The sequence below is a fragment of the Toxorhynchites rutilus genome, chromosome 2 (assembly GCF_029784135.1).
Source record: "Toxorhynchites rutilus septentrionalis strain SRP chromosome 2, ASM2978413v1, whole genome shotgun sequence".
Lineage (NCBI taxonomy): Eukaryota > Metazoa > Arthropoda > Insecta > Diptera > Culicidae > Toxorhynchites > Toxorhynchites rutilus.
Window position 1 is genome coordinate 317,942,541 of NC_073745.1, and position 144,179 is coordinate 318,086,719.

The following is a 144,179-nucleotide window of genomic DNA, read 5'->3' on the forward strand; positions in this document are numbered from 1 at the left end:
AATTGTTTTTCAATCCGAAGCACGAAGCATCTCATCTCCAATCAACAATACGCAATTCGTAAACGCAAGTTTATGCCAATAATTACTATCACAACAACGAGATCGCCACACGAAAACCTATGCTTATCACAAAAGGAATCTCAGGGCACACCCTCAGCTCACTCGGGGTGCCACTCCAAAAGCCGATATGAGCACATTGACCAGCGTGATAAAAAAAATCCCAATTGTGACCATATTGTTGATTCGGTTCGCTTTGCAGATCTCCCGTCGGTCGTTCACGTCGTACCGACTGTTCATGATCAAACCAACTCCCACCGCAACCTGGATGATCAAGCTCAACGAAATGAAGACCAGACTGAAATAGTAATACGGATGGCGGGAGAATGTCTCCAGCAGGTAACGCAACTGGTTAGCGTTTGCCGACAGCAGAGCAAGATCCATCATCCCCTGGGATAGATTTTTCTTCTGCTGGTAGATGTTCACGTCCGGGATCACTTCACCTGTCACTGGGTCAATCTATGGATAAACGCAATTTCGGTGAAAAACTTAGTCAACCTCTTTCCTTTCTATGTAATACCTCTCGGTTCACAGTGGACGCTACAATTCTCGGTGTTCGATCAAGGTCGTTCTCGATGTCCATGATTGCAATCAAACTAGATTTCTTTTTCAAATGTGGACTCGCGTGACAAGTGCAGCTGGTGAAGGCTAGACTCGTACTGAACTCCCGAGACGCGAGATGAGATGCGCATGAGAATGCCAGCTCTGTTCTCCCCTTGGATCAATGATTATACGCGCCGCGTTTGTGTTTATCTATGGGTGAGTTTCCGAGAAGCTTGTATTTCACAAGAAGAAGGGCAACGAGATCGTAATGCTGTAGCAATTTGTCATCAAGCGGTCGGCTTTATGTTTATCCAAAGGTCGAATGTGATTATGGTATTTGATTAACGTTTGATTCAACGGTTGTTGATAATGCTTTCTGTTCCTGTGAAGTCTATATTGAACGCTGCTTTTCGATCATTTTGTGAATTTCATAGGATGAATACAGGATCATATTGAAGTTTTGAGGATGCAACACGTTGTGTTTGAAACATTATGTTTCATTATGCGATACCGGTCGATGGCCCCATGACAATGCGTCCAAGATGAGCACCGGTCATCGGCTGCCCCCATGCCAGTCGAAGTGCTAAAATAAAATTTTGCCACGTTGTTTTCTACAAGGAAACGTGATCCACAACAACCAAGCTATATTCGCGTTGAAGGCATTGATTGTTCGTCTTCCAATTTGTGAGGCGATAAGGTTAATGGCTTTTCAAATGGCATTTTAAATATAAAAAATATGAATGAAATTCAACTATTCCATATCAAATGTGTATACTATATGACAGAGTAATCGTTTTTTTTTGCAAACCATGATAAGATATCAAACGAAAATGTGATCGTCAGTTTTCATATCGCCTGATGAAGCGTCCTTGTGTATTCTTGCATCACACGCACCCATTTTTAGTTTTTATGCATTGCCAAATGGCAACCATTTCAATTTGCGGTTTTTATGTTTTGTTTACTAGAGATGCGGAATAATAGTGGTGATGGAACAAACATATAATCGCCTATGGACTTGTGTATGGAAAAGCCCACCAAGTAACTCTCAAAGCTATAAGATAAAGAAGAAAAATGCGAAGCTTACTCATTATTCTCATGCTCGTCGTATTCTCTTGCAGGAAATAATAAATCATAATTCAACCATTCTCAGTTGATTCTACGAAACCAAGACTCTTTCCACCCCACTAAAATTTTTTACTGAAGAGTTACTTCAAACATTTCGATACATTCTTAATATCCGAAGTGATAAAAAATGTCATTTCGTAGTCCCACATCAATTTTATTTCAACCATAACTTTCGGTTAGCGTAACACATATCACGCCGGGAGCTTTGGGCTCGATTCCCGTTTAGGCCGGGGTATTTTTCGTATAAGAGTGTTCTCCCAACCTGCACTGAGTTACATGCTTATTCTCGAGTCTTTCGCTCTGAATACATTGAAGGCGTGTGCTATTGACATAGAAATCTCAACTAAGTACTGATAAAAATATGGATGACAGGAGAATTATTGTTATGAATACATCTTACATCTCATACATCTCTCTATTGTATGAACGAAAAAAAAAGTCAGAAGTAAAATCATAAAAAAACACGTTAAAAATTTCTTTTTTTCAAACGGTCGCCATTTTGCCTAAAATATTTTTTGCTTGTCCGTGGTTCATACCATAGCGGTATCTTTACTAAATATGAATTCATTGGACTTTTTTCAGGAAACTAGAAATGATGAAATCGTGTACACCAAGGCATTGTTTCTCCCCTCCGTGAACAAGCGTGGTCATTATCTATACCTATACGTTTTGGTGTCCACGTGGACATTAGGGTGGCAATGGATGTATGGAAAAAATTTCATCATCGAATTTCAAAAACCGACCATGTACATTTTGTTCATTGGCCTATTAAAATAATCTGTGCCAAGTTTCAACTCAATCGAACATGATTTAGGGGTGCCTCAAAGCGCTCAAAGTTTTGATTTTTTGATCCTCGAAAATCTTCCAAGGGGGGAGTAAAGGAAATTTGGAAAATCGATAATTTTTTGAATTTGCATTTATAATAAATAACTGAGTTCAACTATTCAATCCCTTTCATTTGATACAGGTCGGACTCGATTATATACAGACTAGATTATATGTGATTCGATTATATACAATTTTGGACTCGATTATATACAGTTTGGAAAAAATATATTTTTTTATATTTCAAATATGACTTATTTCAAGAAGAAATGTAACCTTTCAACGTTAAGGTGAAAATTAAGTGGCTATTACATGTAAAGTGGGGTAAAAATAGTGACTTTTTGAGATTATGCTTTAATTTTTACCAGGAATTTTTTTTATCGATATTGCAGCCAAATTAAGTACAATTTTTAGGATAAAAGTAATAACAACACATTAAAAATTATTAACTTTTAGGTTTTTCACTTCCAAAATGTTGATAAAATCCACTAATTTAGATGTTCCACTACTATATCCTATACTAAATTTTCTCATCTTTCAAATGAAGGCAACAGAGTTGTCTTCCGTAGCGTACTTTTTAATGTAGAGCCAGTTTGAGGCAACAGATTCCGGAACAAAAAAAAAGAGTTCTATAACCCTGTCATTGATGAAATTCGAACATATGCGTAGAAGGATTTTTTTCATCAAATATCGTCTATCACCTCCTGAGAGAATCTGGATAAATAAAAATTTTTCATGTGAGAAAGGTGTTTTCTGACTCAAAATCAAAAATCAAATTCCTCTTTTATATTGAAAAAAAATGGGTGGGTTATATCAATGATATAACCGCAAAGTTGACGTGGCACTAGGTTAGCTTAGCAATCATTTGTTTGTATTGATTGAAATATAATAATATATAAATTTAATAATATAAATTTAATGACAGTCCTTTTTCGTTTGGTACTATACCTAGGAAAAAATATGTGAACGGAAGAATTATCGACCGATTATTTTATTTTACATTTCCCTCTGAAGTTTGCATCTCTCAAGTGCACGTACTTCTCGAACCGCGAATTTGTTTGATTTGATGAACTTCAGGTACTCAGTGCCAGTAATTCAATGAGTAGAAGATATGAAGGCATATCCTTCAATGCAATCTTGAATAACCGAGCCAAAGCGTTGTGGTCGTACCCGTAATCCGTGTTAGGAAGACACTTTTCAGAGTTAAAAAAAACATGCGGGTGCCGAAGTACCCCCGGCTTGCATGAATCAACAACTTCAACTTATACCATGTTCAGAAAACATATTCTAGTCTGCACAAAGGCAAGCGAGTACAAAAGTACTCGCAGTTTGCATTTATTTGCAAAACCGATTTCCCCAGACATCTTGGTTTTGAAGTCTGTGTTAGGCAAACACATTTCAGTCGGAACAAAAATACCCCCCCCAACTTCCATGTATTTGCAATGCCGATTTCTCCAACACTGCTTGGTTTTGAAGTCTGTGTTAGGGAACACATTTCGGTGAGAACAAAAATCCCCATACTTTCATGTATTTGCAATGCCGATTTCGCCAAGGCTGCTTGGTTATTATGGCTGTGTTGGGGAAACTGTAAAACGGGCCAATCAAAACAAAGTAGTTAGGGCGTTTAGATATCGCTTAACATTTTATAGTTATTCAATTGTTTATCTAATGATAAATAACATTTTATTAATTGCGATAGATGCGTAGAAATATTCCCTATCAATTGATGCAAACATCATTCCGATACAGTAAGAAATGTTCGAGTTATAAGCATTTGGAATCTTGCATTTTTTCCTGCATGTTCTGCGTTTAGGTTTTCATTATACGTTTTCTATTATTCATTTTATTAGACTTTCAGCTATCCTCTCCTCTTTTAAGACTCCTAAGCTGGTTCATCCCAGCAAAAACGATCTAATAAGTGCCGCGAGGTGTGTTTACAATTAACTTATTATTACCAACATTAATTTATTTTACATACAGATACGGATAAACAAATTTAAAATTTTGATATCATTTTTATATTATGTTTTTTTTATATATAACAGATTTACACAATCAGTTCTTTTCCCTAGTTGTTTGGCGAAGTTGTCCGATTGCCAAGACCCCAGGCCAATGGTGGTGAATCACGGAGAGGATGAAACAAGGATCTTTGGATCACGATTTCTTATACTAATTTTAAAACACAAGTTGGCAAGAAAACAAAGCAGTGTGGCAGTTTACGAAGGGTTATCTTCAAGGATGACCACAGATGCTCCCGCTGATCCCGCAAAAATTCCGGAGGTTTCATATTTCAGGCAAACACAAACGATGTGTTCGACCGGATTGCGAATCTCGCACAGATCGCAAAGGGTATGAGAAAATCTTCTGTTGAAGTTATGTGATATTTTGTGGTGGTCGGTTCTTAGTCTGGACAGAATTCATTGCTCCCTTATCGCGTTCACGTCTTCGATCCTGGTTATGGTGCGTTTGATTATCCGGACCATTATCAAGCAGTTTCGACAAACAATTTTCGTGGTATTTTCATAAGATAATTTGACAAAAGTTTGCTTCAGGCCCACTGAGCTCGCCCCAGTTCTGAAGTTGTTTCTGATGGTATTTTCCACTCGGACCACCATTGGCTCCAAACCAAAGTTGTTGAGCTATCGATGGAAGGTTGGAGTGTGTCACCTGTTGTTTTTTTATTAAGACAGTCGGGCTACTATCTTTGCTGTCGATGCTTTCTAAATTCATAAAACAGAATTCCCAATCCTACCAGATTCAAAGAACGACTTCCTCCAAGTGAAGATCGGCTTTGGGGATGGCTAATAAAGGTATGATTGAACTTTTTATCGCCCATCACAATTTATTTGAAACTGCGAGTTTTCGTGCACCAGATTCCAGGTTCACTCATGAATATAAATATTTGTAATGAATTTGCTATTTCATGTGTCATGTACTGAGAATTATTCTTGATCTGCGTCTCGATTTGATTATCATCTTCCCGGGCAACCCAATAGAAGTGTATTCCAGAAAATATTATATTTCAACGAAGATTGTCTTCTTTACTAGGGACCAGCCAGCTATAATTTTCAAAAATCATGAAGAATGAAAATATGAATCTGGAATAAATCAGGATAGCTCATACGGGGTTGTCCGAAAAAATCTTGCAAATTTTTGGGAAAACAAAATGATCATTTTCATCGGCAAACTTACATATATTTAATTTGATATGCACAGTTTTGTTCCACAATCTTTCCCCCGTGAATATGTTTGCTTTCTCGTTGAAAAGTAAACCTATTTCGAATTTAAATTTCGTTCGAAACTGTTGTTGTTTCGCAAATTAAACCTAAATAAAAGTTAATATAGTGCCGGGTGCTGAAATTCAAGTTTTTTTTAATTGCCGTAACCGGTAGTTTCCATTCTTTTCACTGTATATAATCGATTCCTGTATATAATCGAGTGAAAAAAAAAATTTTTTATTTGTTTTTTTTTTGCATGTATTTTTCATTTTTTGAATAAAAAAGAAGAATTTCATTTTTGATTCATCCCGTTAAAGTCAGAAAACACCTTTCTCATACGAGTTTTCTTCTGATTCGATCAGTGGAAAATGCGAACTGTTTGCTCGACAATTTAAACACTCTTTCAACAGTTATACAGCTCATCTTGAACAAGTTAGATTAGCTGTCCAGGATGCTCCTCGGGATGTGTTTAGCTCTGAAATGTTTGAAATGTCTGAGCAGGAGGTAGTTAAAGCAATTCAAAAGCTTAAATTCACGTATGCTCCAGGTCCGGATGGAATTTGACCTGCAGTGTTGAAAAAAATGGAGTTCTCCACTGGCCTCTCCGCTGATGAAACTTTTAAATCGATCACTGCAGCAGCGTGTGTTTTCTTCGAGCTGGAAAAAATCGAATCTATTTCCCATTCACAAGAAAGGAGACAGACGAGATGCTAAAAACTATCGCGGCATTACTTCTCTTTGCGCCTGCTCAAAAATGTTTGAAATGATCATAAATGAATCGCTTTTTGCCAGTTGCAAGCAGTACATATCAACGAATCAGCATGGTTCCTACCCACAACGATCCGTGAGTACCAATCTAGTTGAGTTCTCATCGCGTTGTATCCGCGCCATGGATTCTGGTAAGCAAGTGGATGCCGTCTACTTGGACTTGAAGGCAGCTTTTGACCGGGTCGGTCATCGACTCCTTCTAGGAAAATTAGCGAAATGTGGTGTAACCCCCGGTTTTGTCGAGTGGTTCGGGTCATACCTGACGAATCGAACTTTGTGTGTGAAAATTGGGTCCTATGAGTCCGAGTCATTCACAAACATATCTGGAGTGCCTCAGGGGAGCAATTTAGGCCCCTTACTTTTTTCATTGTTCATAAATGACGTGTCCTTGATCTTGTCCCGAGGAACGAGATTCTTCTATGCTGATGATTCTAAGTTCTACGTTATCGTTGAGAACATAGATTATTGTCATCATCTTCAAGGATTGCTGGATATTTTTGAGACGTGGTGTGCACGAAATTGTATGACGCTGAGCGTTGAGAAATGCCAAATTATTTCGTTTACCAGGAATCGAAATCCCATCGCTTTCCCCTACATGTTGTCCGGCGAAGCCATCGAGCGGGTTCAACGTGTTCGCGATTTGGGTGTCATGCTTGACGAGGAGTTCACATCTATCTACCACTACAACGATATCATCTTCAGGGCAAACAAACAGCTCGGTTTCGTTTTGAAGGTCACCGATGGATTCAAGGACCCGCTTTGCTTGAAATCTCTCTACTGTGCGCTGGTTCGCTCTATCCTGGAATTTGCTTCTGTCGTATGGTGCCATTTCCCCGGCATTTAGAAAGCGCGCATTGAATCTGTTCAAAGAAAGTTCGTGCGTCGTGCTTTGAGAAATCTTCCGTGGCGGAACCCAAGGGAATTGCCGCGTTACGAGGAACGCTGTAACTTGCTGGGAATTGATACTCTGGAGAGTAGGCGATCTGCAGCACAAGCCATGTTTGTTGCGAAACTGCTGAGGAGTGAGATTGATTCTCCTTCCTTGCTAGCTAACCTCAATATGTATGCTCCAGAACGCACCCTACGTCACCGTGATTTCCTATGGCTCGATCTCCGGAACAGTGTGTATGGTCAGCATGATCCGTTGGAATTCATGTCTGCTACCTTTCATAAGAGTTTTCACCTCTTTGATTTAAACCCCGCAGGCACAGCGCTTCGAAATAGATTTGAAGAATATTTTAGAAGAAGTTGACAATCGCAATGTATGTATTTGTATTAGATTTAAGTAGATTCATTAAGACAATTTGATGTCAGATGGAATTAATAAATAAATAATAATAATAATAATAATAAATATGAAAAAAATAAAAATTCAGATTCTCTCAGAAGGTGATAGAAGATCACATTTGATGAAAAAAATTATGTGTTCGAATTTCATCAATGACAGGGTTATAGAACTTTTTTTTTTTTTGTTCCGGAATCTATTGCTTCAAACTGGCTCTATATTAAAAAGTACACTACGGAAGACAATTCTGTTGCTATCATTTGATAGATGAGAAAGTTTATCATAGGATACAGTAGTGGAACATCAAAATTAGTGGATTTTAATAACATTTTGGAAGTGAAAAACTCAAATGTTAATAATTTTTAATTTTTTTTTTTATACTAAATTTATTTTCAAATGGCTCAGCAACATTAAGTAACAATGAGCCGAGTTAATGAATAGGGAAAAGCCTATTTGAGTAGAACAATTCCAATGTTCTTTCTCAAAAAGGCATAAAAACCCTATTATCTTTTCGTGAAATGTTACAATATGGATAATGACAAAATTCACAATAACATAATATTATAGGCTTCTTGTTTAAGTTTCTTGTTACAGAGATGTCCATCTCCTAGGAACTTGCTATCTCCTTGGGACTGAGGAAGGGATGAAAATCTGCTCACTTTTCGAATTCTGAAGAAGTTGCAATAGAGAAAAGGAAACGCTAATAATAAAAATCAAAACAATAAAGGAAAACTAAACATATATATTCATATTTGAAAGTGTATGGATTTGAGAAAATCATAAATTAAAGAAATAGCATCAATATTACGAGTAGCCAGAACGTCGCGAATCGGAAAATTAGGTGGCATTCCCTTATTGCGAAAATTTTCTATTAAAGATAACCTGTCATTTTGAAACTAAGAACAAAACCACACAATATGATCAATATCCTGATATCCTATACCACACACGCATAGGTTACTATCACTGATGTTAATTCGAAAAAGATGTGCATTCGAAGAATAATGGTTAGACATGAGTCTGCACACTACCCGTATAAAATCACGAGAAAAATTATACCCTTTAAACCATGGTTTGAGAGAAACCCTAGGAATGATAGAATATAGCCATCGGCCTTTATCACTACTATTCCAACTTGACTGCCAAGATACAAGTGCCCGTTCACGAGGAAAATGAAGTTATTCATCGAAAGTAATAGGCCTATAGAATAAGTCTCCTTCCATAGCGCCCTTCTTAGCAAGAAAGTCTGCTTTCTCATTTCCTGGTATCGAACAATGAGACGGAATCCATACAAAAGTGATATTAAATGAACTAGTTATCAGAGCACTTAAAAGTTGATGGATTTCAGATAAGAAATACGACGCATATCTAGTTCTCACTGAACGGAGTACCTCTAAAGAGCTGAGACTATCAGGAAAAATAAAAAAGTGATCTGGGTTCAAGGTCTGAATATGGAGTAAGGCCATGTATATTGCAGCCAATTCTGCAACAAACACCGAACAAGGTAAACTAAGCCTACGGAAAGTGAAGAAGTTGATATTGAATATACCAAAGCCTGTGGATCCATTAAGACAAGATCCATCAGTAAAAAAAGATTTGGTTGGGTCAATATGTTTATACCTTGACAGGAATATCGCAGGTATAACTAAATGGCGGAGATCATCTGAAATATTATGCACATAATCCTTCATTGACAGGTCAATAGTAATAGAGGAATTGAACAAAATTGAAGGAATGATCTGGAAACCAGATAAAGTAGATGGACTTTCCAAAGTCATAAATTCATGATATAGAGACATTCGCCTAGATCGAAAGCCTGAGTTCAACATTTAAGCATTTAGAGCAATACGCAAACAGCGATATTGAATCCTTTCCAGATGCAAAATATGGGAACAGGCAGCGGACCTGAAGCAAAAACTACCATACTCCATAACAGATAAAATGGTTGTTTTATACAACCTAATCAAATCCTCAGGATGAGCTCCCCACCAAGTTCCTGTTATGGATCGAAGAAAATTTATTCTTTTTTGACATTTTTGTTTCAAGTAGCCTATGTGTTTACCCCATGTTCCTTTGGAGTCAAACACAACACCTAAATACTTGAATGACATCGAGCGACGAATAGGTCTATCCAAAAGTTTAAGCTGTATTTGTGCAGGATTATGTTTTCTTGAGAATACAACCATCTCTGTCTTCTCAGTAGAAAATTCAATACCCAATCTACAGGCCCAATCAACCAAATTGTTAAGAGAATCTTGCAAAGGATTATGAAGATCGGTGCTGTCTTTGCCCATTACCGATACTACACAATCATCTGCAAACTGTCTCAAAGTACAATTTCCCTATAAACAAACATCAATATCATTTACATAGAAGTTGTAAAGAATTGGACTAAGACATGAGCCTTGAGGAAGACCCATGTAGCTAATGCGTAAAACTGAAAAAGAACCATGAGAAAAACTCATATGTTTTTCACGCATTAGGTTAAACAGAAAACTATTTAATTTCTGGGAAAACCCATTTCGACGAAGTTTTTGAAAAAGAACTTCAATGGAAACAGAATCAAACGCACCTTTGATATCTAGGAACACTGATGCCATTTGTTGCTTACTACACAAGGCAAAGTCAACCTCTGATGAAAGAAGCGCAAGACAATCATTGGTTCCTTTGCCTCTACGAAACCCGAACTGCGAAGGCGAGAGAAGATTATTAGATTCAACCCAGCTGTCTAAACGATGGAGAATCATTTTTTCTAGTAATTTGCGAATGCAAGATAGCATTGAAATTGGTCTATAAGAATTATAATCAGACGCAGGTTTACCAGGTTTCAGAATAGCTATAACTTTAATTTGTCGCCACTCATGCGGAACAATATTCTGCTCAAGGAAAGCATTGAACAGTTTCAACAAACGTCTCTTCGCATTATTAGGTAGATTTTTCAACAAATTAAATTTGATCCTATCTGACCCTGGAGCCGTGTTGTTGCAAGAAAGAAGAGCAAGAGAAAAATCAGTCATACTGAACGGAGGCTCAACATCATCAGATGTCTCTAAGAAGGGAGAAGGTGCGGGGGCTGAGTCTGGACATATCTTCTTGGCAAAGTCAAAAATCCACCTTTCTGAATATTCAACTTCTTCATTTGAATGAGATGAATTTCTCATTTGTCTGGCAACTCTCCAAAGAGTGCTCAAGGAAGTTTCTCGTGAAAGCCCATTTACAAAATGACGCCAATAGCCTCTCTTTTTAGCTTTAATGAAGCTTTTGAATTTACGCTCCAGATAAATGTAGTTATCATAACGTTCACGGGTGCCCAATTTTCGCCAATCCTTGAACGCATTCGATTTATCTTTATAGAGATTTGTACATTCTTGGTCCCACCATAGATTAGGAGGACGTCTACGAAACGAATTACCAGGAAAGCGCTGTTTCAGACGATTTTGAATTATTTGAAATGGAAATAGTGATTGGCAAATGATCACTTCCATGTGGATCTTGGATGACATTCCAATAACAATCTAAAGAAAAAGAGGAAGAACACAGGGACAAATCTAAGCAACTAGTGCGGCCTGAAGATGGAGCAATTCTTGTTACATCACCTGTATTCAAAATTGCCATGTTGAAGTCCTCACAAAGATCATAAATCAAATTGGCCCTTCGATCATCAAAAGACTCACCCCATCCAATTCCATGAGAGTTGAAATCTCCCAAAATAAGATTAGGTTGCGGTAAAAGTTCAACAATATTCACAAGATTTCTATAATTAAGCATAGTTCTTGGTGGAATATAAATAGAAGCAATGCATAAATCTTTACCCTTGATACGTGCCTGACACGCAAGAATTTCAATTCCTGTGACTAAAGGCAGGGGAATCCTGTAAAATGGGTAGCATTTTCTAATACCTATGAGAACTCCTCCATAGGAATCATCGCGGTCTAAACGGATAATATTGAAATCATGGATGTTTAACACATTGTCCGAACGAAGCCATGTCTCAGAAAGAGCAAATGCATCACAATTCAAAAAATGGAGCATTTGCTTGAAAGAATCAAGTTTAGGAAGAATACTTCTACAATCCCACTGCAAAATAGAGGATTTTCCTGACTCATCCAATAAATTAGACATCGAAATTAATGAACGACAGGAGGGGCCATTTTGAAGTCATTTGTTTAGCTATCTGGCTGATAGAAGGAAGCCAAGCAAAAATTAAACCTTTCATTGAATCTGATATTCCGAAAAAATCAAGAATCCATTGAACAATTGATGAAAAGGATATACCTCCTGAAAAAGATGAGGATTCAGGAACCGATTGAGAAGTAAATTGAGAATGGCTTGACAATTCAGGGAAATGAACGTCATAATTTGAAGATCTCCAACCAGGAGGGTTATTCTTGGGTGGAGCAGAATAATTAGAAGATTCTGGATTATTAGAGATCAATCCTCTTTTTTTAGATGGCTTAGATGAAGAAGCAATTTTTCTCTTCCTGACTCTTCCTGTGATTACTGGATCAAATTGAGCATCCGAATCATCATCCTCTGATAAAACAGAGAAAGGATTTTCTGAAGCCTCGGGTACCTGAGGTGAAGCTGCCTTGAGCATATCAGCGAAGGATCGATTAGAACGATCCTTAAGTGATTGCTTGAGTTTCATCGAACGTAATTTGTATTTCGGACAATCCTTAATTGTATGAGGAACATCTCCACAAGTGATTACAAGTGACTTCATCATGGTCGTCTCCACATTTTGGGCATTTCGTTTTATTACAACAGTAGGTTTTAGTGTGACCTAACTGATTGCAATTTAAGCAAGTCATTATTTTAGGAATATATAACCGAACTGGAAGACGAAGTTTGTCAATAAGCACATAATTTGGAAGTGCTGTGCCTTCGAAGGAAATTCTAAAAGAGCCAGAAGGATAATACTTTTTTTCTGTACCCTCAGATTTCAAAGAGTTCAGAGATCTCACCTCCAAAACTTTAGCATGTGGAATATTTGCATTGTGGAAGATACCCTTAGCTTTTAAAAAATCTTGAAGTTGAAGAGATTTTTCCGTAACTACACCATCGATTTCAACAATGTGAGCCGGAATATAAACTCTATATTCATTAGTGAACAAAGAGTTTTTCACTATCGCGTTAGCGTCTTTGTAATTTGAGAGCACAACACGAAGTTTTTCTTTATTGACTTTCGTCATTTCTAAGACACCTGAGTAGTTAGACGTCAGGTCTTTGCAAATTTGAGATACTCTTAGAGGTTTCCCTTTCGGACGGAAAAATACCACCCAACGGTTTTTCGATGATGCCGGGGCGTTCTGGTATTGTCTAATACGTGGAAGTTGAGCAGAATTAGGCAGAGATTGTGTCGAAGAGTGTAGAACAGAGTCACTATTTGGTACAGACGAAGAGTTTGACTGCGATTGTTTTTGTTTTTTTCCTGAAGAAACCGTAAAATCATCTGCAGGAGGGTCTAAGACCCTCATTTCAGCATCGAAGGGTTCATTGCCCTCCATTTTCAAAAAAAAAAAAAGGAGTCGAAAGAGTCGTAAAAATGAGAGAGAAGATTCTTTAGAACACGTAAATATTAAATGATAAAATTAAACAAAAAAAAATTAATAAAATGAAATATGTGTATGTATATGTATATGTATACGTATGCGTGAAAGAAAAATAAAACGAAAACTTATCTTAAATGTATCTAGATGAATGATAGAGAACTTCTAAAATCCTTAAAGCGGGTCCAATGGCAACTTCACACTCCAAAAAAACACTTGAAAAATAATTCCGACTTCAAGAAAATTCCTTTCTTCTCAGTATATCGTCCCGGCTTCTTTCGAAATACCGTCAAAAATAGTCTTGAATATAACTGAAAATCACAGAGAAAAAAAAAGGAACGGAAAATACGTTTTTATTCGTGATGATTTGAAATATACGTCACCTTATTCCCAAGGCTTGCTGCTATATGAATAATTTTTAATATGTTATTATTAATTTTATCCTCACAAATTATATTAAACTAGGTTGTTTCTATCAATTAAATTGAAGCTTTCTAACTGCTCTTCAAATCGTTCTTTGACACCTAATTTCTCTCTCTTAATTTGGCTGCAATAGCGATTTAAACAATTCCTGGGGAAATTCAGGCAAAATCATCAAAAATCACGGTTTTTACCCCACTGTACATGTAATAGCCTTAACGTTGGTTACATTTCTTCTTGAATTGAGTCATATTTGAAATATAAAAAAAAATCCAAAATTGTATATAATCGAATCACATATAATCGAGTCTGTATATAATCGAGTCCGACCTGTACTGGGTAGATCCTATTGTATTATTAGCATGGTTGCATGCCGACAAATGGCTTTGGGGTTAGTAAATGGTGGTTCATTTCGCTTAACATAATTTTTTACCGCTCAACAATGTTGTAAACGTTTAACCCGACACGATTTGTTTCAAAACGGCGTTTCAAAAAGCGAATTTCATATGGAAAGGATTGCATTTATTGCATTACAGGTTTTTCGGTCAAATTGTATGGCACTGTCATAAGCACTGATTCCTGGCGCTTCATTTCTTCAGCAGAATCGACTCTTCTTCCGAAAGCGTCTGGCTTGGAAGATGCTTCGTGGTTCAAGATTAATGAATGAACTCAGCTTCGAGACAAATTGCGAAATATTATGCAGGGACGCCAAGCTTTCCTTAAATGTCTGCAATTCAAGTTTTAAATATGTGTGTTTGAGTATATTCTTTTGCGGCTCTTGAATTATATATACTAATATGTTTACATAAAAAATCTGCAACATGTAAATGTCATCCTAGAAGCAAGATTCTGGAGTGAGAGAAAAAAAAAGAACTCGCCACACTTTCCTTAATGTTTATTCATTGAATTCGCGTGTTCCGTCATTGTGAAGCAAAAACAAGACTCTGGTAATTCTTGATGTAGGCTTTTATGACAGTTCTCATTTACAACCAGGAAAACTTTGTATATTTATTACGGATAATTCGGTCTGATCACAAACGTTACTTCACGTGGAAATAAAATGATTTGTATGCAAGGTTATACGCACTTCATTTCGTTTTCCCCGAGAAGTAATGTTCGGTATCAGGCCCATTTTAACTTTGATAAAGTAAAAAGTAAAAAAAAATCAGAATCATTTCCGAGAAACCAGATAGAATTGAATATTTATTTAACGTGTCTACGTGGACATTTTATAACCCTTTCCCCCCACACTGTGGACCAGCGCGGATATTTTCGTAACCCTTACCCTTCTAAAGTTGTCCTCGTGGTATAAGAACAGCCCCTAATTATAATTGTGATTGATATTTTTTGAATTGTTCTATGGTTACTTGGAGGGTGCCCAAAAGATTACAAAATTTTTTTTTTTTCGTTGAAGCAGTAGCATACCTAAAGCCTGTTTCAGTCATAATTTCGCTTTCCCATTTGAGCTGGTTTTTTAATGAATCTGCCACATTTTTTCAGTTTCCCTATGATAACTGCCCGAATTCTCTCAATGGAACGAAAATCCGGACAATTTGGTGGATTGAAGTTTTTTTTAATGAAATCGATCTTGTTCTTGACGACGTCCTGGCTTGTCAAGTCAGACCAGAACTCAACCGAAATCATCCACTTACGGGCAAATGTATCTGCGTAAACAAATTTGAGCCTGCCCGCAACACTCCTTTACCCTCTTGACTTTTTACAAGCCCAAATGGAAAAGTGGTGGAACAAGATAGCAATTACAATTACCAGCAGCACTGTGCAGAAAATGATTGAGGTATCACACGAAAAGTTCGAAAATTCATCCGAACAGGTGACGAATAATTTTCATGTATTTTTCCCTTAAAGTTCATTAAAAAACCTGCAAAATGACATCCTTCCCTTTTCTGTACGTTATTCCTATGCTGAGAAATGTCCTACTTTATGCGACTAAATTATAACAGAAACAGGTTTTAGACTCTGCGTATGCTTACAAGTTGGGGATTATGATTTTATAAACGACTTTTTAATGTCATTTCACGTTCATGAAAAGAGCCGTTTAAATATATCGGAAGAAAATATTGACATCACGAAATCTCTTATGTCACATTGATATTATTACGGTAAAGGTTTTTTGTAGAAAGACAATAAAAAATGGTAAAACAATATCAGGAAAGTCAATCAATTAAGATCAGGATCATGGCCATCATAATACATGCGGTATTTTCAAAATTAAGATTCTTTTTTTTTTATTTATTTTTGAAACTTTCAGCCTCCTGTGCTAGTTGGCCTCAGATTGAGATTCTAAGTCAAGAGTAGACGAAGGGCCATCTTCAATTCTTGTGATGTTTATTTGAAAGCCGAAACCAGAATGGAAAAGATCTACCGAAAGGCGTTGAAAATTTCATCTGAAACTATATTTCCTGACCACACAAATACCTCATAATCAGTGAGTTTACCCTGATTTGGTGATTAACAACATGCCTCTGATACGGCAAAGAATCATCTTCTATTTGTCGAACAACCACCGCCAGTATCGCTCGACTCGTCAATAAGTTCACACCACATTTAGCACCTCCAATTTTAACAATATGGCTAGTATCATCCGCAAGATCATTTCCACTAAGAAATGCCCCAAGGCAGTTGCACCTTACAAGTAGGTTTTTTTTTTAATTCCAAGTTTGTAGTTATTTACGGATCATTTCTCGTATTCACAGCCAAGCCATCGTTGCCGATCGCACCGTGTACTGCTCGGGAGTTTTGGGCATGGAGTTGGAATCGTTGCAGCTGGTCGAAGGAGGAGCGGCCGCCCAAACCGAGAAAGCTCTCCAGCATTTGACCACATTGCTGAACGAATCCGGATCCAGCATCGACAAAGTGGTCAAAACAACCATCCTGCTGGCCGATATGAATGACTACGGTGTTGTAAACGATGCATACAAGCGAGGTAAAACTATCGCGCGATAAGAAGCAAAAAAAGGTCGCTCTAGGGGTCGAACTGTTTCATTCTGTTGAATTGCGTTTGTTTGTTCTTGCAGTGTTCTCCAGCAATTTTCCCGCACGGACATGCTTCGCTGTGAATAAATTGCCGCTGGGGGCGGCTGTGGAGATCGAGGCCATTGCACTGACCGGTGATGTGATCCAGGTTTCGGCATGACTGGAATCGAAAATGTAACACAATCAAGAATAGTACCCGAGGTGATAATTTGAGGCGCAAAGGTTACCGAAAGTGCTAAATGGCGATATTCATAAAATTGAATATTCACCATGAGTTTCACGAATACCGCCATTTAGCGCAAATTAATCGAATAAACGCCAAGGACGGCTACACTAGAACGCACTGCAAACTTGTTTTCATTTTACGGCGATATAGGCTACGTTTTCTAAAAAATCACATAGAGCTCTAGAATATTACACTATTATCCTGCAAATCTTATCCTTCCTCGCGGTTTTCTGAATCCCGAAAAAGAATTAGGAAGCGGTTGGATGGTATACGGACATTCGTAATGATCTTTCGATCCCAAAACAATTTGTAGTAGCAATTTCCATTACCGAATCTATAACGTACTTGAAGTAAAATGAAAACTACAAATTACTATCAACGTCTAAATCACATCAAGTGGTCAGAAACCTTGAATTACTGAAACAAGTCAAGTAAAAACACAAGTACGGCCCCTATTTGGGGATAAAATATTCAGCCCAGTAGTCAATTACTGTTGATGAAGATCAATATACCAGATCAATCAACCAGTAAGAGAAACATGAAAAATGTAATTGGAATAAGAAAAAAAAACTTTTCACTTATGGATCCAAAACAGCGGTCAATTTCTACGATAGGCTGACCCTTTCACCTATAATATCGAGTCACACACGTGGTGATTCGACTGAACATTAATAGACATTATGATGACAAATCAAATTTTCGAAATTATAGGTAGAAACCATTATTAGAAACAATTCCCGTTATTTATTGTACATTTCATTGCTCACAGAAAACTTTCTCTATTAATTTATTTGATACATAAAAGTGAGGCTATGAAGGTAAGAATTGCAGCATTTACACAAGCTGTCAAACTCAATACTGAAGAAAAGTTATGAGAATCACACCGATTGTATTGACCGTGTTTCCTATATTCTCAAAAAATGCAAACGATTCACATGAAATATTCAGATTCTAATGGTTTTTGTTTCGAATAAAAGGTAATATTATGTTGGTAATTTCAGCACATGTTTTGGAGTTGACCTTTTTGGTCAGCTTCAAACGTTTCGCAATCGACATGTCACCACTAATTCTGTGGATCACGACTCGGAACTGAGCCAAAGTAGACACCTTTTGCCAATATACCTTCGACAGCATGTACCACCATACGAAATAAACTAGTGAACCAGTAGGTCATCTTTGGCCAAGAAGTCGGTAAAATTTTTACGACCCCTGTTCTGAATCAATTTCGCAGTACGAAAAGGATCGTCCTATTGAAATATGCTTGACATGCAAAACATTTTTTTATAATAAAACGAAGCGTTAATTGTAACGCCTTTCTCATTAAATCAAGTGGTAGTTTGCCGCAAATAATCACGGATGCAGCGCATTGGTAGCGTGGAAGCGTGTTTCTGTCACTATCCAGGATATTCCTATAGACCCACTATCTGCCATTTTAGACATTGTGAGACTGTTGCAGGACAAATATATTTTTATCCGAAAAAACAAAGTCTTGTCCACCGTACCGTAATATTATGAGCGTTTCCCTTTTAAAGCATTTCTTTTTGGAAGCTCCCGAATCACCATAGACGTCTCTTTAAAGCTTGGCATCCCAGGTCATGTTTGAGCACATTGTCGATATCGAAACATTTGGATCAGCGGCCATTTTACGTACATTACTTACACAAAATAGTGTGCAGTGTTGTGTTTAGAAAATTTGTGAATTTTGTTACTATGAACCCGTTTTTCTGTATGTTTGTTTCACAAAATTGAACTTGGAGACAAAGTGAAATAAATTTTAACTTAGAATTCCTTTCAAAATGCTAACACTGCTAACTAACACTAACGCAAGGACCTTTATAGCATACCTGATAACTGTCTAAGTTCGTTGGTTTGAGTTCATAGTGGGTAAACAATGGAGCCGTCCATTAATGGTGTAACTATTTTTTTAAACCAGAGATCAAATTATCGTTCCACTTTATATGGACGTAAAAATAAACGTCCGCGGGTAACAAAATTCATATCAGGAGGAGTAGAAATGTGGAATGAAGTTGATTGAAGAGGCAGATTTGTATTCATTAGTCACGTCAATTAGAATAACCATTGACTAGAATAGTTCATCACTCATCCTTGATCCCAACGCTCATCAATTCATTTTCTAGTCAATTCTCATTATGTTGACGGCGAATGCCGAAGTAGTCCTAGTCGAAGCGAAGCTACATAGAGGAGAGTCGTTCTTAATTTTTCATCTTCGAAGATTTCGAGAGCAGGGACCATGATTGCTACATATACAGAATATTCTGTATTTTACAGATTTTTCGCCAAATTTCGGATACAGAATTTGTATATACAGAATTACAGATTTGCAGCAAAAATACAGAATTTACAGATTTTTTTTAATTCAATTTTAAATATTGAATTTATTACTGTGCATTAGGGTGCCAATGAAAATGGTCATCCCTAATTTCAAAAAGCTACCTCATAAAAAATGTTCACCACCTCGAAAGAACACCCTATACCAAATATCAGCTTAATCAGATTTAACACCTGGGTGACGACTTTAGAGAACCCCTATTGAACCAACATGTCGAGTATCTCACTGACATTTTCCCTTTGTTTTCACATGAATCGGGTATCCCACTGACAGTTCTGCTTGAGATTTTGCTAACGATCTTAGCACCAATCATAGCACTCGGCTGGGATTTAGGGTAGAGTGGAGCAAAGCGGTCAAAGTTCGAGTTTTTTGAAAATCGAAAAATCACCCAAAGGGCGAGTTAAGCAATCGAGGTTTTCGAACAAATTTTCTTGATGCCGAAAATTTTTTTTTTGTCAAAAATCGACAAAAAATCGTTTTTTTTTCGGAATACGAGACGAAACGTATGGTTTAGGGTACCAACAATAATAGTTATCTCGATTTTTCATTCGGAACTTGCTGCGAAATGTTCATTTGTACGATTACATACCCTATGCAAAATATTAGCTCATTCGAACTTCATTTATTAGTGTAACAAACATTAAAACTTGAGTTGTTTTTTTTTTTTTTTTGAGACATGAGAGATTACCGAAAATCGGGGTTTTCGAAAAAAAAAATTTGATGCCAAATGTAATAAATAATAAACCCTCAAAATTTTGTCAAGCTACCAAACCATAAAGATTTGAGGCGAAAATTTCCTCAATTCTCAACAAGGATTGGATAACGAATTCAGGCTAATCAAGACAAATCTTATGGGGCAAAAATTGAGTGACTCATATATAGCTTAGTCCGAGCGGTTGGCGTGATGAGAAATTTTGGTATCCTATGCTAAGGTCATTTGTAAAACCCTTTTTGATAACATTCATCAATGTGTGTTGAGAGAATATTCCCGCTTTACAATGCCAACAAAACAAAGTCCGAAAATCGGTTGGGACCAACATTTATAGACTCTATTTTGAAAGCGAAGAGCTATGTATCGGCTCAAGGGGAAGCTTCAAAGACGAAATTGACGAAAAATTCGAAGAGCAACAAAACCATGTATGAATTCATGGAATTCTGAGGTTGATGAGAAAACCCTTTTATGATTTATTTTGTACAACTTTAACAACTAATAAACACGAAAAATAAGTTAAAAAAAAAGTAATCCTTTATTTCCATTTTTTTCACTCAATTTTTCGATACAGATTTTTTGATAAAAATACAGATATACAGATTTTTTTAGAAAATTTTACAGAATTTAATGTGGTAACCCTAACAGGGACAAACGACAGCGGGTGTACTTGTAATATGACAAATAATCGCGAGTTTTCCATTGAATAAAAGAGCGATGTCTCTGTTGATGTGACTTTGATCGACGGTACAAAGACGAAGTCGTGCGGTATTGGTAACGGAAACGTTATCGGTGTGAATATTAATGGTTAGCGAATTGTTATAACCTTGGAGTGTGTCCCCTCCTTGAATGGTTGTAAAATTAAGGACTGCAACGATAATGTTATCACAGTTGGTGAGGTAGTTGGGTGCCAGTATAAGTTGAAGATTTATGAGCAGTGTAAAACTGTAAGAGGTTGCCATTTGAATATGTGTCGTCAACACACCGTCGTCACCGTCGTTTCGACCATCGTGACGTGAATGTGGTGTACATTATCACTCCATATGGATTGGCCACCGGATTCGAAATCAATGATTATCTGAAATGAAGCTGATCTGTCGCACCCATGATTACATCTACTTTAATTTTCTCAAGCTACAATCTATTACATTTTCTTTGAGATCACATTCCATTATTCGACCATCTGCTTTTCGACCTTTAAACAAACATTTGGATACCATCGCAAAACCAAAACAATGCACATCGACGTCAAAAGAATGAGATGCTTGTATTGGCTCGCATCCGTATCACAACACCCACAATTCACGAGCCCTCAAAATTCATGTTCTATCACGAGTTTCCAAAGGCGAATAAAATCTATTCCGATGTGTGCATTTTTGTCAGTCCATTCACTATCAGTTATCGGTCAAGATGCAGAAAGCATTGTTTCTCGTTCGCCGGAAGAATTACAGTCCGCATTTGTACGCAAACGATCCAATGCATTTCGCTGCAGCTGAAGGAAACATGCAACAGCTTCAGGACATGTATTCAAAGGGTTCAAACATCTATAAAGGCATACGAGACGGCGAAACTCCGCTACACGTATCTATTGCCAACCAACAGGAACAAGTTTGGACTTATTTGATGAATGTCTACGAGCAAGATTATTCGATTGTGGATGAATATCTTCAACGGTCGGTGCCCGCAGATGTCCTGGAAACAATCCTGCCTAGCAGGTTAATAGCAGTGGCGTGTTCTGATGAGCAATACAAACGAGCAAAAGATCTCGAACGACAATGCGAGATCGAAGATATGCAGTGGAATGATGTGAGGATAATTCTGTTGAAGGAAGCCCAAGAAAACCAACAAGTTGCAGTTATACGCGTTACCGAACGCAATAAATCACAAGCAGAGGGTTTCCTAGATGTCTTGAAGAGCAATGGTTTCTTGTCTTGGGATTATAGCGGTCCGGAGAATAATTGCGATACGTTGCTCCAACTGGCAGCGTTCCGCGGAGAAGTGGAACTTCTAAAACGATTAGTCAGAAATGGAGCCGATCTGTCGCAACCCGGCCGAGAAAAACGGATTGCCTTCCACGATGTCTGCAATACGAAAAACATGACTCTTATTCAACTATTGCTGGAAGAATATATTGATCGATTCGATCCAACTGTTCTAGATCATTTGAGATATTCGGGGTTAGTACACGTTTTACCTCATGGCGATGCGGATGCTTTTGATTATGTTCTGAAGAAACTAATTGCGTACAGGAGCCAACATTACGAGGAAACAGAAAGCCAAGCATTCAATAAGCTGTTTCGTTACGAGCACCCAAGATGGCCAGAGCTCTCCATTTGGGGAATGACAGACGAAAAAACCAGAGATACTTTCCTCGAGCCTTATTTGGTGAAATATGATTACGATCTCAGCTTTCGATACGGCTACCAAATTATGTTAATGGAAGTCATCATTCGACATACCGCGATAGATTTTTATCAGTCTGAAATCCGGCGAAAACCTGAGCTGCTAGCGCTAACAGATTCGGAGGGATGCAACGTGCTACATTGTCTCTTGTGGAGCGACGAATTGGACTTTGTTCGTGAGTTGTACGATACCCAATCGGAACGTTGTAAAGATCTGTTCGAATGCCCTGGTGCAGTTCCCTGTTTGGCACACATTATGTGTCACGGATATGATAGGATGTTACTATTTATGCTAGGGCAACACTTGGAATTCATAAAAAGCATCACTGATGACCTGATGGACGCTTTCTTCGAAGAGGAAGTATTGCCGCTGAGTCTATTCGATGAACCGTTTGATATTTTGTTGGAACACATACCTGAGCTAGAGCCAAGATTCGTAGAATTGCAAAATAAAATCGCGGAAGAAGAGATGGAAGCGATTATGGAAGATGGAGGTGATTTGGATTATGATCGTGATCTTACTAGAAGAATGTTGGGGCCTGATTTCTGAGCCTTATTTAATTTGTAAAATATATTCAGACTTATTTATGTGAAACACGTCTAATAATGAATCTGATGAAGAAAAATCAGTTTAATAGCATAGCACCATGTTTAATTCAACGTCTTTATGTTGAATTAAGATGTTTATAGACCTAAGGAATCAAATAATTTATACAATAGAGCCGAGTTGATTTTTGAATGACTTCCCTGTCTCGTATATTTTATTTCAGAGAGGGTAAATGATTTTGGTTTGTCCGATTTAGGGTGTTTTCGCCCAACTAGTAAATGCAAATCGATTTTTCCTAATGAAATTCACGTATAATCAGGATAAGTTTGGGGTTGTTTAAAAGCCCCAAGTCTCTTGTTGCTAATAATATTAAAGTGCGTTCAAATTATCCATACTTTTATGTTTTTTAACGATTTTCTTCAAAGCGAAATTATGTAATGGTTTGCCCGGAAAATGATCATGGTTTTTTTCGGTTTTTTGAAATCATTTTTTTTTAATGAAGATATTCGAATTTCCAAGCAGATGCCCCAGCAAACATGAGGTCGTATGAATAGCTATAATTGGAGGCGATATACATACAACCAAGACACATTTGTATGATATATTATGCAGATAACTAGCATATACACACAAAAGTGGAGACGATATACGTATATGCCATATTTTGTACGTATATAAAGCCGTATATAACGACATGCGATGCTTTTTGGACTGATATGCGATTTGATACGACAAAGTTACCACTCAATTCATCGATGACATGGAAAGTCGTGTTTTTGCATTTTATGCGATTTTAGATATATATGATCGATATTTTGATTGATATTTTATGCGATTGTGATTTGATACGAAATGATATGTAACTTATCATGTGCAAAGTTATACGATTTAATGTTTGCTGGGGCATTTCTCATTGCTCGAGTTCACTGTCATCATATTGATTCATCCATAACTTTAGCTTTTTTGAAAAAACTTTTTTTTCTGCTACGTACGAAAGACAACATAAACAAACAGCAGCGCCCCATGCGGCTTGATATTCCTTAAATATTTATGTGGCGCACAACCTCAACGCCTGATTCGTCATAGCGTCAGTTCGATGCATTGATGCAATGGCAAAGGCACCAACGAATCCCTTATGATGATGGAAAAAAAAGGGATGTTAACTGCTTCGAATAAAGAAAAAGTCAGAATATTTGCCTCAGTAGAGATCCATTATTCATACCCTAGCGCAAATATTCTTCTTCTGCTATCTCCCTCTTTGTTTTTATTTATTATTGCGGCTGCATAATTTGCACCAACAAGCAATCGTCCATCATAACATCAAAATCAACAATCACCTAATATTGTTGCATCGCGATATGGCCAATGGAAAAGAACATGTTACAATTAGTAGTCAGCAAAACACAACCTGGATACCATCCATCTCTTCTTTCATATTTACGAGCTAGAGCTAACAACTCTGCCTTCTGTATATTGGATGATGAGACTTTCCATTTCATCTTAGCAATGGAAATTATATTCCGAAATATGAAACCGCATTAGGGACCTAACGAAGCTAAATTGACAAATGAGTGTTTTATCGTTCACTTTACTCCATTGTGAAAAAACACATACATAAACTTGCATATAATTCCTTCACATTTCCTTTAATCTAAATATTCCCTTTAATCTAAATAAATTTTAAAAAAATATATATTTCCTTTAATCTAAATAAATTCACCATTTCTAAATTCAATACAAATCCAACGCTATTTATTTTTATTGGCAACACTGAAAAAATCGGCTTTGTTTACAAAATTTACCGAAATCAGCCAATCAGAAATCAGAACGACTGACAGAAATTTGGTCCGTATCTGACAGAAATTTGGTCCGTAAAAGACCCCCTATTGTCTCATCTTATCTTAGCTCAATCCGAAACGAAGACTTGTGATGACGCAAAACAAAGAAGAACAAGCGATGCTCATTGTTTCGTATTTATCGTGCTTATGGATCACACCTTGCTGTTCCGACACGGCCAATCTTGACTTACGTTTTCGCAAGATAATGTTCATCTGCGCAAGATATTTTTTCACTGTCTGGCCTGTTGCTCCGATCTTCCGGCCAAAAGCCCGGTACTATGTAGCCACCTTTCCCCCGTCTTCTGCTTAAGCATCAACTGTAATTTACGATCGTGTAGCACCGTTGAATGCTCTCATCCTTCTCCAGAACTGTAAGGATATTAAAAACACCGAAACTAGTGTATCCGGCGGACTGAAAGTACTTGACGATGTCCACTTTCTTCGCCACAAGATGGAGCTCCCATTACGCACAAACCATGAAGCGTAGTAGCTTTAGTGTTTTCACCACAGCCTTTGCAGTTCATCTGATAGCGCTGTCAATTTTTGTTTGAAAACTCAAACAGCTGATGACGATGCACAAGTGATCTCATCACGAGGTGTTAAGGTGAAGGTGGAAGCTAGCCACAAATGGCTGCCACACTGGCGCTCATTTTTTTCATCTCCCATCCTTATCCCTCGCCCGAAAATCAATAATTTTGCGAAATAGTGTGAAGAAAATGATCGTTTGCACACACTTCCCACTAAGTAATATTAACCAAAATCTAATCGATTACTCGCCAAATAATCAATTTTCATCTGCCGTCGCAACATATAGTAGGAAACGTCGTAAAACTCGAGCTAGTGCTCTGAAAGTTAACTTTTCCTTTTTCAACTTTCCGCAGTGGTTTTGTTTGTATTGGTGAAAACATCTTTAGTTTTTCGACACTGATGCCAGACAACATCATTGAAACAGATATTAAAACCACTCAATTAAATGTTATTCCTGAAGGTGGCCGTACACTGTTTGCCCGGAGGTCAAATATTTGATATTTTTTGACAGATAAGGTTTGATTTGATATTTGTACAAACCCTATTTTGTTTGCCACTCTTCAATTTTCAACAGTGGTAAACAATGTCAAACACCGAACATGGAAAAAATCGACTGAAATATTCAAGGTAACCTAACCATGTACCGACAGGTTCGAAGAACAGACTGAAAAAATATTTTAGGCATCCAATAATTGAATATTTGCTTGTCGTGTTTTGTGTAGAATATCATCAGTACACGTTGATTAAATTTTATCTGTCAAAAAGAGTCAAATATTTGGCTTCGGTCAAACAGTGTATGAGCACCCTGAGTCATAGCGTTTCATGTCATGAAAATCAATAAAATAAAATATAAAATTGTGTTTTTATCAATACAATTATTATTTTTACGTTTAATGGGTCTATAATGTAAGTTTTAGCAACTTGAACATTGGTTAAGAAAATTGTATTGCAGAGCTCGGAACACTGCCACGGCTGCCTATGCTTTCAAAAAAAGTACACGGAAAAGTTTTACATTTAATCATACTGCCTCGGCCAACGAAGAGAAGGCTCTCCAACGTGAGTATGTGAAAACAATACGATTAACGGAGGAAAATATTGAGGAATTATCAATATCGAGTTACTGCGCGGAAGAACTTGTTGATAACAAAATTGCCCCAATTCGTTTGTGTTATAAATTTGCTCTTGTTACGCTTAGATTTGTTCGATGACTTGTTCCCAACGAGATGCCAACTTCATAATACCCCTGTTATAGAAGCTCGCTTCCTTATTGGCAAAAAAATCGGATAGCCAATTTTCACAGGCCTCTTTTGTGGCTAACTTCTGACTACCTAGCTCGTTCGCCATGGCCAAAAACAGGTGGTAGTCACTTGATGCAAGGTCCGGACTATACGGCGGATGCAAAAGAACCTCCCATCCGAGCTCCCGGAGCTTCTGGCGCGTCACCAAAGAAGTGTGTGGCCTGGCGTTGTCCTGATGGAAGACAATGCGGCCTCTGTTTATCAAAGATGGCCTCTTCTTCATGAGTACTACCTTCAAGCGGTCCAGTTATTGGCAGTACAGGTCCGAATTGAGCGTTTGGCCATAGGGAAGCAGCTCATAATAGATTATTCCTTGACAATCCCACCAAACACACAGCAGAACCTTCCTAGCCGTTAATGAGGGCTTTAACCAAACAAAACACTGTCAAGGACTATATTATAGCGCACAAAAATACCTTTCCAACAAGCTATAGTATGACTCGATACAATGAATACAACTAGAACTACGCGCTTACAACGACACCTCGCGGAAATACCGCAGGACTTTTTTGACAGCCTAATATTTATATTTGCAATTGTTCACCTTCACCTTAAGGTGTAAAATTAGGAAAATTTATCCATTTTTTTCAATGCAAACGTTAATTCGCGTCTTGTACAACGCTGACTCTCCCGGTGGTGACCTTCGGCCGCGAACGGGTGCTTGGAGCCTGAGCGTAAGTTCCTGTGATCAATACGAGCCAACAAGTTGAATAATGATGTATGTCGCAAGCTCATGAATCACAAATTTTACCAGGTATACAAACATGCTGACATTGTGAGGCTGATATAACACGGCAAGCAACGGTGGGGTGGCCATGTAAGATTCACATAGAGGCCGACAACTTCGAGAATTCTCGCGCGTTTGATGTGTGCGGTTGACGAGATTGCCCGATCTGCGGGTGTTTGGGCCGATTGAAGAAATACAGCCCAGAAAAGAGTGTGTTGGAGACGTACTCTAAATTCTGCGCCTGATGGATGTAATTTTCTTTTTTATTGCTATACTATATCAAACTTTCTATACCATATGCTAAAGCTGAAATGTCTTGCAAAACAATAATGATTTTTTTAAATTACAGATTTGGATTGACATGAGGTGAAAAGTAAAGAAAACACTAGCACACAACAAGCAAAAATTACAAAATACAATAAAGCTATTGACGCCGCTACAACGAAAAATCGACGCTAAAAGAAAATTATATGCAAAAAAATTGTTTTGCTAAAAAAAGTGGAATTCATGCGTGACTCCTTACGGAATTCATTTCATTTTCCAATAATTATATTTTTTGTAAAGCAAATTGTTCCATGAAGTCGTTTTTATTACACATACGTGCATGCATTACACCCATTAAGCTTCATTCGTAGAGGGAATATCAGTTTTCTCCAAAACATAACCATATTAACACTTTTGGAAATATAGATATTTATAATTTTCATAGCCGATGTCTCAAAAAAAGATTTGGCATCCTTTCTATATGCTTTGTGAAACATTTCAAACTCGTTTCAAAATATTTCATTACTGCCACTGACATTCGAGCAGAGTAACGAATCGAACTGTTTTCCTCGATTTCTATAATTCCAGATTTTACTCGGTGTGATAGTGATAGAGATTGTATCGAATCCTCGATTTGATTTCTTTAATAGGGCCCATTGACTGCATGTGTGAATTGGTGGAGACGTTGACGGAACGTGGACGTTCTTTTCCGTAATGTTCTATGTGTATCGCACATTAATACGAATTGATTCATTTGATGAAAATACAAACTGCTTCACAGGTGAGTCACGATGTCAATATCTGTATATTTTCATGTATTTGTAGCAATGCACCGGTCATGTTTACTCGCGCAACTTCTACAACATTGTGAAATTGAATATAGAGCTTATAAATGCAGCTCACATTTGTTGTCCGTCGTGTGTTCGCGGTTGTACCGGGGAACGAATAATATGTTACGAAATAGTGCATCGAGATGAAAGAGATCACGGGTTACGGATTGTTCGACGATTTACCTGAGGATGAGAGCCATCCTCTGAAGGACGATAATTTTGAGAGCGAAAAGGACATGTTGAAGCGCATCGAAAATTCAGCGGTCAACATTTACAAACCAACAAAAGAAGGCAAAACGGTGCTCCATGAAGCTATTAAAAATGGTGACAATATCAAGGTCGATACGTTGCTGGCAGCATATCAGACCGATTTCGATGAAGTCAAGAGCTATCTAGTATCCAAGTTCAGCTGGAATCCGAGTGACAGAATATGGCTCAGGAAAACCATTCTGATCAGCATTGATGAAGACCAGTGTCGTTTAGCAAAAAGACTTGAAGAGGAAAATCACAATACTTCTGACCTCCTTAAGGCAATATTTGTTCTGTTACGACATGAAGTGAACGGTGAAGTGGTGGCTGTTATCATCCCGAATGAGAATAACTACCTCGATGCGTTCCGTCTGCTGAGAGATTTGATTCCCAACGGATTCCTTACATTGAATTATACCGGAATAGACGGCAATGTGGACACTTTTATGGAGACAGCAGCCTCACGAGGAAATATGCGCGTCATCAGAGGACTCCTCGACACGGGAGCCCCCATCGCTATACCAGATCATAATCTACTGATTTCGGCATGTGAAACATTGCAGAGAAACACTATCCGGACGTTACTAACCGAACACTTTGATCATTTCGATTGTACCGCACGAAATGCTAGGCATCACAATGCATTGATTGCGCTAATGCAGAAAAACCTTGCGAAAATATTTGAGTTTGTTTTGGAAAAGATGATTGCTTATCGTTGCAAATACTACCACGAATCTGAATCGGAAGCATTTAATAACATATTTCGTTTTGAGGATAAAGACCTATCTAGTTTATCAATTCTTACATTCCTTCGATCGGGACCAGTGCAAAAAGTGGTAGAGAAACATATTGTAACATACAAACTGGACTTATCCTATCAATGGGAAAACGTGACAATATTAGAATGTTTGTTACGGCGCAAACTTGCGCTGGACTATTGCTTCGCTGGAATACGGGAAAAGCCAGAACTGCTTGGACTAGCGATACATTGTGGTAAAACAACTGTGTTACATAATATGGTTCGATGGAAGTTTGTGGAATTTCTCAAAGAAATTTATGTACAAAATCCGACAGTTAAAGAATATTTTGAGACAGAAGAAGCAATTGGGATTCTCGGTCATGCTATTTTGGAGGGACATCATGAAACCGTTCGATTCATTTTGGAAAATCATTTAGAATTTTTGGAAAAAGATTCTAGCAAATTGAAAGAGGAAGTGATATGTTGGAAACATTATCCAAAAAGATTTTACAATGAGGACAGTCCATTGTACGACTTATTCCCAAAATATGCTAAGTATATCGAGAAAACCTCACGAGAAGTTCTCGGGAAAGGAACAGGTAATTTGATATCAAGATTTTCGAAAAGAAACATAATAAAATTCATGTGGTTTTAGATTTAGGACGCGTCATGGATGAACTCATTGCAAGAACGACAGAACAGTCAATCGACGCAGAGATATTGGATACTAGGGGACGACATGGTGAAACCATTCTTCACAAGGCAATCGAAAAAGATAACTTACCGTTGGTCATCCGACTATTAGATGCTGGATGCGAGTTTGAAGTGGTAGATAACGAAGGCAATCATGCCATCCATTATGTGCAGAGCGTTGAAATGTTCAACTACATCATTGACCGCCATCCAGAGCACCAGAATCTAGTCCATCGTACAAACTCAGCAGGATATTCTGTTCTACATCGAGTCTGTCGCCTATATGGGGACAGGAATGTCATACTTACACTGTTGGAGCGAGTAATTGCGTGCGGAGCGAATGTGAACCAACGAACCAAAGATGGGGACACAGCGATTTTTCTTATTAGAAGCTGCTGGCTTTTGAAACCACTCATAGAGCACGGTATCGAGCTTGATGCGGTGAATAGCAACGACGAAACCGCCCTTCTGCGGCATTTACTGGAGAGAAACTGCTGCGTGGCGATTGCTCTTCTTCCGCTGGTTCACAAGCTTGCAACCTTTAAGAAGCACGCTCATGCATATCTTGAACAGATGATATACAGAAATCGGGATTTCTTCAGTTGTGAGTACCAACATTTTCTCGAAGAAAACCCAGAAACGACTAGGACGATTTTCGATGCCCTTTTCGAAAACTCCCGAGAGGAAGCTTCAAGAGTGTTCACTAAGGCTTGTTCGGGCGCTTTCAATTTTGTGGCCGACAAATTCCTGGAGTTCGATTACGATTTGGACTATAATTATCAAGATGAGAAAAAGTACACTCCAATCGTCGGACTGCTCAGCTATATGGAAGAATCAAATATCCATGTCATTAAACGACTGCTTTCGAAAGGCGTTGATTTGAACATTTGCAACGATTGGGGCCGAAATGCACTGTTGACGATTGCCGGAAGGTTTACGTTTGCAAAATGGTACGATCATAATGTTGATACTGTTCAACTATTGCTGGATCATGGAGCCGAAATCGATGCGCCAGATCCGAACGGGAACACATCACTTCATCTGGCTTTCAGTAAAGGTGAATGGGAATTGGTGGAATTGTTAGTTCGTAATCGGGCCGATTTGAAGAGTAAAAACAAAGATGGGCTTATTCCGTGTGAGATGGCGCCGAAAGCTGTAGCGGAGCTTTTATTCTTTATGAGATAAATGTTGGTGTTATGCAATTAAAATTTCTGATGTGTTTTAAATTTTGTTTCAGTCACTATGAGGTTCTTAATTATTAATTGAATCATCCGATGAGAACTTGTGATTCCAAAACAATAGGCCGAAGTCGAAGTTCCAGCAAAAACTCGTCTCGATAAGATTATCTCGACTTACAAAATACTAAATTTTGCTCGGTGTGATAGTGATAGTCAATTTTGCTCGGTGTGATAGTGATAGGGATTGTCTCGACTCCTCCCCCTCTTATGTAACAAAAAATGACGCAGGTCAAACCCCTCTCCCATCAAGTTACGTACTGCTAATATAATCTGTACAAGAAAATAGCGCCCATTACGCCGTTTGATGGAAGAGATTTTGTATTCTCTTCAGTTTCAGAATGCGGGGTTAACCCATTTTGTTCAGGGTAAATGGTAAATGGTTTCTCCAGTCGAAAATATGATTTTAGTTTGTCCACTTTTTTTAATGCTCTAGTTCAACGCACCTGTGTTAATTCATATAAATACGAGGGTCGTTGAAAAAAAAAGTTTCAGTGCCTCAGAAATCGCGGAAAAATAAAGTTAAGACAAAAAACAAGGTGATTTTCGTAATCTACGTTTTATTTTCTATTTTTCTACATAATCGCCGTAACGTTCGAGGTATTTTTCATAGCGTGGCGCGAGTTTGTCAATTCCGAGCGCGAAGTGCATAGCGTCTAGCTTTTTGAAGTACGATGTAACTGCGTCACGAATTTCTTCAGTGTTATCGAATCGTTGACCGCCAAATTTTTCATTTCGTTATTCAAAAAAAGGAGAAAAATGAATTTTTCGTACCACCCTGAAATGTAAATGAGCACGCTTATGAAAAATTTCTGAAAAATGGGTCTAATATTTTGTGATAAAGAACAAATATACTACTTTTCACGAAAATCTGAGAACCACAATGACCTCAATTCTGATTATAGGTTGTCCGATGCACTGATGTTGGTTCGTCCACATGATTACTATGGCAGCCGCTTGGCGCGGCGTTTCTCTGTGCTGAGTGCTGTCAGCACTTTAAAATGCCTAGGAAAAGGCAATATTCTGAAGAAAACCTAAATTATGAATGGATCAATATAATAACAGTAAACTCAAGCAATGGGAAATGTAACATCTACTTGAAAAATCCAATTCCTTCATTCAAAAATGGTGATTTCTTAAACCGGACAAGCCATGATAATTTTTCGGACAAACCATAATCACAATTTCACTTTGAAGAAAATCGTTAATATTGAATTGTTTTATTGAATCGTGGGGTATGAACATTGCCAACCAATATTTTTTTTTGAGTTTTGGACAACAATTTCAAATTTTACTGCGTTGAAAATGTCGTGTTTTGTTGGACGGCGCTAGTGATTGTGTGGTTAGCGTAACAGCCTCACAATCCGAGCGGCCTGGGTTAAATCCCAGCTGGCGTCGTTGGGATTTTCCGAGGCGAAAAATCATTGATTAACTTTCACTTCGGATGGGAAGTTAAGCTGTTGCCCCGGCTCATGAGTTGTTGAATTTGATAGGTATAGGAAACAGGTGGTCGAATCGTCTCCCTAGTCGGTAATTGGCACTAAAGGTGGCGGAAATATGTAATATACCCACGTAAAATGAGCTAAGTTAAAAAAAATGCGTGTTTCATCGCAAATAAGCCCCATTTGCTGGAAGCTTTGATTTTCTGTTTCCATAGAAAGAAAAGTGCAGCTGAAACACTTGTAGTAGTTTGTGGTGATTGTGCACTATCGGATAGGTTTTGTAAGGAATGATTTGGACGATTTAAAAGGTATGATATTAGTGTTGAAGACAAAACCGGGTCAACCGAAAAAGTTTGAAGACGAAGTATTATAGATATTATTCGATTAAGATTCGTGACAAACGCTAACAGAGCTTTGATTCTCATTGGGAGTAACTCGACAAGCTATTTATAAACGACTCAAAGCGGTGAACGGCACAAGAGGAATTCTTTTTCGCATCGAATTTTTACCGGGGACATAAATTGCAACATAAACAGGGTATCAAAAATTGGTTGGATTCATTCCTAACTTCAAACGGAGGATGCTGCTTTCGCGACGGAATCTATAAGATACCAGAAAGATGGGGAAAAGTAGTGGCTAACGATGGCCTGTTCTTCGATTAATGTATTAATTCATTTTAATATTCAAATTAATGTGTTTTCCATGCAAAGAACGGAACAAATTAAGTTGCACACCCAATAAATGCAACGTCAATTGATTTTATCTTCCAGTTCATTCAATTCAAACAAACGGACGTTTCAAATAAATCGCGATATATCGTCAGAGAATCTAATGACTCCGCGCGTAAAAGTACACCATCACAAATAATCACCGAAGATGCACGTTGCCTGACACGTAACACGCGAGACTTCACTTATCTTCAATCAGTGAAAAATCATAACATTACGAAATGTTTGAAATTTAAATTTTGGGCGGAATGCGTGTGACGGAATCGGTGCGCATCAAACATGAGCGACGCGTTGATCCCTGCCGCGGAAGAAAACATCTACCGACTGTTGCCGCGGGATAACACTCAGCTTCACATTGCGATTGCCAGAAATGACGAGGCTTCGATAAATCGTCTACTGGTCGAGTACCAAACAGATTTTGCAAAAGTGGAAAATTATTTGAGGACCGTATTCTGCTGGAATGCATCCGACACATTCTGGTTGAATAAAAACATTCTGGTTGCGGTCGATGAGAACCAGTGTCAAGAAGCCGTCAGGCTGGAGAATCGCAATTTGCGTGGGGATGTGTTGCGAGGAACCTTGATAGTACTTTTGAAAGTGCCAATCAATGATCAGGAGGTGGCTGTAATCCATCCGGTTGGTAACAAACTATTGGAGGGCTTCCAATTTGTCAAATCCTTGCTGAAGAATGGTTTCCTGTCTTGGAACTCGGTTGGTCCAGAGGGGAAGTGTGACTCGTTTGCTGAGAAAGCTGTCTTTTGTGGAAGAACATGTTTGTTCAGCAAATTGGCCACCTTAGGAGCGGATTTGGATTTACGAGATCACAACCCACTGCTCGCTGCTTGTAGGGCTCATCGAATGGACACCGTTCGTTGGTTACTGACAGAATATTTTGGTCGATTTGATCCCACAACCCGGGACCGGGATGGCCAAAACGCACTGATGATCGCACTTCATAGGCAAAATGAGGAAATGTTCGATTTTTTAGTTCAGCGGCTGGTTGCGTACCGGATGCAGTACAGAAATGAATCACAGAGTGATGCTCTCACGCAGCTATTTCGGCTATCATTTGATAATCCATCGAACAGTGTATCAATTTTATATTCTGTTGGCATTGAATTTTATAAAGACGTTATTGAGAAAAACGTTGCTGAGAACGGGATTGATCTACACTACCAAATTGATGATAATTCGATTCTTTCGGAGTTTTTGTACAAACGAATTGCATTCCAATATTGTCTAAGCAAAATTGAGCTAGATCCAACGATGCTTGGTTTGAAGTGTTTTGGTGGTATCAAAATCATCCACATAATTATAAATCTAGAGCAGTTCGACTTACTGGAAAAGATATATGAAAAATATCCGCAAATGAAGAGTCACTATAACATGCCGATTGGATTCCAATTACTTCGTGAGGCCTTTGAGGACTTAAATTTGCAAAAAATAGCATTTATATGTGAACATCATATGGAATTTCTTATGAGCGATGTCGATACGCTAAGTAAGAATGTATTACTCTACGGTTTTTACTCAGAAAGCAGATTTCAAAAGCGATACGACCTAATGATCGAAAGGTTTACAAACTTTCGAAATGATATCGAGATCGTCAGGCAATCGTGGATGACACCGAAACCCCATCAAGGTAAGATACTTCTATCTAATAGGTTTCCGAAAGTAATCACCGATTTTTTTCATTACATGTAGCATACATTTTTGTTGTACATAGAATTAACGCATGAAGATGGGATGTATAGTAATCGTTCGTTAACTGGTCCTGGTTTAACGGGTCTGCTTTTTAACTGGGCGAAAGCAAAATTTCATAAACAATCGACGCCATATTCAAATGGAAGATTTGCTGTAAGGGGCATTCGAATGTAATTTGAAATGTTATGAAAATTGACATTATATTTCATACCTGCTGTCGCACTCAATGCGAATCCTTTTGTTTATCCAATTTCATGATCAATGCGAATCAAACAATTCGTTGAAGTTCCCCTCGATTTTATTTGACGTTTTACATGTCGGACCAGTTAAAACGCGAATGTCAATAACTGGTTTCCAGTTTTGGCCCAGTTAGCGAATGTTTACTGTACTACATTTTAAAGTTTGAACATTCAAGTTTTTGAATATTTTACGAACAAAGTTTTATCATGGTGTGTGTAGATATATTGAACAAAAATATTGAAAAGAAATACAACATCGATTTATTTTTGTTTTATCATAGATTTTATGGTCCAACACAATTTTTTTCTAACTTATTCAATAAGAAATCCAATTAGCCCTATCCAGCTTTTATTTTACCAGCTTTTTACTTAACCAGCTTTTATTTTATACCTATAATGTTCCTTTAGGACCTTTCAATACAGAGATATTTTTGTTTGAATGATAAATTTATTCAAATTTTGACGTAGGACTACGTCTTTCATTTCTATACCGGGGTGTAAAATCAAAGTTTCGAAAACGAAAGCGTTACGCCGGAGACCGAGATTTTAAGCGTTAATAGCTCCTAAACAACTGAACGAAATGGTATGATAAACACTTCATTCGAAAGATAAAATGTCTACGCGTTCTATACTTGTTTCTTTTTGATCCAAAAACTTGTTTCAATAGTCTTAAAATTGCTTTCAAAACAGGCTATTGAAATCACCAATCGGTATATAAGCGAGCGCCGCTCGGAAATCCACTCAGTTCTAATCGAACAACGATTGTTGTATGTCGTTGTTGTGGTGAAGCTCTTCGTTTATCATGAAAGCGCGGATGAACGGTGTCACCAAGAGCCTGTTTGTGCACCCTTGGCCTGAAGGGAATCCATCATTAACCTTCAGTATTAACCACTGGTGGGCTTCCAGTATCGAGGAAAATGTGGAAATATCTAATCGTTGTTGGAAAATAATCTGCCAGTTCCCCTTGGAATTGAAAATTACATTCAAGTGAAAGCGGCTGAAAGTCTCTATAATAAAGAATAAAAAAAAAATTCAAGCGAAATTTATGTTTTCTATCCATAAAATATCCATATAATACATTTGGGTTTGTGATTTGTCAATCAAGTACAGATAGTAGGTTAGCTTCTGAAGATTATTCTTCAGAACAAGGTTTTTCGTATCCTATATTGGATGCATAAAACCTTGTGCCTCCAACGTAACGCTCTCGTTTTCGAAGTCCCCCAAATATTCATTTATTCATTCATTCAGAATGGATTTAGATTCAACTTCAAACAAATGATCTCTAAATCAACGATAGTCCTACGTCACCCTTGCGGTTATACCATAGATATAACCCACTTCCTGTTTTTTGCATCGATTTCAAAAAAGTTTTTACAGAATTGCCTCTCGATTTGCGATGAACAATAAATCATCAAAGACGAAGGAAAATTTATCATTCAGACAAAAGTATCTCTGAAATTGGAAGGTTTTACAGGAACGTTCTAGGAATCAAATGAAAGCTATAATCAACGGACAACGTTTGTTGCCATTTAAGCTCCGTCCGTTTTCAATTTATTGAGATAAAGAAACTATTTGTGACCTCACAGCATTTACGATTCGTCACTCATTCAGTCAGCGACCAGACGGCAGCGAGGCTTTCCAAATGGCCTTTCTCAAGGCAGGGAGTTTAGTCCAGTTTTTAAAATTGGTCTTTTTCAAGGCTAGAGGCGAATAATCTGTGAAATTTTAAAGCCTCTGTAATTCTAACTATTATCAACATTAAATCACAATAGATATCGCACACAATGATACAATTTTATTCGGTGGAGGCACCGCAACGAATTTCACGTCATCTGGTGGAGAGCGCATCTCAAGCATATTCCCCCAGGCACATTAATTTTGAAGTCTGTGTTAGGGAAACACAGCTCAGTTGGAAAAAATATCCCCGACTTGCATGTATTGACAAAGCGGATTTCCATAGGTACATCGATTTTGAAGTCTGTGTTGGGGAAACCGTAAATCGGGCCCATCAAAACTTGGCAGTTAGGGCGTTTAGATAACGCTTGACATTTTGCAGTTATTAAATTGTTCATCTCATGAAAAATAACATTTTATTAATTGTGTTAGACGCGTAGAATTATTTCCTTTCAATTGATGTATGGGAAAAAAATACACAGGAGGGTTGTGTCCGAGACACGACCGCATAGTTGACGTAGGATTCCGTTAGGCTATCTGTTGATTCTAAATATGTTTGAAGAATTACATCGTTAAACTCTTCGATAATGATTTGGCGACCTCCCGAAAAGGGCCGTTTTTTGACGTAGGACTACGTCTTTCATTTCTATACCGGGGTGTAAAATCAAAGTTTCGAAACCGAAAGCGTTACGCCGGAGACCGAGATTTTGAGCGTTAATAGCTCCTAAACAACTGAACGAAATGGTATGGTAAACACTTCATTCGAAAGATAAAATGTCTACGCGTTATATACTTGTTACTTTTTGATCCAAAAACTTGTTTCAATAGCCTTAAAATTGTTCTCAAAACAGGCTATTGAAGTCACCAATCGGTATATAAGCGAACGCCGCTCGGAAATCCACTCAGTTCTAATTGAACAGCGATTGGAGCATGTTGTCGCTGTTGTGGTGAAGCTCTTCATTTATCATGAAAGCGCGGATGAACGGTGTCACCAAGAGCCTGTTTGTGCACCTTAGGCTAGAAGGGAATCCATCAGGAGAGTGATGCCACAAACGGTTCCCCGGGAAGACATCGCTACACACACACATACAAGCGCGGAATTCTTTCCGTTTGGATGCCATTCAGCATCGAGAAAGTTCCGGAAAGATCTAATCACTTCTGGAATATAATCTGCCAGTTCCTCTGGGAATTTAAAAATACATTCATGTGAAAGAGTTTATTTTAATGTTTTCTAACCAAATAACACAGCGACCAAATACATTTGATTTTGTAATTTTTCAACTAAGTGTAATTAGCAGGAAAGCTTCTGAAGATTATTCTTCCCCATCAGTAGGATATTTCCGTATCCAATATTGTATGCGCACGCAATCGATTACTGCTCAGTCGCCGAAAGTTTCGAGCTCAGAGAGTTCATCGCCCTCTAGTTTGCCTTCCAAATTGCCATCGTAAACCACACCTTCTGTCGATTCAATCACACACAAAAAACATACTTAAGCGATATTATGGTGGTGAGACGCATTTATTTTTCGTGAGGACATCGACAAGACAACATCGTTGCCTAACGTGCTGGAGGAGGTGGACGGCTAAGGATCGACACATACACGCGCGGAATTCTTTCCGCGCGTGTATGTGATTCAGCATCGAGAAAGTTCCGGAAAGATCTAATCATTGCTGGGAAATAATCTGCCAGTTCCTCTGGGAATTTAAAAATACATTCATGTGAAAGAGTTTATTTTAATGTTTTCTATCCATGTAACACTGACCAAATATTTTTCAATAAAGTGCTATTAACAGGTGGTTATCGAGTTAGTATTAACTACTGGTAGGCTTCCAGTATCGAGGAAAATGTGGAAATATCTAATCGTTGCTGGAAAATAATCTGCCAGTTCCCCTTGGAATTGAAAATTACATTCAAGCGAAAGAGTTTATTTTAATGTTTTCTATCCATAAAATATCCATATAATACCTTTGGTTTTGTGATTTGTCAATCAAGTGCAGTTAGCAGAGAAGCTTTTGAAGACTATTCTTCAGAACAAGGTTTTTCGTATCCTATATTGGATGCATAAAACCTTGTGCCTCCACCGTAACGCTCTAGTTTTCGAAGTCCCCCAAATATTCATTTATTCATTTATTCAGAATGGATTTAGATTCAACTTCAAACAAATGATCTCTAAATCAACGATAGTCCTACGTCACCCTTGAGGTTATACCATAGATATAACCCACTTCCTGTTTTTGGTTGTTGGGTATTGTTTGTTCACTGCACTAGTGTTTACCGAGTGATGATGACAGAAGGATGATAAAGAGTCGTTGGATGGTGCGTATCAGATAAATAATATCGAAGTGGAACGAGATATGATAAAAACCGCCTTCTGTAATCCAAGACAAGATGCCTCCTGTGTTATGTATGTATGAAATAAAGGGAAAAAACTCACCAATGTAATATAAGATAATTACCAATACCGAACACAATTATCAATTTTTCTCATCAGTAAAAACTTGTTACATTATGAAATGGAAAACGTAATTTTTTTTATAATTTTTACTTCCTGATTGTTTATTCAACCCAATGCGTATTTTAATTGGACTAACAACACCTATATGTAAAACAATCACTTTTCCTAATATTTCTCCATTTTTTTCAATTTTTCTCGCCGTATAAACTTTCCTTGGGTGAAAATGAACACAACAAAACAAACAGCTTAAACCAAACGACCCTTTTTCGAGCAGGAACACACCTTGGTTTTTATTATGAAAATTGAAATAAATAGCTTCTTATATTCAAAAGTTCCCCCTACTTTCATGTATTTGCAATGTCGATTTCCCCCAGGCAGCTTGGTTTTGATGTCTCTGTTAGGGACCCGCCGCATGTATCGTCAATTTCGACCAATCAGAAGTAGGTATTTCCGTTAGGATAGGGGTTGAGATTTTTCAGTTGTTTGATAGTTAGTTTCAGACATATATTATTTTCTTCAATATAAAAAATTGTTATGGAGTTCCGAAATCGATTGACCCAAAAATCTCTTCAATCCATCATGAAATGACAGAGCAATAAGCGTTTGAAATTGGACAATTTTCACGATGTGCTCGATTTTCGATTTGTACCCCAATATGTTCCCGAAAGACGTAATCCTACGTCAAAATGATATTTTTCCAGTTTTCATGAATTTAAACCGTTCAGAGATTAGCGGATTGTAATGTATAGCATATCAAACAAATCTTAGAGAATTTCCGATTCGATTGGTATGCAAATCGTGAGAATTCATTCACAGTGAAAATAGTTATTAACGTTAACTTTATTTCATAAAAACGTGACTTGTTTTCTGATTTGGCACCCTTCCTGAAATACGTAGTTCTACGTCAAAAACTGCATTCAAGGCAAACTATTGAAATCCGAAAAATCTATAAACATTCTTGGGAGTCCATAAAAGTCAAGATTGGTCAGCGGTTGATACTTATCGCTGGATGACCGTGAAAGCATTATAAATTTTCTGCTCGCCCTGGCCAACCCCAGGTTCCATTTTGATACCGTATTAAATGGACTTGCAAATTTTGACGTAGAACTACGTCTTTCATTCCTATTTTGGGGTGTAAGTTAAAAGTTTCGTAAACGAAAGCGTTACGCCGTTGCAACCAGATTTTGAGTGTTAATACCTCCTAAGCAACGAGGACAACGGAATGAATGGTTTGACGACGAGTGCCGAGCGCTCCTGAACGAGAAGGATGCAGCCACGCAGCCATGCTGCAACGAGCGACTCGACAAAACGTGGAACGATACAAACTGAAGCGAAGTTTGCTGCCTTCGCACATCTCTTTCGGGAAAAAAAGCGCCGCCTGGAAGAGAAAGAGTGTGATGAGATGGAGCTGCTTTATCGTTCTCGAGAATCGCGGAAGTTTTTCAAGAAACTAAACGCCTCGCACAAAGGCTTTGTGCCGCGGGCCGAAATGTGCAGAAACAAGGAAGGAGGCATCTTGACGAACGAACGCGAGGTGATCGAAAGGTGGAGGCAGCACTACGATGAACACCTGAACAGCGCGCAGACAGGAATGACAGGTGCAATGAACAACGACGACGTACCACCCCGGACGATGGGTGAAGTTAAGGAAGCCATTAATCAGCTCAAGAACCACAAAGCAGCTGGTAAGGATGGCCTCATAGCGGAGCTCTTCAAGGGAGGTCCGAGAAAACTTGTAGAGTGTATGCACCGGTTGATAGTCAGGATCTGGGACACAGAACAGCTACCGGAGGAGTGGAAGGACGGGGTAATCTGCCCATCTATAAAAAAGGCGACAAGTTGGATTGTGGGAACTATCGTGCCATCACAATCCTGAATGGTGCCTACAAAATTTTGTCTCAGATCCTCTTCCGCCGTCTATCGCCAAAAGTAAGTACATTTCTGGGAAGTTATCAGGCCGGATTCATGCCCGGTTGCTCGACGACGGACCAGATTTTTACACTGCGGCAGATCCTCCAAAAGTGCCGCGAGTATCAGGTCCCTACACACCACATCTTCGTCGACTTCAAGGCCGCATATGATACAATCGACCGACGACAGCTATGGAGGATCATGGACGAACACGGTTTTCCCCGAAAGCTGACAAGACTGATTCAGGCAACGATGAACGGTGTGCGGATCTCAGGTGAGCTATCGGAATCATTTGAGACTTACAGAGGACTTCGACAAGGCAATGGACTCTCCTGTCTGCTCTTCAACGTGGCGCTGGAAGATGTTATGTGGAGAGCGGGCTTCAACATGCGGGGCACGATTCTCAACAAGTCTAGTCAGTTTATCTGCTTCGCCGACGACGTGGACATAATCGTAAGAACACATGCGACGGTAGCCGACTTGTATACCCGACTGAAACACGAAGCAGGGCTGATTGGGCTTGGGATCAATGCGTCTAAGACTAAATACATGCTAGCTGGAGGGACTGATCGCAACAGAGTTCTTCTTGGTAGTAGTGTTGTGATCGACGGCGACGAGCTCGAGGTGGGGGAGGAATTCGTCTACCTTGGCTCGTTAATAACAACTGACAACAACAACAACCGTGAAATTCGAAGACGCATTGTCAATGGAAGTCGTGCCTACTATGAGCTCCGCAAATCCTTGAGGTCTAACAAGCTCCGACCCGGTACGAAGTGTACCATGTACAAATCTTTAATTCGACCCGTTGTTCTCTATGGGCACGAAGCATGGACGATGCTTGAAGAGGACTCACAAGCGCTTGGAGTTTTCGAACGACCAGTGCTCAGAACAATATACGGTGGTGTACAGGAAAACGGAGTATGGAGAAGGAGAATGAACCACGAACTGACGCAACTCTACGGCGAACTCAGCATCCAGAAAGTCGCCAAGGCTGGACGAGTGCGATGGGCAGGGCATGTTGCAAGATTTCCGGACAGCAGCCCTGCAAAGATGGTGTTCGCATCTAATCCGGTAGGAACAAGAAGGAGAGGAGCCCAGCGAGCGAGGTGGTTGGACCAGTTGGAGCAGGACTTGGCAAGAATCGGTGCAACCGGGAGTTGGAGAACTGCAGCCCTGGACCGGGTTTATTGGAGAAGAGTAGTGAATCAAATCTAATATCAATGGGATGTAGAGTCATGGTAACCTCCTAAACAACTGAACGCAATGGTGTGATAAACACTTCATTCGAAAGATAAAATTTCTACGCATTATATGTTTGTTACTTTTGAGGTAGGACTACGTCTTTCATTAAGGGTGCCAAATCAGAAAACAGGTCACGTTTTAACGTTAACGTTGATAACTATTTTTGTTACGAACGGATTTCAATGATTTGCAAACCGATCGAATCGGAAGATTTGTTTGATATGCTATACATCATAATCCCATAATCTGTATGTGGTTTAAATTTATGAAAATGGGAAGCATTCTCATTTCCCCATGCATTTGTTCTGTCCATTTGTGTGCTTTCCCGAACAAAGCTGTCAATATCGGGTAACTTATGCAGCCGCTAGAATAGAAACAACGAAGGGGGATAGAGAAAAGAGAATATTAACGAAGTAACTTCCACCGTTGCATAGTAAATAAGCTGTCGCCAGCGTATAAGCATTGCATCTCCTCTGAGGAAAATTCTCAGAATCTTTCTGTGCTCTAAACAACAAAGATCGCTTATTCTGCTCGATTTGTGCTTCAGTTTCCCCTCGAGCTGTGAACGGTAGCGAATATTTAACATGAAGCTATACGGCTATATTTATAAGCTACTAGCTGACTTCGTCCCGCCTAAAATTTATGTTTTGTTATCAATACCTTCAAACATCCACGTTTTCTTACTATGAGCAAGTTCATGGGTCCAATTGCAGAACTGTTCATTGATTGATCTTCTAATCGACCCCGTTCAATTTACCTATTACTATGAAATTCCTAGTATTTTGAATAAAACTCATCATTATAATATCAGTTTCATCACATTAAAATCCATTTCCAGTTTCGAACAAAGATCAATTTCGCTAGTGCAAACATCAAATGGACTATCAGCCCTTGTCACTATTTAATTGTAGAACATATGGGAATTAAATTTCCGAATTTTCCCTTTTTCCTTCAGAATTTTTCGAAAATTTTCAATTGTCCTGTTTGGTTGGAATATTTTCGGTTGAAATATGTGTAATATTTTTATGGGACCATTCCAGAGGAGGGAGGGATGTCATACCATTATACAAACATTTATTGCTCCCTAAAACCTCCACATGACAAATTTGAATTTCATTTAGAAATTTGTATTTCATTTGTATGGCAGCTCCCTCTTAGAGAGGGGGGTGGAGTGTCCAACCACCGTAAAAACATTGATTGCACCCTAAAACCTCTACTTGCCAAATTTGGTTTCATTTGCTTGATTAACTCTTGAGTTATGCAGAAATTTGAGTTTCATTTGTATGGCAGCTCCCCTTAGAGAGGGGGATGGAGAGTCTAACCATCATAGAAACATTTATTGCACCCTAAAACCTCAATATGCCTAATTTGGTTCCATTTGCTTGGTTAATTCTCGTGTAATTCAGAAATTTGTGTTTCATTTGTATAGCAGCCCCTCTTTAGAAAGGGGGGGTGGAGAGTCTAACCACCATAGAGACATTTATTACACCCTAAACCTTAATATGCCTAATTTGGTTATATTTGCTTGAATAATTCTTGAGTAATGTAGAAATTTGTGTTTCATTTGTATGGCATTCTTCCTCTTTCTGTTTCCATTTACTGCTGATTGATTCTCACTTCGAACCGGCGTTTGCCGAATATCATTTCTCTCCTCCACGGTTGACATCTCAGAGGTAGTCGGATTGACCGACCAGTTTCAACCAATCTCAACGATGGCCTTGGCTGACCCGATGTTCCTTATGTATCCTTAATGACTCTGACCTGCGTTGGATGAACAGTAGTCGTCGTCTCGTCTCCAACCGGGATCTGTAATAACTTTTTAGAGGATCGTTTTAGAAATGATTCTTTAATCCACTTTTCACATAAAATGCGGAATACTATACTTGTACCACACGATATCCCCAGGCATCTAAAGGGTGTGTCACATCAAATTGCATCACGGAAAAAACGCTGTAGAAATTCACCCAGTAGACCGATCCTTTTGAAAATTTTAGACAGTAAAATAAAAACTATTAAACAACTTTTGGCATTTTCTTTTTATTCATACTTCGAGCCCAAGCCCGTATGCTCGCACCTTCCTCTTTACCCCGTCCATAAGGTTCTGTACAACATCAGGTTGTAGTTTTTTTTGAACAGAAATCCATTTTCTCTTGGAGTCCGCCTCCGATTTGACAACTTTTGGGTTCTTCCGGAGGGCCTGCTTCATAATCGCCCAATATTACTCTATTGGGCGAAGCTCCGGCGCGTTGGGCGGGTTCATTTCCTTTGGCACGAAGGTGACCCCGTTGGCTTCGTACCACTCCAACACGTCCTTTGAATAGTGGCACGAAGCGAGATCCGGCCAGAAGATGGTCGGGCCCTCGTGCTGCTTCAATAGTGGTAGTAAGCGCTTCTGTAGGCACTCCTTAAGGTAAACCTGCCCGTTTACCGTGCCGGTCATCACGAAGGGGGCACTCCGCTTTCCGCAAGAGCAGATCGCTTGCCACACCATGTACTTTTTGGCGAACTTGGATAGTTTCTGCTTACGAATCTCCTCCGGAACGCTGAATTTGTCCTCTGCGGAGAAGAACAACAGGCCCGGCAGCTGACGAAAGTCCGCTTTGACGTAGGTTTCGTCGTCCATTACCAGGCAATGCGGCTTCGTCAGCATTTCGGTGTACAGCTTCCGGGCTCCCGTCTTCCCCACCATGTTTTGCCTTTCGTCGCGGTTAGTAGCCTTCTGAACCTTGTATGTACGCAGGCCCTCCCGCTGCTGAATGAACTTGACAAATTCAGCTTATTGGCGACATCCCGGACCGAACTTCTCGGATCACGTCTAAAATGCTTAACTACGCGCTTGTGATCTTTTTCACTGACGGATCATCCATTTTTGCCGTTCTTCACCTTCCGGTCGATGGTTAGGTTCTCAAAGTATCGTTTTAGTACTCTGCTGACCGTGGATTGGACGATTCCCAGCATCTTACCGATGTCCCCATGTGACAACTCCGGATTCTCGAAATGAGTGCACAGGATTAATTCACGACGCTCTTTTTCGTTCGACGACATTTTTCCAAATTTACGAAAAATTTACAGTGAAGCATGGCCAACGTGATCTATACACTCTTATCTGATTATAAGCGAAAGCTGAAGATATAATTCCTGAAAATTAAATTTCTACAGCGTTTTTTCAGTGATGCAATTTGATGTGACACACCCTTTACGTATGTAAAGGATCATGTTGATGATTGTTTTTATTAGATTTAGAAGCATCGTCAAGCGAATGTGATACCAGTTTTTGCTTATAAGTCTTCTTTGAGTTGGTCAAATCGATCAACATATTCAGTGTATAGCTGAATATTCTTTCAAAAGGGAAACTACCCTCTAATATCACGAAATTAATTCTATAATTAAATAGAAAATGATTATTCTGATCATCTAAACTTATATCCAGCATTCCAGGCTCTAGCAAAAACTTTTTTGAGTGTGCCACCAAATGCACTTCGGAAACGTGCAACTTTAGTATCACTCAATAAGTCTCACGCAGAAACCCTGAATGATCACGTCTCAAAATATTTCGATTCAAGGCGGTTTCCGATTATCCCGCTTAATCCTCACTCCTGGCAGGATTGCCAAAATGTGTGCCCTTGAGGGTCCGCGGGATAATGGATTACGTTTCGAAGTCATTATTATAGTTACTATTCTGTAAGCAAACTAAGCCCCATTTCTATTCTTTCAAAGGTTATTGGACGACAACAGTTAGGTGCGCACCTTTGCCCCGCACTACTCTACATGTTAATTCTGAGAGTTAAATCGAAAAACTGCTCAAATTGGTAATTTATTGCTTCACTAAACGTTCGCGTCTCTCGCTTAATGAAAGCTTCATTCATCGGCCCTTGTCAGTGCTACCAAAAGTTTGTATAAAGAATTTCACTCTTCAATATGTTTGTTTCTCGCCGGTTATAATATCGTAGTCATACGTTAACAATACGGTTGTGTCAAGGACACCACCATTTCTTATTTTTTTCGCAGCAGCCCGCGAAATGATGACATACACGTGTTTGTGGCCCGTTTGAAAAAAAGGTACCGGTGGGCTAATTGGATTTGCTATTGAATTTGAAGTTGAAAAATTGTGTTAGTCTATAAAATCTTTAAAGAAACAGAAAGAAATCATTGTTTTATTTATTCCCGATATTTTTGTCCACTACTGCTGCATAAAGCAAGATAAAACCTTGTTCGTAGAATATTCCAAAACTTAATATTCCAAGATTTTAAGCTTTGAAATGATGTAATCCCATCTTTATGCGTTCAGTCCAGGTACGAAAAAGTTGTATTCAAAAAATCGGCAATTACTTTTCGGGCAAACTAATATTAAACAAAGACGATCAATTTACTCTAGACAAATTTCAGCTCTCCAATCTTTGTACGAAATGCTGGACAACACCGATGGTGAAATAATACCAGGAATCCTTGAGGCTGGAACTGATACAGAAATACGTGGTGACAAAGGACAAACTATATTACATCTGGCTGTGGCGAAAGATAATTTCTGCATGGTGGAACATCTTTTGGATGCTGGATACGATCTAGATGCATTAGATGAAGATGGTAACCACGCAATTCATTCCGTTAAAAGTGTTGCGATGTTGAATTTACTTTTGAAACTTCATCCGGATGGTGTAAAGCTAGTGGATCGTCAGAACTTATTGGGTTACACGGTTCTTCATCGAATAAGCACTCTCAGTGGAGAGAATGGACCTTATTTCAAACTCCTAAAGAGATTAGTCGAGTGTGGGGTAGATGTGAACCAACCCACTTTTGATGGAGAAACCGCAGTATTTATGGTTGGTAATACTAAAATGGTGAACGCTCTCCTCGAGTATGGTGCAACCCTAAACATATTCAACACCGATGGACACACAATTCTATACAAGAATCTTCTGTGCAGAAACAGTCAGCAGGGAGCAGAGCTATTGAAATTGATCTACGGATTGGAATGTTTTCGAGATACGGCACATACTTACTTACCACTGATGGCAAATCTCAGCCGTAGTTTGTTCGATGCCCATTACAAGCGAATCCTTGAAAATCATCCCGAACTTACAAGAACCTTGTTTGACTCTGTCTATTTCCATTCAAAAGAAAGTGCCTCTGAAGTTTTCAACAGAGTTTGCGCAAATGCGCTGAACTTCTGCGTTGAAAAATTTTTGGATTACGATTACGATCTAAACTGGAACCTGCAGGATGAAGGCGGCAACACTCCAATCATTTGGCTTTTGAGTTATCTAGAAGAACGAAACACTCATCTGGTCGAACGTTTGCTGAAGAAAGGAATCAACCTCAACATCCAGGACAACAGAGGACGGACTGCATTGCTCACTCTGTTGAGTGGATACACCTTGGCTCGCTGGTACGGGCACGGTTTACAAACGGTACAGCTGTTAATGGAGTACGGAGTAGACGTGAACTCCAGGGATAACCAAGGCAACTCTGCAATGCATCTAGCATTTGAAATGAACAACTTGGACTTGGTAGCATTATTGATTCAAAGCGGAGGAAAATTAGGAATTAAGAATAACAACGGAAAATATCCTTGCGAAATGGGAAATAGATTATACCAAGAGATATTTCATTTCCTGGTGTAATAGAAAAAAGACATAGGAGGGTTGTGTCCGAGACACGACCGCATAGTTGACGTAGGTTGGTTGGTTGTTGGGTATTGTTTGTTCCCTCCACCAGTGTTTACCGAGTGATGATGACAGAAGGATGGTAAACAGTCTTTGGATGGTGCGTATTAGATAAAAGATACTGAAGAAGAACGAGATATGATGAAACCGCCCACTGTGATCCTAGAAGAGATGCCTCCTGTGATATGTATGGATAAAATAAAGAAAAAAAACTCCCCAATGTTATATAAGTTAATGACCAATACCGAACACAATTATCATTTTTTCTTATCAGTAAAAACATGTTACTTTAATATAGAGAAAACATATTTGAAATGGAAAAAGTAGTTCTCTTTTATAATTTGTTCATTCAACCCAATGCAAATTTTTATTGGACTAGCAACACCTAAAGGGTGTGTCACATCAAATTGCATCACGGAAAAAAACGCTGTAGAAATTCGCCCAGTAGACCGATCCTTTTGAAAATTTTAGAGAGTAAAATAAAAACTATTAAACAACTTTTGGCATTTTCTTTTTATTCATACTTCGAGCCCAAGCCCGTATGCTCGCACCTTCCTCTTTACCCCGTCCATAAGGTTCTGTACAACATCAGGTTGTAGTTTTTTTTGAACAGAAATCCATTTTCTCTTGGAGTCCGCCTCCGATTTGACAACTTTTGGGTTCTTCCGGAGGGCCTGCTTCATAATCGCCCAATATTACTCTATTGGGCGAAGCTCCGGCGCGTTGGGCGGGTTCATTTCCTTTGGCACGAAGGTGACCCCGTTGGCTTCGTACCACTCCAACACGTCCTTTGAATAGTGGCACGAAGCGAGATCCGGCCAGAAGATGGTCGGGCCCTCGTGCTGCTTCAATAGTGGTAGTAAGCGCTTCTGTAGGCACTCCTTAAGGTAAACCTGCCCGTTTACCGTGCCGGTCATCACGAAGGGGGCACTCCGCTTTCCGCAAGAGCAGATCGCTTGCCACACCATGTACTTTTTGGCGAACTTGGATAGTTTCTGCTTACGAATCTCCTCCGGAACGCTGAATTTGTCCTCTGCGGAGAAGAACAACAGGCCCGGCAGCTGACGAAAGTCCGCTTTGACGTAGGTTTCGTCGTCCATTACCAGGCAATGCGGCTTCGTCAGCATTTCGGTGTACAGCTTCCGGGCTCCCGTCTTCCCCACCATGTTTTGCCTTTCGTCGCGGTTAGTAGCCTTCTGAACCTTGTATGTACGCAGGCCCTCCCGCTGCTGAATGAACTTGACAAATTCAGCTTATTGGCGACATCCCGGACCGAACTTCTCGGATCACGTCTAAAATGCTTAACTACGCGCTTGTGATCTTTTTCACTGACGGATCATCCATTTTTGCCGTTCTTCACCTTCCGGTCGATGGTTAGGTTCTCAAAGTATCGTTTTAGTACTCTGCTGACCGTGGATTGGACGATTCTCAGCATCTTACCGATGTCCCGATGTGACAACTCCGGATTCTCGAAATGAGTGCACAGGATTAATTCACGACGCTCTTTTTCGTTCGACGACATTTTTCCAAATTTACGAAAAATTTACAGTGAAACATGGCCAACGTGATCTATACACTCTTATCTGATTATAAGCGAAGGCAGAAGGTATAATTCCTAAAAATTAAATTTCTACAGCGTTTTTTCCGTGATGCAATTTGATGTGACACACCCTTTAATACTATATGTAGAGCATATGGGAAATCACTTTTTCTAATATTTCTTCACTTTTCCATTTTTTTCGCCGTATGAACTTTCCTTGGGCCGAGTGGTTAGCGTCATAACTAACATGCCGGGTGTTCGGGTTCGATTCCCGTTCTGGTCGGGGGAATTTTTCGTCAAAGAAATTTCCTCCGACTTGCACTGTGATCACGCGTATTCTAGAGCTTGCCATTCAGAATGCATTCAAGGCGTGTTATTTGGCATAGAAATCTCAACTAAGTACTAATAAAAATGACGCAAGTAATACTACGTTGAAACGGCGAAGTTCCTCTAGGAACGTTAGTGCCATTGAAGAAGAAGAAGAACTTTCCTTGGGTGAAAATGAACACAACAAAACAGACAGCTTAATCCAAACGACCCGTTCTTGAGCGGGAACACACCTTGGTTTTTATTTACGAAAATTGAAATAAATCGTTTTTATATCAAGTCATTTTTAACACAACTGCAACTGCTATACAATTTTACACTTACACTTGTGCTAAAATTTTCACAATACACGATCGGTCATTGATATGAAGTTTCACGGAGCAACCAACATTTAGGTTCCAAATTTGATTTTTTATTTGCTAGAATTAATCGTATCACTCACCTTACTTGCAATACAAAAAAGCCCCCGACTTGCGTATATTTGCAATGCCGATTTTCTCCAGGCAGCTTGGTTTTGATGTCTCTGTTAGGGACCCGCCGCATGTGTCGTCAATTTCGACCAATCAGAAGTGGGTATTTCCGTTAGGATAGGGGTTGAGATTTTTCAATTGTTCGATAGTTAGTTTCATGACTTATATTATTTTCTTCAATATAAAAAATTGTTATGAAGTGCCGAAATCGATTGACGCAAAAATTTCATCAATCCATCATGAAATGACTGAGCAATAAGCGTTTGAAATTGGACAATTTTCACGATGTGTTCGATTTTCAATTTGTACCCCAATATGTTCCCGAAAGACGTAATCCTACTTCAAAAACTTTAAGGGGTTGTATCTAGGACACGACCGCATATTTTCGACGTAGAACTACGCAATTATATTATGCAATCCACTTGTTTACCACTTCGAATAGTTTGTAATAGATTATGTTCTTCGTTACAAATAAATTCGATGAACGTCCTTTTACGACGGACGTTGCTAGGACTACCAAAATATGTGAACGGAAGAATTGTCAAACGATCATTGTATTTTACATTTCCCTCTGAAATTATCGCACATCTAATGTTTACGTAGTTCTCGAGCCGCGAAAGTTTATTCACCTCTAGTATCTGAAATGACGATTTTCCCAGGCTTCTCAGTTTAAAAAGACGTTTTAGGGAAACATTCCGGTCTGCACAACGACAAGCGAGTACAAAAGTAATCAACACCAAAAAATACCCCCGACTTGCATGTATTGACGTAGGACTACGTCTTTCATTTCTATACCGGGGTGTAAAATCAAAGTTTCTAAAACTTTATATACTATATACTATATACTTGTTACTTTTCGATCCAAAAACTTGTTTCAATAGCTTTAAAATTGCTTTCGAAACAGGCTATTGGAATCACCAATCGGTATATAAGCGAGCGCCGCTCGGAAATCCACTCAGTTATAATTGAGTAGCGATTGGAGCATGTTGTCGCTGTTGTGGGGAAGCTAACTTCGTTCATCATGAAAGCGCTGATGAACGGTGTCACCAAGAGCCTGGAGAGTGATGCCACTGAAAAGGCGACCAAGAGACTATCAGCATCGAAAAACGGTTTCGCTTGAGACATCGAAGCAGCCGCAACAAACACACACATACACGCGCGGAACTCTTTTCGTTTGGTTGCCATCCAGCATCGAGAAGATTCCGGAAAGATATCATCGTTGCTGAAAAATAATCTGCCAGTTCCCCTTGGAATTAAAAATACATTCAACATAGAGTTTATTTTAATTTTTTCTATCCATATATTACTGCGACCAAATACATTTGGTTTTGTGATTTATCAATCAAGTGCGATCAACGTAAGACCACGTCTCTCGGCAATTTATTAGAGGTGCAATGAGTCTTAAGAACGATGTTTACTCAACAATTTCTCAAACGAAAAATGGATGTTGTGAGAAAGGATGAGCGAACGCAAAAATTAAGTAAACAGATTTGATGCAACAGATATTTTGCCTATTGGAAATGAAATACAAATCATACCACAATACAAGCAATGTATTATGCATTTTATAACTTTTGTGTGATTGCTTCTTTTGCTGAATATTGTACCTACAACGTAACACTCTCTTTTTCGAAGTCCCCCAAATATTCATTTATCCATTCATTCAAAATTGATTCAAATGCCGTGGTCTTACTAAAAACAAATGATCACTAAATCAACGATAGTCCTACGTCACCCTTGAGGTTATAGAACAGATATAACTCACTTCCTGTTTTTGCAAAGCGGATTTCCCCAGGCACATTAACTTTGAAGTCCGTGTTAGGGAAACACAGCTCGGTGGGAACAAAAATACCCCCGACTTGCAGGTATATTTGCAAAGCGGATTTCCATAGGTATATCGATTTAAAGGTCTGTGTTAGGGAAACCGTGAATCGGGCCAATCAAAACTTGACAGTGAGGGCGTTTAGATAACGCTTGACATTTTACAGTTATTCAATTGTTCATCTCATTTTATCAATTGTGATAGACGCGTAGAAATATTTCCTATCAATTGATGCAAACATCTTTCCGATCTATTAAGAAATGTTCGAGTTATAAGCATTCGAAATACGGGTATGGTTAGCACACAAATCGACAGAACAAATGTGTGGGAAAAAAGGAAGTTCTTCCAGTTTTCATGAATTTAAACCGTTTAGAGATAATTGATTTGTAATGTATAGCATATCAAACAAATCATAGAGAATTTCCGATTCGATTGGTATGCAAATCATGAGAATTCATTTACGGTGAAAATAGTTATTAACGTTAACTTCATTTCATAAAAACGTGACCTGTTTTCTGATTTGACACCCTTCCCGAAAGACATAGTTCTACGTCAAAAACATTACAGTGTTTTGTTTAACCTCCCAATCGAGCTCCCGTAACCCATACCATACCGGGCTGAAAAAATTGCGTTAAAGAAACCCAATCTTCCACCCTAATCCGCAGGTTTCGGTCTTATCATTCGAAGTTCTCTGCTACTCGTGCAAACAATAGCATTTTTCTCTTACGCGCGATATCCTTTTTGTTCAAAAGTTGGCCATCTCGTTCAAAAATTTTTATTCGAGTCTACCTTTCTGTATGAACAATCACAGTCTTTAACCTTTTTGTTTATTTTTTGCGATTGTCGTACTTGAAGTACGATTGGATAATAATAATATTTTCTGCTCAATTCACATATTTTGTTGATTAATTTAACAACAAATAAAATGTTTTACATTATTCCTCAATAAATGAACTATTTTCAGTGATAAAATCGAATATAATATAAACGAGTAGTAATAAAAACGCATAGCGCATACAATCGATTAGCATAAAACTGAATTTTTAACATTTGTTTTCTTTCATATAAACTCCATATTTGATGCAAATCATGACGACACATTCTATTTTCGTTTGCCAATATACTTCGTGTATTAGCCCACCTCGATGTATAATCACTGATCCATGGATATGTTTATAATTAGCAGGGATGCCAGATGTGAAGACGTACTTAATTTGGAAGACTTGAAGACAACATACAGTAGAACCCCGATCATCGCAATAGTCTGGCAAGGTCACCACGAGTATTGAAAATCGTGAATAAATCAATGAAGGACTAAAATGAAACGCAAACACGAAAAAAGATATTTCACCTGTTTCATGTTTCAATAATATAGAAATCATTAAACTATCCTGTAAGGTTGTGTAAACCAAAGGATCATCCACTCGCAGATAATCGGGGTTCTTTTGTAATTGGCTTGTAAGCTACATCTACTATTCATACGATCACTCCTCATAAGTTCTTGATAGGGTTTTGATCTGGTAAACAAGCTGACCAGTCCAAAATCTAAGGCCCCTATTCAATGAACTATGCCTTGGCTTTCCAGATGTTATGAATTGATGCCAAATTATCCAATTATCACGGTGTTTTTGGTTCAAAAATAGAAGAAAATGATTCTGAATTACTTCATTGCACTTCCGACTGTACAATGATGTTGATGAAAAGCTATCTGAACCAGGCCGTTTTAAAAATATTTTCCTCAAACCATCAAACTTCCGCCTGTAAAGTAACGAGTTAAAAAATTACATGACACGTTCCGTAAGTCCTTCCAATATGAAAAAATTCTATTCAAGATGGATGTTTTTTTATCAGAGAAGTATCCTGAAATAGTGAAACCCACGGCATTAGCTTCCACATTAGTTTTTGGACCCGCAGCTTCGGAGATGAGATTTTTATGGTTCGGGGAGAATTTTCTCGAAAGGGCCTGGTTTAGATAGCTCACCATCAACACGAACGAACAGTCAGAAGACCACCAAATACTTCAGAATCATTTACTTCTGTTTTTGAATCTAAAACACCGTAGTAATTGGGTCATTTGGCATCAATTCATAAAATCTGGAAAGTCATGACATGGTTTGATGAATAGGGCCTTCAGATTCTGAACTGTTCAGCTTGTTTACCAGATCAAAACCCTATCAAGAACATATGAGGAGTGATCGTACGAATAGTAGATGTAGCTTACAAGCAGTATAAGTGATTTGAAGAGCTTAAACGAGCAGGAACCTCTGCGTAAAACGAAATGCACACTACAACACGGTGAAGCTTGGTCAAAACCACCCCGAATGGGTTTCTAACTGATTGACAACTAAAGATGACCTACGAATTAGAAACTTATTGTAATTCATGTGAAATTGACGTTAATTTTGTGAAGGAGTGAGAGTTCTGGTTCTGGTTCTTTAATTATGAAACTGGAATTTTTGTTTTTTGAATGTTTCACGCCTGAACGCAACAATAAAGTTCAAATGGCCAGTCTATTAAATAAAGATACTTGTTATATCCTACATTATATACTTCAATTCAACCGACTCCTTATATATCTCTGAAAACTCAGGAAAAATGAGTGGTTCTATAGTTGTGAAACGCAGTGTACTAATTAAAAAAAGGTTAGAAGTCGTGTCAATCGTCATTTTTCTTGTTTCTGATATCTGCCAACAAAAAATGATTTAAAATATCGGATGTTTCATACACCCACCTCTTTTTTGTATTAAAAACATCGGATTTGCCTATGAACTACAATCTGCGGACATCATTTAATTTTACTAGAAACAAAAAAAAAGACGGGTGGGTAATGTCGGGGACATAATCGGAGTGGCGTAGGACTATACAAAGGGGGCAGCTTTTGTTAAATATATATTTTAAATATATTGTTTTATTTTCTTCTCCTACGTGAATACCTACCTGAAAAATGGATTAGTTTACTGTTTATTCTTTATGAACATGTTGATGGTTCTGAAAAGAACCTTTGGTGTTGTGTTTTTGTTATCACTCGATATTCCCATCGTGTTCGGTTAAACCTTCCTGTTTTGCTATTGCGTTTGCCACTCGCCACAGCTTTCACAGTTGGAAAATTTCTTCCCGTCCAGCTTGTGACATGTTCAGTAAATTACATTTAATGCGACGTGCCGGAGAAACACTTTGCCACTCATTGAAACTAATTGTTGCCTTGATGAGCGCCGAACCGAAGCTGCTCTGTTCTTGATGCGGGTTTTCTGATTGTCGTGAGCAGCTTTGCAAGCCAACTCGAGCACTCCGACGGCCGAAACTCTATAATCGCTGTTAGGTATACTGGTGCTCCGGCACCAATCCGTTCGGCCTAGTTACCCTTGCGGAGCAATCAGTGAATGCGACCAACAGGGAACTGGAGACCTGCACGGTTCGAGTGAGACTTTGCCTTTCCCTTAACTTGTCCTCCTTTGTTACGTCCACGATGCCGATGCCGTACAACCACACGGGTTTACGGTTTGAAAGAAAATAAGATATTTTTTGGGGTCCGCGTGTTTTATACTCTAGCGGTATACACTCATCGGCAGACTCAGCCAGAGGGGCGAGTCCAACGAGACGAACGAATCAGCGTTAAAAGGGAGCGATGGCAAAAAAAAAACATTAATTACGATTTGTTCGCTCGTTGGATTCACATGCAGGTTAAAAAGGGTCCTTTTTAGGACCACAAAATTATCTTCAATCTAAAGAGTTTATTGTTTTGTTATCACTCGATATCCCCGATATCTTGTTCGGCTAAACCTTTCTGTTTAGCGATTGCGTTTGCCACTCGCCACAGCTTTCACAGTTGGAAAATTTCATCCCATCCAGCTTTGTGACATATTGTACAGTAAATTACATTCAATGCGACGTGCCGAAGCGCCACTCAGTGTCGCATTGGAGGCGATTTTAACCTGTAATTGAACATTTGCGATGACAGTGGTACAGTGTCGACTTTCAATGTGGGGTCATAATTTGGATCTCTATGTTTACAAAAATGTCCAACTAAATAAGTCGAATTACATGTCCGTCCAATTAGAACTAATTGTAAATTACTGTACTTTCAATCTGGAAACAATTTAAGAATTGATGAAAAGTGAATAATCAGGAAAGTCCCCAACTATCAATAAGCTCAGAACAACTGCCAAATTCACATACTCATCAGATCCTGGCAAACAAATTTTGAAGCAATCAATTTTTTTTTTTTATTAAATCGTTTATTTTTACAGGCTCAGTTACATAAGTTTAAAGGAGCCAAACTCCTATTTGTATAGTTACAAGTATATATAAACATTTTTTATTAATTCTAATGTTAATGAAGTAGAGAACCGATTACTCGCGGCTTGCTCGAGTTTAGAAGGGTGACATTTTGTTTCAGGAAAAGGATGGGATATAAGGATATGTTGACAATGTTCACACTCACATTCGCACTCACATTCATCATACTCAATTCTTAAGCCTATCTTATATCTAACATGTATTTACATTTCACCTTATTCTATACAATCAATTTGTGTTTTATTATTATTTTGGATATTATTTTAGAAAGCATTGAACTGTATTTCGTAAACTCTTTTTTGAAAGGTTTAATGGCCCTGATAAGCGCCGTGTTTTATGGAATGGTTCCAATTTAGAAAACTTAGTACTCGTGGTTTTGAAAAAAATCATTTCGAACGCCCTCGATGCCGCCTTGTTCTGGATTTGCCACCAAAGCAGTTTGTATAAAGAACAAACTTTTTTCTTCTGCTACCTGATGCCGTTTTGCGATTGCGTTTGCCACTCACCACTCGCTGCAACTGCCTGTTGTCTTGATGTCCACCGAACCGAATGTGTTCTGTTCCGAATGCGGGTTTTCTTATCGTCGCGAAACTATATAACGCCGGCTAGGAGGACTGGTGCACTGGTACTAACGCGCTCAGCCTAGCTACCCTTGCGGGGAACTCCAGATCAACCAGATTTTCCTCCTTTACCATGTCCAGACATGGCTGCTTGGGTTGGTTTGTTGATGTGTTGTGATGCGAACCGATGTGGTGTACGGTTTAAATGAGAATGATCGTTACGGAAGGAAGTAAGGTATTGTATTATAGAGACTTTAAACTTTTTCAGTTCATTCGTCTCTAGCCTTGAGAAAGGCCCTTTGAAAACTCTACTCTATTCTACTCCAGCGCTACCACCCTCCTCTTGCCTTGAGAAAGGCACTTGATCCCTCGCCGTCCAGCTCGTCCAGCAACGATGTTGTCCAGTCGGTGTCTACACAAAGAATGATCGTTACGGCAGCGGAGCGGGGATTTTTAAGCTGACTGGCTGGCTCGAGAATTACGCATGTGTGAGACTGCGACCAATGTTTCGTTCATTTTGTTCTTTTTCCTTTCCAATCGTGATTCATTCTATTTCGCTGCTGCTCTGGTTGCCCGTTTTGGTCGGTACGATTTGAGGAGCACAAAATGGACCAATCAAAAATGGGCACATAGTGCATTTTGACAATGCTTGATATTTCACAGTTATTCAATTATTTATCTCAAGAAAAATGAAATGTTATTCGTTATGATAGATGCGTAGATATATTTCCTATCAATTGATGCAAAAACCTTTGCGATCTATTGAGAAATGCTCGAGTTATAAGCGTTCCAAATCTTGCATTTTTTCCTACTTGTTCAGTGCCTAGATTTCCATTTCACCCCCTATATCTTCCGGTTAGACGTAGTCCTACGTAAAAAAAAAGAGGTTTGCTTCCAATTCGCATTTATTACGGCGTTCCAAGAGTTTTTACCCTTCTGTGCGTTGGTATGGTCCGTTCGAACGAGGGCATAATGGGTGCATCCAATGCGGTTACCGAGTGGCCTGCGTATGATAGTGATAGCGATAGCGCATGATGAGTGCAGCTGCTCCGTGTGAGCATTTACAGGACAGCGTGTATGTCGGGTATAGAAGCCCGCGTATGATGAGACATCTCTGAATGGATTGCTATTCAGCATGGTGCCAGACACTTAGGAAGTGGGTAAACACTTTTGAAACAACCTGATACATGAACAGTAGCCCTGGTTTGGGATAAGTGCAGATAGCAGGTAGAATATGACCAGACAACCAAAAACGGTAATCGCAATCAAAATTAATTAGTCAACTAAAAACTTATTCAACCCTTTATTATTTATTATAAAGTTATTTAAAACTAATGGTAAACTTATTTAAATCTTCATAATACCTGTTCGAAAACGAAAGATTAGTACCTATGAATACTCAGCAAACATTAAATCGTATAATTTTGCACGTGCCAAGTCTTACAAGAAATCCGAATAAATCATAATCGCATATAATATCAAAGTATGTATCGTGTATATTTAAAATCGCATAAAATGTAAAAACTTGATTTTATATACCATTATCAAATTAAGTCGCAATTCGGTATAATAAACACCAGTTTTATGATGTACATTGTCGTAAAATATATTTAATCCGCATCATATGCGTATATTACGCCGAAGCAGTTTGTGTGTCGTATAAGCGTATAATTTAAATCGATTCAGTACTGTAGTAAATCGTGTTGCATGCTGAAGAAAATCATGAAACAGTAAATCATATTAGATCCTAATAAAGAACACATTACATCATATTGAAATGTCAATGATGCACTCGAAAGTTTTAACCGCTGTTGAATTAAATTTCAGATAGCCGCGCGAGATAGCTGGTGGATGATAATCCAGACGACCGGAGTTCGAACCCACATCGGAGCAGTTTTCACCAAACATCAATCTGTGGCATTTTAAACATTCATATTCCACTCCCAACACAAGTCAATCAAACAATTATTATATCTACGAACATAAATACTCAAATGGCGATTCGTGAGGTTGTAATAAACATTTCACGAAAATATTTTGCGCCATTTGTTTTTTTTTCTATGTCTGTAATAAATCGTATATAAGTATGGCAAAAGTTGTATTTGGTGCTTTGACAATTCATGAATATATTCATATTAGATCGCAATTCAATTCCAACATAATCGCTATTATAGCCGGTCAAAGTTGCATATTCATCCAAACAAATTCGGTAAGCATTTGCCATGTATGTATATGGCCTCTACTTTTGCATGCATATGCCAGTTAGGCGCATTATATGCCAACCAAATTTTAGGGCATATGATGTTATATATACGCTTGTTATACGATTTAATGTTTGCTGGGTAGGAACTTGCACATTCAGTTCATCTTGGTTGATGTGCACTACTTTCCTTGGATGTCTGTCCCAAATGAAGTGTCCATTTTGCGACATTATAATTGCTACAGTTTGAGTTTGATAACTTCAGTACCGACGTCATGAACCAAAATTCTGAGGTTTTCAAAACTAGAACATATAAACTCTGAATTTACGTTAAAAATAGCGACATTAGTGTCTTCGGCTTAACATGTATAATCAATATGGCATCCGCGTATGTCACTGCTAGCTCCATTGGATGATTACAGATTGTTATGGGCACCTTACACGATCAACCGGATTGACAATAAGTGTCTTCAATATCGTGACAGCTAGGCTTTCAACATCTGATCTAACCTCAATCAATATTTTTCCACCTTACACGGTCAATATCGCCCTCAACCCGAGACAACGAAAATATCCGCGATGGCTACTGGCGACATTTGATTTTGGGATCCAAACTATTCTCTATCAGATTAGAAGGCTAAAAGGCAATTTTCAATTGGTAAAATTTGAATGAAAATATCTACTTGGTATTATTTAATTAGTTGAAGCGCGTAGTCCTAACCTTAACTTAACCTGTTTCCCCTGAATTTTCAGATATTCCTACTAAAATGTATTATTATAATATAACGTCAATTTCAGACATAATTTTTGTATGGGATTTTCTCACCACTTGCTGAAAAAAAAGTGATTTGTATTCACATAGAATACCAATTTGATTCGTAAAAGTTAATTTTCATTCATTATTTACACTTTTGAATTCGGTTTTTCTTCTCAAAAATACATCATAATACTCGGTTCACAAATACAGACTGTTCCTTTCAGTTTCAGAGATGCCAGATTATTTTAGTTTGCGAAAATATATGCAAGTTATTTTATCTGCAAGCAAATGTTTTTATTCCATAAATGAGACTATGACAGTAGAACCCCGATTATCCGCGAGCGGGTGATCCGCCCTACGGATTATTCGTGACTGCGAGTTCCATAGTAAATCAATAGGCATTTCCGGAATTTGTTAGTGAGTGGTAGGCCCATGCTCTTTTGTTGTGGTCATTGTAGGGTCTTGATATATGTATTACCCGTCGACTAAAAACAATTAATGTCTTGTCCCTTACACATCAGATGACGCATTCCTAGTTTAGGAAAGTTGAGAGAGGAGAGAATACATAATAGACTAGAGTGTAGATGTGAGGAAAAAACGGACAGAATTGAAGAAGCTTCGCTAGAGACAAGGTGTGATAGGTGTATCGCTGAAACGGAAAATAAACGTGTTTGAAGTCAGTGAATTAATTGGTGTAATAATTATTTCCCATTCCGAGCTCTCACGTGCATCCCTCACAGTCATGGCTTTTACATTATTTAGCCACTGGTGTACACGACATTATAGATGGATAGTTGATTGATTTCTGTATTGAAAGAACATAGTTTTTATGTTGAAACATTTCTTTTCGTGTTTCATTTTTTTGTCTTTTAATGGGTCATCCGCGATTTTCGCTAATCGCGATGAGTTTGCCCGACTATTCCGCGGATAATCGGGATTCTACTGTAGCTTGAATTAACACATGATGTTTTTTCATCTGTGATTTTCCCAGATCTTCTCATTCTCCAAATTTTATAGCGGAGTGTGAAGAAACACACAACCCGCTCACTAGCGCAAAGAATGACCGAGTTCAACGTTAAAAAATTCCTAAAACGTTGTTAAGTTTCAACCACTTACTTTGAAGTTTTGATTTGTATCGTGAAAAGTACCGTATTTTGCTATTCAAAGTATCGGTTTTCCAAACCAAAAGCTTCCATTTATGATTCCTACAATTTCAGTAGTTTATAAATTTTAATTGCAATCGCAAAAAAGACTAACAAAAATTAAATGTGCGCTTGCATATCTGGCAACTCAGTCTGGAAGTCCGTGAGGTAAAACGTCAACATCATGCATCCATATGAAATGTCACGATATTGATGCTCGAAAATCAGAAAATCCGGATATCTGCGTCGTCGGCCATGTTCAGCTGTCATTATGCTCTCAAATGTCATCATATTGTCAATAAAGTTGATCGTGTAAGGTCCGCTTTAGGTTTTCTTCTCAAGATGGCACTGGAAAAGCTCCTAACAAGCTGAAGAAAAAGGTTTCGTATTGCGTTTACAACAAAAGTCGAGATATTACAGCTAAACAGAACGCAGATGTGGAGCTTTTGAGCTTCTACATATCCAATTTTTTGAATATAGAATATGTTTTCATGATTTCCTTTTAAACAATAAAAATATAAAATAACACAAATATGAAATTATCAATAGGTGCGATTTAATTATTTGCATGATTTTTTAAATGAAAAGATATATGAAAGAATGTCCAAGTGGGTATATAGGGGGAGGGGGAGAGGAAGTCTAAAATCGTGTTGTCCACATCGTATATGGATGACCCCCAATATGATTGTGAAGACCAAGATGCTGAACGATAGGTGTTTCGTTCTTGACATTTTCAGGACTTGACGTGAGACGAGTTGCGAGACGTAACTTTCTGAATTATTTATTTTTTGTTTGGGTTTGTGGTTTTGGTTTTATATCAACTCGCTGAGGAAAATAATTGAAAGATAAAATAAGCAAATATATATTCGTGAAAAATAGTGCACAACCTCCTCTAGCCAATTACTTGTAACAGCCCTTTCCGGATCTTCTGGATCTGGTAATCACCTTTCCGGTATATACACAGCATTCTCTTCCTCCCTGAGCGAAATCAGTGGAGCCACAATCAGCGTTATTCCTTGTCACCATCGCCGTAAGCTGATAGTACTCTTTTCCCCGCCGATGGGAGCCAAACAGAAGTACATTTTGCTTGGAAAGAAAGGCATTGATTGCGCAGCTAGAAGCGAAAAGATATACTAAAAACATCCTTCTGCACTGTTATGATTCGACAGTAAAGCGCGAGCACCTATTTTGCCAACGAATGCATTTGTCACCAAAAGATACGATTTGTTTGCAAACAAATTTGTTTTCTCACGAGCAATGGCCGAACAGCAATTTGGACATTGCGGTCCACCTATAGTACAACCATAGGTATAATAACGTTATGTCAGAACTGCTGTTCAGCCATTACTTGAGTTCGATTTGACAGCGGCCAAACGAACGGCTAGGTTTTTCCGAGAAAGAGGATAACGAATGGCATGCAATGAGAATCGCATACCGCTATGTGTTTGCTGTGCATAAACGTTGGTTTTGTTTACGCTGTTGGCATCATCGCTGTGTTTCGGTGACTGCTGCTAGTTATTGTCTGCATTGCTGTTTTATGGTACTTGAGGGTTGTTGTCGTTGCTGCTGGGACTGGCAATTCAGCGATTGTGGGAGCTTTGCTAGTGGGTATATAAAAGAGCCACTACCGGCGGGCTTGTGCCGTACTGCTCTAAGTTCCATTCGTTTTGGTGGCATTAGTCGTTGACGACTCATTACGATTGAGTGATAGCGATACGCTGTGGATATCCATGCATATCGTTTCCCGGCGACTGTTGCTTTAGCTGGAGATTCACCTGATCGTGCGGCTTGTGAGACACAACAGCTAGTTCGATTGAAACCGGCCCAGCGTAGGTATATGTTGATGTGGATCGCTATGTAGCATAAAAATTAGACCTGCTTTGTTTATAAACAAAAATAGTCGCTGTCATTTTTCATCCCCTCTCGCATCTTCCATGCCTTATCCCCATACTGTCGAAAACGAACCACCTGTCAATTCCAGCTCCTTGAGTACAACGCCTTGGTGAAGACATTTGTCATGCCATCTTAGGTCCAAGGCGCCTCTATATGTACCAGGTGAAACAATCATATGAAATGCACTTTCAGCTGTGCATGCTGTCGGTATTGTTTACAAACTGCATCAGAACGCTGCCGGCGGCTCTATACAAACTGCTACGACGCTTATTCGAACGATGCTTACTATGTTCGGGTTTCGCGAATTTATGTGAAAAAGAAAGAATGAATTGTAGAATTTAATTCTCATATCCACTACTCACGCATGTGAAAATGCAAAAATGGCGTATCCTAGCAATAACAAAACAAACAACCCACGCTCCACAAACCGTAATCCCCTTCTTATTGAAGTGGTGATGTTGCTTCACATTGATGATGTTGTTATGCATTGATATAAGATATATGATGTTGTTATACATTGATATAAGCGCCTTGCTTAGGTCATGCCGAGTGAAGATATTTAGATATCGAGATCAAGGCGCCTAGAAGTATATACCAAAACGGGTCTATGGTACTAGGTGAGGCCGTTTCGTCACTAAGTGGGTTAGGGGAGCGGTATATGAACACAGTACAGAAGAAAGCAGAAGGGGAATTATTTCCTTGAAGCGTGAAAGAGACAGACTGATCACGAGCGAGCTTGGACACAAGCGTCTGTCTCTTTCACGCTTCAAGAAAATAATTCCCTTTCTGCTTTCTTCCGTACTGTTTTCATATACCACTCCCCTACCAACTTAGTGACGAAACGGCCTCACCTAGTACCATAGATCCGAGATGGAAAATGAAAGGTGGGAAGATTTTTAAATCTGTGACGTCACAGATTTTGTTTATGTATGTTACTTTTCTTATAATAGTCCACTACATAGGGAAAGTGTTGTTATTAAAAGTAAAAATAAGCAGATGAAATGAACAAATTAGTATTTTTTCTTAACTCAATGCTAGCGTTCAAAATCATAGGGGCCCAACTGAAATTTTAGCAGAAACTGAAATTTCAGTATTGTTGAGGTGTTCTAAACTTTATTTCAATCTTATTTTACGTTCGTTACATCGACCAAAAACGTAAATGAACAAAGTCAGAGTTACAAAATCGTTTTTCCCTTTGGCGGAAAACATTTTACAGCGCATGAGAAAAAGTAGCAAGTTTTTTTTCCGCGTAAAATGCACTTGAAAAATAAATTGAATAGACTCCATATGACCTAAATTGAGACGAAAAGTTTTCTGCTTCCATCCTAGTTTTAGACGAAAGAAGTGTTCAGCACCCTAATTGTGGAAAAAGGAATTACAATTGCTAACAAGAGATAAACTACCATGAAGATGCTCTAAAATCCCAACATAGTAAAAATTAGAATACTAATTCTGATATAAGAAGAAATAACAAAAATGAAACATTTTGGTTCGTGACATGTTCTGTTTATTTTTCAAATGATGAATGTAACGCAAAAAATATTTTTTGGAAATATTTAATTATTTTCTGTATATCCTCTTTCAACGTTATTCGTTGACACATTCAATTTTGTACCATTTGAGTAACTGACTGTTATGCCTAGTACGTGAACTTCTTATCTTCCTGGCTACTAATACAATCAAAGTTTAACACAAGCAAAACCCGTGAATCTTCCCACCTTCTATTTTTCATCTCGCCATAGATCCCAAGACGGTTCTATGGTACTAGGTGAGGCCGTTTCGTCACTAAGTTGGTTAGGGGAGCGGTATATGAAAACAGCACGGAAGAAAGTAGAAGGGGAATTTTTTGCTTGTAGCGTGAAAGAGACAGACTGATCACGAGCGAGCTTCAGCAATAGCGTATTGTGTTTTGTTTACAAACAAAACACAGTAGACTTTCAAGATGGCTGAAGAGTGGTTTTAGCAAGTTGGCCCACCTTAGTATATACTTCTAGGCGCCTTGATAGATCCGTCTTGATTTAGATCAAGATGGGTCTATGGTACTAGGTGAGGCCGTTTCGTCACTAAGTTGGGTAGGGGAGCGGTATATGAAAACAGCACGGAAGAAAGCAGAAGGGGAATTATTTGCTTGAAGCGTGAAAGAGACAGACTGATCAGGAACGAGTTTCGGCACTAGCGTATTGTGTTTTGTTTACAAACAAAACACAGTAAACTTTCAAGATGGCTGAAGATTGGTTTTAGCAAGTTGACCCACCTTAGGATATACTTCTATGCGCCTTGATTTAGATATCGAGATGAAGAATAGAAGGTGGGAAGATTCACGGGTTTTGGTTGTGTTGAACTTTGATTGTATTAGTAGCCAGGAAGATAGGAAGTTCACATACCAGACATACCAGTCAGTTACTCAAATGGTACAAAATTGAATGTGTCAATGAATAACGTTGAAAGAGGATATACAGAAGCTAATTTCAGATTTCCAAATCATATTTTTCGCATTATGGAAAAAGCAAAACATATCACGAACTAAAATGTTTATTTTTTTCTTTGATTTCAGGAATAGTATTCTTATGTGTTTGGACTCTAGAGTAACTGCATGGAAGTTTGACTTTTGTCAGAAATTGTAATTACTTTTTTCACAGTTAAGGTGCTGAAAACTTCAGTCGTCTGAAACGAAGACGCAAGCGAAAAACTTTTCGTCTCAATCTAAGTCACACGGAGTCAATTATATTTATGTTTCAAGTTTATTTTATATGTAAAATAATTGCAACCTTTTCTCCCATGCACTGTCAAATGTTTATCCGTAAAAGGAAAGAAAGATTGTGTGACTCTGACTTTGTTCGTTTACGTTTTTGGTCGACGTAACGAGAAGTAAAATTGAATTGAAATTAAGTTTAGAACACTTCAAAAATACTGTAATTTCAGTTTCTGTTAAAATGTCGGGCCCTTATAATTTTGAACGCATTGATTTAGGGAAAAAAACTAGTTCGTTCATTTTTATTTGCTTATTTTTACTTTTATTTACAACACTTTTCATATGTAGTGGACTACCATAAGAAAAGTAACATACATAGTTCGTTTATTTCATTTGCTTATTTTTACTTTATTTACAAAACTTTTCATATGTAGTGGACTATTATAAGAAAAGTAACATACATAAACAAAATCTGTGTCGTCACAGATTTAAAATATATTCCCACCTTTCATTTTCCATCTCGTTTGGATATCCTGGCATCCCTGACAATTATTTTGTGTTTGTCAAATGAAAGTGTTTTCAGCAATACTTTGTTGCTTTGTTGTTTAAGTTTTGCTCTGACAAGTGATTTCATTTGATTAATTACAAAAAGTGCATTTATTTATAAAATTTCAAACAATTGTAGAATACCTGCATTCTGGAAGCTGCTGAAGCGTGAATTAAACGATGCTTCTTCGAGCATGGAAAGTCTACCGTATCCCCCTCATCAGCTGAACGGATACAATATTGATCCGTCCCAAGCGCCATATCCCTATCAAATTCCCCCACCGATGATCCCAGCTCCGGTTCATATCCCGGCGGAACCAGCGAACGATCCCAATTCAAAGGAACCACGGCGGAGGAGTGTTCGGCGAGAAAGCGAAGAGGCTCGGGCCGAACGTCTGTCGAAAAACGCTGAGCGAATGAGACAGAAACGAGCAGCCGAAACGTACGAGCAATACAGACTTCGGCTAGCTAAAAACGCCGAAAACAATCGCCGAAGAAGACAGAATGAAACCGAGGAGGAGCGTGCCTTGCGCCGGATGCGGAACTCTATGCGGCAAAAGCTGAGAAGATCCATGGAGACACCGGAGCAGCAGACAGCGCGAAAAGCAGAGCTGGCTCAGCGTATGCGGGAGAAGCGTTCAAGAAAGGGGGACACTGAGTTCTCCGAGGACCGAGGAAAGGTGCCGCCCGTGATGGAACCCATTGTTCAGCATACAATATTGTAGTAGAGTAATTATAGCATTTAGGTTTTTTTTTAAAGTAACGCAAAATAAATATAAGAGTCCGAGAAAGTGTGTTTACATTCGCTTGTTTTGACAGCGTAAAATTTCAAATTATGTGGATTAGTCATCCGCTTAGTTGATATGATATCGCAAAGTTACCATATAATTGCGCTGGTTACTGATAAATAATTTTACATTGTTAAATCACCTTACCGAAAAAAATTAGTAGTGAGCAATGCATCGTAAACGATGCTTCCCAGCGGATTTGGAACCGCACCCACTTCATTACGCCGCCCTGAGGGGACAATTGGACCGACTTCAAGAGCTGATTTCTGCCGGTGGTAACTATTTGCAGCCAATTCAAGACGGTGAAACGCCACTCCACGTGGCAATTTCCAAAGGCCAAACGCAAGTAGCAGAATTACTTATAAAGGAAATGCACAAAGATTTCGAATGCGCTAGAGAGTTTATGTTCCGTAAAGTTTATGGTGAGTTATATGATGGATTCGAGTTGAGCAATTGTATTTTGGTGGCAGTTAGTAAGACCCAGTGTAAACTAGCGAAATAATGGGAACAGGCCCATTTCCTTAATAGGAACGATGAAACAGTTTTGGTTCTGTTAAGACATCCTGTGGGAGGAGAAAAAGTTGCTTATTTACAATGTAGAGATGCAAAATTACAGTTTTTCAAACTGCTAAAGGAATTCCTGCCAAATGGAGTGCTCTCCTGGAACAGTACAGGTCTGAAAGGTAATTGCGAAACGCTACTTCAACTAGCTGCTTACTACGGCAATGTGGAGCTGCTAGAACTTCTCCTAAGAGAAGGAGCAAAACTTTCATTTCCCGGGACAAATGGACGAAACGCTTTCCACGCGGCTTGCGAAGCTTCCCAGCACCAAGTAATCGAGTTACTTTTGCGCAAGTATATTAACAAGTTTGATCCAACATCTTTGGACCATAGCTACCAGCATGGACTGCATTACATCTTGGGACGGAAGAGTAGAAAAAGTTTTAAAATTACTCTAGATGCCATGGTCCTCTATCGACAGTTGCTTCACAATGAAACTGCATCTGAAGCGTTCAATTACCTGTTCAAGTTAGAGAATAAAGATTGGCCTCACACCAGTATATGGAGTCAAATTGACATGGCTTTCTGGGGCCGAGATGTGGAACAGGCGCTGGAGTTCTACCAGTATGATCTATCCTATCAATGGGAAGAGGTCACGGTGCTGATTGAAATGGTTACCTACAAGAAAGCTAAACGTTTCTACTTGACGGAGATTCGCCGCAGGCCGGAACTTTTGGAAATTTCGACACGCAACGGAGTCACCACGCTACATGCACTGATTTGCAGCAATGAGTTGGAACTGGTCAGAGAACTGTACTTCGAGCGCCGGACGAAAGTACGTTCCATATTTGAACAAGAGGCTGCGATTCAGACCCTTCTAACGCTCATGCAAAACAATTTCCTGGAGATGTTGGAATTCATTGCAAGCGAGCACTGTCATTTCTTCCGTGCAAATGCATCCCAAATCGAGGAAAATATCATATCAGAGTATTGCAAATGCAACTACGAGACAGTATTTGGCGTTTTAGTGAAGTATATACCGGAATTGGAGTTCAACGTTGAGAGCAGAAATATTGCTCTACACAGTATCTGGAAGAAAAATGGTCAGTGCCTAATTAGACAGCCATTCCATGCCAAACCGATTTAGTGGTTCTCAAATTTCCGTACAATGTGGTAATTTTGTTCCTTACCGCAAGGTAATTAGAAGACTTTTTTGCCATTTCAGTACCGTTGATTTATTTTTTAGAAAAACATAAAATGATCTTTTTCCTAAATGGGCACTTTTAGGGTACGACATAAAAAAATCCACTTCATGGTTTATTCAAAAATAATAATAAAAATAAATAATTAGAAGTCAATATGACCCCCTTTAGCCTCGACAATCAACCGACAAACCTTTGGCATATTATTTGCTTGTAGCGTGAAAGAGACAGACTGATCACGAGCGAGCTTCGGCACTAGTGTATTGTGTTTTGTTTACAAACAAAGCCCAGTAGACTTCCAAGATGGCTGATGAGTGGTTTTAGCAAGTTGGCCCACCTTAGGATATACTTCTACGCGCCTTGCTCTCCACAAGGTCCCGGAGGTGTCATTCTTCGTCGCAGCAAAATAGTTGTGCTTGTTCATAACGTCAGTTTTGTACAAATTCATAAATTCTCCAGCCGGGTGCTATGATTGATACTAGGATCGTTAGCAAATTCTCAAGCAGAACTGTCAGTGGGATACCCAATTCATATGAAAACAAGGGGGGGTTCTCTAAAGACGTCACCCGGCTGAAATTCTCAATAGGATTTAAGTCGGGACTTTGGGGTGGTTATTGGCGGACCAACAGCAGAGTAGGAACAACCAAGGCGCCTAGAAGTATATACTAAGGTGGGCCAACTTGCTAAAACCACTCTTCAGCCATCTTGGAAGTCTACTGTGTTTTGTTTGTAAACAAAACACAATACGCTATTGCCGAAGCTCGCTCGTGATCAGTCTGTCTCTTTCACGCTACAAGCAAATAATTCCCCTTCTACTTTCTTCCGTGCTGTTTTCATATACCGCTCCCCTAACCAACTTAGTGACGAAACGGCCTCACCTAGTACCATAGACCCGTCTTGGGAACAACTACGCAGTGGAAACGGGAAAAAACGAATATCATTAAACTTAAACGCGGAGTCTATTGTTATAAGTCTTTATTAAATTGGGCGTTACTGTGGAATGAAAATTGTTTCTTTAAGCGAATTCGTTTTTAAAACTGATTTAGTGCCAAACTGACTATGTAATAAAAAAACGTTTTCAGTTTTACGAATGCGGTGGTTTGTTGGTGTGCGTTATATAGTCTGATTTGTTTATATTTGCGTGTCGACATCTGGTGGCGATATTAGTGCTTGGGAGATAAATTATTCTCTATCAGATCATAAGGGCCAAGTGCAGTGTAGGAATAGAAAAGTTTGAATGAAAATTTCTGCTTCATATTATTTGATTACCTAACACATGTAGTCCTGACACTCACTTAACATTAGCTATTCGGGCTAATGGAAAGCGGTTAGAGGGTGGTAAGTTTAAACACCATTATTCAAGAAATTGAAGAGCAGCTGAGAGGAAGTAGTGTGACCCTTTGGAACGAGGAACGAGGAAGCCGATCGGCTTGCTATACCTGGGTATACCTGGTAAGGACCTCATTAGAAGGGCGAACAATTCCATTTTCCTCACTTGGGAGGCTGAATGGAATCGTTAAAGGGACCTGCAGTGGAATTAAAGCATCAACCGGCAAATGGAAGGACCGAACCAACACGTATAAACAGAGAATTCTCTCGCGTCTTCGCATCTGGCATACGTGGTTGACTCATAACTTTCTAGTAAAAAAGAAGAGCCCCCTACCAACTGCATGCCAACTGCTGACCTTCGTAGGAGGTACGGCTTAACCGGTGGCCTAGATGTCGTTTTGCAAAACGACACACGAAAGAAAGAGACACTCTGGATTTCCTTAAAGAGGCTAAAGTGATTCAGTACATTTGATACTACAATCAAATTTGAACGCTTACACCCTGGTATTACGTACCAGGGTAATCTCAAAGAGGCACCTGCGCCCATCTGAAATGATTACCTACAAGTATTGTGTAACTTTGAGTGGTTGTTCCGGTGTGTAAGGGGAAATAAAGAGACGAATGAGTGTTATACAGCTCAAAGTCGCTATAATTCAAAACAACAACAACCATTGGTTTGATCCGGGCCAATTGGGAGAATACTGCCGTTTTCTTCGCAGTATGCTTTGGATTCTTATCTTGCTGGAAAGTGTAGTCCCATTTTCAGTATGGATTCTGCCAGGTTGTCGCACAAAATTTCGATTGGCATTCTTAATACCGTTAACCTGCGTTAAGTTTCACACGCTAGCCCAGGAAAAACAGCCCCACACCATGATGCTTCATAGTTGGTTTAAGATGCCGGTCCTGGTAGCCCTCGTCGTTCTTCTGCCACACTCGGAGTCGTCATTTCTTGGACCGCTTCCAGAACTCCACCGGCTTGACGACATGGCCCCTCGCAAACTGAAGTCGTATTTTTGGTAGATGTTGATGATCATTGCTCGCTTTTTGGCGAAGTAGCTCTTCAGGTCCCGTTTCACCCAGCATCGTCGAATAGTGCGATTGGAAAGGTCCAGATCCAACCTTTCTTTAATCACCCGAATGATCGTTCGTGGGTTTTTCTTTACATCCCGGATGATTAGCGTGTCCATTCTTGCATCAGTATTACGTTTCGGTCCTCTTGCCAGTCGATCGAGCACGCTGCCGAGCATCTGATGCTTCAGAGCTTACCCCATACTTCCCAGTAATATTCTGTTAAAATTACTTACGTTGGAAGTCACATATAATCAAATTTCGGATCAGTGATGAGATTTGCTTTCCACCCATTTTCCGGAAGCTTCCTTAGAGTCAAGAACTCGTCACTATGCACCAAAAATTGACTGAAAAGCCAGGGAATGTTTATGAAAAGGTAGTCTGGACTGACTAACGCATCAAAAGTAGTGAGGCTGTGACGTGTTAGCTTTGCAAGTATCATGGGATGGTATAATAAATTTGACTAAATGAGTTTATTTCTATTGTATTTTAGCTTAATGTATATATTTATTCATTGCAGCGTAAAGATAATTCAATTAGGTTTTCTTTCTAATCAAAACCTAGGGGAAATTGTGGTTCGGAAATTCGGATTTTAGCTTCCTGAAGCTTTCTGTAGTTCTCCGATACCTCTTGCCGCAGTGCTTGAATTAAACTATTATAACCGGCCGAATCGCTACGTTTCTCATTAGTGATGTTAATGGTGCTGCTTCCGATTTCCTTTGACGGAATTTCCATCTCGGGATAGTCATGTTTCCTCCCATTAGAAAACTGGGCCGATTCTGCGGATGTTACGGATGTTTTCAATGGATTCAACTTTTGCTTTATGTCAATCAAGACCTTTCGACGAGCCATCCGGTTTTGATTTCCCGAAGCATGAGAATCGTTTGCCTTTCTGACAGTAGAAACAGCTAATAATAAATCATTTTATGTACTAATTGTATAATCTGGATATGTTTAAATTTACATGTTCGTATCAGTTTTCGACGATATTGTACAACAAAAAAGTAGCAAAACACGTAATATTCGCAACAAAAAAAAACACCTGTTATGAATTGCTTTGCGATCGCTGCTTCCCATCAAAGCTAATACCAGGGACAGACATACAGCTGTACTTGCGCTGTAAGAGTACAGCGTTGTACAGGTACTATCGTACCATGACAGACATACTTTGATTGTACATTGTATCGTATGTCAAACTGACAATCAGAATTTTTCCAATTTTCACCACATATTTCAATGAAAAAGGTTTTTATTTAGCGTCTTAGCTATCAAACACAACAAGCAAGATTCCAGTCAAAGTTATTAACTCAAGAGAAAGTCAATGAAAAGAATGTTTACCAAGTGTTTTGATTCGATTTGTTCATGCTACCCACCACTAACCATCTATGGCGCTGCGCACAGTACAACTATAGCCATGTACAGCGGTAAAATAGGTCGGTACAAGTACAGCGATTGTACCGAGTTGCTTGCATGGTTCTAGCGCTGTACATGGTGACAGACATACAATTTTCGAAGTACTACGGTAGTACAGCTGTATGTCTGTCATAAGTATTAAGCTTTGATTGTATTAGTAGCCACAAAGAGAGGAAGTTCACATACCAGGCATAACAGCCATTTATTCAAATGGTGTCAACGTGTCAACGAAGAACGTTGTAAGAGGATATACAGAACATAATTACATATTTTCAATAAATATTTTTCGCGTTACATTCATCATTTAAAAAATAAACATTAGTTTTATAAAATATAAAATAAACATTTATTAAACATTTATTTTTTGGGGTCTTCGAAGCCACTTGGTTACGCGTTCGCTTACTGAGCAATCGATCGTGAGTTCAAACTTAGGGCCCTCAGTTGACCACCTTTGTGTTGTTATAGATGATGAGCAAATTGGGCAGAACCAACAACCGAGCAACGCATCGGACACAATCCCGACGGACAAGAACCGTGGACTTTCGGATCACGTGTATGGTAATGAACGAGCTGAATACTTTTCACGTCTTGTATTTGCGAGCAATGAATCAAGACGGGTCTATGGTACTAGGTGAGGCCGTTTCGTCACTAAGTGGGATAGGGGAGCGGTATATGAAAACAGTACGGAAGAAAGCAGAAGGGGAATTATTTCCTTAAAGCGTGAAAGAGACAGACTGATCACAAGCGAGCTTGGGCACAAGCGTATTGTGTTTTGTTTACAAACAAAACACAGTAGACTTCCAAGGTGGCTGAAGAGTGGTTTTAGCAAGTTGGCCCACCTTAGGATATACTTCTACGCGCCTTGCAATGAATATGAACTGAATACAAAGTATATGATACAAGGTTATTGAACAAAAAGGTATGCACAGTTTTCTTTCACTTGCCGTACCACAGATATGTGGAAAGATATCGTACTTTCTACACACGCAACCATCATCAGCGATGGAGATCGATCCACGGTGGAACAAAGATCGATTCATCCACACAACTGCTCTGCTCTGCAAGAAATATCGGACTGCTGTTCTATTAATAACCCAACAATGATCAATATCAACTGTCTCCGCTGTCCGGTCTGCTGAACAATGGAAGAACAGAAAGAATACCCTTACGCCTAAATGGCTACTACTGTGTAATTTTCCATAATGTAATGGAACAGAAAAAAAACCTAAATCCTAAAAAACCTAAATGGCTACTGTGTAATTTACAATTTATAGAAACAAGAAACATATACAAAAAACAATACACTCGATACACTTGACCCAGCGATGCTCCAACTTCTTTAATCCATCCGAAAAATACGTTTTCTCGAGGTCTTCAAGGTAGACCTCCGTGGCGGCGATGACCTCCTCATTCGACTCAAAATTCTGCCCGACGAGTGACTTTTTCAAGTTTGGAAACAAAAAAAAAAAGTCGCACGGGGCCAAATCTGGAGAATACGGTGGATGGGACAGCATTTCGTAGTGTAATTCGACCAATTTGGCCGTGGCTACGGCGGAATTTCTTTTTTTTTTATCCATTTTTCTAAAATTTGCGGACACACGGTCAAAACAAAACTAAGAGTCCGATTCGGCTGAAATTTTGACAGTAGCCGTTCACGAGAAAGTACTACACGATAAGTAATCCCTCTTGCGATACTGACACCATTGGGCGATGAGGCTAAGTACTTATCAAACCGCCCTCGTACACCCCGGTACAGAAATGAAAGGCGTATTCCTACGTCAAAAAATGTGGGTCTAATATTTTGCGATAAAGAACAAAACTACCACTATTCACGAAAATCTGAGAACCATTATATGAGTTTGGCATGGAATGGCTGATTAGCAACAAGTGGAAGATAAATTTAACGCATGTCATAATTTCAGATTACGACGAAGTATATGAAAAATTGAACAGCGATTTCTCACTTACTCTTGCCGAGCTAGGAAGGGCTGGTAAATCCCTCAAAGATTACTATGGTAGAAGCTGTTTTCTAAACGACGCTATCGGCGAGGATCGACTGACACTCGTGGCTCAACTGCTAGATGCCGGTGTTGATTTTGATCATCTCGATGGCGAAGGCCGACATGTAATACATTTTGTGAGAACCGTCGAAATGCTAAACCTACTCGTCGCAAGACATCCAGAAGGACGATTGCTGGTGAATCGCAAGGATTATAATGGGTTTAATCTACTTCATATTTTATGTGCCGGCACAATGAATGGAAAAGTCGAACTCATCGTAGAACTGCTGAAATGTGGGGCAAGTATCGACGATCGAACCGCTGAACAAGCAACCGTGCTGTTCTACACTTACGAGGAGGATCTTTTCAAGTTTTTCACCCAGGACATCAAATCGTTGGGATTCAGCACTATCAGCGTAGATGTGAGGGACCACGTAGGTGATACAGCCCTCCATCGACACTTACGGCATTTAAACAGTCAGATTGCTTCGACAATGCTCCGCAACGCCGCCAGTTTTGTCAGTTTTAACAACAGCGGAGATTCTTACCTAAGCTACCTCATCCGGATTGAACCGGGCATTTTCCAGAACGTATTCAAGCCGATACTGGAGGCGAACCCAGATAAAACAAATGAAATGTTCGAACAAGAGTTTCGCACATCGCGATACAGAGCATCGGTATTGTTCGTAAAAGCTTGTGCTGCACTCAATATTTATTGCATTGAACGGTTGCTGCTGTTGGATCTTGATTTTAATGCCCGAGATCATAACGGAATGACTGCGCTTCTAACACTACTGAGTGGTAATGAGCTACCAGATCCAGCACTAATACTGAAGCTTCTGGAAAAAGATATCGACGTTAATCTACGCCGCCCAGATGGACAAAGCCCACTAATGCTTGTTATTCGAAACTACACAAGAGCAAAAGACAAAGGTTATACCACAGAGATGATCCAAATTTTCCTGGAAAAAGATGCGAATTTTGATGAAACTGATTGTAACGGAGATTCGGTGTTGCATCACGCCTTCAGAACGGCCGAAATGGATTTGGTTGAAATTATCCTGGAGAACACTGTGAAGGTGAAAGCTGTTTACCCATCTGGGATGGCTCCCCTATGAGGAAGCCCCTGAAGTAATTTCTAATTTATTTTCATTCCTGAAAAAAACCGAGTTCGTGACAATTGATGGAGAGTATTTTTCCTTTGTGTTGTTAATTAATTTGCAATTGATATTTTTCTACAATGTATCGAATAAAGCTTAGATCATTCAGAAATGGGGCATTTTAAAATGCGCATATTTTCTAACCATTCTTCCGAACGAACCACTTTCTAGAAATAAAACCAATTATTTTTCATGTAAAAATAAACCGAAAAAAAATCATTCAACGTTATTTCGAAAATATTGTTAGCCAGCCGGTTTGTCCAATTCTTCATTGGAAATAATGTCACTCCCTTCTTCTCCAGCTTCTGTTCCGTTATCGTGCACTACTTCTCTATTGTATGGATAATCATGGAACTTAATGAAAGATGAAACCTCTAATCGCAGTTGACGATCAAAGGTTCAACTCCAACGCTTGATTTACATTTTACGGGCAGCCGTGAGAGTTTCCTTGTATTATCACTCGCGCCACAGTATTAACACATTAAGGACCGCACGTTTTGGGGCAAACTTGTACGCTTCGTTTGTTTGGATTCCACGGATGAGATCGTTTCCTTCGGTGTGAATGGGACGAAGGCTAGCCATCGATAGGTCTTGTTAGATTCTTGGCAGACCAAGGATTTAACCATCAAGTGCAGAAAACACGGGTTATTTCGTGATCCATTCACAACAGACGGAACGCGAAACACGAGAAAACTCGTGAACGGTCCTTAAAGTGTTAAAACGACAGTCCAGCAGGTTTGTCAGCTCCCGAGTTTACGCTGATGGATTTTGGAGATGATTATTAGGGTGCCAATGAATGTATGGGAAAAAATCGACTTTAAAATTTCAAAAAGTACGCTATACAAAATGTTCACCACCTCGAAAAAACGCCCTATGCCGAATTTCAGCCCAATCGGAAGGGAGAGTGGCGCAAAGCGGTCAAAATTTGAGTTTTTTGAAAATCGAAAAATCACCCTCTCGGGGTTTACGACCGCACGTTTTGGGGCAAACTTGTACGCTTCGTTTGTTTGGATTCCACGGATGAGATCGTTTCCTTCGGTGTGGATAAGACGAAGGCGAGCCATCGATAGGTCTTGTTAGATTCTTGGCAGACCAAGGACGTCCCAGAGTGACGATTTGTGACAAAAAAAAAGTTCGAGATGACACTAGATCTCGACGTTTCATGCCATTTTAAGACATTTGGCATCAACTTGACACGCGACCCGTCACAGCCACCCTTGCGGGATTTCTCACCTGTCGAGACGTGAACTGATTAGGAAGCGCCTACAATGTAACGTGCGCTCCGTCATAGTTACTGTGAGGTGCAGGAAAGTCCTATCCCTCGCAGATGACAGTATTACAGTGATGTTGATATTATATCCTGGCAGCACTAGTAAGCCATACATTGGGCATCATTTCCTCGCACACAGACAGCTATCGAGTCGGTAAGTCATACTCAATATTTACTCCCTGTGTCGGGTGATTTCACTGTAGGTTTATACTGACGACATTGAGGAACCTTTTACAGGAGATATAGGAATGCTTCACATTGGCGATCCTGCCGGTATATATTTAAATATGCAGTGAAATCACCCGACATAGAGAAAAGTAATTAAAAAAAAAAGTGGCGCGTCGGGACAACCGCCAGAGGTACTGCGTGTTGGAATTACCGCTTGGAAAATAGGCGTGTTGGGACAACCGCTTGGAAAAATGGCGCGTCGGGACAACCGCCTAAAAAAATTGCGTGTTGGGATAACCGCTTGGAAGTGGCGTGTCGGGACAACCGCCTAAAAACTGCATGTTGAGATAACCGCTTGGAAAAGACGTGTCGGGACAACCGTCTAAAAAAGCTGCGTGTTGGGACAACGGCTTCAGCAAAAGAATGGTGGCGGAGCAGCCACCCAATGTCGGCGAGTTGAAATGGCTGCAGTAGTGATAATGCGAGTTGGGTTGATAGCATAGACTAAATGCTCGTTCAGTAGCCAGGGAATCAAGATGATTCGTAGGACAACGCTTGAGGTGGCACATGCCGAGCATCCTTTGATATGGAAACTGCAAAGCATTTTTTCGTTTGCGAGTATGGTGACCTGACATGGCTGCAGATTCTGATCTATCGGTGAAGTCATGTGAGACTGGTGCCATAAATAGAAGACCGGAGGAATCAACTCCAATGCAATGGATATTCGCCAATGAAACGGTTTGAGATACGATTGTGCTCAATTGCATGGTCCATATGTGAGATATTGCGGCGTCCTGGTAGTAGTTGTTATCGACTACAGATCGAGGTGTGCGAGAGCCTACCCCATAAGGTATAATTGTTGAAAATACGAAAAAGGTTCTGGATGCGATGCCTGGCAGAGAAGGGTTTTCCGAAAGCGATAAAGTCCGACAATGGTCCGCCATTTGATGGTGAGTAATATGAAAGTTAATGTCGTGAAAGAGGCATTCAGATAAAATTCTCTACACCATTCTTCCCACAACAAAAGTTAGAGTTAGTCGAAAATTTTATTGGAAATTGCGGAAACAATGTCAACCGCATCGTTAATCGGGAACAATTAAAATAATGAGCTGCATGCTGCAGTACAGGTGCATGATGCTGCTACCAACTCAATCACCAGAGTTTTCTACAGAGAAAGAAATGCGAGAAGGAAGATCCAACGAGATTTGCCTCTATTAGACAGTGGAGGAGCATATAGTCACTTTAATGGTCGACTGCCGGTCTGAAACTAAAGGGATGCTCCTGATTTGACACCAAACGTTACATTGTGGAGAGCATTGTATACCGTTTCATTATTGATAATCAGCTGGATGCACCTAAAGTAGAAGTGTTAGGGAGCAGTATATATTTTTAAATCACTTATACACTACTGGCATGCATGCATCAAGATGGGTTTCATTTCTGTTTCCATTTCTTTTTAAGATAGCTGGAAGTATGTATCTTCTCCCGTTAATAACGTGGATATTTGTTCCGGTTTGCAGCGTATGAAGAAACTACGGATATTTCAGTTGCTATTTCCTGGTAGGTTTTTCTGTAAGCGAGAATTTATAATTTAAAATTCAGTGGAAATGGATGATAAAGGAACAAGAAAAGAATAAACAACACAGAACAGTTTTGACAGTTGCGTGTTATTGAGTGCGTACGGTACTTTCTTATAACCAAGGCGCTTATATCAATGTATAACAGGTGAAGCAACATCATCACTTCAATAAGAAGGGGATTACGGTTTGTGGAGCGGGGGTTGTTTGTTTTGTTATTGCTAGGATACGCCATTTTTGCATTTCCACATGCGAGAGTAGTGAAATTCTAAAAAATCATTTTTTCTTTTTCACATAAATTCGCGAAACCCGAACATAGTAGGCATCGTTCGAATAAGCGTTGTAGCAGTTTGTAGAGAACCGACGGCAGCGTGCTGATGCTGTTTGTAAATAATACCGACAGCATTTCCAATATGGCTGAAAGTGCATTTCATATGATTGTTTCACCTGGTACATATAGAGGCGCCTTGCTTATAACCAAGGAGCTGGAATTGACAGGTGGTTCGTTTTCGACAGTATGATGATAAGGCATGGAAGATGCGAGAGGGGATAAAAAATGACAGCGAGTATTTTTGTTTATAAACAAAGCAGGTCTAATTTTTATGCTACATAGCGGTCCACACCAACATATACATACGCTGGGCCGGTTTCAATCGAAATAGCTGTTGTGTCTCACAACCCGCACGATCAGGTGAGTCTCCAGTTAAAGCAGCAGTCGCCGGGAAACGATATGCATGGATATCCACAGCGTATCGCTATCACTCAATCCTAATGGGTCGCCAACGATTAATGCCACCAGAGCGAATGAAACTTAGAGCAGTACAGCACAAGCCCGCCGGTAGTGGTCCTTTCATATACCCACTAGCAAAGCTCCCACAATCGCTGACATGCCAAACCCAGCAGCAACAGCAACAACCCTCAAGTTCCGTAAAACAGCAATGAAGACAACAACTTGCAGCAGTCACCGAAACACAACAATGATGCCAACAGCGTAAACAAAACCAACGTTTATGCGCAGCAAACACATAGCGGTATGCACTCATCATTGCATGCCATTTGTTATCCTCTTTCTCGGAAAACTGTAGCCGTTCGTTTGGTCGCTGTCAATTCGAACTCAAGTAATGGCTGAACAGCAGTTCTGACATAACGTTCCACCTTTTTATACCGCCTTGCTTATAACTATTGAGTGCGTGCAGTACTTGCTAATATCTAGCCCAAGGCGCCTACCCTTAGAAAAATCCTCGGTCGAAAACTACTAAATACATTTGGTAATGCAAAATTGGTAGAATGTACAAATTTTTTGTACATATTGTCAACAAACCCGCATCCCTACCAGAGATTAGTATATTTTACTCGATAACATTAGTAAGCTTGGATATTGTCATATCTGAAAATTGGTGAGAAAAGCGCGTATTAATCATTTTCATTGTTCCCATAAGGCAATACGGAGGTATAATAAGGATATAATTCTGATACGTGCATTTTCGGCGAGAAAATGTAGCCGATATTGGACTTCCGAATCATGGTTCTGCTTGACATATGTGTTTATTAGTACGGTCGAAAATGACTATAGATTGGTAGTATTTACCAAAAAATTCGTTATATTTACTAATTATTTCTCTCAGTGTAGAAGTATGTCCTAAGGTGGGCCAACTTGCTAAAACCACTCTTCAGCCATCTTGGAAGTCTACTGTGTTTTGTTTGTAAACAAAACACAATACGCTAGTGCTGAAGCTCGCTCATGATCAGTTTGTCTCTTACGTCAGCATTATCGAACTGCTTTTATAGAGAACAGAGAGTCTGCCGTCATTTTTCGTTCCTTTACTATAGAACATATGTTGCTAGTAACAAAACACCTATCTAAACTATAAACCGTATTGCAAATGCTACGCAAATGATAAGAATGAAATCATAGATAGAGTATGCAGATCAGTATGGACCGTGGGGATCGTAATTAGATAAAATGCACGCAGCAGTAGATTTTTTTTAATCCGTTTACACTGTTTGAAGTATTCTATATCGTTGATTGGAAAAAATAAAATACATTGAAATGACAAATCATGACTCAAAAAAAAAAGAAAATAACATAAAAAGAATAAGGGAGAAGGAAGATGTGAGGTGCAGGAAAGTCCTATCCCTCGCAGATGACAGTATAACAGTGATGTTGATATTATATCCTGGCAGCACTAGTGAGCCATACATTGGGCAAAGTACGTGGAATAAGAAGGTAGTCTACTCCCTGCTTTGTTCAAGTGTGGTAGGCAAAGGAAAAAAGCAAGAAATAGTAATAAACTATCGATCGAATCCATATAAATTTGAACATTTTTTATTTTTTCAAATTATAATACAAGAATTGTCTCCAATAATGTTTCGAAATGATGAAATAGCAGTTTACTTAATTATTTTAAAATTTAAAACTGTAAAATTATCGCACCTGTACTATAAAAATAATGCAATCCGATAAGCAAATGTATTGAGAGGTTATATCGAAGCAGTGTCGTTCCCGTTCCCGATCCATGGAGCGAATGCATGGGATAACTGAAAACGTCTCCGATTAGTTTATCTCATTCTAAATTATTCTGTTCCGGCATCGCGGGACGTGGTACTTCAACATTTCGATGAAGTAAACAAAACCTGTTCAGTATGAAATCGATAAAAAACCACATAAAAACTTACTTGCACTGAAAAAGCGGTATATTATCGTGTTTACCGTCGGCACGACTTGCGACTTTGTCTCTTTTCAGGATTTTTGGAACTTTTAAAATCGAGAAATATTGAAAAAACTTCAGTACTTCGAACTAATTGAGGATTTGTTATTACTAACTTCGTTGTGTGTGTAACACATGCGCTCTCCGTGTGTATACACAGGAGATATCCCTTACCTTCTATTCTACGTACTTTGATACATTGGGCATCATTTCCTCGCACACAGACAGCTATCGAGTTGGTAAGTCATACTCAATATTTACTCCCTGTGTCGGGTGATTTCACTGTAGGTTTATACTGACGACATTGAGGAACCTTTTACAGGAGATATAGGAATGCTTCACAGTTACCCTCGTAGGATTTCTGTTCCCGGCGGAGCGCCGGTTAGGTAGTGCCCTTCAACATGACGCGCACTCTGTCACAGCTACTCTCGTGAGGTATGCACCGATTTCATCATGGCTTCCTCCTTGATGCTCTCTCTTTCGAAACGTTCGCAATGATCCTCCATCCAGGCTACGATCAGGCGTTGCCAGGCAGGGATTTTGCTGTTCTCCGCGGCAATATCCGTTTACCTGTTGAGACGTGAACCGATTAGGAAGCGCCCTTAAACTTGACGCGCGCCCTGTCACAGTCACCCACGCAGGATTTCTCTTCCCAACGGAGCGCCGATTAGGTAGTACCCTCCAACACGACGCGCACTCTTTCACGGCAGCTCCTGGGTGGATACTTTCCGGTGCTACAGCCCTCGCAGTAGTTCATATTTTATAGTCAGGCGTTATCCGCACGCTGGTCGGTCCTCCACTTCCGCCGTAGCTCGGACATGATGTGTGCGATTGCACTATTCACTGCGTTTCAGGTGCCCTCGCCACGACACATTTCCTCCACGATGTTCCCAGCATAAAGAGTAGGCAATCCCTCGCGCATTACGGTGAATCTGGGACATACGAATACGACGTGTTCCGGTGTTTCCTCGACATCTCCACACTCCAGACAAAGAGGTGACCTTGCGTGTCCGAACCAGTGCAGACACTGCCTGAAGCAGCCATTACCAGACAAAAACTGTGTTAGGTGAAAATCAACCTCTCCGTGTTTCCTGTTCACACAGCCCATTAGTGTCGGTATGAGCCTGTGCGTCCATTTGCCGTTTTGCGCCGCACTCCACCCTTGCTGCCACCGCGTTTTGCTCCGCCCTCATTAGCTACTTTCTCTCTCTCTCTCTTTCTCTCTCTCCCCCTCCCCCTCCCTCTCTCTCTCACCCCCTCCCTCTCTCTCTCTCTCTCTCTCTCTCTCTATCTCTCTCTCCCCCTCCCTCTCTCGCTCTCTCCCTCCCTCTCTCTCTCTCTCTCTCTCTCTCTCTCTCTTTCTCTCTCTCTGTCCTCTTTCTACTAGTATTTTTTCTTTTGTTTACGTTTGCTCTGTTTTGGTTAAAATGCAATCGAAACAATGAGCATTTCACGAGCGCGTTATACTGCACAAAAGCGTGTGCTCCCGTGGCCGGGCGATTCGGAACGAAGCTAAGCTTGTTCTGTATTATTCCGTTTTTTTAAATGGACCAGTTATTCTTTCTCTAACTAAGGGACTGAAAAACTGAACTGGGTCTATCCGATAATTTCAGTCTGCTTGCTACGAAGGACTATGATACAAGCCCCATTCGCCTTGGTACATAGATAGCAAAGTACAAGAGACACTTGAATACCGTATTGGTATCTATTACCAATATAGAGGAGATCAATCATCGCTAGAAGACAGCTGCGATTCACGACCTACCTTCTAGCGATTTCGTGGCTTAGAAACTTGGAACGTTCGAAAGAAATCGGCAGTCGAACGGGTTTCCATTGCGTTCGAAACCGCTATTTCGTTTCGAAGCGAAACAGATCGAATGAAATGCAAAACCAGAATAGGCGTGTGTAACTAGACAATAAAGAGTAATCGAAAAACGAATTTTTAATCCCAGAACATCAATTTTCATTTCATGAAAAACAAGAGCTCCGCTACAGCTTTCGGCGCCATCTCACACGGAATTAGTCCATCTTTGTTTTTACTCTTCAAATCTGCTCCATGACGAACCAGCAGTTCCACCACTTCCCATTCACTCTCCTTGAAAGCCAGATGAAGTGCAGTATTTTCATCCTCATCCAGCGTATTTATCTCTGCACCATGGTCTAGCAAAAGTTGAACAGTATCAACAGCATCATGGCCATACCACCTCACCCACGAAAACCCTCGAACAAACGTCAACAGCGCATTTCGACCCCAATCATTGCAAATGTTCAAATCTATGCCTTTCGAAAGCAGTCGTTTTACAATATGGATATTCGATTCTTCCATGTAGCTGAGCAGTCCGATGATTGGAGTGTAGTTATTCTCACCTTGGTATATAGTCCAAATCGTGATCAAATTCCAGGAACTTCTCGGCGACAAAATTGAAAGCGCCCGAACAAGCTTTGGCGAACACTTTAGAAGCTTCTTCTCGGGAATTTTCAAAAATCGAATCGAAAATTACTCTAGTCGTTTCTGGGTTCTCTTCAAGAAAATCCTGATAATCACAACTGAAGAAATCCCGATTTCTGTACATCATCGGTTCGAGATATGTGTGAGCGTGTTCCTTGAAGGTTGGAAATTTGTGGACTAGCGGAAGTAATGTTTGCACCATCCAGGTGTTTCTCTCCAGTAAATGTCGCTGGAGGGCGGTTTCGCCGTTGCAATTCACCACATCAAGTTCGATACCATGTTGTCTAAGTGACCCTAAAAGAGAGGAGTCTCTAATGAGGAAAATGGCTGTGTCGCCATCTTTGGTGCGTTGGTTTATATTTGCTCCACACTCAATTACTCGCTCCAACAGTGTGAGTACGACGTTTTCGTCCCCATGAAGACCGCAAACTCGATGTAGAACGGAATATCCTGCTGAGTTGATACGATGGACTAGATGCTGGTGCTCTGGATGGCGGTCAATGATGAAATTGAACATTTCAACGCTCTGCACATAATGGATGGTTTGATTGCCTTCGTCATCTGATGTATCCAAATCGAATCCAGCTTCGAGTAATCGGATGACCAACGGTAAGTTATCTTTTTCGGTTACCTTATGTAGAATTGTTTCACCATTTGGCCCCCTAGCAGTTAATATCTCTGTGCCAATTGGTTCTTCTGATATTCCGATGAGTTTATCCATAACGAGATCCAAATCTAAAATCACACATTCTTAATTATATTAGTTTAAATTCTAAATATCAAATTATCTGTACCTTTTTCCACAACTTCTCGTGTAGTTTTCTCAATGAGCTTAGCATATTTTGGGAATAAATCGTATAACGGGCAATACTGATTGTAAAATATTTCGGGATAATATTTCCAACATATCACTTCCTCTTCCAATTTGCTCGAATCTTTCTCCAAGAATTCTAAATGATTGTCCAGAATGAACCGAGCTGTCTCATGGTGACTCTCGGAAATAGCATCACGTAGAATATAAAATGCTTCTTCTGTCTCGAAATATGTTTTAACTGTCGGATTTTGTGCATAAATATCTTGAAGGAATTCCACAAACTGCCATCTAATCATATTGTGTAACATTTTTGTGCTACCACCATGTACTGCTAGTCCAAGCAATTCTGGATTGTCCCGTATTCCAGCGAAGCAATAGTCTAGTGCAAGTTTGCGATACAATACTTGTCCTAATATAGTTACATACTCTCCTTGATAGGATAAGTCTAATTTATATTTTACGATATATTTTTCTACAATTTTCTCCAGTGGTCCCGATCGAAGGCTTGTGGAAATTGAACTAGACAACTCTTCATCCTCAAAACAAAATATGTTATTAAACGCTTCTGATTCATCTTGGTCAAAATATTTGCACCGATAAGCAATCATTTTTTCCAGCACAAACTCAAACATATCCACATTGTTCTTCTGCATTAGCACAAATAATACATTCTGATAACGAGTATTCGTTGGGTTCCCTCTCATTGCTCGATTCCGGGGAATGAGAAAGCGGACTCGCTAGCTAAGGTGGGCGCTTCAGAAGGCACACTTTTTGAAAGGCAAATTGCTTATAACGAATTTTTTCACATTCCTCGTCAGGACACACTCGTTAGTTGGCAGCGCATGTGGAGTGAAGATGAGTTCGGTCGCTGGTTACACACGATTATCCCTAAGGTTTCGACGAAAGCTTGGTTTAAGGGATTGAATGTAGGTCGTGATTTCATTCGCGTGATATCTCGGCTTATGTCCAATCACTACAACCTAAACGCGCATCTCTATCGCATTGGGCTCGCAGCAAACAATCTTTGTGATTGAGGCGATGGCTACCACGACATCGAGCATGTTGTCTGGTCGTGTATCCGGCTCCATGCTGCTCGCTCTCAGCTCTCTAGAGCACTGAGAGCAAAAGGCAGACAATCGGATATCCCCGTCCGGGATATCTTAGGTAGCCGTGATCCTGATCTTCTGCTTCATCTATACCTGTTCCTCAGAAACGCCGATGTCAACGTTTCATGATGTTTCCTTCGTTGTGTCCCTGTTTCATATCCCTCCTATCCGATCTATAAACTTTTACTTAGTCGCGGCAATACATACACACACTCTTTACAGATACACGGGCCAAAGGTTGTGCAGTCCACTGATCATTCAACAAGAGCCAAAGGTTGTACCGCTCATGACAACTCTACACGTGCTGATGTTTGCGCCGGCTAGTGACCATTCTATCCTGGATTCCTCGAGTCGAGAAGACGCACCACGCTAGATATGGGGTACAGACTAGGGGGGCGTTGCTGATTAATGGTCAGCTGCATCCCAAAAGGAAGTATCCCGTGTCGGGCACAGGTACAGAGCATTGGAGACAGCAACATCACAATTACGAAAACACTTGTAATACTAACCTCGAGCCAACCGCGAGAATCGGTTACATATTACTAACATAGTTATAAGGCAAACATTGTCGAAATATTGAACTCCCGGCCCCGTCAGGTTGACGCCATATGAGCCTTAATAAAAATTTATATTTTGGATAAAAAAATAAAAAAAAAACGAGTATTCGATGCGGTAAAATCGAAATGATCGAAGTGTTCGGTTAACAACCACCGAATGGTGTTCCTCTGCAAAGTTTGACATGCCAGAATAAGTGGATTATGATTCGATATAGCTATGGGGGCTCCCAAGTCGAAGAGTCGTCCAATAACGTTCATATTTCCACGTGAGGCAGCTGTCTCCATAAAAGTTTCCACTTGCCCATCCACTCCGGTATAATTCCATGTGAGGAATCCGTTGGGAATCAAATCTCTCAGCAGATGGAACGCATCGAGGTACTTATTCTCATTCGGGACGATAACAGCTACCACTTCACCGTTTACTTCATGTCGTAACAGAACAAATATTGCCTCAGTGAGACCGGAAGATATGTCATTATCCTCTTCAAGTTTTTGACGTAGGATTACGTCTTTCGGGAACATACTGGGGTACAAATTGAAAATCGAAAATCGAGCACATCGTAAAAATTGTCCAATTTCAAACGCTTGTTGCTCAGTCATTTCATGATGGATTGATGAAATTTTTGCGTCAATCGATTTCGGCTCTCCATAACAATTTTTTATATTGAATGAAATAATATATGTCATGAAACTAACCATCGAACAATTGAAAAATCTGAACCCCTATCCTAACGGAAATATCCACTTCTGATTGATCGAAATTAACGACACCCTAACAGAGACATCAAAACTATGATGCCTGGGGGAAATCGGCATTGCAAATACATGAAAGTAGGAGGAGCTTTTGTTCCCACCGAAATGTGTTCCCTAACAGAGACATCAAAACCAGGGTACTCGGAGGAAATCGGCATTGTAAATATATGCAAGTCGGGGGCATTTTTATATTGCAAGTGAGGGGAGTGAAACGATTAATTCTAGCAAATTAAATTTAAATTTGGAACTTTTATGTTGGTTGCTTCGTGAAATTTCATATCAATGACCGATCGTGTATTGTGAAAAACACAACAAGTGTAAGTGTAAAATTGTATATGGTAACAGTTGTGTTAAAAATGACTTGATAAATGAAACGGTTTATTTCAATTTTCATAAATAAAAACCAAGGTGTTCCCGCTCGAGAACAGGTCGTTCGGTTTAAGCTGTCTGTTCATTTTCACTCAAGGAAAGTTCACACTGCGAGAAAAGTTGGAAAAGTGAAAAAAATATTCGAAAGAGTGATTTCTCATATACTCTACATATAGTATGAGGTGTAGTTAGTCCAATTACAATTCGCATTGGGTTAAATAAACACTAAAGTAAAAATTATAAAAGAAAATTACCTTTGTTTTGTTGTTTTCTCTATATTGAAGTAACAAGTTTTTACTGATGAGAAAAATTGATGATTGTGTTCGGTATTGATAATTATCATATATAACATTGATGAGTTTGAGGCATCTCGTCTATGGTCACAGAGGGTGGTTTTCATCATATCTCATTCCACTTCGGCAATTCAAATTTTGAACCCCGACGGCGTGAATTTTTATTTTTTACCCACCAAGGAAACCTTCTCGGATCTGGCGGCAATCCAAAATTTCGACAGTCGTCAATGGTAGCTTTTTAAACTTGTCAATTCCATTACTCTCAACTCATTCGTTTCGGTTATCACACCTTCAATTTTTAACTACATGAGCGGGAATATAAAGGCGATGTTCCAACGTGAAGTGCTCTCCGACAACAATCTGGTTGTCGTGTTTCCATCCAATCACGACAACCCGCAGTTTGTTTGGTCTAACCTTCGAAATTTCAGTCGTGAAGGTATACCCGGTGTTCCCACATGTACAGATTTATCTGGAAAGGTACAGATTTTCACGATTTTTTCATGCAGATTCTGTACATTATAGATTACATATTTTTATTCTAAAGGACAGATAAGTACAGATTTGTTGTGTGTGAAATTTATAAGGCTGTGTGAAATTTTATAAGGTTACTGGACAAGAGCTTCTCGACAGTTAATTATACAACTTCGTACAACCTCCAATTTTTGACGTAGGATTACGTCTTTCGGGAACATATTGGGGTACAAATTGAAAATCGAGAATCGAGCACCTCGCGAAAATTGTCCAATTTCAAACGATTATTGCTCAATCATTTTATGATGGATTGATGAAATTTTTGCGTCAATCGATTTCGGCACTTTTTTATATTGAATAAAATAATATATATCATTAAACTAACTATCAAACAATTGAAAAATCTCAACCCCTATCCTAACGGAAATATCCACTTCTGATTGGTCGAAATTGACGACACATGCGGCGGTTCCCTAACAGAGACATCAAAACCAAGCTGCCTAGGGGAAATCGACATTGCAAATACATGAAAGTAGGGGGAGCTTTTGCTCCCGCCGAGATGTGTTCCCAAACAGAGACATCAAAACCAAGCTGCCTGATGGAAATCGGCATTGCAAATACATGAAAGTCGGGGGCATTTTTATATTGCAAGTAAGAAGAGTGATACGAATAATTCTAGCAAAAAAAATTTAAATTTGGAACTTTAATGTTGGTTGCTTCGTGAAACTCCATATCAATGTCCGATCGTGTATTGTGAAAAATTTAGCACAAGGGTAGGTGTAAAATTGTATACGATAGCCGTTGTGTTAACCCTTTCCCGTACAACATAGAGTCTCACTACACATAGTACATATAGTATTAGGTGTACATATAGTATTAGGTATTGTTAGTCCAATTAAAATTCGCATTGGGTTGAATAAACAATCACAAAGAAAAATTTATAAAGAAAATTACCTTTCCCATTTCAAATATATTTTCGCTATATTAAAGTAACATGTTTTTACTTATAAGAAAAATTGATAATTGTGTTCGGTATTAATAATTATCTTATATTACATTGGTGATTTCTTTTTTCTTTATTTCATCAATACATATCACAAGAGGCATCTCGTCTAGGATCATAGAGGGCGGTTCTCATCATATCTCGTTCCACTTCGGTATCCTTTATCTGATACGCACCATCCAACGACTGTTTATCATCCTTCTGTCATCATCACCCGTTGAACACTGGTGGAATGAACAAACAATACCCAACAACCAAACAAAACGGCGCTTTTCAGATCCACCTAATCATTATCAAAGAGTTTAAGGATGTAATTATCCAAAATCAACAGATAACCTAACGGAATCCTACGTCAATTATGCGGTCGTGTCTCGGACACAACCCACCTGTGACTTTTTCGCCATACGACACTGGTCCTCATCAAGGCTGATCAGAATGGTTTTCTTGAGCCATATTTTATCATTCGGATTCCAGTTGAATTTGAATATCATATGCCTTTCAATTTTATCAAAATCGGTCTGATACGCTACCAGCAGTGCTTTCACCATTCATTCAAATTTGAATGAACGAACCGTAAAACAGTTCAGTTGCTTTAAAGCTCTCACACTAACGTACCAAGCAACTGCTGTTCGCGCTGAAGATACCACACGAGAAATAAAAGTGAGAACGATTGTGTCCATCCATATGTGCTGAAGAATTTGTACTCATAACGCTAAAATGTCGTGAGACTATTTGGAAGAGAGTCTAGCAATTCTTTTTTATCCCCTGAACGTAGGCTGTAAGCAGTATATTTGGTTCAGTAGCATATGAGATTCACGTACCAGTTTGCAGTTGAATCATTCAAATTCAGTGTGTGCTACTGAATTTGAATGCAAATAATTCCTCAAGCGTATTTCATTTGAGCCAGCTAGAATCTATATTTTAGAAATGCGCGCGATCCGTGTGTCGCACTTTTTGTATTAATATCGTCGACATTATTTTGAAGAGAAGGTACTCCTTCATATGTTTTGAGTTTAAGTTTATGTGAATATAATGTGATGATTGGGTGAGCGATGCAATGTTCGATAAATTATAAGATATTTTCATTCTCACTTGAATTACTGTATAATTATCTTTAATGATATTTCATAACTTAACGTTCATACGTTATATACTGGATTGATATGTAATATTACTCCTTCCACCAAGAAATTTACGGTAGACAACACTGTACATATTTGTTGTATTTCGCTGTACGAGGAATGTATTCACGTGAATAAAGCAAGCAGTAAACTTACCTCAAAACTTCGAATTCATTGCAATATCGTGTAATAGGAACGATATAATGTATTTTCTAACAAACTTGTCTATGTCTTTCTGTAACTTCGATTATGTTTTTAATAAAAACGCGCATCGATAATGACAAGTTTTATTAACAAATCGTTTAAAAATTAAATGTTTAGATTTATACTCTTGGAATTATTGCTTGAAATAACAATCAATTGTTTTGAAACTACTATGCGAAGCAGTATGTCGTTGTTGTTCTGGACATCGCGTATAGCAGTTTCTCTATAGTTTTCAACAGCGTTTCATACTTTCTTACAGTTTCGAAATTTGCTAATATACATACCGAACCTTTTACGAACTTTGAACTGTATATAATCGAATTCTGTATTTTATCGAGTCAAAAACATTGTTCTATTCGTTTTTTATGCATATATTTTGGTTTTTTTGTAATATAAAAGTAGAATTTAATTTTTTGATTCATTTCTTAAAGTCACACCTTTCTCATACGAAAAAAATAAATTTATTCAGAATCTCTCAGGAGATGATAGACGATCATATTTGATGAGAAAAATCCTTCTACGCATATGTTTGAATTTCAACAATGACAGAGTTATAGAACTTTTTGTTGTTTCAGGCTCTGTTGCCTCTAACTGGATCTACATTAAAAAGTACGCTAAAGAATAAAGTACTGGAACATCTAAATTAGTGTATTTAAATAACATTTTGGAAGTGAAAAACTTAAAAGTTGGTAATTTTCAATATGTTATTATTAGTTTTATCCCAGAAATTAATATAAACATTATTGTTTCTATCGATTGGATTAAAGTTCTCTAGTTCTCTACAATTTGTTCTTCGACACCCAACTTCTGTCTTTCTTAATTTTGCTGCAATATCGATATAAAAAATTCCTGGTAAAAATTCAACTAAATCTTCAAAAGTCACGATTTTCACCCCACTGTACTTATAATAGGCACTTATATTTCACCTTAACATTAAAAGGTAACTTTTTTTTCGAAATAAGTCATATTCGAAACATTAAAAAAATATTTCTCTTTCAAACTGTATACAGTTTCGAGTCCAAAATTGTATATCGAATAACTTTTTTGGGTCAGGTTTGTCAAGTTGTGCCTTTCATCAAACTCTACCATGCCTAATAGAAGTATAAGGAATGGCTTTGTTCTGATACTGTATATAAGTTTATGTCAATACATGCAACACCAAAGCGCTTATCTTCGCGTACTAAAGTTTTTTACTTTTTAAAAAGCGCACTAACGCACCAGTTTCCGGTTTGCAGTTGAAAAGGAAAATGTAATCCGTGTTACATTCCTAAATGAAACAACATAGCCCAACTATTGAAGTTCAAAAATTATGATGATTTTCTGAAAAACCTATTTTGGTGGAGATAATTCTAGCCCAAAACCATTGTTAGGTAGATTAACTTGTTATAAATAGAATTTTTGAACTAACATTAATAGTTCAAGTTTCATATTATTACCTGAAAGATACGTAACGTTCAAATAAAATGTTATGACATTAAAAGTTTAATAAACTTCACGTTTAAGCCTAGTAGTTTGCTGTGAATAAAATAAATGCGAAACTAGAAAAATGCTTCAATTCAATTCTCCTCCCGTGCACCATATGTGCAGCCAAGGCTCGGCCACAGCCCGCTAAGAGAGCACAAGCGCCTGTATTTAGTTTACAGCTGTGAGTGGATGACGTCCACAAGTATGTATCATAGCGAATAGAAGAAAGAATGAGCTTAGAATGCTCGAGCTCCTCTTTTAAAATTCAAGCTTCAAATGTTGATGGTTCACCGATGTCGATGGCAGTGAATCAAGGCAATTCGCCTGGCACCGTAGTGTTGAATGGTTCAAAGGGAGCAACGTACATGAATGAGAAAACGAATGAAGGGCATATGCTCATATCCAGTTCATTCAAAATCCAAGCACTGGCTACCAGCAATGCATTGATCCGTATTTTATCACCACTCTTGATAGCTTTATGTAGCATCGTTTTGCCTCCTTTTTTTGGTTTGTATATATTCACCGCTGAATCTGCGATCCGCGTTGATATGTCCTCTTCCTTCTCGAAATCATCGTTCTGCAGAGGATGAGTCCCACCATCGAATAAATCGTCGAACAATCCAAACCCCAGTAAGTTTTCCATTTTGATACACTCTTTATTAACTTTTGTAATTCAATTATCCGTTCAGTTGATTCTCGTTTCCCGGCACAATCGTGAATACACTGCAGATACGCAAGCCGCATTTATAAACCATATTCAATTTCACAATGTTGTGGACGAAGCGCGAGTAAACAAAATGTGTGCAGCGATACAGATTCAAAAATATACACAGATATCGACAGCATGACTCACCTGGAAAGGAAATCTAACGTAAATCAAATGACAATACATATATCTAGCTTGAACAGCGTAGAAGTGCACCATGAATTGAATTCTGTACTGTTGTTATAAAAGCTTAAAAGATAATGTCTGGTATATCGTAACCGGAATAGCAGATATTCGGCGATTTGGCTAGATCGAAACATTGGGCCCTATTACAGAAATCGAATCGAGGATTCGATACAATCACTATCACTATCACATCGAGTAAAATCTGGAATTATAGAAATCGAGGAAAACTGCTCGATTTGTTACTCTGCTCGAGGGTCAATGCTGGTGCTGAAATATTTTGAAACGAGTTTGAAATGTTTCACAAAGCACTATAGAAAGGATGCCAAATCTTTTTTTGATACATCTGGTATGAAAATTATAAATATCTATATTTCCAAAAGTGTTAATATGGTTATTTTTCGGCGTGAACTGAAATTCCGTCAACGAATGAAGCTTAATAGGCGTAATGCATACATGGATGTGTAATAAAAACGACATCATGGAACAATTTGCTTTACAAAAAATACAATTATAAGAAAATGAACTTCTTCATGTATTCTCACAACTGCAATCTGTGGAATTCCGTAAGGAGCTACGCATGGATTCCACTTTTTTAGCAAAACATTTTTTTGCTATAATTCTATTTAGCGTCGATTTTTTGTTGTAGCGGCGTCAATAGCATTATTGTATTGAGCCACCACCTGTGGCCCTAAATTCTCGCTTATTGTGTGCTTGTGTTTCCTTTATCCTTCAAATCATGTCAATCCAAATCTGTAATTTAAAAAAAAAATCATTATTGTTTTGCAAGACATTTCAGCTTTAGCATATGGTATAGAAAGTTTGGTATAGTATAGCAATAAAAAAGAAAATTTCTGACATAAGTAACACGTAATAATGTAGGCTAGCAGGAATAAGCAATTTTTAGGTAGGATTAGTAATATATTGATAGTAATTCAAAGAATATGATAAAATTTACTTATGAACTTATATGTATCGTAGAAGAAACGCTTACTTTCTGCCATTCTGAACCAAGACGCATTGATGGTCTCAGTGCATTAAGCACCTCACTGAATTTCTCCCACTTTTCCTTAACCGGGATTCTATTTGAACTGCCTCCACAAAAACCTCGAGCAATGTTTACATTCGCTTTTATTGGTTCAACGAGTCGTTCAAACTGCTGGTGATTTGTCTGTCCATTTATTTTCAGCCACTGAAATATACGCTGGAAGTAAGTTCTACATTGTAAATTGTAACATGATTAATATAAATAATGCTGGATTGTACACTTACCTTGTATAGACTATTCTGGCAGCACCGTAAAATAAATACTGATCAAAACAAACGAACATGTGTTGAAAATGGCTTATATCTAAACGTTTTTGAAATGTTTCCCAAAGGGAAATATCAGGGACGCAAACCAAAACAAAATAATTCTCTGAAGATATGCAACAAGCGAACCAAACAACTCGAAAAGTTCTGACACTTGCATCGATAGCTATCACTCGATCGGTGCTATCGAATTGCTCGATTTCTATAATAGTAAAACAGAGCTAACGAGCAAAATTCTTATCGCCTCGATTTCTATAATAGGGCCCATTGACTACGTTATATGTATTAGCACATGTACTTTGAGGATATTCACGTAGAATGTTCATATGAGAAGGTAATTTCAACCCATATGTAATAATTCAAAATGTTGATTCGATCTCAAAGACAATCTTCAAACATCATACTGTTGAAGATTGAACTTTCACATTTACCCTAGTAATGCCCGCTCCGACCTCTTCAATATGATATATAACATTCTTTGTTAACCCTCTTATACATACGAATCGGTCTCTCAAAGCAAAAAATCAATAATTCTGTTGAATTGAACGACTATTAAAAGTGAGTGAAGTTGAAAAAAATATTTTCTGACGATTTTTCATTCAATTATGTCCTTTTCTTAAAATAAACAGGAGAAGGAGGCTCTAACCCCTAAATTTTCCATTTTGCAACGCCCATTAATCACATAAAACTCTTGTTTTTTACGATTGAATCTTTAACTATGTTTTCTACTGGTCGGTGTGGTTCAGGAAAAAAACAGAGGACGAATCGGAAATCCTTTTTTTCCGCCAGGTGGCACTTTTTGGCAGCGAATCTACTCCAAATTGGTCGGAAATCACATAAACCCCCAATTTTTATGATTATGGATGAAAATGACTGACGAACGGAAAACGAATAGAAACTTGTTTTGACTTCCGGTTTGCCGATACTGGCTCTGAATGGTCAGCAACGAAGGAAAACCCCAACGGTTTGAGTACACCCAGGTTTTTTTTACGCGGGGGATACGTTCCTCGTGAAAACGTCATCTGAGAACCCATGTGAGAATAATGATAGGATGCGGCACTAATTTCCGTCATAAACACTAAATTTAATTCAAAAGGTTTAAATGTTGAACATCGGCATGTGATATTGAGATAACGGGCCCTATTATAGAAATCGAGGCGATAAGAATTTTGCTCGTTAGCTCTGTTTTACTATTATAGAAATCGAGCAATTCGATAGCACCGAGCGAGTGATAGCTATCGATGCAAGTGTCAGAACTTTTCGAGTTGTTTGGTTCGCTTGTTGCATATCTTCAGAGAATTATTTTGTTTTGGTTTGCGTCCCTGATATTTTCCTTTGGGAAACATTTCAGAAACGCTTAGATATATGCAATTTTCAACACATATTCGTTTGTTTTGTTCAGTATTTGTTTTACGGTGCTGCCAGAATAGGCTATATAAGGTAAGTGTACAATCCAGCATTATTTATATAAATCATGTTACAATTTACAATGCAGAACCTACTTCCAGCGTATATTTCAGTGGCTGAAAATGAATGGACAGACAAATCACAAGCAGTTTGAACGACTCGTTGAACCAATAAAAGCGAATGTAAACATTGCTCGAGGTTTTTGTGGAGTCAGTTCAAATAGAATCCCGGTTAAGGAAAATTGGGATAAATTCAGTGAGGAGCTTAATGCACTGAGACAATCAATGCGTCTTGGTTCAGAATGGCAGAAAGTAAGTGTTTCTTCTATGATATGATGAACTTCCATGATATGATAAACTTCTTCTATGATGAGCTTCATAAGTAAATTTTATTACTATCAACCGAATTTCCTACCTAAAAATTGCTTATTCCTGCTAGCGTACATTATTACGTGTTACTTATGTCAGAAATTTTCTTTTTTATTGCTATACTATACCAAACTTTCTATACCATATGCTAAAGCTGAAATGTCTTGCAAAACAATAATGATTTTTTTTTTAATTATAGATTTGGATTGACATGATATGAAGGGTAAAGGAAACACTAGCACAATATAAGCGAGAATTTAGGGCCACAGGTGGTACCCAATACAATAAAGCTATTGACGCCGCTACAACAAGAAATCGACGCTAAAAGAGAAACACATGCAACAAAATTGTTTTGCTAAAAAAGTGGAATTCATGCGTGACTTTTTACGGAATTTCATAGATTGCAGTTGTGAGAATACATGATTTTTCATTTTTATTTTCTTCATTCTAATTTTAAACATTTTCTAATAATTGTATTTTTTGTAAAGCAAATTGTTCCATGATGTCGTTTTTATTACACATCCATGTATGCATTATATCTATTAAGCTTCATTCATTGAGGGAATATCAGTTTTTGCCAAAACATGACCATATTGGCACTTTTGGAAATATAGATATTTATAATTTTCATAACAGATGTCTCAAAAAAAGATTTGGCATCCTTTCTATAGTGCTTTGTGAAACATTTCAAACTCGTTTCAAAGTATTTCAGCATGACCACTGACATTCGAGCAGAGTAACGAATCGAGCTGTTTTCCTCGATTTCTATAATTCCACATTTTACTCGGTGTGATAGTGATAGTGATTGTATCGAATCCTCGATTCGATTTCTATAATAGGGCCCAATATTACATCACATACGGCGTTGAAATTCGATAGGGATAGTTGTTCATTTTGTATCTCCTAAAGGAATACGATATCTAGTTCCAGCATTCGTACAAAAATCCGAAGTGCGTCTCTCTTCGTTGCGTTCGTTATCATGTTTACACTGCTAAGCGCAAAAAAATCCATCCACCCCCATTTGAAAAAAAGTGTCCAAAAATCAAAATTTTTCAAAAATTAATACTACGTAAAAGTAGGTACAGTGACTCAAAACCGTAATCGTACTCCACCATGCAGATCTCTTTTCCCTTCTTTTGGAAGTCGAAAACAAGCTTTCGGAACATTATATTTAGATAAAGTTATAGTGCCATATGAGAGTTAAAAGGTTTGCTATCTGTTTTCAGAATAATGGTTTTTATTACTCTGAATCTGATTTCGAAGGCGTTGGCAAATTTACGAATTTCATCATTTGTATGGTATCCCTTGTTCATTGCAACTATCTTTAGCTGTTTTTGGCGTTATCTACGTTTTTTTTGTGTATTCGGAGGGAATATTTATGTCATACTCTAAAAGTACCCATTTAGGAACAGAAGTGATTTTCTGTTTTTCTAAAAAATAACTCAACGATACTGGAATGGAAAAATGATCTACAAATTACAGTGACTCATATCTACTTGATTTCGAAGGCATTGGACAATTTCCGAATTCCATCATTAGTATGGTACCCTTTGTACATTGCAACTATCTTTATCTGTTTTTGGCCTTATCGACGAATTTTTTTATGTATTCGGAAGGAATATTTATCAATTTTTCAATCAAGTGTTTTTTAAAATCGTTATTTTTAGAAATTTTATGGTTTCTAAATTTCCTACACAGATAACTTCCTCAATTTTTCACTGGGATTGATGTCGGAAGATTGTGGAGGAATATCAAAAACTTTCGAGTATTTGTAATGTAACCATGTGCGAACTTTATATGTCTTGAGCCCTGGGTCATTGTTTTGGCAAAATTTTAACCCTCGATTCCATCACATTTTGTTGACATTTGGCTTCATATTTTCCTTCGGGACGTTCAAGTAAACATTTTGATCCATTACACCATCGATGAAAACCAAATTGAGCAAACAAAAAGTTTGTAATGTGCCTAGGAAGGTCAACTTGAATGCCCGAGCACAGGGCACAGTAACTCCAATTTGATTATTCCAAACAGCATGAAACACATCAATGTCTTACTGGTGAGATGTTATTTCCGTAGATGGGTCCTAATTTGATATTTTTGACTCCGATGGTTATCGTTTCGTATGGAGAAATCCAACGATGAATTAAACGTAAAAAAAATCTGAATGCAACGTTTAAACATGGTGGTGGAGGGATGGTATGAGGGTGCATGTATGGGCAATTTGGTTTTCATCGATGGCATATTGGATCAGAATATTCACTTGAACAACCTGAAGGAAAATATGAAGCCAAGTGTCAACAAAATGCGATGGAATCGAGGGTTCAAGTTTTGCCAAGACAATGACCCAGGGCTCAATACATATAAAGTTCGCACATGGTCACATTACAATTACTCAAAAGTTATTGATATTCTTCCGCAATCTTTCGACATCAATCCCAGTGAAAAACTGAGGAAATTATCTGTGTAGAAAATTTAGAAACCATTAAATTTCTAAAAATAACGATTTTAAAAACCACTTGATTGAAAAATTGATAAATATTCCTTCCGAATACATAAAAAAATTCGTCGATAAGGCCAAAAACAGATAAAGATAGTTGCAATGAACAAAGGGTACCATACTAATGATGGAATTCGGAAATTGTCCAATGCCTTCGAAATCAAGTAGCGATGAGACACTGTAATTAGTAGATCATTTTTCCATTTCCGTATCGTTGATTTTTTTTTTTTAGAAAAACAGAAAATCAGTTTTGTTCCTAAATGGGTACTTTTAGGGTATGGCATAACAAAATCCACTTCGTGGTTTATTTAAATAAAATAAATAAAATTAAAAACAAACAATGAATGGTTAATAAGATCCCTTTTGGCGTCGATAACCAACTGACATTGTTTTGTCATACTCTCCACGAAGTTCCAGAGGTGTTGGAGATCCAGCTCATCCCAAACCTTCTTCAACGCAGCAAAATAGTTTTGCTGTTTCGTAATGTCAGTTTAGTGTACCCTGTTGTCCAAAATCGCCCATGAATTCTCAATATTTCAATATTCAAGTCGGGCCTTTGGGGTCACACCATTGGTTTGATCCGGGTTTATCGAAAGAATGCTGCTGTTTTCTCGCAGTCGAATGTCGATGTAATCATTGTATTCATAACTAGCTGACACGGCAAATTTCGTCCCTCCCAAAATTTGTTTTTTGTTATCAATACCTTCAAACATTCACGTTTTCTTACTATGAGCAAGTTCATGGGTCAATCGCAGAACTGTTCATTGATTGATCTTTGACCCCGTTGAATCTACCTTTTACTAGAAAATTCCTAGTATTTCTAACAAAACTCATCATTATAATATCAGATTATTTTCAGACACAATTCGCGTTCAATATTTTTCAACCACTTGCAAACAACATGTTTCTCCGTTACATGGAATAAATGTTTTATACAGAAAATATGATAGAATAAAATCATTGACCCAAATCGGACAATTTTTCCCCTCAGAAAGGTGGGAGAGGAGTGTTGAACCACTTTAGAAATGTTTCTTGCCCCCTAAAACCTCGACATGCCAAATTTGGTTCAGTTCTTGAATTATGCAGAAATGTATGCTTCATTTGTATGGCAGCCTCGGCAAGGCCACGAATAGTAAACACATGTGCAAGAACCCCGCTGGGTGCCGGTCTTCCTTGTTATTAATTCTGGCATACGGAAGAGATGTTCCGCACATGGTTTTCTTTAGAGTGCGTCTGACCACGCCTAGAAATTATTATATGTAAAATAGCTAGGTACATAGAAAATAAGACAATTGAATAAAACCAAACGTGCGGCACTTGGGCCGCACAGTCGAGAAAGCTACACCAAACGTAGCAGTTAATTATCTCGATCCGAAAGACTAAAAAGTGACTTGCTTACAAGTGTTTAACCACCGTAAAAATATTTATTGCACCCTAAAACCTCCACATGCCAAATTTAGGTTTCGTTTGCTTAATTAATTCTCGAGTAATGTAGAAATTTGTGTTTAATTTCATCGGTTGAGTTTCACGTCATCGGTCGCTTTTTGGCGAAGTAGCGTTAGGATGACCATTTCCGTTTTAGGGTGATCCAAAAATTACTTGGTTTTACTTTTTTTTCCTAAAACGACTTTTTTCAAAAGTTCATAACTTTTGAACTACTAGACCGATTCTAATGATCGACATATCAAACTAACGCCAATCATCTTTTTAGGCAAAATATTTCAGCTGCAGAAAATTTGAATGTTGTTTCCTTTATTATTTATTGTTTTTTTAATTTATAGTTTTCATGGTCTCGGGACCAAAAGCGCTATATTTTTTTTAAATTTTTCTAGGAAGCTGAGGGTTTTTTCCGTTTTTATGTTATGGTTTTTCAAAGTTAATCGATAATTCGGAATATCATTTTTTTCTCTTTTTCCTATTCTCAAAAATTTATAACTTTTGAACAACGGGAGTGATTTAGATGATCGATTTATCAAATTAAAGCCAATGAGCTAGACTTTTTTGGAAAAATGTTACATTTGTGAAGAAAATGAATTTTGTTTTCGTGATTATTGATTGTATCTGTATTTTATACATTACATAGTTTCGGGACCAAAGACGCTATTTTTTTTATTTTTTTTTCTTGAAAACTGAGGATTTTTTACATAACATATCCAAAAGTCAGAGATGTGTTCTTTTTCGTTTTTAAGTTATGATTTTTCAAAGTTAAGTCTTCGTTCAATATTTCTGGGCGACTATACTGGATCTCTACAACTAGAATCCAATTCATTCACTAGTGTGATATTTTATTCAAAGAAAACTAAGCTAAAGTGCTCATTTGTATCGGTACAGTAGTTCAAAAGTTATGATTTTTTTATAAAAATATTTTTTGGCATAAAATTGAAAAATGATATGATTTATGTAAAAAAACCTCAACTTTCCAGAAAAAAATATGAAAAAAAGAAGCACCCTCTAATTTTTAACCGAGAAAACTATGAAAAACTAACTCAATCAATAATTACAAAAACGAAAATCCATATTTTTCGCAGAAGTAAGTTATTTTCAAAGAAAATAAACTCATTAGCTTTAATTTGATATGTCGACCATCTGTAGACCATCAAGTAGTTCAAAAGTTATAATTTTTTGTAGTGGAAAGAAGGGGTTTTTTCGAACCATCGGTTAACTTTGGAAAATCATATCTGAAAAACGAAAAAAAAACATCTTTGATATCGAGATATGTTTTGTATAATCCCTCAGCTTTCAAGAAAAAAGTTACTGCCATACAAATGAAGCATAAGTTTCTGCATAAATAAAGAACTAAACAAGCAAATGGAACCAAATTTAGTGTATGGAGGTTTTAGGGAGCAATAAATGTTTCTATGGTGGTTCGACATACCTGCCTCCTCTCTAAGGGGAAGGAGACTGCCATACAAATGAAACACAAAATTCTGCATAACTCCAATCAAGCAAATGGAGCCAAATTTGGCACGTGAGGGTTTTTGGGTACGAAATCGTTTCTATGATGGCATAACACCCCTCTCTCCTCTGGAATAGAGAGGGGCTCCCATAAAAATATTACACATAATTCAACCAAACATCACAATTGAAAATTTTCGGAAAACTCTGAAAGAAACTGAGAAAATTCCGAAAATTCAACTCTCATATGTTCTACAATTACAAAGTGACAAGCGTTGTTAGTCCATTTGACGTTTGCGCTAACGAAATTGATCGTTGTTCGAAAGTGGAAATAGATTTAAATGTGATGAAACGCACTCCTATGTCTTCTTCTATTTATACAAAAAAAAAAAGGATCGCCAGATGTGTTGATAAGAGCAGAACTCGAGGAAGGAATTGTTCGATTTGGGGCTGTCTTTATTCTATCATATTTTCTGTATAAAACATTTATTCCATGTAACGGAGAAACATATTATTTGCAAGTGGTTCAAAAATCTTGAACGAGAATTGTGTCTGAAAATAATCAGATCCTATAATGATGAATTTTAGTAGAAGAACTATGTATTTTATAGCAAAAGGTAATTTTAAAGGGTAAATAAGAAGATCAATCAATGAACAGTTCTGCTATTGGACCCATGAACGTGCGCTTAGTAAGAAAACGTTAATGTTTTAAGGTATTGATATAAAAAAAACCATTTTGAGTGGGACCAAGCATGCCGCAAGCTTTTGAATTTTATAAGGTTTAGTTTTTTGTCAGGTTATGTACTTTCCGAACATAGTTGCTTTAAGGCTGTATTCTAGTCTAGAAATATGAATAAAACCAAAAAAATTTTCCTTCATATTTCTGTAGTTTAGGCACTCAAGAATATACCCTAGAAAGGACTTATCGAAAATCCTATTATTTACCGAGTTAGAGCCATTTTAGTGATACGGTATCTAACCTGGTACGGCCATAACAATGAACTTCAATCGGGTTTTTCTCGAAACTAGTTTTTTCAAACTGGCGTACATGATATCTCAAGTTCTATTGGACCGATTCATGTCGAACTTATATGGATATAATCTGCAGGCATCTCTCATCCCATGAACCTCTGAAAAATTATATTTTTTGAATTTTACTATTTTTAAAAAATTGAAAAGCGTAAGAAAAACCATTTGAAACCACGTTTTGTTTTTCAAACGGCCACCATTTTGTCAAAAAAGATGTTTATGACTTGTTAATGCGATAGCGGCATCGTTACCGATTCAGAATCTGTTCGATTTTTTTTTTTTGGTTTCATATAACCAGAAGGGCTGGATTCGTGTACGCCAACTTTTTTTGAACCCCTTCACTTCATCAGCTTGTAACCATTCTAGCTATATATATTTTTTCTCCGTTCAATTTTTGTTTTATTGTTAAAAGATAGATAAACAAATAATGATATAATGGATAGTAACAATATTCTTTGTTTTATTTTTACGGAACTCGAAAAAAACGTTCGAAATTCGTGTCTCTACACTAGAATACCCCCTTAAACCGAATTTATTGCTTAATAAAGTTATACAGAATTGAATGTAATTGAAAGCAAGTGGTAGCCAATAGATTAAGCTATCATCTGATGCCAAAACATTACCGTATGGTTGCTTTCCAAAGCCATGAAAAATTATCAAATTTGCTGTGCGATTTTTCGAACGCTTGGCATAAAATAGATTAATCTGCAGTTCAGGGTATGATGCTGTTCGTAATTGTGACATACGCCATAAATAGCATCTTTCATTGATCTAATAGCGAATTCGTTTTTAAAACTGAGTCAGTGCCACACTGACTCTGTAATAAAAAAACGTTTTCAGTTTCACGAATGCGGTGGTTTGTTGGTGTGCGTTGTATAGTCTGATTTGTTTATATTTGCGACGACAAATGTACAGTGTCGACGTCTGGTGGAGATATTAGTGCTTGGGAGGTAAAGTATTCTCTATAAGATCAGAAGGGCCAAGTGCAGTGTAAAAATATAAAAGTTTGAATGAAAATTTTTACTTCATATTGTTTGATTACCTAACACATGTAGTCCTGACACTCACTTAACCATTTGTCAATGCATTTCCTGTTTGTTCCACAAATAATTACTATTATAATATAAAATCATCATTAGATACAGTTTTCGTTCAATGTATCGCAGAATCGGAAAAAACACTCTTATTTCATCACATAAAATAAATATTCGATACGTTAAAGTAAATTTTCATTCCTAATTTTGATTTTGAGAGCATGTTTATTCCTCCTGAATATCCATAATAATTTTCGCCTCCCAATGAAAGCACACGGAGCTTAATGCCGTCTACACGAATATACTCTTCAAAATCAGAATCCGAATTGGATTACGATTCAAATAATACAAAAGCAAGAGCAGCAAGTTTTCCATTTTCATAGTCTCTATTTTTAGATTTTCTAAAACAATACTCGGAACTTGACAGTTCAGTATAGTTGTATTGGTGAACCCGAGTGCCAACCCGTGAAACATCATGGAAATGTAATTAGCGGTTTAGCGGCTTTGTTTTTGGCGGAAAGCCGCCGTTTCCTTCCTATTTCAACTAACCCATTCCAGTCTATATTAAATTGACAAAGAAGACAAAGAATCTTTTGCAAGCCCTTTTGTTTTATTTGTTATGTTAGACGGTTATCGGTAATTATGACTTTAACTGATACATTTTAGTAGCCTCGAGCAGCCTTAATACTTTGGGTCAGTTTTTTTTTTGGATAGAACACTATTACTAGTTGATTAGAAGCATTGACTTATTGTTGTTCCATGGTGAAGAGCAATATCACTTCTACTTTACTCGTAGAATCCGTTTACGCTGACATAATGCCAATTGCCCTACAAACAAAGAAGTGTTATGCTGGATACATAGAAATTATGGGGCTAGAATCACTCACCTGTATTCCAAGCGACCATCCAGTACCAGCGGGATTTTCCACACAGATTCCACTCCGTTTGCATATATATCCCGACTGAGATACGGCGAACACGTGCTCCCCAACGGAAACGTTCTTGAAGCCAACGTTTCCCTCATAATGGGGAGGATCATTCTGGATGTTAGCGAGTAACTGCCAGTGACTGCCCTCGGGGAAGGTGGCAGTGATTTCCTTCCTCACAGACAGTCGACCTGTCGTATCAACTGTCCAAATTCCTGCTTTACCTACCGAGATTTGTTTGAAAGTGACTCCACCCGGGGGCTCGATTGGTAACCACTTGCTGCCTAACGGATTTTCTTTCGAAATGCCACAGCGCCAATAGGCGGAGCCATTCTTCCCAATAGCCCAAACTTTGTTCTCATAACAACTTACACTGACTAGCGGCTGGTCACATGCCACGTGTTCCCAACCGGTACCCTGAGTGCAAGATAAAGGGGACGCTTAATTCGATTTCTAAAAACAAAAATAGGAAATGCATACCGCTGGCAGCGATTGTGAGACTCCCCGTCGGTACAGCACATCCCCATTGGCGGCGACTGCCCAAACCGTTACGGTGCAATCCGTTTCTTCACTGTCTGGCTGAAGCGACACATCCACAATCTTTGAATTTCCAACTTCTTGCCATGGTCCAGTGGTGCTTAGACGACACTTCCGGTACCAGCGCCTTCGGCGAACGTAGTCGGTAAATTGTTTCTTCGAGTGATAACTAGCCGGGAAGTCCACCGCGTACTGCCATCCGTCTCGATCCACTCCACCTGGAACGTGAAAATCTACCAACCAATCGCTAACCCATTGCCAGTGCATGGACAACAGTTTGGTGTGTTCTTTGCTGCGCTTGTGTTTCCCTGTGATATCGCTCCACGTGTGCCGATCGGTTGGTAATCCAGTGGTCGAAAATCCCGACAGCGGATTCCATCGCTGGTTCTCATAAATTGGATAGTTGTGTGTGTCCGTCATCGTGTTGATACTTTGAGTGCCAGTCTCGAGACCTTTGAGAAAAGCACCTCCCCAGCTGCCCGTATAAACCCACGCAGTATTGTCATACCCTATCCCCCACACAATACCTGCCTTACATGATTGAACCCTGCGCAGATGTCCTCCTATTTGTCGCCAGAAGACATCTCGCAGGGGAACAATCAATTTCGGGCTCTCGTAAACAATCGAAAAGATTTTCACCCGTCCGCTGCTATACAGACTGCAAACCGTTTCCGGTGCAAGTCCATTTCTGTATTTGTATAAGGGATATTCCTTGTCGTTAACTGTGATCCGGAAGCCGTCAGGTTCAGACCTAGAGAAGAAGCGACCGGTTCTTCAAGCTCCCGTAACTCACATCGTAATTGTTTGATACCTCACCTTATCACAAGTTTAAATTCCGCCCCGGGAGAGAACAGCATACGCCCGTCTCGTTTCTCATCCTCGATCCAGTGGGAGGACTCCATCGAGTTGAACACGGTGATTTTCTCGTTGAAGCGTGGATTAATGTGCAACGGAATGTTCCGCTGTGATTCCATCTTGTGACGCGCCCGAACCGTCGGCGAACTCTGCAAGTCGAATCGTATCTGGTCGGCGTCGTCATACACAAAGCCCGATATTTCCAGGCAGGAGCCCACAATCATTCTGGGGATGAACAGCAAGAGAACGGTCAATGGCTAGATTAATCTTTCTCGAACAACATATACGATAATAACCAAAACAGATTTGCCCTCGAGAACAGAAAACGACGGAGACGATTATGCTGATAGATACGACCGAATTACTGAGAATACCGAACAAAAAACAAGTGGCGGTTGTCCGTGATGCACAGATTGCCGAAACGTATCGTTCATCATACAGTCATCGAAGACTAGGGTAATAAAAGAAGAGAATTACATCTGACAAGGGAATGATTGGGGGTCTTCGTAGCCACTTGGTTACGCGATCGCTTACTAAGCGATCGATCGTGTGTTCAAACTCAGGACCCTCAATTGACCATCTTTGTGTTGTTATAGAATAACTACGTCCAAGCAACCATCATCAGCGATGGAGATCGATCCACGGTCGAAATAAGATCGATTCATCCATACAACTGATCTGCTCTGCAAGAAACATCGGGCTGCTGTTCTATAAATAACCCAACAATGTTCAATACCAACTCCGCTGTCCGGTCTGCTGAACAATGGAAGAACAGAAAGAATACCCTTACGCCTAAATGGCTACTACTGTGTAATTTACCATAATGTAATGGAACAGAAAAACCTAACGCCTAAAAATGGCTACTGTGTAATTTACAATTTATAGAAACATAAACATATGTACATGTACACAATTAAAACTCGGCTCTGTTACAGCTAAAATGCTAATGAGCCTAATAAATAAATAAATGGGATAAAAAAAAGGGAATGATTGTCTCGCGCTTCTATCTTCTTAGATTCAAATTGCATTTGCTCGAAAAAGAACGCCTCAGAATCATAATCGTGGACTTTCACCAATTGTTAATAATTTCCTGTACAATTTACTGTCAGAAAAGCACATTTTCTCTCATGGTAACTCGAAATCTTCTCGTTACAGTTTATGGGCCTACCGCAAGGCTCCTGCCTAAGCCCCCTCTTGTATAGTTTTTACGTCAATGATATGGACGATTGTCTAACCAGAGACTGCACACTGAGACAACTTGCAGACGATGGAGTTATTTCCATCACGGGTACTAATCCCGTCGTTCTGCAAAAGTCGTTGCAAGATACCCTGAACAATCTGTTCACGTGGGCCCTCAAGCTGGGTATCGAATTCTCTACAGAGAAAACTGAAACGGTTGTTCTTTCTAGGAAGCACGAACCCGCCCAATTCTAGCTTCACCTATCCGGCAAAACGATCCAACATTCTATGCTTTTCAAATACCTGGGTGTAGGGTGGTAGATAGGGGCAATATGGTCCCCCTAAGAACGAAACGTCCTAAATCATGTAGGAACATCTTTAAATTATGCTACATATTAAAACCTCACGATTTGAAACCTTATTGATCGATGTGGATTGTCTGAATACGGTTTAAAAAAGATTTATGTGGAAAAACTACACTTTTAAAAATGTGTTCCATTTCCATCGATCGGAAACACTACGGAGCAAAATGGACCACCATGCGGGGCAATATGACCATGTTTATTGATTCAATAATTTAAGCATGTTTCCGTAGGGGAATAACGTAATGAGCTCATAAGACGAAAGCTTATTCTATTTTGCAATTTTTACTTGTATTTCATTGGATTCCATTCAGTTTGCATGTACAAAAAATAACAATGTGATCAAAGTGATTGGACTACAATTTTACGTTGCTCAAATCAGGAACAGAGAATATCTGTGCATCGATAGAATTGGTTCCGTTTATCGACACCCGTAGAGGAGTTGAATTGTGTCCCACAGTAGCAACATAAGGTGTCCTGTGGAATATTCTAGATTTGTGGGTGACACTTTCGAAAACCAGCCAGCCAATCTATTCCGGCTAATTGCTTTTGATTATAGAAAGAGTGAGGAATATGGAGCAGCAAAAGGTCTGTACAACGTAGATAACGTTTAAGTGTTTCTCGCGGGACACAATGCACTAAGGATGCTTGTCACACTGTCGTACTCCTCTTCGCTGCCTCGGTGGCCGCGTTCAAGGTCTGTGACCACTTTTTACAATCGGATGTTCTGATATAAATGATTCCACCATGATTCCACGTCTAACTATTTCCAACCATGTTTACAAAAGGGGGGGGGGAGGTCTGCCATACAAATGAAACAAAAATTTCTGCATTACTCGAGAATTAAACAAGCAAACGAAATAAAATTTGGCATGTGGAGGTTTTAGGATGCAATGAATGTTTCTATGGTGGTCAGATACTCTTCCCCCTTCTCTTAGGGAGGGCTGCGATACAAATGAAACACAAATTTCTGCATTACTCGAGAATTAATCAAGAATATGAAACCAAATTTGGCATGTGGAGGTTTTAGGGTGCAATAAATGTTTATATGGTGTTTATACACTCCACCCCCTCTCTAAGGAGGAGCTGCCATACACACGAAACACACATTTCTGCATGCAACTCGAGAATCAATCAAGTACAAAACGTGAATGTGATAACAAAAATATAATTTTTGGGCGGGACGAAGTTTGCCGGGTCAACTAGTTAAGCATTATAAAACAACGATATTATCAGTGTTAGAATATGGCAGTTTTGCTTCCGATCAGCCGCCAGGATTTATGTTCTCGAGCTGGAGAGGATACAATATCGTTGCTTGCGTATAGTCATGGGGTGTTTGCATTCGACACATACGATGAGTCTCGAACTCTTGGCAGGAGTAACCCCGTTTACTCTTCGATTCACAGAATTATCCTACAGATTTCTCATCCGTTGCAAGATCATGAATCCATTGGTGATTGATAACTTCGAAAATCTACTCCAACTCACTCCTCAGTCAAGCTTTATGTCTTTATACCATGAGTACCTTACCCACGACGTGCACTCTTCATCAGGCATCTTCAACCACGTTTGCTTCCCATACTTTTGCAATTCCTCTGTCATTTTTTATCTGTCCATGCGACAAGAAATCCATGGAACCCCAGATCATCTTCGCTCCAATGTTATTCCGTCGATATTTTCGGAAAAATATGGGAAAGTAAGATCTGATGAAATGTTCTTTACTGACGGTTCATTCATAAACGGGTCCACTGGCTTCGGCATCTTCAATGAAAAGTCCAGTGCCGCTTTCAAACTCAAAGATCCTTGTTCCGTGTATGTCGCTGAACTGGGTGCGATATACTACGCACTAGGGACCATTGAAACACTGCCCATCGACCACTTTTATTTTTTCAGAAAGTCTCAGCTCAATAGAGGCAATCCGCTCTATGAAAGTTGATAAACGCTCATCGTATTTCCTAACAAGAATAAGACAACTATTGAGTGTTTTGGTCGGAAAATTATTCAAGATTACCATATGTGCCTTAAAAAAATATATATTTTGAAAAAAAATAATGAAGCAATGTTACTATTTTCGAAATTATTGAGATTAACAGAAATAGTTTGTTTCGTCTATTTGATCACCAAGAATGTAAATGTCATTCTAGAATTATGTCATTTGGTTTCGCTTGCCAGTAGCAAAACTTTCTCCACTAAGGATGACAGCTGCGTTATCTCGAGCATGAGAAAGTTATGAAGCTTTCAAGTATGTTTTGCCATTGCTGTTGTTTCTATACGGTGCCAAAGACAGATTGATGTAGTTATGAGATGTGGAATAATGGTGCTGGTGCAACAAGTACATAATCGACTGTAGCCGAGTACCTGTTAATCCCGAAAGAGGCCAGAATTTACTGTTTAGTAGAATGGTTTGGTCACCCTGAAATGGTTTTCTTTATTGTAGGATCAGTTGACGATAATTGATTGATGATTCATTCTTGCCCTCGCAGAACAATACACTAGCTGATTGTATGACGCAATTTGTTTCATCTCAATGCATTAAAAATGTACCTCGGACGCAAATTGCGTCATACAATCAGCTAGTGTATTGTTCTGCGAGGGCAAGAATGAATCATCAATCAATTATCGTCAACTGATCCTACAATAAAGAAAACCATTTCAGGGTGACCAAACCATTCTACTAAACAGTAAATTCTAAAATTTCGCAGCATTATAAAATAATATCCGAAGTTATAAACAAGCGACTTTAATAAAATAACAGCGTAGTTCTAAGTCAACAATGTGGTCGTGTCTTGGACACAACCTCTTATATTTTCTTTGATGTATTTGGTTTGTCTAATCGAAAATATGATCTTGGATTGTCCACTGTTTTGAATACTCTAGTCCAGCGCACCTGTGTCAAATCAGGTATTCAATCGATTCAAAATATATAAATAAAATTGTCTTTTATATGATTTTCAGTAGTTTTATAGTATAATTTTACGGATTCACATGTTTTAAAGAATTATAAAATTCACCTTCTGTTGGTGTCAATGCGCCCCTCATTTGAGTTAACTTTTAATCAATCACCCGATGATTATTTGGCACGTATTCAGACCTTTTCTGGATTATAACACATACAAATATTGTAAATATCATGCTTGCACACTATTTGTATCAGATTTACATAGCTAAACTATGTAATTAACGCATTTCAATGACCTCAATTCTGATCATGAGTTGGTTGGTGTTAAGTCAGAGTTACTGATTACAAAAATTTTGGAAAAACAAATGAAACCCTCACGGTTTCTAAACGAAATCGTTGTTATTTTGTTTCGCACGCTGGCGGGGCACGTTTTCTTTTTGAGATAGTTTTCTTGGGAATCTCTACTATAGAATCATTATCAAGCACAATTTTCATTCAAAATTCACTCACAACTTGCAAAAAAGTATTGTTCTAAGAAACAGAATACATATTCAATTTAAAAAAGTACATTTTCATTCATTATCTTAGTTTTTGACGCGTAGTTATTCCTCCTGCAAATCTACTATCATTTTCATTTCACAAATTGGTACACGAAGCTGCTGGCAAGGCGAAATAAATGAAATTTCAAAAAGACGGGTGGGTAATGTCGGGGACATAACCGGAGTGACGTAGGACTATACAAAGGGGACAGCTTTTGTTAAATATATATTTTAAATATATTGTTTTATTTCCTTCTCCTACGTGAATACCTACCTATCTACCTGAAAAATGGATTAGTTTACTGTTTACTCTTTATGAACATGTTGATGGTTCTGAAAAGAACCTTTGGTGTTGTGTTTTTGTTATCACTCGATATTCCCATCTTGTTCGGTTAAACCTTCCTGTTTAGCTATTGCGTTTGCCACTCGCCACAGCTTTCACAGTTGGAAAATTTCTTCCCATCCAGCTTGTGACATGTTGTTCAGTAAATTACATTTAATGCGACGTGCCGGAGAAACACTTTGCCACTCACTGAAACTAATTGTTGCCTTGATGAGCGCCGAACCGAAGCTGCTCTGTTCTTGATGCGGGTTTTCTGATTGTCGTGAGCAGCTTTGCAAGCCAACTCGAGCACTCCGACGGCCGAAACTCTATAATCGCTGTTAGGTATACTGGTGCTCCGGCACCAATCCGTTCGGCCTAGTTACCCTTGCGGAGCAATCAGTGAATGCGACCAACAGAGAACTGGAGACCTGCACGGTTCGAGTGAGACTTTGCCTTTCCCTTAACTTGTCCTCCTTTGTTACGTCCACGATGCCGATGCCGTACAACCACACGGGTTTACGGTTTGAAAGAAAATAAGATATTTTTTTGGCGTCCGCGTGTTTTATACTCTAGCGGTACACACTCACAGGATAGAGACAAATCGGCAGACTCAGCCAGAGGGGCGAATACAACGAGACGAACGAATGAGCGTTAAAAGGGAGCGATGGCAAAAAAATACATTCATTACGATTTGTTCGCTCGTTGGATTCACATGCAGGCTAAAAAGGGTCCTTTTCAGGATCACAAAATTATCTTCAATCTAATTGAAGTTTATTGTTTTGTTATCACTCGATATCCCCATCTTGTTCGGCTAAACCTTGCTGTTTAGCGATTGCATTTGCCACTCGCCACAGCTTTCACAGTTGGAAAATCTCTTCCCATCCAGCTTGTGACATATTTTACAGTAAATTACATTCAATGGCACGTCGCATTACCACCACTCAGTATCGAATTGGAAGTAATTTTAACCTGTAATTGAACATTTGCGATAACAGTGGTACAGTGTCGACCTTCAATGTGGGGTCATAATTTGGAACTCTATGTTTACAAAAATGTCCATCTAAATATGTTGCATTACTGGTCCGTCCAATTAGCTAAATGTCGAGATAAGTGTAAATTACTGTACTTTCAATCTAGAAGCAATTTAAGAATTGGTGAAAATCAATAAGCTCAGAACAACTGCCAAATTCACATACTCATCATATCCTGGCAAACAAATTATGAAAAAATCAATTTGTGTTTTATTATTTTTTGGATAATGTTTTAGAAAGCATTGAACTGTATTTCCTAAACTCTTTTTTGGAAGGTTTAATGGCCCTGAAAAGCGCCTTGTTTTATGGAATGGTTCCAATTTAGAAAACTCAGTACTCGTGGTTTTAAAAAAAACCATTTCGAACGCCCTCGATGCCGCCTTGTTCTGGATTTGCCACCAAAGCAGTGTGTATAAAGAACAAACTTTTTTCTTCTGCTACCTGATGCCGTTTTGCGATTGCGTTTGCCACTCGCCACTCGCTGCAACTGCCTGTTGTCTTGATGTCCACCGAACCGAATGTGTTCTGTTCCGAATGCAGGTTTTCTTATCGTCGCGAGCAGCTTTGCCAGCTAACTCGATCACTTCGGCGGCCGAAACTATATAACGTCGGCTAGGTGGACTGGTGCACTGGTACTAACGCGCTCGGTCTAGCTACCCTTGCGGGGAACTCCAGATCAACACGGTTCGAGTGGGATTTTGCCTTTCCCTTCACTTTTCCTCCTTTACCATGTCCAGACATGGCTGCTTGGGTTGGTTTGTTGATGTGTTGTGATGCGAACCGATGTGGTGTACGGTTTGAATGAGAATGATCGTTACGGCAGCGGAGCGGGGATTTTTAAGCTGACTGGCTGGCTCGAGAATTACGCATGTGTGAGACTGCGACCAATGTTTCGTTCATTTTTTTCTTTTTCCTTTCCAATCGTGGTTCATTCTATTTCGCTGCTGCTCTGGTTGCCCGTTTTGGTCGGTTCGATTTGAGGAGCACAAAATGGACCAATCAAAAATGGGCACATAGTGCATTTTGACAATGCTTGATATTTCACAATTATTCAATTATTTATCTCAAGAAAAATGAAATGTTATTCGTTATGGTAGATGCGTAGATATATTTCCTATCAATTGATGCAAAAACCTTTGCGATCTATTGAGAAATGCTCGAGTTATAAGCGTTCCAAATCTTGCATTTTTTCCTACTTGTTCAATGCCTAGATTTCCATTTCACCCCCTATATCTTCCGGTTAGACGTAGTCCTACGTCAAAAAATCATTTAGACTGCCATCACATACTTCCGGAATTAGCTTAGCTATGGATGCTTTCGAGATTCTAAAAAATATCGACAACAATCTGAACGATATTCCAAAAGAAAGGTACATCAATGTCGTTTTTTAATTTCACTCTTGCAGGTATAGCATCCCCCATGAGTGTATCTTGGCGTTGTATTGTTGAACCAATGAAATCCAACAGTGTTTCCACTTATTCAGGTGTTTTTCTCTGCTCTGTACTCTAAAGGATCATCATCGTAGAGTTCCTTCTATATTGTATTTGTTGCTCCTTTTCCTTGCATCCAATTCCTGGCCAAAATTCTTTTGCCTTTCTGTTTTTTCGGATAGTACCTTCAGTTCGAAGAAATTCAGCACAAAGTATTTTTATATACGGTCAACGTGTATTTCGCGATAAAATTGTGTAATGATAAATGCAACTGAAAACCTGAGACGAAAACTGCCAATAGAGAAGCCGATTGCAGATCAATCATCTGTCAAATTCGGACCTGTTGCTGTTTCTGCCAATTTGATGGACATTTGAAAAAAAAAAATGCTGTAGTATCTAGTTTCTCGTCAGCAGCCCACACTGTGTGAACGGACAAGGCGAGTCAACCAATTGTCAAGCGAGTTCACCGGCCCAGTAGCTGCTTACTGTCAAGTCAGCTACTAGCAACGTATAAATGGGCCTTAAGAAATACATTGTCGGTTCGTTTCATTGCAGATGTGTTTTCCAGGTGGCCCAAGGATATTCTCCAAAATAGGGTGTTTATGAATGTGTAAATTTCAAGAGTCCGCGACGCAATAAATAACGAAATACATTGTCGGCTCGTACTGCAGATGTAATTTCCAGGTTACATTTTCAGGTAACCCATGATTATCCGTCATCGGATGTTTAAGAATGCAACAAATTGAAGAGCCAGCGATGCACTGAATCACGAAATATATAGTAGGTATGTTTTCTTGTAGAGAAGTACTTCAAGTGATCCATGGTGTCACCGATCGTCCGGTGTTCGAGAATGTCCCAAATTGAATCACGAAATTGATATTCGGCTAGTATTGTGGTTGTGTTTTTCAGGTTACCTTTTCAGGTGGCCCATGGATATCATCCGTCGTGAGTGTTTAAGAATGTGTAAATTGGAAGGGTCCACGAACTATTGAATCGTATATTCTATGTGAAAAATAAAAATATTCATCTGTCTTTAAAATACATCGCTGGTCCGTTTGTCGAAGTACATTCGATTTCGTAATTCAGTTTCGTCGATTGGTTGAGAATCCGTTTGCAGAATCATATCATTTACTACAGTGAATCCTGATTATTACCCCTTCCCATCAACAAACTATCCTTTCCATGATAAACGCTAGGGAACCACGCTATAGAGGCAACCCTTCTGACCTTCGGGCGGCGTATATCATACTAACATTCCTACCTTTCCCCTGGTTACTGTAAGGACGTGGCCAGCGTCGTTATTGACCATTTAAAGCTCGAATCACCGAAAATTGCACAACGAAAATGATTTGCTAGTCCCAAACGTCATTCTGTGTGTTTTTTGTGCAATTTGGTTGGTTCAGGTCAATCACGGAGAGCAACTACGAATTGTACAGTCTACCCAAACTCGAGCTCAAGCTCAAGCTCTATCGCGCATAGCAGAAATAAAGTTTCTCTGCGTTGAATGTGTTGAGGTGAACACTTTGCAACAGCCCAAGAAAAGGTAATATTCTGAAGAAAGCCTAAATTATGAATGGATCAGTATGATGATAGTAAACTCAGAACAATGATAAATGCAACATCTTCTCGAGAATTCGAATATCCATTCGAAAATAGTGATTTATCACAACCGGACAAACCATGATCATAATTTCTCTTTGAAGAGAATCGTTGAAAAAATATAAAAAATTAAATAGTTTGAACGCCTTGTACTATTATTAATAACTAGCTGACCCGGCAAACTTCGTCCTGCCTAAAATTTGTTTTTATTTATCAATACCTTCAAAAATTCACGTTTTCTTACTATGGACAAGTTCATGGGCCCAATCGCAGAATTGTTCATTGATTGATCTTCTATTCGACCCCGTTGAATTTACCTTTTACTATAAAATTCCTAGTATTTCTAACAAAACTCATCATTATAATATCAGATTATTTTCAGACATAATTCTCGTTCAAGATTTTTCAACCACTTGCAAATAACATGTTTCTCCGTTACATGGCATACATGTTTTATACAGAAAATATGATAGAATAATGACAGCCCTAAATCGGACCATTCCTTCCTCGAGTTCTGCTCTTATCAACACATCCGGCGATACTTTATTTTTTGGTATAGATAGGAGAAGATATAGGAGTGCGTTTCATCACATTAAAGTCCATTTCCAGTGTCGAACAAAGATCAATTTCGCTAGCGCAAACATCAAATGGACTAACAGCACTTGTCACTATGTAATTGTAGAACATATGGGAATTAAATTTTCCGAATTTCCCCTTTTTCCTTCAAAGTTTTTCGAAAATTTTCAATTGTCATGTTTGGTTGAAATATGTGTAATATTTTTCTGGGACCCCCTTTTCATTCCAGAGGAGGGAGGGGTGTCATACCATTGTAGAAACATTTCTCATACCCAAAAACCTCGAGTTATGCAGAAGTTTGTGTTTCGTTTGTCAGGCAGCCCCCCTCAGAGAAGGGGGGAGGAGTGTATTCACCATAGAAAAGTTTCGTGCCCTGTAAAACCTTCACATGCCAAATTTGGCTCCATTTGCTTGATTAGTTTTCGAGTTATGCAGAAATTTGTGTTTCATTTGTATGACAGCCCACCCTTAGAGAGCGGAAGGAGTGTCTAACCACCATAGAAATACTTATTACATCATAAAACCTCAATTTGCCTAATTTGGTTTCGTTTGCTTGATTAATTCCCGAGTAATGAAGAAATTTGTGTTTAATTTGTATGGCAGCCCTCTCTTAGGGAGGGGGAGGGGTCTCAAACTATCACGAAAACCTTCCTCAGCCCTAAAAACTCCTATATACCATTTTTCATGTTGATCGGTTCAGTAGTGTTTCCGAGTCCATAAGAATCAGACAGACATACAGACAGAAATCCATTTTTATATATATATATATATATATATATATATATATATATATATATATATATATATATATATATATATATATATATATATCTGGATCATCAATCTGGTTTCATGGCCTATCATTATGACAATGAGTACCTATGTATTTTACTCGTGCGAGGTACATCTTGGTCTATGTTTATTTGTCTGTAATCTATCTTTTGCGGAAAGCTATCGATTTTCGTGTGTGATTCTCTCGTTCGTCTCCGTGTATTCATCTTCCTCCCATTCTCTCAAACAAAATAAGTCTTCTGTCAAAGTTCAAACCCTCGACAAGTCAATTCCCATAATCTCACCCTTGTAATGTGAAATCCAAATAAACGAAATTTGAAAACAAAACATACCCATTACTCAACGAAGTCAAATACGGCGTTTCCGCAGCTGAAAGATCAATTTTTTGCTGGAAGACCTTCTGCTCACCGCGCCATTGCACAGCCTCCAGGTTGGATGGGTCGAACACAAACACGTCTCCCATGTTCGAGGTGATCCACACAGATCTTTGCGAGGGTCTCCCGTGAACCTCATTGATTTGGCAACAAACCGAGGTAAGATGGGATATCCAATCCTCCAGGTCGGTATCACCGCTGAACTGAATCTTTATCGGGGACGATCCCGGTGGCAGTCGGGGCGCATGAATTGCCAACCTGGGCGAGCCGGGTTCGCTGCAACACATAACGCACATGATTTCAGAAAGGGAAAATTGCATCTAGAAGAGATAACAGAGAATTAATTTGAGAACGTTGTTCTCTCAATAAATCATCCAACCTTGGTAGTTATTCCATCCGAATTCAGTATTGTTAGCGTGCCCGAATCTAGTCCCGTGCCATGGTTGTTGACCCACTCCAGCTCGATCAGACAGTCCTCAAACGCATGACCCGATTTGGCGGCACGAGCTTCACCAGATTTAACCCAAGAGGACATCTCTATTGCTTTCTCGTAAGTTGCAAACTCGCTCTCCCCCAGTGGCCCTGGCGGGCGCTGCTTCAGGTCATCCAATATTTTTATACGCCACGGCTGGGTCAGCTCCTCCTGGTTCCCATTACCGAAGCTATCGTTGAACCAATTTGGCAGCTGATTCGGATCGACGCTTACAGCACCTGCGGCACAACCAATCCACAGAACCTCGCACTCCGTCCAGTTTTGTGACCCACCGTGTTCTTCATATTCTCCGAACACCCCGGAATCCCGGGAGCTTTCACCTTCGAATACGCTTGAATCAGTTTCCGGATGGGCCTCGGTACCCACAACTGAGCCAACGCTTCTGACGGGGCTCCAGGCTCGTGAATTCTTCAGTTGCTTGCCTGAGATTTCATAAATCTCATTCAGTGGTGCGCTTGACGCTACAACTGTTTCCTCCGAAAGATTTCTGGTTACTTTTTTCTCCACCAAACTTGCCGCAAGCTGAGATTCCGCTTTGGTAGCGATCGCATCGGGCGAAATTTCCGGTTTGTGCCATAGCTCCGGCCGATTTTTTGGATTTGCGGTAGGTGCCGAGCGGGACGTCTCCTCGACATTATCCGACAGCGAGATATTTTCCTGTTGTCGTTTCTCTTTGTACAGGCTGCTCAAGCTACGATGTTTGGTAGAGGGAGATTCACTTCCGCTTCGTCGGCTAGAAAGTGAGAAATTACTGGAAGTACGACTCATTTGCAGAGGTAGTTGTATAAGACGCCATTTTTTCCCTGTTGGATCAGACTTTGACACTCCTGATCTGAAGTAAAGCGCTCGATCTTCGGATCCCACGGCAAATACCTGATCGTTAGGTGCAACGGACACATAGGAAATGTTTCCCACCATTTCCACCCAGCCACTGCCAATTGCTGCATCTTCACTGATTCCCGACGCCTCTCCGTGGACACCCCGTCTAAACCAAACGTGATTATCGTTGGTGACGCACCATACGGAGTTAGTTCCCACCGATACTTGGCTTATTTTGAGATTGATACCAGGGGGCTTCACTTCCAGCCAAGTTGTTCCCATCAGTGCATCTCTGGTCACTCCTGTGCGTACTATAGCTCTTCCGTTGTACAGTGAAGCCCACACTAGACCTGTTGGCCCAACAGCAATCTGAGCGACCTCACAGCCCGATGGAGTACTCACTGCGGTCCATCGCAAACCCTCCGGGGAAGTCGTGCTGACTCCTGAGCGAAACATCACCCTTCCATGGGCAGTCACAGCCCAAACATGCAGCGATCCCGGTGCGGCTCCCGGAACATTACTACCATTTATAGCGACATCTATAAACGGTTCCTGGGTAGGATCTTTATGAAGTGGAGCAACCGCGCACCAGGAATTAAGTGCACAGTATCTTCGGAAGCGAACCCATTTCCTCCGCCGTACGCAAGACTTCCAATTTTTCTGCGGATGATACGTCGCCGGAAAGTCAACGGCATACGTCCAGCCATCGTGATCCAGCGGTTGTCCGTCCAGGGTGAGATCAAGTTGCCACTCTCCGTCCCATTGCCAGGCCATCGATGGGAGCCTAATTTTGTCAATATTCCTATCGACGGTCCCATCTGCGTTCGAGAAATGATATCGATCCGTCGGGAGCAATCTGCTGGAGAATCCCTCAATCGGAAGCCATCGTTCGTTCTCGTAAGCCTCTTCCTTTATACGGATCGGTATATCCAGCCCATAGACGTGGACGTAAACTTGGCGATCTCCGCCAATCGCCCACATAAAGTGTGGCACGACAGAGATTCGTTTGAATTCCAGCCCCAGATAAAGGAACTCACGCCAGGCGGAACCCGCCGTAGACAGTGCATAGACGCGACCTTCATTGCTGTTCGCAAACAGCAATGTACTCGGCATTATTTCCTATCGTCTGTCAGCCGCCGGCAGAATACTGATGAGTTCTGAGCGATAAAATATGCGAATATCACAAGCCAGCAAGTTCAACACATTTCCGATAGTAAAAAAAAACTTCAAGGCGGATCGATAACACTGAATCACGTTGAAAAAAAGAAAAAATCCGAAAGAACTTCACAAGACTACTTTTAATTTTACTATCTATAAATACTGCTTTGGGGGTTAAAAAGAATCACAAAATACAATCACAGAAACTAAAAAGTATTCACAATTTCAGCCAAATATCAATTAATATACACTGTTCCCAATCAATGTTTTCGCCAAACTGCACAATGCACTTCTGAAATCGATTTTGCGTGAGGAAGACAGCCACTGTGACTGTTGAATTCTGCGAAGGGGATGTAAACAAACCGCACACGTTGAATCGAAACTGCATGCATAATTGTTATATTTTACCAGATCTTGATAAACGAGCAATGATTAAAATTGTCTTCCATTTTCCTTCATTCTATCTGAACTATTTGAACGTTGGAATCGTTTGCGAACGGTCCAGAAAGAGAATGAATTGTTCCATTCACGAGGTTTGTTTTTCGAAAGTTGTATAGCAGGCGATTTCATTTTGATCATTAGGTTCAAAAAGTAATAGGAGTACCGGTAAGATTTTCGTATTTTTTCAAAAATTAATGCTTTATTCTGCAAAAATGGTTACAAATTTAATATTCAAAGTATTGCCCATCACTACCCAGCAAACATTAAATCGTATAATTTTGCACGTGCCAAGTCTTACAAGAAATCCGAATAAATCATAATCGCATATAATATCAATCAAAGTATGTATCGTGTATATTTGAAAAGGCATAAAATGTAAAAACTCGATTTTATATACCATTATCAAATTAAGTCGCAAATCGGTATAACATAAACATCAATTTTATGATGTACATTGTCGTAAAATATAATTAATCCACATCATATGCGTATATTACGCTGATGGTGTTTGTGTGTCGTATAAGCGTATAATTGCATGCTGAAGAAAATCATGAAACAGTAAATCATATTAGATCCTAATAAAGAACATATTACATCATATTGAAATGTCAATGAAATGCTGATGTAATCGAAAGTTTCAACCGCTGTTGAATTAAATTTCAAATAGCCGCGCGAGATAGCTGGTGGATGATAATCCAGACAACCGGAATTCGAACCCACATCGGAGCAGTTTTCACCAAACATCAATCTGTACCATTTTAAACATTCCTATTCCACTCCCAACACAAGTCAATCAAACAATTATTATTATTATATCTACTAACATAAATACTCATATATAAAAATGGCGATTCATGAGGCTATAATAAACATTCCACGAAAATATTTTGCGCCATTTGTTTTTTTTTCTATGTCTGTAATAAATCGTATATGAGTATGGCAAAAGTCGTATTTGGTGCTTTGACAATTCATGAATATATTCATATTAGATTGCAATTCAATTTCAACATAATCGCTATTATAGCCGGTCAAAGTTGCATATTCATCCGAACAAATTCGGTAAGCATTTGCCATGCATGTATATGGCCTCCACTTTTGCATGCATATTCCAGTTAGGCGCATTATATGCCAACCAAATTTTAGGGCATATGATGTTATATATATGCTTGTTATGCGATTTAATGTTTGCTGGGTAGTCACAACTTTCTTCCATCTTTCTGGCAATTCACGGATCCCTTTGCGGAAATATTCGGCCAGTTTGTCGGCTTACCACGAATCGATCCAATTTATGACTTCATCAAGTGCTGGTCAACCAGGCCATGTTGAGCAATGTCTGGAGAATATGGCGGGTGGGATAGGACCTCCCATTTCAGCGTTTCCAAGTATGTTTTGACCGGTTTCGTGACATGCGGCCGAGCATTGTTCTGCTGCAGAACAACTTTATCCTGTTTTTACTCGTATTGTGGCCGTTTTTCCTTCAGTGCACGGCTCAAACGCATCAATTGTCATCGGTAGAGATCCCCCGTAATAGTTTCATTCGGTTTTAGCAGCTCATAGTACACCACACCCAGTTGGTCCCACCAGACAGCATAATTTTCTGGCCGTGAATATTCTGCTCGGTCGTCGATGTTGAAGCATGGCCGGGGTATCCATACGTGACCCGACGTTTAGGATTGTCGTAATGGACCCACTTTTCATCGCTTATAACGATTCCATGCAAAAAAAACCTTTCTTTTATGCCGTTGGAGCAGTTATTCGCACGTGAGAAAACGACGTTCGACGTCTCGTAGCTTCAATTCATACGGTACCCAATGTCCTATCTTTCGGATCATTCCCATTGGTTTGAAATGATCGGGTATAGTTTACTGAGCTACTCCAAGTGTATCTGCAAGTTCTTGTTGCGTTTGTGATGGATCTTGATCGAATAAAGCCTCCAATTCTTCATCTTCAAACTTTTTTGGCAGTCCGGAACGTTCGTCGTCTTCCAAGTCAAAATTAACACTTTTAAACCGTGCAAACCACGTTTGACACGTTCACTCAGTTGGAGCATGGTCACCATAAACTCCCACCAAAAAGCGATTGCTTTTTTCTTCATATTGAAGTAATAAAGTAACACTCCCCGCCAAAAAAACTCTCGTTGGTACGAAATTCGACATATTCGAAGTGGCAAAAAACTATGTTGTTCACACTTCAACTTTTTGAAATATACTGAAAAAGACGCGCAATGACAGTAGCTTTCCAACGAATGTCTGAAAATTTGATTCACTGGAATAATAATCAAGTTACGCCATCTGTTGTAAAACCGAAGAAACTTACCGGTACACCTAATATTAATTTTTGAAGACTTGTTTGCACATTTTCATTCTATCAATGAACTTTATTTTTCAAGTGCATTTCGCTTGAAACAAAACAATAATTCTTGCAGTTTTTTTTTTGCCTTGCAATATTTGTCAAATGTTTCTCCGATCATAAGAACAAACGTTTTCGTAACTACTCCGGCTTTGTTTTTTTATTACTTTTTTTTTGTCGTTACTTTTTGGTGTAATTCTACCCAAGAAAGATTATTCTCCCGAAGAAATCTTATATTACTTTGTTACCAGGTGTTTTTTTTACTTCTTTCTTTCTCTAAAGCCGAACCATTTTCGATTGTGAGTATTGAAAAATTTCTCTATTGAAAGAAAAATTTTAACGCTTTCGCGTGAGTTCTGTTACAATACTAAAAAATTTATTCAAAAGTTTCACAATATATACATGGTTCCTTAAACTAAGATTGACGAGGAACATCTCCTCTCTCTCTCTTGAAAACCGATAACATATCGGTTTCGTTTAGATCATCTACCTTCCTTGTCCCTTCTTCTAGCGTATGGTAACGTGCAGTCTGAGACGGCTGCACTACCCTAAGAAAATACCTTAAGTTTATAGCACCTCGTCGGTGCGCCTATCTTATTCTTGGATTTCCCCTTTCCATCCTTCGCTCTAAATAACATCCTTTTATTTTATTACACCCTGCTGGTGTATCTGGCTGAGCGCAGCTAGGGATGGAAAAGGGTAATAAAAATGCATCCTAAATGATGCATGCATTAAATTGTTTACCGGACGCTATTTAAATATTCGTCCATTCTGAATTTATGACCGGCAATAATTTCGAACTACAAGCGTTTTCTAGCCTAACAAAACACTTGAGCTCTTACATCTTTTAATTGCCTTACATTGGTCCTTTCTAAACGTTTCTATACCTCGCTTGGAGGTCTTTTCTAAATATAATCTCAAATAGTGCTTATCTTATGGATCTCTAACTCGATTCGCGATAAGCCTCAGCTGTCCGTAACATTCCGGACTCCGTAAATCTACTACATAGATTTACCAAATTCTTCAGTATTATCATTCTTTTCTACATTTTAATTTAAATTTTTGATAGTCGTTCTACATGTTCTAAATCATATACATTTGCTTGAACATATTTCCATCTGTAGCTGTATCGCTTTATTCTGTGTTTTATTGTGTGATTTGATTTCACTCACATTATTATCTTTTCCTTACACTTACACTTACAAGTTTATACTAGAAAACATAACTTATTATTTGTTTTATTAATAATAGTATTTTTTGTTTCATTTTTATTCTGCATACAGTTATGCAAACTAATCGTAAACATTCGTAAATTTCGAATAATTGCTCTCACTAGTAATTTGATATAACCGTTAATTATATAAACTAACTTCAAGTTTCTTTTTGGAAAATTATTCATTGAGGTTCAGTGTTATATAATATTTTCCATTAAAGGAAATGCAAATTACATTTTCTTTTCTCTTATAAGATTTTCTTTCATCAAACACAACGTTCTATTTTAATGCTAAGTTATCTCGTTGCCAAGAAAGGAATCTTGAATCCAACATCCCTTTGCTAGTTGTCTTGTTACATTGCTGATATTGTTTTTCTCAAAACATCCTTTTGAAATAATTAGTCAATGTGCTAATCTTTTGGTAGTACAATTACCGTTCCTTCAGCAAGTATTAACATTAAAGTTTGTCTCTGAATACTAAATCCAATTTTAAAGCCTCAGTTCTCATGTAACTGTTCCGACTAATCATATAATACGACTGATCGTAGCTCACATAAACTTTTTCAAGTCGTTTTCTTTATGCATGCAACTCATGCTCTCATAGTGTGATATACTTTGAAATACATTTAAAAATTTCATTCAATTTTTTTTTCCTGTTACTTGTATTCAAATAACTCATAATGTCATCTACATTGTATAGTTAACCATCTCCAATCTTTCCCTCAGTTAAGACTGGAAGCTATGCTTTTAATATTCATTTGAATAATGCATTGATCATATTCTCAGCAACTCACATGCTGAGCTTCGCAAACCACTTGTTTAAAAAATCTTTCTTCAGCATCTCACATGCTGTATTTCATCAACCGACTTACTGGTGATGTTGTTACTCTCAGCAATCCACTTGCTGAGTTTTAAGCAATTCACTTGCTTAAAAAAGAAACTTTTGGTTTTGACCCCTTCAGCAAATCACTTGCTGAAGGTTAAGCAATCCACTTGCTAACAAATCAGTCTTCCAAATTCTTCATAGCTGTATTTTTAATTTTTTCTACCATCAACTAATTTACAGTTGATATCGCTCCTTTCAGCAATTCACTTACTGAGCTTTGAGCCAATCATTCGTATAGAAACTGGCTTCAGCATATCACTTGCTGCGCCATAATTTTTTCTTTAGTGGTCAATGTATATTTTTCAGCAGAATACTTGCTATACTTTTAACCCATCAGAGTAATGTTTTGAGCATTCCAAATGCTTGACGCTTGACCAGACAGTCTCTTCTTTTTTGCTCTAATTGATATTTTGGACCTTACAAGTTATCATTTTATTGGGTCCATTTTATAACGAAACAATTGTATCTTAAATTGTATTAAAGTCTTTCAGCAGCTCACTTGCTGAACTTCAAGCAAATCATTTGCCTAAAAATATTTTCTAATTAATTCAGTTAACAGTTTTGTTAAATTTCCATTTTAAGATTTTCGTCTTTATATTTTATCAAGCTTAAGATTTTCTATACTTTATATAGATATAAAGAATATCAACATATTACAAACGTTGAAAAACAAACTTTCCAACCTCTATATTAGAGAGTTTATAGTTTTGATCTACGGTAATAATTTCCCTATCTGGGCCATAATTTTGCAAATTGCGGAAACATATAATGAAAGAATCCGAACTCATATCTTGCGCTAACTCAAGATGTATTGCTCTCGTTGTCATACAGGTAAATAGACGCCCCTAATACTTAGGAAACAGTCTTCTAAAGATTTGAAAGTTATTCAGAGCCATAATTTTTTTGGTTATAAGTAGTCCTATTTTATACGAATCTATGGCTTTTAACTATAACGATCGCATTATTTTATATGTGTTGCCCTATGACTAAATATTGTCAACATGTCACAAATTTTGCAAAATAGAATATTCATCATATTTCGTTAATGATGGTACAATAGTGTAACTCGCGGTTACAGAGTGGAAGTCGTTTTTGATACGACGTCGAGGATACTGGTAATCTGGGGTACAGTATTTATCGAGATTTCCAATACTATAATTATCGACTGAATATGATTTTCTATTGTGGGAATTATTTCTCCTTGGAAGAAATGAAGATTCATTTATAAACAATTCCTTTGGTGTTATTTCTGGCGCTACCTTCCTCGGAGGCTCAATAACACAAATCTCTATATTTGTTGAGTTTTCAAATTGTATGTTAGCATCTTGTGATGAATCATCCATCTTGATGATAACACTTTTGGTTTTACATTGGCTCCCAATTTTTGGGATGAACTTTGCACTTCTAAGGAATTTTTTAAAACCTTCACGCCAGGCTTTCGTCTTCAAATAAAATTTTGCTAATATTTTTGTTCTATTTCTGAGGACTACTTCCTCTACTGCTACAGGTGGTTCTATTTCTTCAAACCGTTTTTCAGTTGGGTATTTTATTTTCTGTTCAACAATCAGTGTTGCAACAGAATTCTTAATTAATCCAGTAGCTGGCCTTTCCCATTCTGGATCTTGAAGGTTGATAGATAGTTTTTCTATCTTAAAATTTTTAGCGTTTCCATTATTGGAATCCGCTATTTCTTTATTTGCAGATATCTCATCCGCCCTGACTTCATGCATCACGCATGGTTTTTTCTTTTCCGCCATAATTCCTCTTTCTGTGGAGGTTTTCGTATTTTCTTCTATCACAGCCCATACATCTGTGATGATACCCGTTTTGCCTATTGCGGGCAAACTATTCTCATAATCAGATTCGCGTTTTGCGACTGATATGGTTTTAAATGGCTCTTTCCTCACTGGGAATGAGCAGCCATCTTCACCGCTCTGAGGACTAACATCTCCTAGTTTTTCATTCATTTCAACTTGTATCACTTCAAGTTTGTCTTCATCATCTGAATCTTCTGACTCAGATGAATTGTCAATTTTCCTCCTCATATACCTAGCCAACTTAGGGTTCCACGGAGGAGGTGCAATTAATCTGGTTACTTTAGATGATTCAAATACTTTGTCATCTGAATCATTACCTTTCCTCCTGCAATCAACTAGATCAGGATTCCAAGGAGGAGGCATTTTTAATTGATGGCATTCCTCTGAGTTTCTAAACTCAGATTCAGAATTGCCATTTACTCGCCTATGCAATTCACTAATTACCCTAAATGGAGGCGGCTTGGTTGGCATATCCTCCTTATAATAATTTCCCCACCCACTAGGATATATGCTAGTAGCGAGTATTCCTATTAAGTCACTTATTCGCACTTTCTTCGAATAATTATATTCTAGATCTGTGCATTTGACACAGATCCACCGATCACCCGTTAGAGGGGCTTGCTTTAGATTAGTGCAACTCAAGTGGAACCATCGCTCACACTCGCAACAATAAATCATCTGTTCCTCATCAGACTCGTGACATAGGTGACAGTGACCCTTCACATTACGTGTGAAGTATTTAGTGGTAATCATCTTGTATGTGTTTTCCATATTCCTACTAATTTTATTGTTTATATTTTAATGTTGGCTCACTTGACCGTACGAATTTATTCCTTTATCATTTCTTTGCTCTCTTGGCCCCTATTTTAAAAACTCCCATGGTTGCTATCGCAACCCCTATAATTCTTAATATAGATTAATTCTATACCTGTTTTTCGATTAACTCATCTGGTGCTGGGATACTACTGCTGCTGCTGGTGCCGACTGGTTCTTGAGTGGTCCAAACCTTCTGGCTCGGATTGTTCTTGTCACTTCTGATAGTGCCAATGCTGGTGCTGCTGCATCTAATGCCACCGCTTGCTTCTGGTTCCGCTGGTTGACAGTTCCTGGTATCTCTAGCGATGGTCTCTCCGATTGTGCCGAGGATACTGCTGCTACCTCTTGCTTCTAACTCCACGACCACGTGCTGCTGCGGCAGTTGGTCATATTTATAATAACTGCCTTCTGGTACTTGAATTAACATATATTTATGTGTGTATATAGCATCCACTGCTTTAGTAAAGTTCGCGAAACGAATACACTCTTTAGGCATCCACTGCCTTAGGAAAGTTCGCGAAAAGAATACACTCTTTAGGCATCCACTGCCTTAGGAAAGTTCGCGAAAATAATACACTCTTTAGGCATCCACTGCCTTAGGAAAGTTCGCGAAAATAATACACTCTTTAGGCATCCACTGCCTTAGGAAAGTTCGCGAAAATAATACACTCTTTAGGCATCCACTGCCTTAGGAAAATTCGCGAAAATAATAAACTCTTTAGGCATCCACTGCCTTAGGAAAATTCGCGAAACGAATACACTTTTTAGGCATCCACTGCCTTTTGATAAAATTCACGAAAGAAATGCACTTTTTAGGCATCCACTGCCTTTGAGAATTCACAAATTCACACTTCTCGCATTCACTGCTGAGAAGATTTCACGAACATCACCTCTGGCATCCACTGCCGAGAAGAGTTCGCAAATTAACACATTTTGTACTTAAATAAAAGGAAAAACTTGCTCCTCTCTGGAGCCACCATGAAAAATTTCTCTATTGAAAGAAAAATTTTAACGCTTTCGCGTGAGTTCTGTTACAATACTAAAAAATTTATTCAAAAGTTTCACAATATATACATGGTTCCTTAAACTAAGATTGACGAGGAACATCTCCTCTCTCTCTCTTGAAAACCGATAACATATCGGTTTCGTTTAGATCATCTACCTTCCTTGTCCCTTCTTCTAGCGTATGGTAACGTGCAGTCTGAGACGGCTGCACTACCCTAAGAAAATACCTTAAGTTTATAGCACCTCGTCGGTGCGCCTATCTTATTCTTGGATTTCCCCTTTCCATCCTTCGCTCTAAATAACATCCTTTTATTTTATTACACCCTGCTGGTGTATCTGGCTGAGCGCAGCTAGGGATGGAAAAGGGTAATAAAAATGCATCCTAAATGATGCATGCATTAAATTGTTTACCGGACGCTATTTAAATATTCGTCCATTCTGAATTTATGACCGGCAATAATTTCGAACTACAAGCGTTTTCTAGCCTAACAAAACACTTGAGCTCTTACATCTTTTAATTGCCTTACATTGGTCCTTTCTAAACGTTTCTATACCTCGCTTGGAGGTCTTTTCTAAATATAATCTCAAATAGTGCTTATCTTATGGATCTCTAACTCGATTCGCGATAAGCCTCAGCTGTCCGTAACAAGTATTCTTTACTAACGCTAAAAAACGGATTTTTCAATTTCGAATTGACTGCCGTCCTTTTGTTTGAAAGCAAACGCACTTTGAAAGCAATTAAAACTGCTCGAATGGGCTGAAATTATCATTTGAATGGACTATATTTAAGTTTCAGTTTTACACATCAAAGGATGATCGTTGCTTTCAATTAGAAGTTTCATTCAATTTCATTTCTCCAAACTGAATTGCTCCGGACCGTCATTCTAAAAAAGTGGAATTTAAAGAGGCATATGAGGGCATATTAGTCTTCCAACCAGCGCCGGCAACTGCTTATGCCTGCTGGCATATTGCAAATTGCATTTCACAATTTCATTTCCATTGCTTTCAGTGAATACGGTACAAACTCAAACGAAACTCTCAATCGAACATAAGACACTTTTTCCGAACATAAGACACATTCATTTTCATGTGATGATTTGATAACTTAGCTTCAGTTTGTGCCCCGTGGCAGAGTGGTTAGCGTCAAGCCTAACATACCGGGGCTCGGGTTCGACTCCCGGTCTGGTCGGGGGAATTTTTCGTCAAACAAATTAGGAAACATTTACTCTTCTTCTTCTTCTTCTTAAATAGCACTGACGTTCCTAGAGGAACTTCGCCGTCTCAACGTAGTGTTACTTGCGTCATTTTCATTAGTACTTAGTTAAGATTTCTATGCCAAATAACATGCCTTGAATGTATTCTGAGTGGCAAGCTCTAGAATACGCGTGATCACAGTGCAAGACGGAAGAAATTTCTTTGACGAAAAATTACACCGACCAGAACGGGAATAGAACCCGAACCCCCGGCATGTTAGGTTTAACGCTAACTACTCGGCCACGGGAGCACGAAACATTTATTCGAAATATTTCAATTATTTGCAGTACTTTTTTTAAGTGCATTTTGCTTGAAAAAAAAAAGATTATCTTGGAACTTTTTTCCCCTCACACTATCTGTCAAATGTTTCTCCAATCAATTATTTACCTTTGTGTTCGAAGCAGAATTTTACTTAAGAAAATGGTTAGTTTGATTAAAAATGCGTTATTCAGTGAAAGACTGTCCGAGTGCGAGTATAAATAATCACGTTAGTTTCCATCGTTTCCCCTCGGATGCGTCCTTACAAATGCACTGGATCGGTTTTCGCGGAGACGTTAAACTAATTCCGAATAAGGATTCCCGTGTTATTAAATTATAAACTAAAAATTATATTATAAACTAATAGTGCTTCAAAGTTCTCATTAACTTTTGCAGGACCATTTTAATAGAAATACGTTGATCCAGTTCAACCGAAAAGAGAACCTGGTAAAACTTCGAAACGCTTTCCAACAATTAGGCTGATAATCGAGCAAGAGGACTACTGCTATATTTATAACTACGTGGATTTCATCCGGGAAGATCCCAATCCATGGAGTGACGACAACACCGCATAATCTGAGTGTGAAAATCCGAAAAAAAAATAAAAGCCTTGCGAAACTCTACTCATCGGTCCGGAGAAAAGTCAAAACACCAAAATGTTGTGCCAAGTATCAAAGGTAGTTTTTCTGTTTGTATGATACAATTCTGATTGATACATTCACAAAATTCTAATTACAGATTGCACGAAATGTGGCGACAGAAAGCTCAGTATTGGAAATCTAAATTCAATCAGCTGAGCAAGTAGTTCGAAGTCCCACGGTGCCTCAGTAAAGTGTTCAATGAAGACCAGATTCAGGTGGTACGATAGCCGAAGTATGTTCTTTTAAGTATTATTAATTGATTCTGATTTTTTTACTTTTTGTATGAACTCGAATGGAATAAATTTTGTAATTTGTGTAATTCGTATTCTTATTTGAATGAAAGAAAAATGTTTTTATAAAGTCCGATAATACATAAAAAATAATAAATAATAAAGCGGAAAGTAAAACTGAATTATTATTAGTTCAAATTATCTTAATAAAACTGAAATTTCAGTTCCTGACAAAATATCTGCTAGATTTTTCTGTTTCTGAACGCTAACATTAATTCGTGCAAAAAGGTAGCTCGTTATTATTTATAAATTTCGATTTATTTTACCTTTGATAACAATACTTTATCTATGTAGCGAATCATTATACGAAAAGTAACACTTTTTTTCCCCTCCTGATTATCCGCGTTAGAGGCATTGAGCTTCGTTTACTAGTTTAGGGGGGCGTAAAAAAAAATTGATTTCATGCAGAATGAACACGTTTTTTAAATTAAAATGATGAATTAAAATTAACTTTTCTATATCCAATTAGTATTCTATTCAAATGAAAAACACATTTTTTTGCAGGTTATGAAACAATATCATACTAGAATTGTTTTTGAAGACAACTTTATATTATAAAGAAAAGTTTCAATAACAATGTTGGAAATGTAGATGGACGGAGGACGGTCTCTATGATCCGCAATTGTTATGGAACAGTTGTTAATTTGTAAACATATAGGAAGTGGTATTCTAGGTTCCGGTTCTAGGTTCTACGTTCTAGGAACTTTTTATACTCTATATCTCGCGTAACTTTTCAAAACAAATGTAAAAAACGAGTTAACAGATGCACACTATTAATTTTCAATCATTGAATGTATTGCAAAAACAACATTTCAAGTTCCTCTTCATCTTTTAATCACCGATACAAAAAATGTTCAATGTACAAAGTCGGGTTTCAAACACTCAAAATCAAAACAACACAAGTCGTACCTCGGTCATTTTGAGTTTTCGTTTCTTTCGGGTGTTGTTATCGTTTTTGGTGCAATTTGACAAACGATATCATGAATGATCCGCCTTTAGTAGGAAGTGCAGTGTCGTGTTCCCGTTTAGGCATCGTTGAATTTCAGTGACCGTTTCTGCTAACTTTATTCTAGAGACTGACGTTCCATCGGACTAATGACATGCATCAGCCAAAGAGATATTCTGTAATTGCTCATTTTTGGAGCCAATGTTTCCGAATTATCTGACTTTAACTTCTAATGCATCTGGATAATTGTATAAGACATTTGGCAACGCTGACCAGAACAGAGACAAATTAGCACCTTTATTCCGGTTCCCGATCGGGTTTGAAATCAGCAAAATGATGCAATTTGTTACCCGTTCGACTTCGATTAAGCACATTTATCAATCCGTTCGAGTTCGAATTATTTCGAAATTTGTTTTCCAGCATCGCAAGGATGCTAAATTTGCAGACATGTTCGTAATTTACTGATATTTAATTTTTGTCGCAAACTCTATCCTGTGTAGCACGGTACTGATTTCGACATATGGAAGCCCCTCGTTTCTTAAATTTGAAGTCAGATCCCACACAATCTCGTATGTGTGGATCTGAGTTCCTCCCTTCTGTATTTGTTTGGGTGAATGGCAGAGCGAGAGCCTCTCCGCTTTGAATATTTGAGCGACTAGCCATAATGGGTGCTGAATGGGATCCGGCGGCTGAGTTTAGCGAAGACACTCACTGACCAATACGTAGTTAGAAGACTCATGCTTTCCTTTTTTTGTTAACACACTTTCTCCCAAAAAAAGCAGAGTCTTTCGGCGGGTTTCTTGTTCTTGAAACTCCAAACCCGGCGAACTCGATTTGGACTGTATTCGGGAGCGTAAAAACCGCGAATGTGGGAAAAACGAGACGGGTACAACCACAAAGAACTTCGGTTAAGACTGTGGAATTATTAACATCGTTAATAATTACGTAGTTCCGGTTCTAAAGAATGCCGGGCTGATCTGAGGATCAAATCAGATACTCGCCCATTTCAACTTTGGCCGTGGACGAGGCGAAAGCGGTGTAGTTTGTGTCTAAATCGCGAGTTTGAAACCGGAAGGTATTGTTGGTGCTAGGTGCACGTTAGTTAGTGTGTTAAGAGTTTTTTTTTCCTATTTGTAGAGTGAATTAGGTTATTCAAATAATTGTAACAAGAAATACCCTCCAGTGCATCCGTCAAACGATAAATAGGTAAGCTCTATATTCAAATGTGGCACGTGGTGTGTGTAAACTAAATGTGGCTTTTGTGTGGAATTTTTCTGTTATGTAAAATAGGAGGAAGAGCCGTTTTCGACCCCACGTCCATCGTTGGAATCCAGCCCCGAACGCTATTGAAGGTGGCCGCGCATCCCATTCGTAAGCGCTACAACACTCGCGGAAAAGGAAAACCAGCCGCGGCTCGAATACCAGAGTTCATCGGCGGATTCATCGCCCACGTCTCCCATGCACGCAAGAGCCGCCGGCTATTCACATAATGCCTAGGTTGTGAGTACTCTTTTCGTTTCTTTCTAACACATGCGCATGTAGAGAAATAAATTTGAAAAGCCACACACGTATTAACAAAGCCACAATGCCACACACAAAATAGAGCATGCTAAATATAGAGCAATAACCGACGACGATAGAATATCGTCGGTAAAGGAGGGCATGAACGCAGATGAAATGATAGGTTAGTTAGAAAAGCAACAGATTAGAAATCCCATGGGTAGAGGTTCAAAACCAACGTATATATGTGATTTATAAAAAAATATATAATTGCTGTTGAATTGATGTTTGAATGTTTATAATGATGGTTGTTATGTTTGATATGATTATTGAGTTCTATGTGTAGAGAGTTAAAAAAACGAATGAATAAATGTTGTTGAGAAAGTTATAGAGGTCTAGAAAAAGAACTCGGACGCATCTTTACTGGCTGGCGTGTAGCCGAAACACCGACAAATCGAAACTTTTTCAGGAAATAGGTCTTGAGTCCAGGGTTGGGGCTCCTTTTCTGTTGCAGCAATATTCCAACCCCCGCTTCACGTTCTCTGAAGCTAGTTTCAAGGTGGGTGGGATTAACGATATTTGAAATTGGTCCTATGATGAGATTCTTGGCCTAAGCGGTGTTCTCGGAACCAGCCGTGGTTCTCAGTTTTGTGGTTGTATCACGGACCGCGGACCAACGGTGTCGCGGGTCCTTCAGAGAGCGCAGAAGAGTCGCGGAAATAACCGGGTTTGTGAGAAAAAGGACAAACCCGCCCTCAGTGGGTGTCTCATTGCCGGGCAAGGATAAAACACGTCGGTCGGTCTCCCTCGCGGGAGTGGCGCTTAAGCCGACCGCTTATCTGCGCAAAATCCCCGGTCGCGACGAACTCGCGCGCTTCCCCGGCGTCGCGGGTTACACCTGTTGCACCCTTATATTTTAGTACTAGTAGTATTACTTTTCTTTATGGCTTATGGCTTTCAGCTCCCTGCGCTAACAACCTTTTTTTTCAGATACTTCTTTGCGATTCTGGCGGATACAAAGATAGCTGGCAGATATTTATACAAATCAACATTTCAAATTTTCGTCGAAAACTTTCAAAAAAAATCATGTGGCATCTCTGGAGGTGATGCCATTTACTCATGCAAGTTTTTAAAAGCCACTGTTTATATTTTGTGCGCTCTATTTCATCTGTGTATAAAAAGATCAATTTGAAAGCAATTTTCGTGCTCAGGAATATTTTTGTGTACTTTATACAGTACAATGGCTCTCTGGGTTGACTGCTGCCGACCGCGTGAGCAGTGGACAGAGAAATTTAAGACGATCGTCTTGTCCGAGGATGAACTTACAAAGATGCCAAGCATGCGCTGAGAAGAACCATGGAAAAGTATGTGTCTACGTGTAGATTGATTTTGTGCGTCAATTGTACTTCGCGGGTTATGCCCGCGGTTAGAAGCCGTTACTTGGGAATAAGAGTGCCAGCTCCATCTGAGGAGGCTATTCTTAAAATTTTAAATGTAAAATGGTCATTTCTTTGTTTCTTGAATATAACAGCACTGTATGCATTTCAGTACATCGGAAAGAAAAAAAGTTTACACATTCCTTCGGAGCTAGCGAAAATAATTACCACCAAGTCCGAGCGCAATTTCCGACAAGCTTTCCTCATGTTGATAGCTTGTAAGGTACAACAGTATCCGTTCAAGATGAACGAAGAGATGCCGAAAACCGACTGGCAAGTATTCCTCCGAGAAACCACCAATCAGATTGTCCTCAAAGTTCACAGAAACTGGAAGCGGTGAGGGAACGGCTATACGAGCTGCTAACCCAAGGCGTCTCATCGGATGTTATATTCCGTTAATTAGTACACAATCTGATTGAAAATTGCGATGAGTCTGAAGGCGCAAACGTAGAACTTAGCCGGGTAGTATGGACACCGGATGCAGCAAGGACGCAAACATATATTCCATTTGGAAGCATTCGTTGTGCAGTTTATAGCACTGTATAATTAGTTTCTCAACCAAACCTCTGAAATATAAATGAATGATTTTTGAGCGATTCGAGACCGTATTTTCTTTCGTTTCATTAAAAAAAAGACGGGTGGGTAATGTCGGGGACATAACCGGAGTGACGTAGGACTATACAAAGGGGACAGCTTTTGTTAAAGATATATTTTAAATATGTTGTTTTATTTTCTTCTCCTGCGTGAACCTGAAAATCTACCTGAAAAACGGATCAGTTTACTGTTTACTCTTTATGAATATGTTGATGGTTCTGAAAAGAACCTTTGGTGTTGTATTTTGTTATCACTCGATATTCCTATCTTGTTCGGTTAAACCTTCCTGTTTTGCTATTGCGTTTGCCACTCGCCACAGCTTTCACAGTTGGAAAATTTCTTTGCTTTGCTTTGCAGCTTTGTGACATGTTGTACAGTAAATTACATTCAATGCGACGTGCCGAAGCGCCACTCAGTGTCGCATTGGGGGCGATTTTAACCTGTAATTGAACATTTGCGATGACAGTGGAACAGTGTCGACTTTCAATGTGGGGTCATAATTTGGACCCCGAACTCTATGTTTACAAACATGTTCAACTAAATATGTCGCATTACAGGTCCGTCCAATTAGCTAAATGTCGAGATAATTGTAAATTAATGTACTTTCAATCTAGAAGCAATTTAAGAATTGGTGAAAATCAATAAGCTCAGAACAACTGCCAAATTCACATACTCATCATATCCTGGCAAATAAATTATGAAAAAATCAACTTGTGTTTTATTATTATTTTGGACAATGTTTTAGAAAGCATTGAACTGTATTTCCTAAACTCTTTTTTGGAAGGTTTAATGGCCCTGAAAAGCGCCTTGTTTTGTGGAATGATTCCGATTTAGAAAACTTAGTACTCGTGGTTTTGAAAAAAAGCCATTTCGAACGCCCTCGATGCCGCCTTGTTCTGGATTTGCCACCAAAGCAGTTTGTATAAAGAACAAACTTTTTTCTTCTGCTATCTGATGCCGTTTTGCGATTGCGTTTGCCACTCGCCACTTGCTGCAACTGCCTGTTGTTGTCTTGATGTGTTCTGTTCTGAATGCGGTTTTTCTTATCGTCGCGAGCAGCTTTACCAGCCAACTCGATCACTTCGGCGGCCGAAACTATATAACGAAGGCTAGGTGGACTGGTGCACTGGTACTAACGCGCTAGCTACCTTTGCTGAGCAATTGGCGGATACACCTACGGGGAACTGCACACCTGCACGGTTCGAGTGGGACTTTTCCTTTCCCTCAACTTGTCCTCCTTTGTTACGTCCACGATGCCGATGCCGTACAACCACACGGGTTTACGGTTTGAAAGAAAATATGATATTTTTTTGGGGTCCGCGTGTTTTATACTCTAGCGATACACACTCACAGGATAGAGATAAATCGGCAGACTCAGCCAGAGGGGCGAGTCCAACGAGACGAACGAATGAGCGTTAAAAGGGAGCGATGGCAAAAAAATACATTCATTACGATTTGTTCGCTCGTTGGATTCACATGCAGGCTAAAAAGGGTCCTTTTCAGGATCACAAAATTATATTCAATCTAAAGAGTTTATTGTTTTGTTATCACTCGATATCCCCATCTTGTTCGGCTGAACCTTCCTGTTTAGCGATTTGTTGCCACTCGCCACAGCTTTCACAGTTGGAAAATTTCTTCCCATCCAGCTTTGTGACAGTAAATTACATTCAATGCGACGTGCCGAAGCGCCGCTCAGTGTCGCATTGGAGCCGATTTTAACCTGTAATTGAACATTTGCGATGACAGTGGAACAGTGTCGACTTTCAATGTGAGGTCATAATTTGGATCTCTATGTTTACAAAAATGTCCATCTAAATAAGTCGCATTACATGTCCGTCCAATTAGCTATATGTCGAACTAATTGTAAATTACTGTACTTTCAATCTGGAAACAATTTAAGAATTAGTGAAAATTGAATAATCAGGAAAGTCCCCAAATATCAATAAGCTCAGAACAACTGCCAAATTCACATACTCATCAGATCCTGGCAAACAAATTATGAAAAAATCAATTTGTGTTTTATTATTATTTTGGATAATGTTTAGAAAACATTGAACTGTATTTCCTAAACTCTTTTTTGGAAGGTTTAATGGCCCTAAAAGCGCCTTGTTTTATGGAATGGTTCCAATTTAGAAAACTTAGTACTCGTGGTTTTGAAAAAAACCATTTCGATAAGTTTGTATAAAGAACAAACTTTTTTCTTCTGCTACTTGATGCCGTTTTGCGATTGCGTTTGCCACTCGCCACTCGCTGCAACTGCCTGTTGTCTTGATGTCCACCGAACCGAATGTGTTCTGTTCCGAATGTGGGTTTTCTTATCGTTGCGAGCAGCTTTGCCAGCTAACTCGATCACTTCGGCGGCCAAAACTATATAACGCCGGCTAGGTGGACTGGTGCACTGGTACTAACGCGCTCGGCCTAGCTACCCTTGCGGGAAACTCCAGATCAACACGGTTCGAGCGGGATTTTGCCTTTCCCTTCACTTTTCCTCCTTTACCATGTCCAGACATGGCTGCTTGGGTTGGTTTGTTGATGTGTTGTGATGCGAACCGATGTGGTGTACGGTTTGAACGAGAATGATCGTTACGGCAGCGGAGCGGGGGGAGCTGACTGGCTGGCTCGAGAATTACGCATGTGTGAGACTGCGACCAATGTTTCGTTCATTTTTTTCTTTTTCCTTTCCAATCGTGCTTCATTCTATTTCGCTGCTGCCGCTGGTTGCCCGTTTTGGTCGGTACGATTTGAGGAGCACAAAATGGACCAATCAAAAATGGGCACATAGTGCATTTTGACAATGCTTGATATTTCACAATTATTCAATTATTTATCTCAAGAAAAATGAAATGTTATTCGTTATGATTGATGCGTAGATATATTTTCTATCAATTGATGCAAAAACCTTCGCGATCTATTGAGAAATGCTCGAGTTATAAGCGTTCCAAATCTTGCATTTTTTCCTACTTGTTCAATGCCTAGATTTCCATTTCACCCCCTATATCTTCCGGTTAGACGTAGTCCTACGTCAAAAAAAAATTTTGTGTTCATCTCACGTTTATTAAACTTCAATCGTTCAATCGTTTAAATAAAGGAACCTCGCCTTGTCGGTTTCTAACCACTAAGAAACCCGTTATGTTTTCAAGATTTGCCTTCATCATCGGGAAATTCCGGAAAACTGTCACTCTTCAGGCGTGTCAACCTGACAGCATTTGGCACATCTGGGATGCTATGGCCAAAAACTCATATGTAGGCAATTCATCCAATTAATGTCATGAAGTTTAAAATGGTTTTCTCGAGTGAGGGATATTTTTCCTTCAAAACCTTGTACATCCTGAAGATGGTAACCACACCCTTACGGTTTCCTGTAGCCAGGAAGCGATTGTTCAGACATACAACTAAAAATGATCCATTAACGCAACCTTCATCGGTAAATGTTTACAAAACGACGCTTCTCTCAGTGGTAAACCGTCACATCCGTGTCGTTGCTGTGTTGTATTAAGAATCTGATGAGTAACCTCTTGCTACCGCTCACCGCTCTTAAATTCAATGAGAAAAATTTAAAATCCAAATCTATATCATTTTACATGGTTTTACCTTTTATTCTAATGTATTCCATTCCGCAATAAATAATTTTCTGCTGAACTATGACTTCCATAACCGTCCAATCGCCGATCGTGAACCGGAATGAGCTTTTTCCCATTTTTTACTCTTTTAGAGTAAAATCTTCTTGTTTGTGGAGGAATGTTTCCAATCTTCATGCAGGTATTTGGATTGTTGCTTAGAAATTATTTTGAAATTCTTATCGTGCAACGTAATTTGTCCAATGTACAAACGCGACGAATCAAAACGTTCAATGTAACATTTTTTGCTCCGGTTCTTTAACTTGAAACTAAAATCAACCGTTACGATTGGTGTTTCAGAGTTATATTTGAGTGCTAGTGGTGGAAGCGGTGATGAAGATCGATTCTTTTTTTAAACAATATGCGGATTAGTGTTCAACTTCGTTTTTCTCGAGTTGATGTAAATGTTACATCGGACCATTTCAAAAGTTAGAATTGCTATCTATTGCATTCATGATCATCAGAGATACCAGGTTCGAAGACATGTTTTCATTTCGATTATGTGATTATTATGAAATCATTATGAAATATGTGAAGATATTTCAGTATGATAGCGTACGTAGATTTTTGAGAGATATTATTGGCCGAATATATAGTCAAAGATGTAGGTCTTTTGTCTCAGTATCATCCGCTCACTTTTTTTTCACCAGAGTCACTTTTTTACCATTGTCCTTAGTAATCAACGAAGATTTTTGTCTCGGGATCATTCACTTTTTTTTCAAACTTTTCCAAGCAGAAAATTCACAAGTATATAGAATGAATCGAACAACAAAGCGACTTTTACTTCAAATTCTGGTGAACTTTATACGGTCTGAATACATATTGTCTCTAGAAAAAATTAGTTCGAGAATTCCAATGACTGTGGGATTGTATTTTATTATTTTGGGTCTATACTGCACAACCCAGATCTTTAAAACGACCACTTCACAAATCCAAGGTTTTCCGCGGTTGCATACTGTTTCAATAATTAGTTTTATGGAAATGATTTAAGTTGCCATCAAAGCTTCAAAGCTGAAATAAACAAATTACATATTACATATTACAGTTCCAATTTTGTGGAAGAATCACAATCAACTCAATCAACGGTTTATCAAACCAATTATCATTTCGAAACTCATAAAATTTAGTTCGTAGTCGCATGATATATTCTATGTTCACATTCATCGAAATAAAACTTCAAAACATCAAGATAAGTTCAATGAAATGTGCTATATAACAATACCAATTAGAATAAACATTGATTAATAGCGAATTCGTTTTTAAAACTGAGTCAGTGCCAAACTGACTCTGTAATAAAAAAAAGTTTTCAGTTTCACGAATGCGGTGGTTTGTTGGTGTGCGTTATATAGTCTGATTTGTTACTATTTACGACGGCAAATGTACAGTGTCGACGTCTGGTGGTGATATTAGTGCTTGGGAGGTAAATTGTTCTCCATCAGATCAGAAGGGCCAAGTGCAGTGTAAACATATAAAAGTTTGGATGAAAATTTTTACTTAATATTGTTTGATTACCTAACACATGTAGTTCTGACACTCACTTAACCATTTGTCGATGCATTTCCTATTTGTTCCACAAATAATTACTATTATAATATAAAACCATCATTAGACACAATTTTCGTTGAATATTCTGCGATATCGGAAAAAAAACTTTTATTTAATCACATAAAATAAATATTCGATACGTTAAAGTAAATTTTCATTCATAATTTTGATTTTGAAATTTATTCCACCTGAATATCCATCATTATTTTCACCTCCCAATGAAGGCACACGTAGCTTAATGCCGTCTACTCTACTCTTCAAAATCAGAATCCGAATTGGATTACGATTCCAATAATACAAAAGCAAAAGCAGCAGGTTTTCCATTTTCATAGTCTTTATTTTTAGATTTTCCAAAACAATATTCGGAACTTGACAGTTCAGTATAGTTGTATTGGTGAACCCGAGTGCCAACCCGTGAAACATCTCAGTGCGAAACTAACAGCTTTCGGGGCGAACTAGTGCGACACTGAGTGCGAAACTGAGTGAATAAAAAAACGTTTTGACAGCAGTTAGAGCGGCACTGGGGTTGAAACTGAACAAAAACGAATTCGCTATAAGTTATGGATTTTAGTTTCCTTCGAAATGATTGTGAAGACATTTGAAGACATTTTTTCGTACCATGTGAAGACATTTGAAAAAATCACCTGGTATCCCTGATGATCACCCCTGCGTAAATTTTAGTACACTTTCTCCGCTGACAGTTCGAGCTGTCAGAACTGGCGAATAGAAAAGCGCATGTTTACTTTTCGTCCCGCAAAGAGAAGGAAAATTATATTTTTTTCCTAGCAACATTTCGCTGTCTGGCTTTATTTTTGGCAAGAAAAGCGTCCAGTTGTGAAACAATATGTCCTCGACAGAGCAGCAGGCCAAGTTAGCCGAGGAGCGAATTCAAGAGGCCACTCCACAGGTACCGAAAGTGATACTATCGGCCGAACAGAAGGAAATCTTCGACCGCATCTCGAAGAATGAAGTCAGCGAGCTGAAGCTGGCGTTGGCTCAGTTCAAACAAAACGTAGACTTTGTGGATGAAAATGGAATGACCCCGCTGCAGCACGCGGCGTATAAAGGAAACAAAGACGCGGTCCAGATGCTGCTGGATCAAGGCGCGGATGTGAATTCCGGTAAGCACGAGTACAACTATACGGCGCTGCACTTTGGAGCGTTGTCGAAGAGTGTGGACGTATGCTTGAAGCTGCTAATGGCAGGGGCGAATATTAATGCGGTCAATTCGGTTGGAAGAACGGCCGCCCAAATGGCTGCCTTCGTAGGCAACCATCAGGTTGTCGCCACCATCAATAATTTCGTTCCGCTGAAAGAGATCGAACATTTCACCAGAGCTCAAGGCTCCCAGAAGGAACCACTGCTGCCGGTTGTGCACCTCGAAGGGTTTCATAAGTTTGTTATGCAGATCAACATTCATCCCGTTCGAATCGCTCTGAATCTGCAGAAGTATGGTCTGTTTATTGATGACTTGAAACGCATAAAAAAGGTTCTAGACGAGATGATGGAGAAGGAAATGAAACGCCGGAATGAGATCAATGAAGTGATGGCTTTCAAATACCACTATTTGGGATATTTCGTGAATGAAATTGCCAAATGTAGAGACTATTTCTTGGCAAGGAAGGATCGAGCCGATGGCGGAAGTGGTAAAGATCTAAAAAGTGACTTTGTGGAGTTGTTTGCTAAGAGAGTTTTGAAGCAAGGTAAGTTGAATGAGGAACGATAGTTCATATATCCATATATATTTTTGTAATTTGTAGGAAAGGATGGTGCTCTAGAATATGTCGAAGCTACAATTCGTGAATGCGTTCGCGAGTTCCCATTCCGAGAGTGTACCGTTTTTCGGCAGGTGGTGTCTCAGCTTGCCAGCAAGGAAAACGTTGCAAGCGCTTTGGAGATTATAAAGGCTGCCATCAATGGCCAACATGGCTTCCAGGATACAATTTCGTTCTGCAGCTCATGCGGAGAGGAAAAACCAGACAAGAAGTGCTCGAAATGCAAGGAGGTTCAGTACTGCGATCGAGAGTGCCAACGTTTGCATTGGTTTATGCATAAGAAAGTATGCGCAAGGCCTTCCTCAACGGCCACTTTGGGGCAACTGGGCAAGGATGCCAAGAAGGAAATCGATTCGGCTGAGATAAGTGAGCAGCTTCAGAAACTGGTGGCAAGCTAAGGCAGCTATCGCGTGACAAGTCGTTAGATTTTTTTGTAGCATTTCTTGTAGGGAATGTATAGGATACGATACGGATGATGAATCCATTCTAATTGTGAACTAGACGCAGGAGGAGGAAAATTGTACTAATCATGTGACAGTCAATCCTATATAACGTACAATATATAAGTGTAATTTGCTATTCTTTGGATGTGAATAAATCAGACAAAATAACAATGTAAATGTATTTCATGTTAGCATAGCTGTTGTCAATTTTAACATGCGCTGGTCTGCGAAAATCACTTGCATCTTCATGAAGCATCTCCATGGGATTGTTTTAATGTAAAGATTGTTAAGGGGTCCATGGTTTTTTTTTCATTGGCTTTGTTCAAAGCCAGCTTATTTACCAACTCATCGATACACGCATTAAGTCACACAGAGTAGATTCCTTTTTTTTGAATCTTCAAACACAAAAAATGCAGTACCAGACCAAGGCTCATCAGCTTGAGTTCATCATTCAAAACTCCGTATATTTCATGGATTTTTCTTGGTTATAGCATCGTGTAACCAACGACGCCGGGGAAGCGGGGACGGTGATTGCACGAAAGTTTTCACAGTCTAGTTTGTCCCCTTTCTTGAAGATAGGGCAAATAACTCCATATTTCCACTTCTGCGGTAGTTGTTCTGTTTCCCAAACACTGACAATTAGCCGATGCAGATAATTAACCAATTTTTCCGGGCCCATCTTGATAAGTTCCGCTCCGATGCTTTCTTTGCCAGTTGATTTGTTGTTCTTAAGCTGTTAAATATCGTAATCACTTCCATCGTCATCCTGGTCCTCTGCCTGTACGCCATTCGATGTTCATCGAAGTGCTGCCCTCCACCTCTCGGTCACATCACGTTCGTTTGTCAGTATACTCCCATCCTTATTCCGACACATTTCTGCTCGTGACTCGAAACCTTTTCGGGATGCATTGAGTTTCTGGAAGAACTTTCGCGTCTCATGAGAACGGTGCAGCTGTTCTAGTTCTTCATACTCCTCCTCTTCCTGGTGACGCTTCTTTTCCCGGAAGAGTTGGGTTTGCTGTCTCCGCTTCTGTCTATATCGTTCCACGTTCTCACGGGTAACTTGACGCAGCATTTGCTCCCGCGCAGCGTTCTTCTCGAACCACTCGTACCGTCGTCTTCGTTCCACTTGTCCTAGGATGTTCTCCGCTACATCCTCAAGAGGAGCTTCGTTAATTTGGTCCTCTTCCGGCAGCGCAGCTTCAAGCGAATGTGCGTAGTTTTTGGCGACATCTGCTTGTTTCAGTCGCGTAAGATTGTACCGTCGTGGGCATCGGTACCGAATGTTGTTCACAACGGAGAGTGTTGGGCGCATCTTAACCATCACTAGGTAGTGGTTCAAATCGATGTTAGCGCATCGATAGGTTCAGTCCTAGAAAAGCCGATTAACCGTCTATCAGAACATGGTCGATCTGAGATTCTGTTTGATTAGGTGACCTCCAGGTGTATTGGTGTAGAAATTTGTGTTGGAAGAAGGTACTGCGTACGGCCATATTCTTAGAGGTGGCGAAATCGATG

The 144,179-nt window shown here is 38.9% G+C and overlaps 9 protein-coding genes and 1 long non-coding RNA gene across 10 annotated transcripts in view; 7 read left to right on the forward strand and 3 right to left on the reverse strand.

The window, feature by feature from the left end:
- LOC129770847 (ninjurin-A-like) overlaps nucleotides 1-709 on the reverse strand; it is a 1,537-nt gene extending 828 nt beyond the window's left edge. The window contains exons 1-2 of the mRNA XM_055773972.1: nucleotides 578-709; nucleotides 1-516 (exon numbers count right to left, since the gene is read on the reverse strand). The exon at nucleotides 1-516 is cut by the window's left edge and continues 828 nt beyond it. Coding sequence (XP_055629947.1) covers nucleotides 154-516; nucleotides 578-640 — 426 coding nt within the window. The 5' untranslated portion in view covers nucleotides 641-709 and the 3' untranslated portion in view covers nucleotides 1-153. The remainder of the gene's footprint in view (nucleotides 517-577) is intronic.
- A 15,576-nt stretch (nucleotides 710-16,285) lies between these two features.
- Nucleotides 16,286-17,127, forward strand: LOC129770848 (rutC family protein UK114-like). The gene is made up of 3 exons (XM_055773973.1): nucleotides 16,286-16,443; nucleotides 16,505-16,734; nucleotides 16,826-17,127. The coding sequence occupies exons 1-3, from the start codon at nucleotides 16,379-16,381 to the stop codon at nucleotides 16,942-16,944; spliced, it is 414 nt and encodes a 137-aa protein (XP_055629948.1). The 5' UTR covers nucleotides 16,286-16,378; the 3' UTR covers nucleotides 16,945-17,127.
- Nucleotides 17,128-28,243: 11,116 nt separating this feature from the next.
- Nucleotides 28,244-76,294, forward strand: LOC129765380 (putative ankyrin repeat protein RF_0381). The gene is given in 3 exon segments (XM_055765640.1): nucleotides 28,244-28,454; nucleotides 67,672-69,115; nucleotides 74,947-76,294. Coding segments are annotated over 2 exon segments (2,631 nt in total). The 5' UTR covers nucleotides 28,244-28,454; nucleotides 67,672-67,680; the 3' UTR covers nucleotides 76,143-76,294.
- On the forward strand, nucleotides 28,250-31,490 carry LOC129765377 (uncharacterized). Its single transcript, XM_055765637.1, has 3 exons — nucleotides 28,250-28,384; nucleotides 28,499-30,090; nucleotides 30,147-31,490. Exons 2-3 carry the CDS (start codon nucleotides 28,647-28,649, stop codon nucleotides 31,367-31,369), a joined length of 2,667 nt encoding a protein of 888 aa, XP_055621612.1. The 5' UTR covers nucleotides 28,250-28,384; nucleotides 28,499-28,646; the 3' UTR covers nucleotides 31,370-31,490.
- Nucleotides 33,859-49,219, forward strand: LOC129765378 (uncharacterized). Its single transcript, XM_055765638.1, has 2 exons — nucleotides 33,859-35,231; nucleotides 47,202-49,219. Exons 1-2 carry the CDS (start codon nucleotides 33,869-33,871, stop codon nucleotides 48,434-48,436), a joined length of 2,598 nt encoding a protein of 865 aa, XP_055621613.1. The 5' UTR covers nucleotides 33,859-33,868; the 3' UTR covers nucleotides 48,437-49,219.
- On the forward strand, nucleotides 66,719-67,514 carry LOC129765379 (uncharacterized protein C05D11.13-like). Its single transcript, XM_055765639.1, has 2 exons — nucleotides 66,719-66,801; nucleotides 66,863-67,514. Exon 2 carries the CDS (start codon nucleotides 66,918-66,920, stop codon nucleotides 67,446-67,448), a length of 531 nt encoding a protein of 176 aa, XP_055621614.1. The 5' UTR covers nucleotides 66,719-66,801; nucleotides 66,863-66,917; the 3' UTR covers nucleotides 67,449-67,514.
- Nucleotides 76,295-83,870: 7,576 nt separating the features above from the next.
- Nucleotides 83,871-93,154, reverse strand: LOC129767066 (uncharacterized). Its single transcript, XM_055767683.1, is given in 7 exon segments — nucleotides 83,871-84,282; nucleotides 84,284-85,091; nucleotides 85,151-85,841; nucleotides 86,948-87,283; nucleotides 90,109-90,260; nucleotides 90,338-90,356; nucleotides 92,945-93,154. Coding segments are annotated over 7 exon segments (2,628 nt in total).
- Nucleotides 93,155-103,723: 10,569 nt separating this feature from the next.
- Nucleotides 103,724-120,168, reverse strand: LOC129768992 (tectonin beta-propeller repeat-containing protein). Its single transcript, XM_055770965.1, has 6 exons — nucleotides 117,745-120,168; nucleotides 117,324-117,685; nucleotides 106,221-106,484; nucleotides 105,348-106,155; nucleotides 104,829-105,284; nucleotides 103,724-104,769 (listed from the first exon to the last, which is right to left on the reverse strand). Exons 1-6 carry the CDS (start codon nucleotides 119,788-119,790, stop codon nucleotides 104,728-104,730), a joined length of 3,978 nt encoding a protein of 1,325 aa, XP_055626940.1. The 5' UTR covers nucleotides 119,791-120,168; the 3' UTR covers nucleotides 103,724-104,727.
- Nucleotides 120,169-129,997: 9,829 nt separating this feature from the next.
- Nucleotides 129,998-130,747, forward strand: LOC129771402 (uncharacterized). Its single transcript, XR_008742361.1, has 3 exons — nucleotides 129,998-130,039; nucleotides 130,271-130,551; nucleotides 130,613-130,747. It is a non-coding gene; the product is annotated as an uncharacterized LOC129771402 (long non-coding RNA).
- Nucleotides 130,748-141,142: 10,395 nt separating this feature from the next.
- On the forward strand, nucleotides 141,143-142,842 carry LOC129768104 (ankyrin repeat and MYND domain-containing protein 2). Its single transcript, XM_055769523.1, has 2 exons — nucleotides 141,143-142,146; nucleotides 142,204-142,842. The coding sequence occupies exons 1-2, from the start codon at nucleotides 141,288-141,290 to the stop codon at nucleotides 142,614-142,616; spliced, it is 1,272 nt and encodes a 423-aa protein (XP_055625498.1). The 5' UTR covers nucleotides 141,143-141,287; the 3' UTR covers nucleotides 142,617-142,842.
- Nucleotides 142,843-144,179: the final 1,337 nt, after the last annotated feature.

Excerpts from the sequence above, each read along its gene's own strand:
- LOC129765379 (XM_055765639.1), top strand. The coding sequence starts at position 66,918 with ATGGAAAGTCTACCGTATCCCCCTCATCAGCTGAACGGATACAATATT.
- LOC129765377 (XM_055765637.1), top strand. The coding sequence starts at position 28,647 with ATGAAAGAGATCACGGGTTACGGATTGTTCGACGATTTACCTGAGGAT. Across the intron at positions 30,091-30,146 it reads AGTTCTCGGGAAAGGAACAG|ATTTAGGACGCGTCATGGAT; the intron begins GTAATTTGATAT and ends ATGTGGTTTTAG.
- LOC129768992 (XM_055770965.1), bottom strand. The coding sequence starts at position 119,790 with ATGCCGAGTACATTGCTGTTTGCGAACAGCAATGAAGGTCGCGTCTAT. Across the intron at positions 106,156-106,220 it reads GAATTTAAACTTGTGATAAG|GTCTGAACCTGACGGCTTCC; the intron begins GTGAGGTATCAA and ends CTTCTTCTCTAG. Across the intron at positions 104,770-104,828 it reads GATGGTCGCTTGGAATACAG|GGCAATTGGCATTATGTCAG; the intron begins GTGAGTGATTCT and ends CTTTGTTTGTAG.
- LOC129770848 (XM_055773973.1), top strand. The coding sequence starts at position 16,379 with ATGGCTAGTATCATCCGCAAGATCATTTCCACTAAGAAATGCCCCAAG. Across the intron at positions 16,444-16,504 it reads AAGGCAGTTGCACCTTACAA|CCAAGCCATCGTTGCCGATC; the intron begins GTAGGTTTTTTT and ends TCGTATTCACAG. Across the intron at positions 16,735-16,825 it reads AAACGATGCATACAAGCGAG|TGTTCTCCAGCAATTTTCCC; the intron begins GTAAAACTATCG and ends TTGTTCTTGCAG.
- LOC129765378 (XM_055765638.1), top strand. The coding sequence starts at position 33,869 with ATGAGCGACGCGTTGATCCCTGCCGCGGAAGAAAACATCTACCGACTG. Across the intron at positions 35,232-47,201 it reads GACACCGAAACCCCATCAAG|CTCTCCAATCTTTGTACGAA; the intron begins GTAAGATACTTC and ends GACAAATTTCAG.
- LOC129768104 (XM_055769523.1), top strand. The coding sequence starts at position 141,288 with ATGTCCTCGACAGAGCAGCAGGCCAAGTTAGCCGAGGAGCGAATTCAA. Across the intron at positions 142,147-142,203 it reads TAAGAGAGTTTTGAAGCAAG|GAAAGGATGGTGCTCTAGAA; the intron begins GTAAGTTGAATG and ends TGTAATTTGTAG.